Source organism: Aythya ferina (genome assembly GCF_964211825.1).
Source record: "Aythya ferina genome assembly, chromosome: 25".
NCBI classification, from domain to species: Eukaryota; Metazoa; Chordata; class Aves; order Anseriformes; family Anatidae; genus Aythya; species Aythya ferina.
In genome coordinates this window covers 5,713,583-5,830,399 of record NC_140323.1, presented here as the reverse complement: position 1 = coordinate 5,830,399, position 116,817 = coordinate 5,713,583, and the positions used below count along the sequence as shown (strand labels likewise).

Sequence of the window (116,817 nt, the reverse complement as noted above, 5' to 3'; positions counted from 1 at the left end):
TTTGGAACTTATTGGGCATATTTTCATCAGAGTAGAAAAACAACTTCATGGGTTAGGTGAACTTCCAAGATGGCACCTGCATTAATTTGGAAGAATTGTGCAGTGGTTCTTGTTTTGTTAAGCAGACCAAGTTCCTCCTCAAACGTTCACAAGTTAGCCCCTGGAAACCTCCTTGACAACTTCATTTCACCTTCCTTCTTCTTCTAGCTCCTAGCCTCCATTAAATAACATTGCTAATGACTTTGGAACTAGAAAGTTCATTCTCTACATGATCTCTTTGGGATCCTGAGCTGATTGTTATTTCACTATCTCTGAGCAGTGAAGGAATTGCATTGCTAGTCATCAATATTAAAAAACAAAACAAACAAACAAAACAAAGCAAACAAACAAAAAAACACAACACAAACAAACAAAAAATCCCCCAATATCAATAAAGTTATTTCTTGTTTTTGTTTCAAGTATACAATACATTATATGATTTTAACAATCATGGTTTATATTCTCAGGTCATCTTCAGAAAACAGGAAGACTCAAAACTGAAGGGAATTTATCACACGACTTCAGGCTGGTGTGCAACTGAAGTGTTTATTGAGTATACATTCTTGCATTTATACCCTTAGCACCTCTGCGTGTGCCAGTTGTGCTACTTGGCAAGCTTGCTCATTGGTGGCTATACCAGTATTCACGCGACTATCACACTCTTATTCTGCTCGTTGATTTGTTGTCATGCTCATGCTGTTGATTTTCTCAACTCCTCAATTGTTACTTCTTTGACTTTGTGCTACTTGTTTTGTACCTTATCTTGCATTTTTCTACTATCTACTTTATTTCTGTGTCTAGCAGGTTCCACTGGCTTCCAAACTGAGCTCCCATATAAAACTATATTTTGAAGTGGAAAATCAGCTAAAATTATATGGCTTATGGAGCTTTAAAGAAAAAATCAATAGAGATTACAGGCCTCGCAGAAGAATTGCAAGAGATTCAGAAGTGCTAGCCATGGTACAAGCAAGCTGTTCATGAGTTCTAAGCTGCTGGGCAAGAAGTATACATGGGAGATGACACAGGCTCCCTTCTGGGCTGAAATTATGAGGTCGTTTTCCAGACAATATCCTGAAGCAGTGCAGGGTTAGGTTGGCCCTGGTCCTTCTCAGAGAGGTGACACAGATGGCCTCTGACCAACCATGGTGCCTCTGTCTGGCTTCACCTGCACTGCTGTTCCAGAAAGTCTCTGTCTTCAAGAGTCTTCATGCCATGGAGATGTCGCTGGTTTCATGCTGTACAGTCATGGCAGGTTCCAAAGTCAGTCTTCTTACTGGTTTGGCATGTTGTAAAGAAATAGTAGTTCTTAAAGATTATGGTTTCTCAGGTCTAGCAGGAGCTGCACAGATCGGGAGATGGTCTAGATCTCTGGAGCAACATGCCTTGAGCTATCCTAGATAAGAGGTAGGGAGGAACAGACCGTCTGTTCATAATTTGACTTTAGATGTTACCGCAAAGGCTATTTCTGCCATTTTCCAACCCCTTGTCAGGTTCTTTTTACTGCTCTGAGTTAGTCGGAGAAGGGAATTTTCTGTTCTGACCTGAAGGTGATGCTGCTCATGGTCATTCTAACAAAATAATGGAATAGTTTAAGTTAAATGTCCAACCCTCCCCCAAAGCACAGCCAACACCAAAGGTAGGCCAGCTTGTCGGAGCTTTATTGAGTTAAATTTTAGTATTTACAAGGAAGGAGATCTCAAAAACTCCTCGGGCCCCTGTACCAGTGCTAAGCCACCTACATGGCAAAAATTCTATTCTTCTACCCAGCCAGAATGCACAGAATTCCCTTGGCTGTGCCTTGTGCCTCCTGCCCCTTCCCTGTGCACCTTCCAGGAGAGTCAGGGTGTGTCTGCTCTGCTGCCCCTCAGTTAGATGCCTGCAGGCAGCACTGCTCTCCTTGAGGCTGGTTTCTCAGTCTCCAAGCATAAACCACGTGCTCCAGCCCCAACAGCCTTAGTGGCTCTCCTTTGGACTCGTCCCACTTTGCTGATGCCTTTTTATACTGGGCGCCGAGAGGAGTGCAAAAGTGGATGAAGTGCTGCAGGTGAACTCTTGTAAATGCGGTTGTGGTGGGAAATCCTTGGCTGGCTGTCAGACACCCAACCAGCCACTCTCTCACTCCTCCTCCTCAATAAAGAAAACAAGAAAAAGCTCATTCATCATGCTAAAGACAGGAAGATCGCTTACCAGTTACCATCACAAGCAAACCAGACTTGACTTGAGGAAGATTAATTTAAATTATTGCCAAATAAAATAGATTTGGGTGATGAGAAAGAAAGACAAAATTTAAAATACTTCTGTTCCTCCCTTTTTTTTCTTCCTAGGCTCAACTTCAGTTCTTCATTCCCAACTTCTCTACCTATCCTCATCCCAAGGCAGTTTGTAGGGTGGAAATGGGGGCTGTGGTCAGTCCACAACAGCTCCTCTCTGTCACTCCTTCCTTCTTATACCTTTCTCCTGCTCCACTGTGGGTCCCCCATGGGCTGTGGTTCCTTCAGGAAATACCCACCTGCTCCAGCATGGGTTCCTCTGCCCCTGCAGTGCCCCTGCTTCCAAAATGGAACATGTACACCCAATACAGCAGTGGTAGTGGAATTTTGCTTTCAGATTCACAAATCCTGACACTTTTGACTCATTCTATTGCTTGGGAGGGGTGGAATTAATGAGAGATAATGGTCATGAAGCAAGAGAGAGAGAGGAAGGAATGTAAGAGGATCTGTCAACCTGTTCCCAAAGAAGAACTTCAAACTCAATAACAAGACTGTTTCAAATATAGATTTTAAATCTTCATTGATTGTATGATGTCGAGTACCATATATCACATTTGGCAACATTGGTAATTATCAACTTTTTGGTTGATGAAGTGAACAAAGCATTGTGAAGATGGGATTTGGGTTGATGCCAAGCAGGTTGTACTTCATGCCACTGAGAGATTTAGTCTGTACTCAAGAGGTGTCTTAAAATCTGACTAAATGCAGATTCCTAGCTCTGAGGTCCTAAATTAGAGGTCAGCCTCTGTCTCACCCAAGGCTTCTGCTGACCATAAAGGGAACTAAAGTCTTGGGAGTGACTGAGTTCATCTCAAAATGGGTGTCTAAAATAGATCAGAAGAACCATCCTTGAAAACAGTCAGTTTTTATATTCTGGCTGCAAAGGATAATTAGCACAGACAGGACCATCTACCCTGCAGGTATCTGGAGAGAGGTGGAATGTTGCTCACAGTTTTCTATGTACTAGTCATACAAGTTAAGGCCCCATCAAAGAGAGAGAACAGAATTCTACCAAGCTGTTCTCCCACACAGGACAAGGAATCCAACATGCGCTCCAGGTTTCATGTTGCTTTGACAACCTATGGTTGGTAAAAGCAAAATTGTACCAGATTATTTTGAAAGTTTTCCCTTTTTTGAAAGTTTTCATGAAATACAACGACTGTCTCTGCAAATCTTGGAAGTTGTATGAATTTATTTATTAGGACATGTCATAGAAAGGCATTTGTGTGGCAGGATACCTCTAAGGAATTGAAGGTGAGGTGATTGAACAAAAAAGATGAGAGAAGTGAGTGCTGTGGGTAAGGTGGAGTGAAAAGGAGTGAAGGGATTGGTGGGTGGGTGAAGGACTGAGAAGTAACCCAGTGTGTAAGTTTATTTGGGTGAGCTAATTGGATAAAGCAGTGCCTCCCGTTGGAGAAAATGTAGCACAAATGAAAAGGTAGACAGTACCTAGGGAGGCTGTGAGCGTAGGGAAGGGATGCTGGTGAACCTGTGAAGACTCATTAGCAGGAGGAAGCTGGAAAATCTGAGTAAGTATTGCTCAGTGATGTTGTGAGCTGAAGAAGTCGGTTGATGGGATGAAGGGAAAGTCCAGGAGGATAATGGTGACCCATGGCTGTAGACTTTGAGTGGGGATGAGTGTGGGGAAGAAGGGAAGACTGTGTATGATGGGATGACTACATGGGGAACAACAAAGGACTACTGAGATCCAAAGAAAACCAGGAAGTCACATTTGCCATGAGTATTACTCATCTGCTGTACTGCTCTCCCAGATTTTAATGATCTGTGGATCAGGAATTTCCTGAGAATGCTGTAGGTTGTTTGTTCACGGGTGCCAAGTGCTTACCTGGTCTCGCCTCAAACCCCTTCTGAAGGGGGGGAACTGGCAAAGTCTATTCAGTGGCAGAGGCAGAGCAGATGTAAGTGGGCAGTGGCTGAAGGATGCCTGGCAATGAGATGACTGAGGAGTTTCAGTATGAGCTAGAAGATGTAGTTTTGAGGCAGTTAAAGAAAATCAGAGCTAGGAACATGGGGTTGTAAGCACCGAGGCACAAGCAGAGCTTCAGGAGCAGTAACAGATTCATACACAGCAGAGGATTCCTGGTGAGGAAAAGGCACGGGCAGATAGATGGAGCTCGTGAGAGAGCCGAGGAAAGCGGAGCCAGGCTGTCCTCCGCACACTGCCACCCCTGGCAGGACGCAGAAGCGCCATGGAGCTGTGAGTGCTTCACAAGCTTTGTTCTGCCATCGTGCCTCCTGCAGCAAGGTGGGCTGCGCAAGGAAGCCAAATGGACGCTCGCTGATGGCAGCTGTTTAGATGGTGTCCCCTTGCCAGCAGAATCGGGGGGAAAATACATCGGAGCATGGGCAGCTCAGTTCTGCCTTCATAAAATGCATCAAGAGTCCAGCTCAGCACAGATGCTGTTTGTGCCTACAGCACAAGGACTCCACCGAAGGACACGGCAACATCTTAATCACCCTCCTGGGCCAGAACAGCCACGCCAGGGGGTCAGTGGCCTGGACATGGCATACACAGTGCTCAGAGCAGGGCAAGAACAGCATAACTCCAGCCCAGGAGAGCAGACGTTCGCCTTGTCAGGGAGATGTCCTGTGAGAGAGCTGGGGTCGTTCAGCCTGAAGGCTCTGGGGAGAGCGCACTGGGGTCCTGCAACGCTTAATGGGGGCTTATGAAGGGGTGGAGAGGGGCTCTTTACTTGGGTAGATAATGACAGGAGAAGCGGAAATGGTCTTAAACGCAAAGAGGGGAGACTCAAATTAGACATTAGGTGGAAATTCTTTAGTCAGAGCGTGGTGAGGCACAACACAGGTTGCCCAGCGAGGCTGCGGCTGCAGCTGCCCCATCCCTGGCGGTGCTCGAGGCCGGGCTGGCCGGGGCTGTGGGCAGCCTGGCCTAGGGCGAGGCCTCCCTGCCCCGCCAGGGCTCGGTGCCGGGAGCTCCGTGAGGCGCCCCCAGCCCCCCCCACCCCCGCGGCCCCGTCCCAGGGCTGCCGGGAGCCGCTTCCCGCCTAAATCCCAGCCGCCGGAAGCGCGCCTTCCTCGCTTCCATCTACTTCCGGCGACCGCCGGAAGCGCCGCCACCTCCCGCCGTACCCTTAGCGGCCGCCGGGCGGCGCCAGGCTCCACTTCCGCTCTCTGCCGGAAGCGGCGGCGGACGGAAATGGCCGCCGGGCGGCGGCCGTGCCGGTGGTGGTTGCGGTAGGCGGGGCGGCCGGAAGTGACGCACACGGCGCCTCGGCCCGCCCCTGCCTCCCTCCGCTCCGCCGCCGCCGCCGAGCGTTGTCCGCCGCCGCCGCCATGTCCCGCCGCCCGCTGGGGGCCCCGCGGAGCCGAGAGGAGCGGCCGGGCAGCGCCGCGCAGTTGTGAGTACCGGGCCCGGGCGGAGCGGCGCGGGCCGGCCCGGCGCTCGCCCCCTCCTGGCGGAGGGCGGAGGGGGGCGGGCAGCGCAGCGCTGCCGCAGCCGCCGCCGCCGTGTTCCCGGGCGGCTCGGCAGGGCCCGGCCGAGCAGGGAGCGACCCGGCAGGTACGGTCCCGCCGCCCTCCAGCCGCCCCCTGAGGGGCCCGGCCCGGTGGGGGGCGAGGCGGCGGTGCGGGGAGGGGGGGGGGGAGGCCGCCGGAAGGAGCGGCGGGGCCGGGAGCGGGCAGCGGGGCGTCGAGGCCGCGAGCACGATGCTGGGGCGGCGAGGCTGGGAGCGGGGAACCGGGGCGTTGGGGACGGGAGCGGCGCCGGTTGTGACTCCAGGAGCGGGGCAGCGGGGTGCTGAGGACGGGAGCGGGGCCGCCGCCGCCCTGCACAAGTCTTCACGCCTCCGCCCGCCCCGCTCGACGCCCTCCCGTGAGGCAGTGCTGCGGCGGACAGCGGGCCGACGCTGAGTGTTGGAGGCTGAAGGTCGTCCTCCTCCTGCCACGCTCCCAGCCCGTAACAGCACGCGGCTGTCCGGCCGTGCTGAGGGAACCGGGAGGTGCAGCCACGCTTCTACGCCACGGGCTCCAGCTGTGGTTGAGCTCCCCGCACATCGCGTGGCCTCTCTGGAGGTGTCGGTGCGGCGAGGTGTTCCCGCTGGGCTCCTCAGAGGCTGCGGCCATGGGGTGGGCGCGTTGGCTGCGTTCCCTGTGGCGCTGCCGGGCGTTTGTGGCTGGAGGGCAGTGGTCACTGATGGGCAGAGTGGCGCTTCACAGCCTGCGGTCTGCTCCCCGGCCATTAGCATGCCCTGCAGTAATTATTCCTACTATAGGGAATATTCTGCAGGGAGTGGAAGCGTTTTTGTGCCAAGCGTAAAATGTTCCTTCAGCCATTACTGAGAGCTGCTGGATTACAGGAAACCCCCATGCCTTTAGCAACGGCTTGTGCCTAAATTCTGGATGGGATTCCTGGCGTTGTGTGCAAACTCAGCATCGATTTCTAGATTTTGCTCAGATAATAACAAAATTACTTTATTAACGTATTCAAGTAGCACGTAGACAAAAGATACAGCTACGTAAAACGCAGTCTATGGTCACTTCATTTTATCTTGTCTCTAGGTGCATGCTTCCAATTCAATGTTATTTTGCCGCTTCCAGGATTTGGCTGTACCCATTAAAATAAATGAAGTTGGTTCTCTGGCATTTGTAGTGCTTGTGGTCCCTGGTTGATTTATTGATGTTCAGAGGAGGTGAAAGCTGTCTTTAAAGCATTATCTGGGAGTAAATGCAATCTGGAAAGTAGCTGACTGGAGTTGAAAGAGAATGTTTCTTCCAACAACTCTGAAGTGGAACTGAAGCTTGAGCAAATCTTTCTTTTTATCTCCACCAATATATTTTTTAGGTGGCAAGATCATGATTTTTGTTGCCCTAGTGGCTACAGTGGATTCAGCAAATGGTTTTATTCACTGAAAATGTGCTAAGGGTGTATTGGTATGGCAAAAATCAGGGACAAAAGACGAATCATCGTCGTCTTGTTCTTTGAGTCTGGTGCTTAGTAAGAGTAACAAACAATATGGGATGAGAACTTGAGGCAGTCTTGGACGTCAGATTGATGTGGCTGATTGTGTGAGTGAATACAACAAGAATTCTGTTTCAACAGAGGAAGGATGTGGGGAATTCTTTTTGTTTTTCTAGCTTAATGGAAAAATAGTAATTTAAAAACCAACAACTTCCTGCTTCCTTCTGCTGTCTCTGTTTTGTAGGTTGCTTAACGCCACGCTACTAGTTGAGTAGGAAGCTTTTGGTATCGCTATGCAGACTGTCTATGCAAGGAAATAATGACTGGTTTTGTTCAAGAAAAATGGCATGTAGACATCAGTTTTCTCTGAATATCACAGATTTTTTTTTTTTTTTAAAGGAAAGATGGCTACCTAAATTTCTGTTTTGAGTTTTCTGTTTTGATTTTTCTGAAACAAAGTTTCTGTGGAGAGAAGATTACCATCCACCACTATTATTTCTTCTAGTTCATTGTCCTGAAATACTGTTCAGGGGTCTGCCTTAACGTTCAGGCCTTGGGCCGAACTAAAATCTGATGATGTGCAAGAACAGAAGTATTTCTAAGCGTTAATGTGGGAGTTTTGGGAAGTTCTATATTTGTGAAGAGTAGGGAAGCGGAGGAGGACAAAATGGAGGAAGAAAGTTCTACTTCAGCTATTATGGAAAAGACTCCCCAACTACAATTCAGTACATTTCCTGTATTTATATAATTTAAGGAAAATTTACCCATTTCCTTAACTAAATTAATCTGACATCCTTAAAGGGGGAAACTAGTGGATTTTTCATTCTGCTTAAGGAAATCTCAAAACATATTCTTCTGAAAAAAAAGGGCTACAGAAAGCAGACAAGTAGGTTCTAGATCTCGTCTTCGTTACCCAACCATGTATACAAACAAGCTGGAAATGCTTTGTTCTGGTAATATACAAAGTGTCAGTCCTGGCTATTTCTTTGTTTCTCCTGGAAGAGTCTTTAGTGAAGTGAGATAAATACCATGAAGAATTTTCAACTTGCATCTGAAATGGGGAAAGTGTTGTAGTCCCCTCCAGACAACAGTGTCTGAAGTCATTGGCAGTGACGTCTTCCCTTCCTGTTCATAGATACTGGAGTAAATACGTGTGAAAGACTTCTTAGTATCTCATCTGAATGGTTCCCTTCCTTCTTTCTTATCTGTATTTTACCTTTTTCTATTTCTGCAGTCCTGTAAATACCTGCTGCTTGTTTCAGGCAAACAAATGCTGTTTTCTAGAAAACAGTTATTTGGGGGTTTCCTGCTCTTTTTGCATAGCGTGTGAAGATAAAAAAAAAAAAAGCTTCATTTCTCTTCAGTGCTAGTTTTTCTCAGCTGTCCTTTCAGATTCCAAAGCATCCAACTCCATTTTACCACTAAAACCTCAGACAGCAGCATCCATCCAGAACCACGTAGTGTGTTGCCCATGTTGTCCTTTCCAGCACGCGATTATTTTTAAAACGTATCGCAGAATTTCCTGCCCATTGCACTGACAAATCACATAAGCCTCTTATTTTTCACATCATATGCTTAGGAATGAGGCACTGTACCCAAGCATTGGACGTGGGAGTTAATTTTACGGTTACAGCAAGGAAAGTCATGCGTGTCTACAGCCTTTAGACAAGCAGTAGCATAGTTTTTATATCAGCTGTCAAGGAGAACGCAACCTCAGACTGTGCCAGGAACTGTCCTGCTCGGGGCGTGAAGAGCATCCTTGTGGCTTCTTACTTGTTGGAAAAAGACAATGTCTTGGCTGACTTCTTGAGCAGATGCAACGGTTGGATGCGTGAACGGTATCCGAATCGCTCTGTTCCGAGCTGAGCTGGAGGCCCAAACTATCGCTTTGCTGCCAGAAAAGCTGCCGGTGTTCCCCATGCTACTTGACAGTAAACAGAACCCAGCACTGGGAAGCACCCTCACGGCCATGTTCGCAATGGATTTATCCATGTAGAAAGTCAATAGGACAGAGCTAGAGTGCTTTTGGTGACCAAAAGTGATGCTGGCAGCTCTGCCTTTTAATCATTCTGGATCTGATGTCAAGACCATGAATCCTGCTTCATCTAGGGAGGGATCCTGGTTTGTTCGTGTGTCTCAGCCTGCCATGTCGCCTCTGCGGGGCTTCAGGTTCTGCTGAGTCCAGGAGGTCTTTGGGAAGATGCCTGCCTTCAGGCAAACTCGCTCCAAGTGGGGAAGAACCTCTCCGTCCTGGAACGGACCTAAATCTTTTGTCATTCCTATCTTGGCGTTTGAAGCAGTCAGAGCTGACTTTTGGATGGACAAGGTTCTCTCTGTCTGTCTGCTGTTCAGAATTTCTGTCTTTGCAACTGCATCTGCTCTTCAGATTTCCCTGGTTCGGACTCCGTGTATTCTTTCTAGTTCTTGAGGCCCTTTTCTTCCCAGATTGATGAGTTCTGTTTTCATCAATCGCACAGAGCTTCTGTACGTTCCTTGACCACATTTAATTTTGTTCTCTCCTTGGAGATGACCACCTTTGTAGTCTGTATCTGTCTAAAGAATGAGCGAGCAGGTGAGATGTAGGCAAATGGCTTGGTCACTGTTCGTCCTGTTCCACCAACGGAATGTATTCTGCATCTTATTTTTTTTCTTGTGTATGTGTCAAAGGTAATTTCTGTTTCCACCTTGCCATGCAATTAATCTGCCTATATTTTCCCAAAGCTTTCCTGAAATTCATACTTCTTAGTGCTAAGTAGGGGTATTAAAAGCAGCAGGTGGCAAAAAATACGGGTCCTCTGTGAAATTTGTCAATTATGTTTCTTCCATTTAGAAGGAAAAGGAAGGGCTCTCTAAGCAGAAGAGAATATTTCAGGTGTTTTCTTGGGTCTTCTAAGTATATATTTTTTCAGTCTGAAAAGGATGCTGTTTCTTGCCTTTCTGATGTGTAATAGTTGGGTGTTGTTTTTAGACAGTCTGTGGTACTCTGAAATGCTAACCCAAAATGTACAGTAAGTAGATCAGAGTTATTTTTGCCCTGAAGTTCCTGAAGATTAGGTCTGGAATTTTTCAGTAGTTAATCTGTTTCTAAGGCATAGCAGCGTTGGGTGTACAATTCACTGATGCACATTAATTAAAATATCTGTGCTGTGTTCACTTACACTTTCTTTCTTTTTTCTTTTTCTTGTCTCTTTTCTTTGTTTTGTTAAGCATTGCAGGCTGTATGTACCGAGTAGTTCAGACGACGGGACCAGATGGAAAAAACCTTCTGAAATTACTTCCAATTTCTAAATCTTCTGGAAACTTTGTGCCAATAGTTCAGTCTTCAGCCATGTCAAATAATCCTAAAGGGAATATTTCTAGTCCGGTTCATCTTACTTTTAAGACACAGCTTGCCAATACTACTGCACCTTCATCTGTTAAGATACCTGTTTTTCAGTCTCCTAATCCTGGAAAGATAATTCTTACAAGGACATTAGACAAACAGGAAAGCGTTAGAGCAGGTTCTGAAACAGAAAGCTTAACTGCAAAATCAGCTGCTAACATCCAGAGCAGTTGTGTTTCAGTTGATAGACTGTCTTTGCAGAACATTGCTGTAACAAGTTCATCTAACCAGAGTAACTCTGCGTACATGTTGGTAAACACAAAGAATCTTCCCGCTACTATGAAGTCTCCAGTACTACCCTCTGACCACCACCTCCAGATACCAGCTGATGCAGAAGTGAAATCTGTCCCAGCTTCTTTTTTACCACCTGCAATACAGCAAAAAATACTTGCAGCTGCAGCAACAAATGTGTCTGGAGGAGCTGACAGTACAAAAATGCCAACTGTTATTTACGTGTCACCTGTGAACGCGGTGAAAACAGTACTTCCCAAGCGGTTGCAAACCATTTGCCCCAAAGCCACCACAGACGTTTCAAAAACATTAATAATGACAGCTACACAAATGGCAAACTCTTCTTCTCCTGAGACAGTAACATCTGATGATCAGAAGTGCCAGCAAACACCAATGAAATGGATTGTGCAAGAAAGTCCGCAGTTATCATCGCCTTGCCTTATTCCCGTGAAGTCATCAAATAACGTGGCTTCTAAGATCTTGAAAACTTTGTCAGATATGAAGAATGTCGAAGTTAACTCTGCGAATATTTTACCACTCTGTTCTAGTGGTCCCGGTGGAAGCCAAACAAAAATCACACCTTTTAAAGATAATGCTCTGGTCATGTACAGTGGGAAAGTCTATTTGTTGACCAAAAGAGGTTCTGATGTTCTGTCAGCCCACGTTGACAAACAAGCATCTTCCTCTTCTGATGCTTCACATAAAAAGGAGACATCCAAGCTAATTGCTTCTACTGAAGTCACTAAAATAACCAATAAAGTGGTGAATCTGGTATTGTCAAAGAGCAAAGGAATGGTGCTGTCTCAGAAAGATCCAAAAATGTGTGCAAACGCAAAAGTTTCTCCATCAGCTGGTTTAAGAAGTGACTTAAAATCCGCACCTGCAGCTCTGGTGACACCAAGTGTTAAGGAGCACAGTTCTGCTGTAATCCAGGGGAAGAGTTTGCCCCTGACCATGAGCATTTCAAGTGGAGCGACCCCTATTACAGCAGTAGGGACACAGGAAAATATATGCGAAGGTGGCAAAGAAATGATTCATTCCCCCAGAGCAGCAAGTGCTGTTTTACCTCAGTCTAAACAAGAGTGTGCTTTCAGTGAAGACTGGCAAAAGGTAACTCTCTCCAATAAACATGCCAATCTCAGTGTCTGCTAAATTATTATATGCTCCTGGTTCTGTTGGAATAAAATAGCTGATAGTAAGTTCACAGATTGTTGTGACCGTTCTGGTCACCAGAAATGCTGGTCTGAAAGTGTAGTTCGTTGGTTCAAAAATGGAAAATACTTTTTTGTTTTGTTTTCCCTGCAAAATTGCACTGGAGTGAGTGCAAGTGAGAAAAGGCATAAAGAAAAGGGCAAGGAGAAGACAATTTATCTTGTGAAGAAATAAAAGTTATGTACAGCAAGTGGAAAGTACAGGAAAGCTGTTCATCTGGTAGCTCTCTGCTCTCAAACACTGATGCTGTGTTTTCCCAGCAGTTGACCGTGCTGTAGGAGTGATGTCAAGTAGAGAAGCTTAGAGCTACGTGAGAGGAGAACAAGGCGGACAAGCAGGGATTGTCATGTTAGGACGAAGGCATTACAGCTCCAGTTTCTGCTGTCTGAGAGAGCCTAAGGCGGGAGCTGCGTTCCCTTCTGTTCATGCTGTGGTGTAGAGGGGTTTTCTTCCTTTGTGTCATGGCTGATGTCAGGCAGATGGAACTCTCGGGAGCTTTAATGGCAACGGTGCTTTCCCCCTTCAGGCTGTCTACATGTTCTTCTAAAATTGTAATGTAGGAAATATCGAAGAGAGAACTTAGCTGAAAATTGCACAAACTCTATGCCCATGAAGGATTGCAAGTCAAGCTTTCGGTTGCCCAGGAGGACAGAATGAATTTGTCTGCAGGTGAAAAATTGGTCTGAAGCAAGTATGTATTTGCTTATGTTGACCAGGCCGAAGAGGAATGTCAGCTAAGCATATTTATGCACATTTGAGGCATTTAATCGTTGCAGTAGGGCCTCTTTTTTGATTGTTCCTAACCTGACAAAACTGTTCAGATAAACATTTTTTCTTGAGTGCTGTGTGATGCCAAGTGGTAGCATTCTCATTTGCCTTAGTTGTTTATAGTCCATAAATTTGCAAGGCTATGGGTGCCAGACATAGTGATGTCACCTTGGCCTTGCAGTTGAGGAACAGTTCAGGTTACAGTGAGATTAGGTAGGAAGGCTGGTTAATAGTGCTTTGTTGGTATTATCAAAGTGGAGTGTTTTCAACAGCCTGAAAGTGACCCTGTAAAGAACACCGTCTGATCTTTCATCATCTTCCTTTGTTACTTCTAAGCTTTAGTGTAGGTTACTTTATATGGCGTACTAGTTGGACTTTGCATTGTCTGGATGTTTTACAAGACGCTTGGTGTTTTAGGTAACTCAAATAATGTTAGACCTATGATAATATGTCATAATTCCTCAAAATTGGCTTACACATGTTAAATGCAACTCTTGTGAAAAATTGTTATTTTCCCAGTGTTTCTAGTAAACTAAGGCTTCTGTATACATGGAAGGAGAGGGAGAGAGATTCATGGTTCCCACCCTGTTTCTGTATTTCAGGTCCAGCATGAAAAGATGGATTCACAGGGAAAAGTTAATCAAATCAAACACCAAGAGAAGCCACATTGGAAACAATACTTGGAATTAAGGAGAAAATTTGGTCTCACCAAGGAGGAGAGAGTCTACCTTAAGAGAATACCATTGATAACCTCCAGTGAGAAATCAGATGAAAGGGTGTGTTCCAGTAACAACTTGAAAACGAGAAATGACTCTTGCGTTTCATCATCATTAGATGTGACAATAACAAATCAACATCAGGAATGCGTTACAGAGGAAAAGGTATCTTGAATGTTTTTGGCACTAAAGTATGTGTACTGCAAACACATTCAGAAAGCAGCATGTGTATGATCAGTACAGGGCTATGATTTTTGTTTGGACCCTCCCACCTTGGGATTCATCGGGGGAAGCCAGTAATTGTTACAGTCCCTGTGAGAATTGTTCCTAGAACTTAGTTTTGTGCTGCTATAGAGCTGTATGACTTCAGTATGACTCGAGTGCTCCTTTTTTTTTTTTTTTTTTTTTTTTTTAATCCTCATTTCTGTGTTCAGCTGGAGGAAATAAAAAGAACAAATGCTTTGAAGCACCCTCTAGTGGTGGATGAACTGTCAAAAGGATAGCCTTTATTGGAATAGGAACTCTGTGATTCTGTGATTCTGATTTATATTTAGCCTTCTGCAAACGGTTATGTATATCCAGTAGTGCAGTGAATACATGCAGAATAATAGAGGAATGATTTCTTGGGAAGCTTTACCTGCGAATTCAAAATCGGGCAAGTACTATTATTTCAAGGCACTTCAGACATTCACGTGACAAAATGTGTGACTTCCAAAGAAAAGCATCCACTTGGTCGCACGCAGTGTTATTGAAAAAAAAATTGACTCATGTACCTGTCTGGTCATTACAGCTGTGAATGTCTTTATAAACTTAGCCCTTTGTCGTTGGCTATGGATGTTCTTGAGTGCTTCTGGAAAGGTTGACCTTAATGTAAGAACTTCTATCTTAACGCATGAAATTGATTTTAGCCATCCAAAGTAGTCCTGTTCAGCTTTAGTGTTCTAAACTTTCTTTTGTATGATTCTACTCTACCCAGTCAAAAGCTTTCTCAGATTTTAATAATTCTATGTTGAGAGCCCAGCTTTAGGCAGATCTACTGCCTGCTCATAGTAAGGTACATCAAAATTTAAATAGCCAGGTAGTTGAGAGGAATGTGGTTTTGTAATGGACTTCATCTCTAACATTTAAGCTTTCTGGAAATGTCAGCCTGAAGAATGTTTTGCATTTTTCCACCAAGTTAGATTCAAAATATTTGGTTTAGTCTAGAGTTAAAGAGGTGATAGCATGAAATGATAGGCAAGCACAGGAAGGGCAGAAGTGGACTATTGGGTGAGGAAGAAAGTTAACGTTCTGGAGTTGTTAACCAGGAATCTTTGCTAGAAAACATTACTGAACATGGAAGTATGTTTGCTCAAATTGCTAAAAGAAACATCTTCCATACAGTAATTCTAAGAAGCATACAGCAATATGCGTAATATGTGCCTAATGAGCTGTGAATAAGGTAGAATGATGCTCAACTTAACAGAAGGATGTTTTGTGTGTTTCTTGACTATACAGATAATTGTGGATCTGGAAGATTCATCTAAGAAAAGAAAAATAAAATCCTCATCGGTGTCAGACAGTGGAAAGAGAAGGAAAACATCAGTCAAATCAACCACAAGTTCAAATTCAGAAGATACTGGCCCAAGTTCCATCCTGCTTAACAGAAGTGCTTCCCCTCCACCAGTCTTACTGCAGCAAAGTATTTCCACAGACGTTGTTACATCCTCTGTTGGGAGGGACTCCGAGCAAGAGACGTGCTCTCAAAATAGTGATGTTATAGACTCACATATTCCAGTTTTAGTGTCCTGTGAAGATCATACTTCAGTTTTCGAAGGTTCTTTCAGAGATGATGCTTTCCCTTTGACTCCGCCAGACTTGGATGAAACAATCCGGGATGAAAAGATAAAACGACTTAAACAGCTCTTAAGAGAACGAGAAGCGGCACTTGAAGAGATGCGTAGAAAAATGCAGCAAACCTGAAATACTGTAGGTGGTGATCTAGACCATATTCATCTTCATTTCAGTGATTTAAAGAAGAAAGTGTTTAAATGAACAGGAATATTTCTGGTAGACAGAGGATCCTTTAAGATTTCTTTAAAAAATTTACTATATATATTTAGTAAAGTACAGGGTTCCTGTTAAAGACCAGAAATAAAAGACATGGATATCATATTCTGCTTCTGGGACATGCACACATATCGAAGAATGCAGAAGAAAAGTGTTTTTATTATTTTTAGTATATGCTCTATATTTTGAATTGAAGGGGTTTCTGTATTAGCCCTAGAGAATAAACTTTCCCATATTGGAAATTTGTGGCTTCTCTCTTAGAATCTGAATGCAAATTGTAAACCCCAGTTGTAAATATTTTTTGTTTTCATAATATTTTATAATGCATGACAACTTTTGTGAATCGTTGAGAACTGTCAGTTGTCATAAAAGGTCAATGGTCAGTGGTTAATAAATGCTATTTAAGTGGTCTGGGGGTTAGACTTCAGGCAGTAATAATACTGATATTTATAAAAAAACAAATAAAAATACTTTACAGATGTGAAGATGGAACCAGTACTAACATCTGAAGTATGCCAGTAAAGTTATATAGATATGTGTCTCTTACTGTTATTGTTGTAAGCCTTTATAAGGCTTTTGCCAGCAGTGCAATGTTGAAGATTAGTTGTGATTATTTTTTTTCAAGGGGTGAGATTTTTTTTTTTAAAGACTTCTATTGAATCATTACTTATTGAAGCAAAAAAGGCACATTTCTTTATCTGTGAGTGGTATCTTTAATGTATCTTTAATAATTCTCGATGAATGTCTCTTCCATTAGCTTGATCAGTCTTTATTTGCATGTCTCCTGCTACTTACATTTGATGCTACCTAAATTTTGCATTGTAGGAGAGAATGAGCACTCAGGCTGTCTTTGCCACCATGATTTTTATAGATCTTTGTAGCATATTTCCCCAGCATGTTTTGTCAGGTGTTGGATGGAGGCCTTTTGCTACTTTCTCTTGGCTGTGTCATAGACTCCAATAAGTTGGAAAATCCCTTCAGTGTTTTCAAGTCCAACCATGAACCTGAACTACCAAGCCCCATTACTAGAAGATGTCCCTTTGTGCCACATTTAATTTTCTCATGTCACTTAATTTTGTTAGGTTCTCCTGCAGTTCTTCAAAGTTAGGTTTCATTGCTGCAGCTATGATTAACTTGATTCATTATGATTAATTATGATAAACTGTACTGCCCACAAAACCTGCCCTTTTTTTTCTTGTCCATGTATGGCTGTACTGAACATTACTGATCCCTGTATAACTTAGTCTATAAGACAGAGCAAGCAGGTCATATGTACTTTTTTTTGTAAATGTGCAAAGCAAAGAGGCTAAGTTATGGGAGATTTATTTATTTATTGTTTTTGAGCAGTTAATGACAACAGTGGGGAAGAGATCTGTTTGTTGTCTCATCCATGCTTCTTCCAGAAAGCTTGGAAGAAGTCCAAGTTGAAGTCTTAAGTTTGTCTAAGCCTGCCTGGGAGTTGTAAGCAGTAATGAGGAGACAGTTGGTTCTGTTTTCTTTTTTTTTTTTTCATTATTTTTTTCTTGGTGAAAAGTGGGAATATTCCCCACACATACATGGGTGTGGTGGGTTGGCCTTGACCAACAGCCAAGCATCCACACAGCTGCTTGCTCACTCACCTTTCCTGCAGCATGGGGAGAAAAGAAGGAAGGTGAAGGAAGGATTGAGATAAAGACAATTTAATAGGGGAAGCAAAAGCTGCATGTACAGGCAAAGTAAAATAATAATTTAACATCTGTCATCAGCAGGCAGATATTTAGCAACTTCCTGGCTAAACAGGGCCTCAGCATACATGGTTGCTCGGGAAGGCAAACATGATAATCACAAATGTACTCAAAATCCTCCTTTCATCCTCCATTTATTTGCTGAGCATGCTATCATATGGTATGGAACATCCCTTTGGGCATTTTGGGTCAGCTGTCCTGGCTCTGTCTGCTCCCACCTTGCCCACAGAGTGAAAAAAGAGAAAGCCTTGGTACTGTGCAAGCATGTTCTGTGACAGCCAAAACGCTGGTGCATTATCAACGCTGTGGGTCACAAATCCAGATTGCAGCACCATACAGGCTGCTATGAAGCATCCAGCCCAGCCAGACCACTGCGATGGGACAGCAATCAGACAAGAAAGGTAGGCAACCTTATGTCTCATCTGGTGCTGTGCTCACCAGTTGTGATACTCTTCCAACAAACATCTCTCATCTTTCCTGTCTTCTGACAAAAGTCTTTGTTTTCCAATGATCTACAAAGAAATGAATGAAGCTGAGTTTGTTTCCCCTCTGCTTTTGCTGGAAGGACTCTTGTGTTTGAAGTCCTACAGCACACCACCTTTCTTCCAGAACCTCCTTATCCCTGGCAAAGTGTTCAGTTATGCCTGGATTTTCTATATACACTGATAAAATACTGAAAATTTGAAGAGCCCTCACTGCAAGGTTTTGAAGAAACATGGCCAATAGGGTTTGGTAGAAAAAGAAGTGAATAGGCTGTTTCCCTGTGATCAAGTAATGGAAAATGTGACGCAATTCGGAAGAACACTGCCAAGCCATCTGTGGAAGAGAAGATGTCTTTTCCTGGAACAGCATCAATGCAAAGTTGAGAGGATCACAGAACTGAGAGACGGACCTCGCTGTGCTGGTGTGGGGAAGTTGCGCCACCAGCAGCAGCAAAGGGACTGTCAACTGCCAGGAACATTGCACGTTGTTGGAACTGCTCCTCATCTAGTCACAGCGTCTGTAGCACGGATTAGGTTTTTCTGCACTGTTCATCTGTTAACATCTGTGATCTGTTATGAGTCGCTTTGTGAAACAGAAGCTTGGAACACTGGCTGCAGCCCAGGAGTGAAAGTTCTTGGCAGCTTCGAATGGCAGAAGGCATTGCAAGTTACACACTGCTTGCTGTGTTAACGCATAGGAATACGAAAACCGTAGATTTAGGCTGTGAATTGAAATTATCACTTTCAAGGAAGAGACAGTGAAAGGTCTTTTAAGAGTTACTGGGTTGAAAGAGTGAAAGTGGCAGAGAGTACTGGACAAAGCAGGTTGGGAAGGAAAGATGGTACCGGACCAGCTGCTGACATCAACCTAATCTGGAGACTTGGGATGTTTGGACAGAAGAACTATCCACATGCAAAGGTGTCACTTTGCAACCAGAGGTCAAACCATCAGAGCACTGGCATTTCCAATTGAGGACACACATCTTGTGGAGGTTATTTAGCGTGAAAGGCTGCCTGGAAGCTGTGTGTCAGATCCAGCTTCTCACCAGCAAGCCAGCAGTCAGCTGCTGGGGATGGAAATGTGCAGAAATGGTGGAAAATGAGTTAACCTGTCGATAGCTATCACTAGGGATGTGCAGACTCACCTCTCAAACCGTGTTGGACAGCATGGAAGTGATCCTGAGTTTCCTACACATGGGATTAGAGTGGACAAGTTGACTGATTTCCAATGGCACGGTCGGCAGCGGGAGCAGATGCCAAGGCTGAATTTGGCAGAGCCCAACTCTGGTGGATGTGGCAGGCACAGAACAGTTACGGTGCAGTTCGGAGAGCGCTTCTGGCAGGTGGGGAGGGAGATGACTTTCCAAACCAAGATGTGAAAGTGTAAGTAGTCAGCACTGGAACACTTAAGATTCATCCAGCCCATTATCGCAGAGACCAACATGGAGAAGGAAATCAGAATGGGGAACTGGTAGCGGATGCCTAGAAAAGCATACAAAGATGTAATGATCACATGCAAGACTTCATTGGTGTTTTCAATATTTCCAGCAACGATAGTTCTTATACATGATATCTTCATGTTTAATACCCCTTGATTTATACTTTTTGTGCCTGTAATATTTTCCATTAACTTTTTAAGATGAATATAACCAGTCCTTATATCACCAACAAAAAGCCATTTTGCGGGCTTTTTTCAAATTCCTCTTCAGTCTTTCTTTTCCTGTGCTGGGAAATGCTGCATAAATATCCTTTGAAGAGAAATGAGCACAAATACAGGCTAGGCAGAGAGTGACAGACTGAGAGCAGCACTGATGAGAAGCTTTTTCAGATGGATGGACCAGGACTTCCGTACAGATAGATTGCATCATGGAGTTCCAATGGCATTTTGGATTTTTGTTTTGTTTTGCTTTCTACACCTCCCTAGTAACTTACATTCCAGAGTTCTTCAAAATTGACCTGATATATTTATGATCTAATGAATTTGCTGATCTCTTTGAACATAACAACTCGTTCAGTACACGTTACTCTATATGGAAACACAAGAGTTTTTATTCATCTATATAGAATTTTATCATTTGTTTTATTGCTCAGTTATTGGTACTATGAGGACCATCTCCAGCATTTTGTCATGACCTGAGACCTGTGCCACTTGCCAGCTTTGTCATCTTGCTTTTTACCCCTTTTCTAAATAATCTATGAATGTTGACATGCACAGGCTCCAACAAGAATATCTGGGACTTCTTCCTTTCATTGAGAAACAGATCGAATCAGCCTTTCTTTTTTTCTCTTTAAACCAGCTATTTATCAAGCTGAGGACTGCTTTTTTGTTTGGTTGGTTTTGGTTTTGTTTATTTTTTTTTAATTTTTTTTTTGCTACAGCAGCCTGGTTTCTGTAAATCTATGGTGGAAATTGTCCATGTAGATAATCAACCATAGATCTTTGTTTGGAGAAACACATTTACCATTTCCTTTGGTAAATGCTACTGGAATTGCAAGGCAGCTCTTGTCTTTGCTGAACCCACAGAGACCTTTCTTCAGTTGTAGGGAATCGTGGTTGGAAAGTGAAGACTTGTCTGGAGAGAGAGCAAACAGCCATCGGAACAGCAAAAGAAACGAGCAGCAGGAGGGCTGTGAGAGTGGCAGAGGTCAATGGCGTGGAGATTAGCAGGTTGTCACCATCACAGCACATCTATCTGCAGCTACTGAGGACCTCCAATCAGGAAATGGACAGTCAGAAAGAGGCAACAGCTTAAAATGAAAATTCAAACCTTTAAGAAGGGAAGATAGGGTAGGAATCACAAGACAGTGCGATAAGGAGAGATGTAATTCCTGATGGCTCACACAAGCGGGGTTGGATGGACAGACAAAAAGGTCAATATGTCAGCACCTAAAGAGTACAAAAAGGTACATTCAGAGACAAGTCATACCCACCCAGGAGCTGTGAGGAGGACTTGGAAGCCAGTGTTGTCCTCCATGTCACAGTGAGCAACCCCAGACAAGCAGGTGGGTACAGGTGTCCTGGTGCCCAGCCACTGACCAGACCAAAGACACCTCCTTGGTATCTGCCTGTGGATGTGGAAGAGAAGAGTTTTAACTCGGAACAAGATCACCTCCACCAAGATCTCATGCCGACATCTGCTATGCTGCTGCTACAATGCTATGTTTTCCTATACAGTTGAGCATTGCCACTCCCTTTTTATTGTAATTCTACCTACTCTACTGGTATGGACAGGAAAGCACTGATCCTATGGTTCCACAGATGTCGCTGGGAACCCTTTGAAAATTTGTTGGCATATTGGCCACTTTCCTGTCCTCCAGAACTGAAACAGTTCTGAGTAAGGACTTATTCCAGCTGTTTCATCTTTTACTCCTTCAGGGTTTTTGTTTGAACATGGGGACATAATCCGATTAATTCACACACTCGTTACTGTTTTGAAACTTCTACCTGCATCTCAGATTCAGTCAAATCTGAGTTCCCAGCGGCAAAAGCTCCCAGGGTAGGAAGCTCTTAGGCTCTTTTGTGATGCTTATAGATATCAGTATCTTACTTCTGATAGCCTTATCTTGGAAGACTCATTTTATGCTTTGATCTTAAAAGCCTTCTAGCACACTTCCCCACCCCCTGATGTTTGCAAACAAGTTTGTTGTCCCTTATATTGCCTGCCCATTTGGATGTAAATTCAGTTTATTCAAGGCTTTTTTCTAGCATCTAATGACTGCCTTAACCCAGTTCTCCTCCCTCTCCAAGTCTTTTTGGGCTTGGTGGCACACATTTACTCTTTAAACAGTCTCCAGTGACCTGCAAACATTTTGTCCTTTGGAATACTCTTTTTATTTATTTATTTATTTAATTGTAGCCTCAGTTTCTAGTCTTTTTTTTTTTCTTTCTTTTTCAAATGGAAGACTAAGAACATAGTAAACCTTGTTTCAATGCACAAAGGATGAACCAGCTATAACAGTTTATACTCCATCCCACTCCAAACTCCTAGCTAGCTCTTGCCCCATCTCCTTGTCATGCTTCTCTAAAATTAGTGCACAATACCTGCCATTTCCCCAACACATCCACCACTTTTTCATCTTTCCCATATTATTCTCTCACCAAAGCCAGTCAGCAGCCACCAATTTGGCTTTGAGCAGAAATACGTGCTTATTTTTGTACTCCAGCTATCACGCATGAGAAGTGGTGTTTAAGCTCAACAGTCTGACAAACCTGGGCTGTCCAAGTGGCAGGGCCAATAACTCAAGCCCAAGAATCCAAGCAGATTTGCTGAGAATTTGAGCAGTTGCTGGATGTTACCAACTTAGCAGGCTTTTCTATTTCTGATGGATGCCTTGTGTTGGCATCCCTGTGGATCTTAGCTGGGCTGTGACTCCTTGGCATGCTCCATCTCCCATGGTTAGCTGCTGGCAGATGCCACCATCATCCCTGTCCTTGCAGCAGGTTGTGGTTCTTGTATCAGGATTAAGTTTTAGAGCCACCTTGCACACCAGCAGACAGATGAGAACTGTTTTCAGCTATGGCCTCACAAGAAGACACTGGGGTCACCAAACTAGCAGTTTCTCCAGCCCAAGCCTGTAGTGTACCACTGCCAGCCAGGAGCTGAGAAAGAGCAAGTTCACAAGAACTGGCAAGGACAAGAAGCACCAACGCAGCTGCTCCTTAAGGAAATGCTGAGGAACTCCCCAGGCATGGTCAGAAACATCTCACCATGTAGGGAGCAGTGGGAGTGGGGCTGCTGCAGCCTGGGCAGTGCCCTCGCTGTCCAGGGAGCTGGGCCAGAGCAGGGTGCTGATGGCAGGACCCATAGGTAATCCTAAGCAAGATGAGATGATGAATCCAGTTCTGGGTCCATCCCAGAGTACTTGGGAGCAGCAGGAGATGTGAACAGAGACAGGATGAAACTTACACCAGAGGTGCACGGAGGATATAAGACTGGAGGAAAGTCACCTACAGTCTAGGTCTGAAGCCCAGCCAAGAAATAAAGCTGGAGGCAGAATCGAAGACAAACCCAGCTGCTCACACCATGACTGGGTGCTCAGGCCTGACTTTAAGCAGAGCTCAGGGGCCATGTTCAGAGGAGGTGGGAGGAGGTCCCAGGTGAGGTCGCTCAGGGCAATTAAAGCACACTAATGCCCTCAGGGCCCTATTAGTGCTGTAGCAAGGGAAGCAGGTTCTAAGGGGTCTTGTGTTGGCTGCTTAAGCGTTCAGACTTTCCTCATCTTCTATCCTCAGCCAGCACAGGCTGACTTCCCTGCAGGGACACCAGCTGCCACCATCCTCGCTGAAGGGGACAGGACCCGGCCCAGCCTCCGGGGACTGAGCAGCCACTTTGGCAGCGAACTGTGGGAGATGCAGAAAGGGGTGGGGGTGCAATGGAGAGGTGTAAGTAGAGCACTCGGTCAGGTGTGTCTGGGTGTTACCGATCCCCACGCCTTTAGTAAGCGGAGAGACAGGAAGAGGAGAAGTTTCTGCAAACAAGAAATCTAGGAAGTACTTAGGGAACATGAGGGTGGTTTGGGAGAGGAGATATTTTTGGGTTTTGTTTTTTTTTTTTTTTCCTTCCCCATTTTTTTTTTTCCCCCCACCCTGAAGATTGTGATGTTTTAGGTAGAACTCAAACATTTTTGAGTACTCAGACTCTGAAGCTGTGGGAATCTCATCCTGTTTGGTGGGTTAGAAATTGATGTGATGCACACTCAGGAGGGGACTTAGTAAGGTGTTAGTGGCTGAGACCAGAGGTGTGAGGTTTGCTGAGCTTTTAATTTGCCACTGCTAATTGCTCAAGTGCTGGTCTGTCCTTGGCAGTTCATCTGAGTGGTGCCACCACAGAGAAATGCGGGGCTTTGTAGGTATTGCTCCTGGCAGGCAGCCTGTCTGGGTCTTCATGTCAAATAATCTCTGTGCCTAATGGTGATCCATGGGAGAGCGGTGAAAGGAGAGTGATGCCAGACCTCAAGGGAAAGGGGAGAAAAGCCCCATGAGCAGGCAGGGTCCTACAGAAGCTGCCTTTAGAAGCTGCATGAATGACTTGTGGTTTTGCCTCTCTGCCTTGAGCACTAGGAAAGGGGCTCTCTTCTTCCTTCCTAGCAGGGCTCTGCACACCCAGGGTAGGGTAGGGCAGGACAGGAAAAGACGTCATGTTGTGATTATCTGGTTAAACCATTCACCTAATAAGACTTAAATAAGGTATAGAAAAGTGCTTTCTGCTAGCTCAAACTTCATGTTTTCTGGGTTAAGCAGTTAACCAGCCACTAGGGTTTATGTATTGCCTTATTAGGGAGCATGTAGCCAAGTGTGCCACTCTCCAGGGGGGCCTCGATCCCTAGGGATTTATCAGCAACTAAATTATAATACTTGGGGAAATCTCCCCTAAGCTGTAGAGCCCTTTGGGCCTCAGTGACTCACTGTTAATCATAGAATAGCTTGGGTTGGAAGGGAACTTAAAACTCATCCAGTTCCCCACCTCTGTCACAGGCAGAGATGCCACCCACCAGATCAGGTTGGACAAGGGCCTGTCCAGCCTGGCCTTGAGCACCTCCTGGGAGGGGGCATCCACAGCTTCTCTGGGCAGCCTGTTCAGTGCCTCGCTACCTTTACAGTGAAGAATTTTCTCCTACTGTCTAATCTAAATCAATCTTCTTTTAGTTTAAAACCATACCCCTTTGCCCTATCATTATCTACCTGAGTAAAGAGTCCTTCTCCATCATTTTTATAAGACCCCTTTAAGTATTGAAAGGCTACAATAAGGTATCCCTGGAGCTTTCTCTTCTCAAACCTGGATGCAGGTCTCCAGGTAGGGCCACATGAGGGTAGAGCAGAGGGAGACAATCACCTCCCTCGACCTCCTGGTCACACCTCTGTTGATGCAGCCCAGGATGCAGATGACCTTCTGGGCTGAATCATGTCTGCTTGTCCTCTTACTCCACTGGCTTCAGTAGTCTGGCAGGTTTTTGGCTGCAAAGCTTGTTTTCACACAATGAACTATCTGAACTCCAGGCTGAGCTGGGCTGCAAGTGCTAATGAAGCCCAACTGCAGTTTTAATCTGGGAGAAGGAGGCTGCCCTGGGCAGCTGCTGTGGTTTCCAGGTCTCCAGGTTAAATTCTGCTCCTGGTCCTTCACCTGCACCACCAGGGAACAGAGGATGTCAGAACAAGCTATTTTGGTGTGGGAGGAAACACGTTAGAGCTTATTGCCTAAGTCTACAGCTACGTGTTTTGGAAGGAAGCTGAGCCATTGCTGCTAAATAGGTCTCAAAGACAGCTGTTGATAATATGGTAGGTCTGTGCATAAACAAATACATGTAACCCTTTACTTTGCTATGCTTTGGAAGAACTTGATCAAGTGTGTGTTTCTGGGTGTGACATCAATATGTGGGAGATTGTGAGAAAACGCTCAGTATATGTGCTCTGGCACTTCTCAGGTGTCTTGTCACTGAAAGCTTGGTGGAGCTCAGCCTCTGGAGCACACTGACACGCTACAAGGTCAGGCTGAGGACTAGCAGTGTGCTGTATGGCAGCATTTGGAAGCAGCAAGGGAAACGAGCAGATGGTTCTGTGGTTGGGGACTGTCTCAGGGGAGCATTAGGAACGTCAGTGCTACCAGGATGTACGTCGTGTTATGCTCTGTGCGTGTTTAAGAGTTGGTGCATCCGCTGTGAGTGAGCAGGACACCGCCTGCATAGCCCAAATCTTCCTAGACTTGTGCAATGGGGATGGCTCTGCACGTGAACCCTTGAACAAACCTGTCCATCAGCCCAAACGGCTGCTAGGTAGCTTGTAGCAAGAGGGGAAGCTCTTGCTACTGGCTGTCTCTTGTCCAGCTGTGGTGCCAAGAGGACTTTCCTTAAGAGTGGCTTTGGTGCAGCATGCTGGTCATGGGTCAGTTCCAGCTGTCCCAGTGGGGGAGCTGTAGGTACAGAAAGTTGGGGCTGGAGCCCAGCTCTAGGCAGGGCTGGGGGCTCTGTGCTTCCCGAAGGATTTGGCCCGAGGAAAACTGGAAAGAAGAGGGCAAGGTGCTGCGGGAGGCGAATTCTGTGCTGCCTCTCTGTTGGGTGTAAGGGAAGTGATGAGGACACGTGAGTCTTTTAATAACCTTCATTTAATTCTTTCATGACATTGGCATGTGTAGAAATGTTACAGGCTCGTTTACAATACTGATAACATTTGCATTGCTGTGTGGGTTAATAGCAAAGCCCTTCATGTCAAGTAGAATACAATCACTTCATTTTTTTAAAAAATATAAAATAATTGCGAACTGTTATTGCTATTAAATTCCTGAGTTATGCTGAGAACATGTTCTCTTCACCTTCATTAGATGCTCCCTGCTGTCAGCAGTGTCTGTTCATCAGCCACAAAGCTCTGTGGTGTGTTATAGAGGGTTCGTCCATGCAAGCTAACAACTGCACGCAGGGAAATTTTCTGTGCAGGAAAAAAGAAAGAAACCACAACTTACCAGGCTTGTCATTTGCTCAGCATGGACAGTTTCAATAGTCAGATGAAACAACAAAATGCAGATCAGCTCAAGAACTACTAAACCGGCTCCCATACTGTCCTGGATTGCCTCCGCAGTTTGCCTTGCAAGCCTATAGCAAACCTCCCCCGTGACTGGGACAGATCCTGCAAGTGAAGCTGGGTACAGCTAGCCTGGGCTGGGATCTGTGTGTTAACACAGTAGGAATAGATGCTACTGAGGATGAAAGGACCATTTAATGCTGTTCATGCTGCGGCTCTTCCAGCCTCAACAACTGACCCATACTGGTTAGCTCAGAAGCAGGTGAACACAGCCCACCTTGCACCATGTCAGGATATTTAGAGCTCAGAGAAGCAGAGCGCTTAATGTTAACATTCATTTTACCTGAAAGTCACGAATATAGGTGAGGAAAAAGCTGAGGAAGGAGAATGCTAGTGACCACTCTGAGACGGTACTGATGATGTGAGCTGTGTAGCCCTGTATAACAGTGAGAGAGAGGGGGAAAAAGTCAGTATTAGAAAGTCCTCTTGACTCTGTAATGGCACAAAGACAGCTCGCACATATGACATCCTGAATCCACAACTATTCTATTCAGAAAACAAAATTCCTTAGAGTGTCTGGAATCCCTCAGAATGAACTGCTCACTCAGTAGAAGAGTGAGGATAACCAGGAAAACACCAGCTCCACACACCTGAGATCTCTCCCACTGGGAAATGCATATCCGCCTCGCAAAAAATGAAGACTCGATAAAAGCTTGATGTGGCCAGCAACAAAATCCCTTTACAGAAGTAATCCCATCTTCCAAAAAAGTTTGAGGGTCTCCCTGGGTGTGAACAAACCTCACAAACACTCTGTGCTTTACAGAGAGGGAGGGAGGAAAAGCCCTCCAAAAGCAGCCTGCATGATATTTTCTCCAGCAACCTCCCATGCCTCCTGCAGTGACTGGAGAAGGAAGGGCAGGGCCAGGGATGGATGCAGAGCCACTGAGACCTATGTGCCCTAGCCCCTGTTCTCCGTGCCACTTGGTGTCCCTTAATGCCCAGCACTTACATTTCAATGGCATCCCTAGCATCTGTATCTTTTGGCCTTTTTCTCCACCTTACCCCACCAGATACCCACCTAGCAGCAGTTAGGATCTCTGCTTCACAGCGACCAGCTAGCACGTTTCATTGCTTACAGTTACCTGTAACAGTAACTGGGAACTTCTGATCAGTGTGGACCAGATAGGTGGCTATCCTTACAACCAGTTGAAGCAGTTCAGTTACTGCCCATCAATGAGATTAATTTAAAGTGATGCTTGAAGCTGCAACTGCTTTGCTCAGGACAGCACTTCAGCAAGCAGCTGCATGCTGGCTCAACTGCTAAGGCTCCCTTGTCCTCCCCCATCCCAAGTACATGTCCTGAAAGCACCTAGCTATCTACAACTGCAATAAATTCCCAGATATGTTATTTACCCTGTGACAAACACGCATTTTTTTTGCTCTGTTTTGTTTTGTTTTCTTTTTCTACTCACTTTTTCCTCTGGGTCCCAGTGCAACTTTTGCACTAGATTTGTGCCGTACAGGCCACTATACAAGACAAGTGAGGAAACAAACACTAAAGAAATACGTTAAGGAAGATTCAAGACAAAGATTGAGCAACTTGGAAATGTCACACTTGGCTCTGGGTTGTTTCAAGCTGGGTTTGTAAGGAGATTTCTGTGTGTTTTCCACAAGGTCTCCTCAGCATAACAAATAGTAATGATGATGTTTACAGATTCATGTCATTCTCTTCAACTTGTAGGTTGTTCCAACAGTTGATTTGGATTAATGTCACAGGAAAAGATTAATTCTAAGCTACATCAATCACCCCTGTTCTCTGTACACTGCACCTTGTAATACCTCCTTGATCTAACATAAAATTTCTGTGTTATGTGAACCGTGCTTAGTGCTTTCAGGTTTGCAGTAGTAGTTTCCAGGCTAATAGTGTGTGCCTCCCTTTCTTTGATTGCTTTTCAGCTTCTCAACCACCTTGAACCCCTGGTGTGTGGGTTACAGGCCAAAACAGTGTACTGTTAGCAGCAGTGTCAAGAAGGAGGCTACGAGCATTCCTGCTTCTCTTTCAGTCCACCCAGGGTTCGATAACTGGTCTGGTGCAGCAGCCAAGGAGAAATGCTACATGATAATGATTCCTCATTTCATTGGAGACCTGGAGTATTTCTAGGGTAATAAGATAATGCTTTTTCAATACATTACAGAGGGAAAGTATGCTACACCAGTGCTACTGCCTTTGCAAGTGAAAATTAGAACATTAAGTTACAAAAGATCTGGTTTTCACATAACTATTAATTTCTTCAATCCTTAATGCGATTAAACACCAAAAGCCTCCTGATGTGCAAGATTATTTTTGGCAGTGAACGAGGCTGACCGTACTGGCACAAACATCTTTGAATGCTCAGACTTTCAAAGCCTATTTAAAACATTGATGTGAATAGTCAAGGGAGCTCTGTTACTGATCTGAATGCAGGACACCCAGCTCACTGCTAATTAAAATGTGCAGCTTTAGTAGCTGTTAGTTTTCTGCCTGAGTTACTACTGCAATGAAAAGAATTTAATGGTTGTGATACAAAATATCTGGCTCCTGTTCTCCACTGGTTACAGAGCAGGTAATTAACTGTTTTGCTTGTTCTGTGTTGACAGTTCTGTCTCACTCCAGCAGTGGATAAGTAGCATTTTTAGATTACCTTCTGTCATTCAGTAGCAGAAACAACCAAACAACCATTTTACCTATGGCCCTAGACTTCTTACTATCCTTCCCTTATTACATCATTACATTACTTAGGAACTACTCTAACCATTTCACTTTTATTCCCCTTCATATACAAATGTATGTACATATCATTGTTTTTACAGCTGTCTTTACTTCCCTCTAATTTTGGTTAGACCTTATTGATTTAAAAACCTCTAAAGATTTTGGGCTTGTGGATTTTTTGGCATCTGTAAAAGGCTCTTAACTTGAATCAGTTCATATTGTTCCATTTTAGTCTTCTCCAATTGTATTTGTCCCTCAACTGTTCAAAATCAAAAATACTGTTCTTCTCTGGCACCAACATTTTCTGTTATGGACTGCAATTCTCTGAAGTTTCACAGATGACTTCCTTACTCTGTATCCAGCCTCCTCTTTCTCACTTCTTTATGGAAAACCAGCCTGTGCCCAGATTATATCATCTTGCTGTAGGAATGGGAACTCAATGATCAGTGATGGTCTGTCGGTGGGAAATGGGCATATGGTTCAGTGTTAGTTTTGGCTGTCAGCCTAGAAATAAGTAAAATTGTGGGGATTAAATAGGTGGCCTTGATTCAACTGCAGAAGGGACAGCATTTAGGCAATGACTTTAGACTCATGTCTTTGGAATGTAAAACCTAATGCTTTAAGTGTTGTAGTCCTGTTTGACACAACTGAGTCACAATCTTCAAAACACAACGTTTAGGTCCATCAGGGTGAGCAGAAGAACTGCTGGGGTTGCTCACTGAGTGGTAAATGACTCTGGACAGGAAAAGGCCTCTCTTTCTGAATGGGTTTGCCTTGGTTTCTGCAAAATCCATTCCTGTTTCCAGCACCCAGAATTCAAAGGTAAGGGGAAGGATGGGTTTCAGAGCCAAGGGAAGCTTGTAAGGAACGTGTGTCAGAAACTTGTATCTAGAACTCCAGGATGGGCAGGGGAGGAGCTCAGAGGTCAAATGGCTCTTCTGACTCCACCTTGGCAGTGTGCTCCAGAGTTGTCACTCTGATAAATGCCAGCACTTTAAACATGCTCCGTGTGCCAGCTGGCATGGTGCACTACTGCTGCACACAGTTGGGTTACTAGCATTCTTTTACGCTGCATTCGGTACTTCTCCGTTCTAGGTATATCCAACTACAAAACTTGCTGCAGCACTCCTGTCACCAGGGAGCTGACACATTCATTTCTTACCTGGCTTTTTTTCCCCCCATTAAAACCATCAGTCTCTGAAGTACACTTCCCTTTCTCCCTAACAATCACAGTCTACAGTCAGGCCTCTTCGTGAATTCTTATTTTGCGATTTTCAATCTTAGGTGCAGGAGGAAGGGAGAGGAGAGGGGATGATAACTACTCTTGCCTTTTTTATTGGCTTGTGACTCACTAGCTGGCTTAACCCGCTGGCTCCCTTCTTCCTAGTTCCCAGGTTGCAAAACTGAACATGAATACTATGATACAAGCTGTGTGTCTAACGATGACAGACCTTCTGTGGCACACTCTGTCGTATTGGCAGGCTAAATAAATGTTGCTGCATTTTGCAGCAAAAGGATACTGCTTGCAATGCTTGAGCTGCACCAGAGTAACACGGTCAGACGGATCCAAAAGATGTCTTTGCTGTGAATTTCTGGCTGCATCAGGTAGGATAGGATGGTCTGAACCAGCATGTAAATGGCTCCAACTCCGAACGTCAGGCAGGCTCCAACCACGTGCACGTAGTACAGAACACATTTCTAGGGAAAGAAAGTGCTGCTTGTATAGAACCTGTTTTTGTTTTTTTTAAACTTGGGGAATATTTTCTTTTGTAAATATTTGACACTCCACCCGCTCAATCATCCTCTCATATGCTAAGCTAAAGTGTTCAGGACTGTGTCAGCATGTGGATTTTCTTGGAAATCTCAGAGTTAGCTGGAAGCCAGCACCTGCCAGCTCTCTGTATTGCTGTTTTTTGGCAAGTTCTTGCGGCTAAGTTAGAGACCACAACTATATCTTAACTACAGGAATTTATAAAAGCTGCCCTCACTACTACACTGGGTGATAATATAGAAACTGGATGGCGGAATTCCTGCAGCTGCGAAGGGTGCAAGAGTGACAACAGGCTACCTGCTGAACATTTCTATCCCAGGAATTTCTGCATCTATGAAGGATAATGCAATAGAGGACAAACATGATGCACAATCCTAGTCCCCCGCAAAGAAGTTAAAGATAATGAGGTTTAGTGCTGCTCTGAATGACTCCAGTTTGAACAAGCCTTGCTTGTCAAATTAGAATCTTAGAATACTCAGAGGGAACAAGGTGGAATCAAACAGTAATAAACACGTTAGGAGAATCAACTGTCAAATAATAATCATTAAACCTAGAAGCTATTCCAAGAAAAACAATCAAACTCAAAATTTATGTTGTTACAAGCTACGTCACACTCAGTCCTTTCCTCTTATCCCTGACTGAGCAAAGTAGCCAAACACAGCAAATAAAAAGCATCTTGTCAATTGTACACCACATTGGCAGCCCTTCTGCAATCCAATTCTGCAAGTAATCTTTTAAGCCCTAATGAATGAGACTATGTATGTTACTGAATAGCTATTAAGATCAGGAATTGAATCACCCTTTCCTCACAATCTCTGTGCACAGATTAATTAAATGAAATTTAACTGCTGCATCCACAGCAGTATAACAATTTGCATGTGAATAGCCAAGCTGTAAAGGTGTGTGTCCAGTGCTTCTCAGTAAGGTGTCAGCAGAAAGGAATCTTTCTCCGATGTGAGAAATCAATAGCCACAGCCAGAACTGAGCCATAGCACTGGCTGAACACCATAAATCAAAACCCCTCTGAGCCTTGTGCCATCACTTTTACTCCCAACCAGTGAAAGCTTATCTGGGGCTCTGCCTGATGGCTGTTCCCTTTAAGCATCTTTGTACATTTTCAAATTCATTTGTCTTCATTAACTACTGGACTTCATAGGCCTTAGCTCCTTTTGCTTCTGGGATGGCCTCTAGACATTCTCAGCATCACTTGGATATGTAGGTACATCATTTCCACTTTTTTCTTGCTCAAGATTAAATGTCACAGAAACTATATAATAAAGGAATACTCACTTTCTACATTTTGATTATCTAAAAGACGTAGATATAACCTCTCCTGACCAGTGGTGGAAGACAATCATGCAGCTAGACACAACCTGGAAGCTCTTGCTTGGTGGTTATGTTGGTAGGGGCTGTGGCCAGTGAGTCTGGCTAGAGTTCTGAAAAATATAGATTGAGGCCTCCAAAAAAAAAAAAAGTCAGCATACTGAAGTTTCTGAGACATGGGCTGCTGAAAAAATTGGGAGAGCAGTGCTGTGGGGAAAGGAGATGAGAGAAAAAAAAGGTGGAGATTTCCTGGAGCTTTTCTGTTTTTCTGTTTCGCTTTTTCTTGGCCCTAATCCAGCAGGAGCCACTGCAGCCTCTAGTGGCTAAAGGCACTACTACAGACCCCTGAAAAATCCAGCTCGTAATTAATATGATGAGGCTGGCAAGTACACAACCGTCTTGCGTGTAACAGCCAGCAATCCTGAATCTAGTCCTGCTGATGGTGTGATATGTGAGAATATCTGGTTTTGAAAAAGCAATGGAAAAAAAATATTGAGGAAAAAACATAGAGACACTGGGAGAAATTCAAAAGCTGGTTGACATTGCAGTGTTTTCAACAATTGCACAGGTTTTGCAGGAAAAGATACCTAGGAGGGAAGATTTTTCAGAGTAAGAGTTCTTGTGGGGTTGGGTGTTTTTGCTGGCTTTACTTCTAGTTCTAACAGTTTTTGACTATTTGACACTTGATTCTCCCGTATTAAAATATGATATAGTTGTGGTCTTCTCATCTGGAGTTAAGGCTTTCAAATCTCCTACAAGGAGATGCAAGATGAGTTTGCTTCTTGCAAAACTTCTGATTTTTGTTTTTAAATGGCTTTGAATTTTGTGAATGTCTGCTCACAAATTCCAGTGGATAAAGCAAATAAGAAATATGTAAAGAAATTCCAAACTATTAACAGTTCTCTATAGGGAATTTGATTAAAAAAAAAAAAGTTTTTCCTCAAAAGTTTTGCCTTTAATAACCCCCCAGTTACTGAGACAGGTATCTCAGTAAACAAACAAACAGAACTCTGGACAGGTTCAAAACATTGCAAGCAAAGCACAAACCTGGAAATTTGCAATAATACAAAGTCCAAAACAGCTTATCAGTCCTAGTGTCAGGCCGATCTTATTAAGCTTGATGATCTTGGATTTTTCTGGATTCAAAGCATAAACTTGCTTATAACGGACATACATGGTAGCCACACCTGCAAATGAAAATCACAAATGTGTTTAAGATTTTAAGCTGTCAAGTAAACTGTTTTGTTTGAACGGCGAAGATGCTGAGTGACAGTAGCATCTATTTAAAATACCAAAACTGTCTTAGGAATAGGACAGTTGAGAATTTGGAAGCCAAAACTGAAATAACTTATTGGATTTTTCTTAGAATCATAGAATCATTAAGGTTGGAAAATACCTTATCTCTTTCACTTGAAAAACATATTGTTTTTTCCCCTCTCCGTAACTGCAGCACAAGTAAGATGACTGCCTTAACTCTGCATTTCTATTTCTCGTAACAGTTTCTTTGTTTGTCTTTTTTAAATGTATTTTTGGCCTTCTGGAATCTGCAATTGTCATGCTGGCTTTGTGGGTAAATCCCTGCAATATACTTTTCTCTGAATTACTTAAGAGAACTAGGATTAATTGATTAAAATTTAGCTTTTGATGAGAATTATGGGATGTTTTAATGATCTGAATAAGGAAACCATTTCAAATGCTGTGCATCACAGAACTGCATGCAGTTTGCCATGGACAGCTTTCTATACTCACCCAAGAAAGCCGAAATATTTAACATGATCCCAAACAAGCATCTTTCTGGAGGTATTGTCCCTGTATCACTGGAAGAGATGAATGGAGTGATACATATCTATATTAAAAATACTTGCAATACAACTTTAGTTATTTCAGTCTACAAAGAAACCATAAGAAAGCTTGTAAAAACCCTCCCAGCTATTTTTCACTGTTTTCATTACTCAAACAATACTGTACTCGTTTCTAGAGCTCTAGAAATACATGTAAGCACAGTGAAAACTGCTATCCTTAGAACAAGAAATTAATGTGCTTGGTATAGCTATTCCTTTTATTCTGATCTTAATTCCACAATAAAAGGTGAATAAAGAGTATTAAAACTGGGAAATGAAGAACCTGGAAATCTGAAAGACCAAAATTAAGGCCATACATACAGCTTTGATGGTATGCAGTTGGCACTGTAGATTACAGTACAGCTTTACTGACAAAACCAAGCCTGGAGAGAGCAAGACGCTGTTCTCCAAACAGGGCTGGAGACTCAGCCCCAGATTTCTTGTTCATTATCACTTTAAGGATACGTTCATAGAACCACAGCATAAAGGACAGATTAGATAGACAAGAGAGCTTTGAATAGACTTACGAATTTGTTTAGCAATTTGTAGGCAACTTTAGAACTGGAGCTGTTGGGTAAAAGCTGGTATTTAAAGTTTGGAGTTGGGGAAGAATTCAGAAGCGTGAGAGGCCAATTCAATACTGTGATACAGTTATCAGGGCATTGTCTGCACATTACTAACCTGATGTAGGGCACCAGAGGGTCAACGTGGTGTAGGACGATAGCGGTGATGTATGAAAACACAAAAGTTGCAGCTGACCAAACAACCAAAGACGCAGGCAAGAAAGAGAGTCCTTGCTGGAACCACCACATTGCAGAGCTGACTTCTAACCTCTGAACACTGTGAGGAATTGAATAAAAAGGTTTACTGAGAATTTTTTTTGAGGCAAGCTGCCTATTCATACAGTCTACCATTGTTGTCAAGGATGACTCTTCTTTACAAAGGCTATGCCAAGGTGAAGTGGATTTGATGTTGCTCTCAGACCTGTCTTGCAAACCCAATGTGAGATTTGACTTCACAGTACGGAAGCAATCACAAAGAAGCAGAAATAATATCTGGAAGCGTTCACTCTGAAATTCTTAGGAGATCATGAGAAAAGAAACCAGTAGAGCCACTTTACTGTGCATCTCAGCATTTGCAGCTGCCAGGAAAAGGTCAAGAGAGTCACTATGAATAACTGACTATTTTCTTCTTACCCTTGTGTCATAAAATCACAGAATCATCTAGGTTGGAAAAGACCTTCAAGATTACCAAGTCATAACACCATGTTAGAATTAGTGATGCTGACAGAGAATGTGTCCCAATAGTGACACTTTAACTGATAATGGCTGTTGTAAAGCCTAAAATTTCCACTAGCAAACAACTGGGTAGAAAATGACCCAAAATTATTTTAATATCTGTACTCATTTAGTACCTGTCATGATGTGTGACTCAACATCTGTTACAAGCATCACTTAAATAAGCTCACAGATACCTACGAGCAAAAGCTGACTGCTACCATCTGTAACCTTCAGCCTCGAGGACTGCCTATTCCAGGTGGTAGTGTAGCAGCTGCTTTGTCTTTAAAGGTGTGAGAAAAAGGCCCATCTACAGTGGTGTTACACTGCTACCTCTGTCCAGTTCTGTAAGCCCCAGCCTGAGAGCAGCTCTGTGCCTCTGCCACCGGCGGTCAGAGCAGTAACGTGCAGCTGTGTCACCCCAGCGAGTTCACAAAACCGGGCTCCTCTTTGCGCTGCTGCTAGAGGGAAGGAGCTTCCTACTGGCTTCAGATACGAAGTTGAGCTGAATTGATTTCTGATTTTGGAATCACAAAATGCCTGAGGTTGGTGGGGATGTCTGGGTTCATCTCCAAGCCCCAGCTCCAGCAAGGCCACCCAGAGCAGGGTGCCCAGGACCATGTGCAGATGGCTTCAGGAGATCTCCAAGGAGGAGGCTCCACAACCTCTCTGGGCAAGCTGTGCCAGTGCTCAGTCACCTTCACAGTACAGAAATGCTTCGTGATGCCCAGACAGAGCCTCCCATGGTTCAGTTTGTGCTCACTGCCTCTTGTCCTGGCACTGGGCACCAGAGAGGAGCCGGGATCTGTCTTCTCTGTGCCCTCCCTTGAGGTATTTGTACGAATTGATGAGAACCCTCTAGAGGGTTTATTTTATGGGCTATGCTGGGGTCTGCATTTTATGCACAGAATGATACTCTGCTGACAGCATTCCCTTAAACTTACACCACTGAGAAGAGAGTACAGGAAGTGTTTAAGCATAGGTGAAACTGAAGCCTGTGAATGCAATATGAGACAGGGAAAATGAGAAGAACAAATAATAGAGTACAGATCCAAGGGCATCCAAAGATCAAACACTGTGTGAGAAAAGGAAAATAACATTACAAGACAAAACAGGAATAAGTGCAGGACTGAGAGGTCTTAGGAGGTGTGAATTGCTTGGAGTGTGAGAGACTCGAAAAAAAAAAGGAGAAAAGGATAAGAAGCATGAAGATTGGAAAGTCTCATGGGAGGAAAAAGGAAGTTGGAACAAAAATGGGTGAATTTTGCACCAGATCAGAGCCGATCACCTTCTTTACATCTCACTCTGTAGCCCTCATCTCTCTGCTGATGCAGCCGTACTGCACAGGTGCTATTTGATCACAAGCATGTCTTTCCAGGGCGTATCGTTTTGCTGACCTTCTCTAGTAAGCATGTCTAGGTGAGTTTGCAGGAGGCCAGTTCAATAGATTCATCAGACAATGCGTAACAATGAATAATGAACATTGCTCATTCACCAGAAACTGGTTGCTGTCCTGTGTTTGTGCTTCTTTTAAGCCTACAAAATTAGTGGTTCAAGCCCTTGAAAAGAATATGTAATTATATAAAATTAAAGCTTCAGCTGCTTGTCAGGAAGATGTTAGGTAACAGATAAACAAAGGATGTGGTTAATAAGAATGGAGTGATACAGTTGCTTACTTTCTGACCCTTAAACTTTCATTTTTAAACTAAATACAACATAACATTTGCCTTCTCATGTTGATTTTTATTTTACGACTGTAATGCAATAAAAATAGTAATCAATATAGCTTCACAATAACATCTCTCATATGAATAAATCAGGAATTTGCATGAAAGAGAAATGTGTGTTTTGCACAGCATTCTCTGTTACAGGTGTTATATGCCTGGGTATGTAACTCAAAACTTCAAGTGGTCAATCTGATGCTTGGATTTTAATTTTCCTTTAACATTTAAATGTTTATAGCCTTAGATTTATTTCTGAGCTAGTAGATTTGCATGAAACCAACCAACCAAACAGCCACACACCTGTGAATGAGGACGTCAAAAGAAATGTCACCTCAAGAGTAATCCAAAGTCATCTTCCTGAAGTTCTCTGTTTGCTTCATTTTTTTCCTTAATCTTTGAGATAGAAAGGAAAAGAATCAAGATGTGTTACTTCTAAACGTTTTACTCTATATTGTTTATTCTCTTTCTTAGCACCTTCTATTAGTCATTGCCATGGACAGAATACTGGATTAGATGGACTTTTGGCCTGACTCAAGAAGTTTTTTCTATGTTCCCAGTGGTTTAAAAAATGAAGCATGTGCATGGTGGGATGGTAGCAATGAGGGAAAACGGGTGTTGAGGACTTTTGGATTCACAGGACCTTTCTATAGAACGATTTAACTTGAAATGAGAAGCTTCCAGGAAAAAAACAGACTGCAGCTGTTCCAATGCAACTAAAACCAATGCCTACATCACTTTTTTCACATGAGGAAGGGGACAAAGCGTGGCGTCTTCCTGTTTCATTATGAATGGGCGTCCTGATGTGATGCTGGTGCTGTGCTAAGTATGTGGCAGGATGGGTGCTGAAGCACGGCAGCACACAACTTGCATTTAAACAGAGATCCCACAGCTCCTGTCTTCTCTTCACATGCTGCCATTTTCACACACCAGAGAAGCTGTTGGAGATGAGACACTGCGCTGCGTTCCTGATAGCTGGTGAAATCTGTGAGCTTGCACAGCTGTTTGCAATAGGTGGGTGCTGGGCAGCTTTGGGGTACCAGCACCATGTGGACTGGTAGGGGTAAGTGACACAAGGCAAATTCTCTGCCCGTTGGAGTATTTGCACACGTAGACAGGTAAATTAATCTGGGCTAAGGTGAGGTTAGTAAAGCAGAGCTGCTGCTCCTGACGTGCCCCCTGGGTGTTGCTCTCCCCACACAGAAGGGTGTCCATGCTCACCAGCAGTGTCTGCTCCCTGCTGCCGACCAGCCTCCGTCAGTCAGGACCGGGAATCACAACCCGTCCCGTCACAGCCTGCAGCTATGGCCTGGGCACAAATTACCACCGTTTTCATGTGGTCAGGTGTGCAGAGCAGTGCGGTTGCTGCAGGAACACTCAGAGCTGTGGCCAGGAAGACTTCTTACCGTGCATACAGCCGCGGGCTGGCACACCTGAAAGGCCTGGGGATCAGAGCTGGGTTGTGCCCTGCTCCTGCCCTTCCGTGGGTACAGCCCCTGCCAAACTCGCCTGATGATAAAACCGCTTTGTAAATTTTGTCCGCTAAATTCTCCTTCTCAGCTCTGTCAAGGTCTGTCCTGAATTCTTCTCATCTCCTTTCATCTTCTTTGATGTTTGAAGCTTTTTCAGGGTAATCAAGTCATTTTTCTCACCATTATGCGGGCAGACCGTATACACCGGGCATGGGCTTTGCTCTACGCAGATCGCTGCATGCGCTTACGGCGCTGCCTGCTCGACAAAGCTTCAGGCTGAAGCCTCATCGTGTCCCTCCCAGCTCATGGGGCTCTGAAGCAGGAGTGGCTGGGCGGGCACGGCTGCACAAAAAGGCATCTCAGAGCGCTGGCAGCAGGACGGGATTGCCTTGCAATTTGTCAGCTGGACAGCACTAAAATAAATTATTATTGGCGCCTCATCCTGCCCTATTGTTTTCAACAGTAGGAAATAAAGCACGCTCAACCTCCTTGTTTTTTCAGCTAGGTCCTTTGCCAGCTGATTATATAATGGCAATGACTGGCCTCTCTTTTCAAGTATGCTTTCTTAAACGTTTATCCCAATTTGCAGGCATTTCTGTGTCCTAAAGCAGGGGGTCAAGCCCCAGATCTACTGTCACAGGTCCTTCCTGTGGTGGATATTATTAAATTATTACCAAGAGCAAGTCAAGCGCTTTAAAAATAAGTATCTCTGAGGTTTTTCTTTAAATGCAGGAAGTGTGCACCAGCATCTGCACATGCTTGACTTCAGCATGTGGAATAGAAACTACAGATGTAATGAAAACGAAAGGTGACTGAGACTATTCATGGCAGAAAGTTAACATAATGCTGAAAAGATGGCTGAAAGTATGTGTGGAAATTCGGGAATTTCTACATTAACGCTGACAACCTGGCTGTCAGCCTGCCTCTGCCCTGCTCTCCCAGCACACAGGCAGAGGTGAGGCCACACTAAGGGACAGCAAAACCCTCCAAGGCTGCATTGAAGGAAGAAAGAGAAAGCAAATTGCTGCGTGCGCTCCTAGGTGAGCACAAAGGTTGGACGGGGACAAGCCACGGAGGGACCTGAATACGTTCATTTGTGCAACTTACTGCCGGGGTCAGCCCGACACCAGCGGGTAAAGGTCGCTAATCCCCCAGGGACTAGGAGCAAGGAGGTAGGAACCGTGTCGGCTTTGCAGGGTAACGACGGGTGACTCATTTTGAGCAGTTTTCTTAGTAGAGATGCCAAAAAAAATTTCGCTATTAATTCCGTACAAGGGGCTGAGCTTCCAGAGGGCCGAGGCCAGGCCCCCCACACGGTGCTGAGCCCATGGCACAGCCAGGGGAGAAGCAGGGGGGCACAGGCACCGTGCTGCTGGGACGTACCCGTGCCGATGCCGGTGTCGATGCCGGTTTTCGAGCCGTGATGTCCCGGTGGCAGCTCGTCCCTCCGGCTGACCTCGGGCACTCGGACCCGGGACGAAGTGGGCTGGGGCTGCCGGGGGGCAGCCGCTGAAGTCCGGGAGTGCTGCGGGCAGAGCGGGGACACGGCGGGGCTGGGGGCGCTGGGGGGACTGGGGGTGACTGGGAGGACTGGGGGGGGTTGGGGGGGTTTGGGGAGGGCTGGGGGTGAGGGGAGAGGGCTGGGGTGGGAGGGGGGCAGCTGGGGGGGCAACAGGGGAGGGCTGAGGAGGGAGGGGGCAACTTGGGGGGGGGCGGGGGGAGAAGGGGAGGGAGGGGGGCAGCAGGAGGGGGCTGAGGTGGGGGTCCCGGGGGTCCCGATGGGGGCACTGGGGGGCACTGGGGGGGTCTCGGGGGCAGCCCGGGGTGTGTGTGGGGGACCCGGGGGGGCCGGGCTGGGGGTCACCGGCGGGAGCGACCCCGGGGTAACGGGGGCTGGGCGGGACGGGGGGGCCCTGAGGGGTCCCCTGGGGGCTCTCCCTCCCCCCCAGCGCTTTTACCTCGGCCGCTCCCGCGCCGGCCCCGCGGCGGTGCCGCCCCGAGCCCCGCCCGCCCCGCAGGGCCCCGCCTCCAGCCCCGCCCCCTCCCGACAGCATCGCCCCGCCCCCAAGCCCCGCCCCCCTCCCAGCCCTCGCCCCACCCCCCTCCCCCTCTCGCTTTCCGGCCGTCGCAAAAGGTGTCGCAAAGGCGCCGCCCGGGCGAGGAGCTGAGGTAAGGCCCGGCCGCCTCCTCCCCGCTTCCCTCCCGGTTCCCCGCGGCTCCTCCGGGGCTCGGCCCGGTGTAGGGCGTGCGGGACCGGCCTCGGGGCCGTGCTGCGGGTGGGCATGGGGCTGGGCGCCCCCCCTCTGGCCGGGCTGCACCGCACCGGGGCCGCCTCCCCCGGGCCGGGGCTGAGCCCGAGGCTGGGCCCTGCCCCCGCCCCCAGCCCCTGCCCCCTCCGACACCTCCTTGCCCCCGGTGGGAGCCCCGCGGGGCGGCTCGGCCCGGTTCGGCCTGGGGCCGGGCCCCCTGGGGGGTCGGGTGAGGCGGATCCCCGGCTTAGCGGGCTCCGGCCGAAGCAGGGCTCAGTGTGCTGGCTTTCTCCTCTTCCCCTCGCGGTTTTCTCCGTGGGAAATTGCCCTAATTAAGCAGCGGAGGGTGGAAGCGAGAGCGCTTGGTGTTGTGCCACAGCTGACCTTTGGTTTACTTAGCTTGTTTTCCCTGCTCGGTGTGTGACTTGCCCGCGGTCCCAGGGATAACTTATCTTCCTCTCTTGGACTTCATTCTGCTTAGCAGTTAGGGTTATTTACTTATTTAGGTTGACTGTACTAGATAAATACCAGACCTTCCTTTGTAGCCTTCCTTCCTTGTATTTCTCTGCTTGTCTGTGTGGGGAGTTACATGGTGCTGGTCACCTGCTGCCAGGAGAGAGGCTGCACCACAAGGCTCCTTGTTGGCACTGGGAATGCTGTTTGTAGCCCCACATCTTCTCACAGCTGGTGTCTGTAGGCTGCCTCCGACCAGCTAAAGCTTCACAGCTCTGGCATGTTCTTGCCTGTCTTAAGTGTTGAATAGACAATGAGCTTTCACCTGATTTAGGTTGGACAAGAAAACAGCCACCATGGCAAAACTGATACAAGCATTTCTCAGATCACTGTTTCTTACAACTGCCTTTAAGTGGTTGCTGCTCCTCAGCAAAGAGGCAAAGCTGCTTCAAAGCTGTTTAACTTAAGATTTCTCTGTATTTGTTCTGTTCTTAGCGCTATCAATTGATAAGCTAAGCAGGGCGCATCAGTTACACATCGCTCACTCTCCCAGGAGAGCGATGTGCAGGGCTGAGTGTGCTGTGGTCTGTAACGCAAGTCAGTGGTGTGGTGTAAGCTTCTGCTGCTGCTGCTGAAATTTAGGCTGGTGATTGCAGGATATTTGCTTCAGTAGGCAGCAGGAAAGGAGAACAAGTGCAACTTACTATTTTATAACTGTGTTGAGAACAGTTGCTTCCTGTCTTTCCTCAGCAATTCTCCAAATATCTCTTCTAAGGGAGTGCTCTTATAAAATCTTCTTTGGTTTGCTGGCGGATAAAACACTCTGTGGAGCATTGCTTAGAAAGTTCTGGTACCTTTAAATCCCCCCATGTTCTTCACCTTCAGTATGTCTCACCCCTTTATGTTGCAGGGTCTTATGATTCTCCGTAACAGCTGTTACCTGCCAAATAAAAATTCTGACGCCACCCGATCCATGAGCGGGCATCGAAACCTCAAGAGGCGATGTGGGGAGTCACATCTGGAATCCCCCGCGGGCTGTGGACACGGTCCTGCCGCTGGCTGCGTGTTAAGCAAACTAGTTCAGCTGCCTACACCTCCCCTGTCAAAGCACCAGCTAAAACGGTTAGAAGAACACAAATACCAGAGCGCTGGACGATCGCTGCTTGAACCTCTAATGCAAGGTTACTGGGAATGGTTAGTCGGAAGAGTTCCAGCCTGGATTGCCCCGAATCTGATCACCATCATTGGACTGTTAATAAATATCTTTACAACTCTGCTATTAGTATATTACTGCCCAACAGCTACAGAGCAGGTAAGTGGTGGGCTTCTGTCGGCCTTTGGGGCAGCTGCTGCGATTGGGCAGCAGTTGGCTCTGCTCCCTGGTGGGCTCCTGTGTTTGTGGGAGCTGTTCCTCCCTACCTAGCCCCCGGCCTTGGTACGTTTAGGCTGTTCTCTGTGAATGGTTTTAATGCCTGGGCATCTAAATGAGTGCCTGCATGCAAAAGGAGCATGTGGAGATTTGGGGTTAGCATGCTGCTTGCTGAGTGACATAACTGGGTTCCCCGGAGGGCTGATGGAAGGGATGCCACGGGGCAATAGTCCCAACTTGAAATGGGGCCTGGTACCAAAGCAGCTCTTCTGATAGCAGCTCTGCTATGAGGATGTGCTTGAGTCCCTGTACAGACAATGAAGAAATGGGTTTACATCTCTTGCGTGCATGGCGTGCGGAGTTCTTGGCAGTTTGCTTTCTCTGCTTGTGACTGGGTTAGTCACCTTTAGCTCTAGGAGTTGCCACACGATGAGCAATGCAAGGTGACTCGGCTGGCAGTTAGCTCTGTTTGCCGACCCAGATGGAGTTGCAACACAGCGAGCAGCCCTAGATCAGACTGAGCACTGGAGAGGTGTAGCTCAGGAGATAGACAGAGAGCTTCCTTCTGTGGCTGGCGTGCCTAAACCCCGTGTCCTGAATGAAGCGAGTGCCCTTCTGCATCCTTCTCAGGCCCCGTGTTTCCGAGTAGCTCAGGTCAGGGCTGCAGACCCGACGCTCTGTGGGAACGCGCAGTAGTCTCCTGGAGCAGTGAGCCACTTGCGGTCTGCGATGTGAGAAGGCTGGCTGAAAGCCAGGGCTGTGTTTGTTCTGGATGCACTAAAAGCTCATGACCTGTCCTCGTCAGAACTGTCTCAACTTCGTGTAATTCCTGGTTTCAAGGGTACAAAGTCTTTCTAAGGGATTTCAAGTTACTAGCTTCAAAGACTTTTTTCTCCCTCACTAGGGAGAAAAGTCAGAGTTGCCTGATAAGGCATGGGAGAAGACTTTCATTTTTGAGCACTATAAAAGTTCTGTTACTTGAATGTTTATTGTCTTAAAAGATACTCATATGTGAATGCAATGAAAAGGATTTATCTGATACAGGAAATAAATTATACACCAAATAGCTGGAGGAGATCTTATGGGTTCTAGCTTTTGAAATGTCTAGGCTTCTTTGTAACCAGAGCTGATAACTCAGGTTGGGAGAATGCTTCTTAGTTGAGTGGCATGTGGCTTGTTCCTATGTAAGATCTCAAAAAAAAAAAAATAGTAAGCTGGTGCATTCAGCCCTGCACATCCCAGTTCATATATGACATAGTAAAAGGATGTTTGCCTTCTAGCAATCCATTGGAATGGATAGTTTTAGGAAAAAAAAAAATGTGGAATTTAGGAAGTGTAAGATGTAAAGTGAATACTAAGTTTGAGTGGTGAATGCTTAGAGCAGCTCCTTCCTTGTTCAGGCAGTGCCATTGCTACACACCTTTGTTTTAACTTGCCTCTTACTCTGATAAAGGCATCAGCCACAGAACCAGAGCATAAAGCTGAGTACTGTTGTGTTCTGGTTGGTGATAAAACTTTGGAAGTACATGTTAAGCTACACGGTTTGGAAGGTGATAGAGCTATAGCTGGCTGTATTACAGCTATTGCACGTTTAACAGCTTGAGAGTTGCTTTGTGCTTATTGAATGGGTTTGTCTTCTCACTTTAGCTGAAAAATAACTTTCTGCTGAGGTAGCTTCCAGCCTGATCTAGTTTGCCATATGGCACTGCAGCCCTCCGTGCTGGCATGACAGGGAGGATGCCAGCTCAGTGGCAGAGCTGCGAGCTGCTGCTTTTAAGTGTCAAGTAGTTGTCTGGGAAGAAAATGGGACTTCAGGCTTCCAGAAACAGTTTTCTTCTGAAAGCGCTATTGCTTTCAGATGTAAATTGGGTCTGCCTTGTAGCTCAGTCTTAGCTCTGCTTTTTTCAAAAGCAACTTGGCTACACCTTTCATCAACAGGAAGAGTCATGGGAATGTAGCTCTTGCAGCTCCACTGGTAGCCAGAGGAAATGAGACGAGTTGCTCTGCTGCATGCTGAGCTGGGGGACCTCACCTAGCAAAGCTCTGAGCAATGGGAAGACGCCTGCGCTTTTGTTTCTTAAGAAAACAAAACAGGAACCAACAAAACAGGACAAACAAAAACTCATGTAAAGGGGGAACCATGAAATCTTAAACAGATACAAATATTTAGGTAGAAATACCTACGCTGGTGATGAAAGCGCCAGCAGTCTGACTTCTAAAATCTGTAGATCAAATTGCACAACGCCAAAGAAAACTTGAATGTTGTGTAAAAAGTCTACATATGAGAAACAGAAATGTACCCACGCGTGGTCCTTTTCTTTTTGGGTCACGCATTATCCCCTTATCTCTCGTTCTTGTGCTAGTTTGTATAGGCGCCTTGCTAAAAGCAGAGCATGGTGCCAGCTTCTGAGGCAGGAGGAGCTGTTTTGCTGCTTACTGTAGCAGGAACAATGCAAGAGAATAATGTGATGGGCTACAAATGAGTCAAGGTTGCGTAGACCAAAAGAACTCAAGCCTCCGAGCTTTATGAGAGACCAGGCAGCTTGATTAAGCCTCATAGCTCTGTTTGGGCTTTGTTGAGGTGTAAAATACAGCTGCTCAGAAATGATCACTTTTATAAATGTCAAATGTGAAGATTGCAAAATAACCAATAATACCTGTTTATACACCCATAAAACTGAGGCTGAGTAACTAATGGCAGCCCTCTGGCTTCTGTGGTGGTGGTGAATGCTTGGAACAGCAAAAAGCTTGATTTGTAGGCTTTGGTCTAGCAGGGATTGGATACCTTGCTTTCTTCAGCAGATGTAACAATTGCTAGACATGATATGGGTATTAAGAGTTATTAACATGGATTTGGTAAAGCTGCTGATGTGTGGTAGTCAAAAATAAAATACTTGGTAGTAGAGGTGCTGCGCTAGGGAGCCCTGAAGCTTTAGAAGTCTCAGGAAACACAGTGGCTCAACTTGAAGTCTAACAATTTGAGCACTATACGGTCACGTAGCTCTCAAATACCTCTGCAGCCTGGTAATGCCCTGTATTTGGCAGTGTTTTGGGACGTGACACCTTGTTGAGGTCTTGTGAAGATGAGCTCAGTGTTTGTGAGGCAGCTGCATGTTTTGGGGGCTAAGAAAGCATGCAAATCTCTACCTCACTCAAACAACTTACAAATTCCTCTACAGGAAATAGAAACTAGACAAGAGCTTGATTGTGCCCCACTTTGCACATGTAGTTCTGTCTTTTTTCAGATGTACAGAGCGGTTTCCTGCTTTAGAATATGCACTATACCTGTTAATCTGAGCTGTAACTTCTGTTTTATTAACATTTCACATGCCATAACCCCCTCTGCCTGCCCCTGCACGGGCCAGCTACTGGAAGGCATGCGACTTGGTAGATTTCTAGGTAAGGAATTGTGTGCAAATGCAAAGCTGTAAAATGAGTTTAAGGTGTTTTAAACCAGAAGGATTAAGTTTAACTTTAAACTGTCTTTTACCCTCACTGATAATTTCTTTCTTAGGCACCTCCCTGGGCATACATTGCCTGTGCATGTGGCCTTTTCATTTACCAGTCTCTGGATGCTATAGATGGGAAACAAGCAAGAAGGACAAATAGCAGTACTCCGTTAGGAGAGCTTTTTGATCATGGCTGTGATTCGCTTTCCACAGGTATTGTCATTTTTACTTAAGTATGAGGATTAAGTGACTCTATTTCAGGGGGTCAAATCTGGAATAGAAGAAAATGTTCCTTTACTGAAGAAGTGGACCGCTGATGTTTCTGGTGGTTTAGCTTCTCAATCAACTTTCTTTCAATAGATCAACTGAATGCCTTCTCTTGTGTTATGCTGAAAATTAAGCATGTGACTTATTCAGTCCGAGCCAGCAATTTTTTGTGTATGCTTTATCAGTCTTGGTTCTGCAAATTTACTGAAAAAAAAAAAAAGCTAAAGTGCTCTTCTATATTAATTTAGATCTAATTTATACAGAACAATTGCAAGGCACTTATGGAGCCTGAACAATGGGACAGTGGAAGTCTGACTAGTGTCGGTCAGATCAGTTCCTTTCTAGGTAGGTAGAGTTCATTGGGCCAGCCTGAAGTTTAATCCCATTGCAAAAGAATGATCAGATGCTTTAGAATTTAAATAACTGAGAGCTCTTATGCATTATATTTCTATTAGTATTTTATCAAAGTTGTGTGTTAAAATAAGTACAAATGCATAGATACCTTATGAATCTTAAATGGTAAACCTTGGATTTTCTTAGTGGCATAATAAAACTTCAGAAAATGGGGAAAAACAAGTTCAGCAAGCTTTGGATACAAGAGAACCCCCAAACTGTCCACTGCATAGATTGCTCAAGTCTGCTGATGTCTAATCTCATTAACTTCAGTGAAAATGTAAGAGACTTAGAAACCCTGAAATTGAGGACTTCTGAAAACCGATAAGACTTCTAATATGCTCTTTACAGTCTGTATTTTCAATGGAAGTGATCAACTCTTATAAATGTCTATGAAGTAAAACTCATCAGGATACCTGCGCGCTGTTGCTCCTGTCTGGGTCCTTTGTTAGATTTGCTTTTGGTAAGGATCTTTACACACATACGCACTTTATATTTTTACCATGTGACTGATTTTCTTCTGCAGTCTTTGTGGTTTTGGGAACTTGTATTGCTGTGCAGCTGGGAACGAACCCTGACTGGATGTTCTTTTGTTGTTTTGCTGGAACGTTCATGTTTTACTGCGCGCACTGGCAGACGTACGTCTCTGGAACGCTGCGTTTTGGCATGTAAGTACCTTGGCTGAAAATAAAACTGAAAGTTAAATGGCTTTTCTGTCTAGTTCCTCTTTGTGACTGTAGTTCAGATTGTTTAGAGTAGTAGTAAACTGTTTATGTACTTAAAGCTTGTAATAGTTATTACCTATTATTGCATTATTATTAAATAGCTGTTGAATCCACAGTTAATACTGAATGTTCCTTAGCTTGTTCTAGGAGTGGTAAAGTATCTTTTTTCCACCTTAAGAGCTCATGATGTGATTTAAACCTAAATAGGGGAAAATACATGGGGCTTCAGCCCCGATATTTGGCTGCCTTTGTCAGATGGTGGCAAACTGACTTAACTATCTCTCTTGATACTCCTTGACTTTTGATGATGTATAGTTAATCTTTGCTGTTAAGCATAACTCTTAAATACGGTGTATTAATTGACATTGTGGCTGAAAGTTGAAAATCTGAGTCTGTTTTAGTAAAGACTGTGGTTCTGTTAATAATGGTGCAGAAATGCGATGCCTAGAAAGTCAACAGCCAAGGTCTCATTTGCTTGTGCATGAAGGTAGGTGTGTAAACAGCTCCCAAGGACTCAGTGAGCTGTGGGATTCACCAAGCTTCATGCAGAAGCATACGTTTGTTCTACCTCTGCACTTGTGTCATGTAATCTAATAAATATATTTCAAGTTAACAAGCTGCAGAATGAATTTGCATCTGAAAACTTCTGAAATTTGCTCCTAGTGTGGGATTTTGAAACAATGCTACAATGTGCACTGTTTACTTAGTCTGTTACTGAGTTATCCATATCTCAGATACTGCAAAAACATCTCAGTTACGGACATCTAGTCTGTAGCAGCTCTTATTGGCAGAATACTAATACAGATTCTCTTGAGAAGCTTATTTCTAAACTGCTGTTCTAATTCTGACTGTACCAAAGCAGAGTAGTTTCAGTCAATAGTTTCTGATACTTAGATCTTGATGACATCTGACTCATAACCTGTACGTTCTTAGGCTTTTTTTCTTTTATGCTGTAATAGAGCTCTCAATACTGAATGCTTTTTAGCTCCTTTTGATCATTATGGGGCCCTGATAATGAATGTTCTTGTATTTTGACTGAAAACAGGAAAAAAACAAACAAAAAACTTGGCATGTGCTTGACTGTACAGATGGAAGCAGCAAGTGTACCTGATTTGTCTTTGTGCTTTAGACAAATGGGTGCATTGCTCCTTGTGTTCACTGTAATGTTTGTTCTTAGATTTTGTGAGGAATCTTTATATTTGGAGACAGCGGATCCTGTGTTCTGCATGGCTGAATGTTATGAAAACCTGATGATCCATCAATATGTAGAGAAGGCAGTAAGCACACAAATATATATCATTATTTCAGATAACAGATAATGTTGTAAACACATCTGTTTCTTCATTTGCACAGTGTCATAAGGTTAATAGACTGCCACAAGCTGACGTTCATTTCTGTGGCAAGAAAATCTGAGACTAGATCTGAGATCCTGTTAACCACTTCTCACTTTGGTATGATTTTTTTCTGAAACTTCCACCTCCCCAGACATAAAGCTGGAAATGCATCAGTATTGTACCTACCCTGCCAGGGCCTGATGTGTGCATCCTATCCCTCCCTGGTGGTCTAGTGGTTAGGATTCGGCGCTTTCACCGCCGCGGCCCGGGTTCGATTCCCGGTCAGGGAAAAGAGTTTTTTTTGATGGGCAGAGGCCAATAGGATGAGGTTCAACATGGCTCAGTGCCGGGTCCTGTGCTTTGGTCACAACAACCCCACACAGCGCTGCAGGGTGGCTGGAAAGCTGTGCAGAGGAAAAGGACCTGGGGGGGGTGTTGGTCAATGCTCACCTGAACATGAGCCAGCAGTGTGCCCAGGTGGCCAAGAAAGCCAACAGCATCCTGGCTTGTGTCAGGAATAGTGCAGCCAGCAGGGCCAGGGAGGTGATGGTCCCCTTGTATTCTGCTCTGGTGAGGCTGCACCTCAAGTGTTGTGTTCAGTTCTGGGCCCCTCACTGCAAGAAGGACATCGAGGCCATGAAGTGTGTCCAGAGCAGGGCTACGAGGCTGGTGAAGGGCCTGGGACACAAGTCCTGTGAGGAGCGGCTGAGCGCACTGAGGGTGTTTGGGCTGGGGAAGAGGAGGCTCAGGGCAGAGCTCATTGCTTTCTGCAACTGCCTGGGGGTTGGTCTTTGCTCGCAGATAACCAGGGACAGGAGCAGAGGGAACGGCCTCGAGTTGTGCCAGGGGAGGTTGAGGTGGGCAATGAGGAGCCATTTCTGCTCAGACAGAGCGGGCAGGCGTTGGGACGGGTTGCCCAGGGAGGTGGGGGAGTCCCCGTCCCTGGGGGTGCTCAAGGAGAGGTTGGGGCTGGTGCTTGGGGACATGGTTTAGTGGGTGACATTGGTGGTAGGGGGATGGTTGGACCCAGGTGATCTTGGAGGTCTCTTCCAACCTTAATGATTCTGTGTTTCTATCCACAGGTAAACGCAGGCTTAGGCATTCTTGCTCCTGAGTAAGTGGAATCAGAGACAGCTGTTGAAAGGGGCTGCAAAGGTCTTAGTGCACAGTGACTTGCTCCCATCTGTGTATCCTAAGTAGTAACTGAGAAACTGTCTTTAATTAGAGATCAACTCAATAGGCAAGCCATAAATGGCTCAACACAGCAGCAGGCTGATGAAGACAGGTTAGTATTTCATTCCTTAAACGCTGTTCAACAGTTAAGTATATAATTGGCTTGGCTTACTGAAAAAGTCCATCTGTAAAGCAGGAGTGTTCACCCTGAAGGAGGAGAAAATGGGATTGCTTCAGCTAAATTCCTAGAGAGTATTGCAGGTGGAGCAGGAAAACCATGAGTTTAATTGTGCCCAATTACTGAATACACCAACTACTCTGTCTCTTTTTCTTCCTACTAAAAGCATCAGGGCTGCCCTGGACTGCTCTAGGCTTGTTCCCAGCGGTGTGTCTCCATCTTTAAATGATGATTATACTTTTATTAGATCTTGGCAGCTGATGCGTTTTTCAAAGAGCAATTTGAATTGGTTAAGTAACTCAAAAAATAGCTAGAGGTCAGTATTGTGTAAAAATCCACTGTAAGGAAGTTGTTTTTTTCTTAAAACAAGTTGGGTAGGTAACAGTAAAAGTCACCGTAGTAACATCAGCAGTGCAAAGGGATTAGGACGCAGCCCGGACAGAGCTGTGTGGAAGCCTTGCTGAAAAGCAGGCATCGCATCTCACCTGGGAATGGGCTCATGAAGGAGCAGGAGTGTGCTGTACTCTTGAAGAAATAAAACAGTGGTTTGGGAATGCAGGAGAATATTGAGTTCTGAAACAGTCCAAGCATTTGCTTTTCCTGTCCTGTTTTTCAGCACAGTAACTGGTTTATCTGGATTGTGGACTAGCTGTGCACAATACAGAATGAGTTTTGTTTCAGGCTTAGTCTTGGATGGTGCAGCATAACTGGGGCATCTCTGGTTTGGAAAAAGTGCATTTTTGCACAAAAATCAATCTGGTAAGTCCAATTGCACTGCCATGTGTCAAGGTAGAACCAGTTCTCGTATTGTAGAAACACCATGCAGAAATCAAGAGCATTCAGGGATATTGTTCACAAACCTTGAAAGGAATTTGCATGCCATTATCTGGAGCCCTGTTTCGGTTACTGGCTCCGGTTCTTCTCGGCCCAGAGTTAATGTTGCTTGGATTCTGTTCTGCAGCTGCTCATCGCTCTGGCTTTAAGGAATGTATTAGGAGATGTCAGTTACACAGGTTCAGTTCTGCATTTAACCTTGTCAGTGCACAGACAGTCTGACTGCAGCAGCTGCCTCAAGTCCATGGTAGTTGGAAATGAAGCAGGAGCTATCAGGCTCCGTCAGAGCTGAGCCAGGTTCTGCACTGCACGCACCTCAATTGCTGCCGTAAGGGGCATGAACCACAGCTCGTGGCACAGAAGGACAGGTGAGGGCCTTGTATGCTTGGCCATGCTGGGCTGGGGCAAGCTAAAAATCATATTGTAAAAACCCAGTGGGCACCCATCAGAGGGTGCTGCTGCACTGTCACTTCCAGCATTTCTCCTGTGGGTTATCTGACTTACCCCAACCTTTCTTAACTGAAATATGGAAAGTTGGCAATAGTAGATGTTGTATATACAAACAACGAGATGAAACATCCTTAGAAACTAATTCCCATAAAGACTTACCAGTAAACACTGAGAGGAAGGAACAGTTCTTACTAGCTTTCATAGAACTGACAAGTTAAAAATGTTACTTTGCTGCTTGAATAACAATCCCTAGAGAAAGAAGAATTCAAGCTGTCTAATGAAACAGCCATTACTGAGGAATGTTGGAGAACTTGGGGGAACATTCTTCTTCAGTGATGCTGGAGCACCAGTAAAAGCCCACTTGATAACAGGATGGTTTCAGAAGGGAGGAAGATTGAATTGGTTAATCTGAGCCCTCCTGTCAGTACTACCACTGAGATAGATGGGAGAGACTAGTAAATAAGGCCGTATTTCAGGAAATACTAAAATGAAACCTTCTTTATAGCAGTTAGAGAAGGAGCTAGTGTGTTGTCCCAGATAGACAATTCACACCAAATGTCAAAATACAGAGATGGAAGCCTTCCAAGCCAAGGAAGCTTACTTAGCACATGGAGTACTTGCTGTAGGGAACGGTTCCAGGATATTGGGATTCCAGGAGATAAGGCAGTAATTGCCATCATCGTAGGGCTCAGTGCGTGCAATTTTGAGTTTTGCCAACAGTTCTTCAAGAACAACAACACTTGTTATTTGCATAGAGGAGTTTGAAGCTTGGTCTTGATATCAGGGAGGACTTTGTTTCTCTACGCTTGCGGGAAGTATGTGTTGAAGCACAGTTGTGGTAGGTGGTGTTTGCTGCTTGCAGCCAGCCTTCTGTGTACTTCAGTTACTCATTGCTGTGTGTGGCAGCCTTTCACTAGTGCTCTGTGTGTCATAAATATGCATAAGTGCCTTGCTGCAGCATGATCATACAGTTTAAATTCCTGAGGGCTGCAGTTAATGGTGAGGGGGGTTTTCCACATCACTATCCTCTTCTTCCTCTTCCTTTCCCTGTCACAAATCCCTTCACAGTGTTATAAATCAGGAACCAAGCAGTTAAGAGCTGAGATGCTGATTTTCTGCCCTTACCATTGAAGCAGTCTTGTTGCTCTGTGAAACTGATTTCCAGCATTATAACCATTGTCTTCATTTTGTTATTTGAACAGCACAACTTTTATTCTACATTAACAAGTGGCAAAAGGAAAAACTGACATGTCAAAGTGTATTACAGAAGGGGAGGGTTGAAAAGCTTTGGGCTCACTTTTCATTTTATTTTACCTAAAGATGAACTTCCTGAGCTGGAATTAGTTTTAATACACTTAAGCTTTTATTCCTTCTCTACAGTTTGCTTGCTTGATTTTTTATTTCATTACATCCAAGTGAAAATGCTAGATTGAAATGGGTTAAGATTAAACTCCATACTACCCTTTAAAAACTAAGCATTTGGAATTCTAGCATGTAACTCTTAGCCTTTTTCTCTCGTGTTGTGATGATGAACATTCTTTTATTGGTGTAGTGCTTCCCTTAAGAAAACAATCTTTTGTCTTATGCTGAGATTTGTAGTTTGTTGGCCAGCCTGAGTAATCCCACTTGCACACTTAGAAATGGATAGGACAGCTGGGAGAATCATCACTTCTCAGACCAGAGTGCTGCTGTGCAGAGTATTTAATTATAACTGTAGCCCCTCAAGTTTCCTAGCCGCATAAATTCTATTTTCTGATGAGGCATGAGCGTTTTTCTTGTCTGCTTTGTTCCACTACACAGGGCTATCTCAAGGAATTTTGTATGTTGGGGAAGAGGAGGGTACATAAATGCTTCCCCCCATTAGTTTTACCCAGTATTAAAAAGGCTGTATTGGTACTGATTGACTTGATTTCAGAGCAATCTACAGCATTAAGTATCTATTCCCTGTTGTTCTTGGTTGGTTCACTTTCTTGGGAAATCTCTTAGCTTTGATTTAAATCTGTTCAGTTCACCGTTCTGTCTCTAGACTTTGAAACTTGATTCAGGGTAGGAATTGTGAAGTCTTGTTTAATCAAACAGGACCTCTTAAAAATTGCACATTGAATATGCTCAATAAATCAACACTGACAAGTGTATATTCCCTATGTATGACTAATCAGTTGTGTGTTAATTGGCTCTTACAAGCTCTTACCAGCTTGACAAGGGAACCTAGCAAAGCAGACAGCATACAAAAGACTTGTTGCTGCCAACATCTAAGTAGAGTTAAGCACATGCCAAGGTCGATGGTCCCTTTTTGAGCTTTCCCAGTTAATGTTTAGAGAAAAAGCCACATCTGATCTGGAAATATCTCTTAAGTAACGTAGGGAGAAAAGGAAAAGAAACTGCAGTTGTCTGAAAGTACCAGTTAGCTGTGTTGTATGTGTAACTCTCTTCCTGTATTTCCTAAAATAAGAAATATTTTTTCTAAGCATATCCTATATTATGTTCCATTTATAATTAAACAGAAAATGATTATCAGATGGAGATTCAGGCATGGGACTGCACAAGATACTGCTTTTGTTAAGCTCTGACAGTGCAATTAGTAAACCTTGTTTCTCTGATGTACCTTGCTAGTCAATTGGCATGTAACTTGATGGCAGGCTGCATGTTTTTGTTCTAATGAACTTTGATAAGCACTGCCCTGAAAAAGACCTGTTATGACTGAAGTTCTTATTGCTGAAATGTTTTCTGATGGGATGTTTAATGTAATTAATTTGATCGTCTCTCAAAATACTTGAGTTCTAAAATGCTATAAATCTGTAGTGTACCATAAGGATTATTTATGATGGCTGTAGCTCGGCTGGCTAGAGCTTATTTTTCATCTCTTTGTCAGGGGTGGAAAATAAATGTGTACAGAACAGTTCAGTTACCACTGAATGGGGATCTAGAGCTCATTTGGCATCTTTGGCATTATTTGCTGAGAAGCCAAGGAGTTGCACAAGCAGGGAGGGGAAGGGCTTGGCTCTCCCTCAGAGGTGGTAAACTGGAGATGCTGCAGTCCCTGCTTCTGCTTTGAAAAATATGAAAATATTTTCATATACGAAAAATACATGTATTCAGTGTCATTTGGGCATGAGCATGGGATAGGGAGTGAGGTCTTGAATTGTTTTATTTGTTGTGACGTGAAGCAGGGAATTTATTTTCTCATCTATACAGTAATGATTGAGTTTGCCCATGTGTTGGAGTAGAACTGTAAATTGTATAATCTCTGAATGGAGTTCTGAGTGTGCAAAACACTACTTGGGTTACAATATTTTAAATTAATACACTCACTCTGAGGTTGCTCATTCCCTTCCTCTCACCCTTTAAACTTTATCAACAGTGACTGTTGTAATGCTGCTTTGTATTTTTCTGATCTTATTTTACAACATGAATGAAAATCTACTCTGATGGGTTCACTTAGCTGAAGTGCTCAGGAAAATGTTTTGAAATGTTTCTTTCCCTTGCACATAGATTTGATGTTACAGAGTCTATGCTCTGTACGATAGCAATCCAGCTTCTCACAGGAACTCTGGGGCCCTGGTTCTGGAACTACACGGTAAAGCGAACGTTAATGCTACCCAGCACAAATGGCATGGACTAAGCAGCGACAGCACCTTTGTCATGCACATAGTAACTGGGATATGAGAGCATCTTTCTAAGGGTATTTCACAAGTGCTTTAATACGAAGGGAAAAATGTTTACAAAGTATGAATGAGCAGTAAAAATCCAATCTAACTGGAAATGATTTTTTTGGAAGCATCATGTTTTTACTTGAAAACAAAACAAAACTGCCTGCGAAGCAGAAGAGCTTGCTTTAAGCTTTCCTGTGTTGTCACAGTTCTGGCTTCACCTAAAAGATAACGAGGGCTGTGGAAGCAGCTCTATGTGCGTGGGTGTAAAATTGTGTTGGAACTACTTCTTAAAGCTATACAGACTTCTATTTAAATTCCTTTCCACAGGAAAAAAAAGACTTGTTTGGCTAGTTGAGGGAGCTGTGTGCTGTGCAGTAGCTGAAAGTTGCCAGTTGCTGGTTAAAAATGCCTGTTTTGAACGATACCACTTCATCCTCATAGTCCAGTCTCTCAACTGTGCTTGTAGCCTCCTTGCTAAGTAACTTCATTTCCTGGCTGTCTGGATTTTGCAAAATGCTTTTCCTTATGGCTGTGCTAACTGTGCCCTTCTCTGTTCTTGGTTGCTACTCTTCAAAAGAACTTTCTGTTCCTTATTTTGGCTTTGTTTAGTATGGTATACACAGGTGGTCCCCCTGCCTCCCCGCTGAAATGGTGCAGTTACCAGTGAGTTAGGTTCCTTGAAATTTCTTGTGCTTCCTGGATTACCAGCCAGGAGTTTTCTTTGAAATATTCAGGGATAAAAGGATGAGTTTTTAATAGCCGTCTCAGAATTGCCACAGGTTTTAAATAAAACTGTTTATTTTTTATGCTGTCTTCCCCATGCAGGGTTTCAGCACCATCTCTGCTTCCAAGATGCTATTAAAGAGTCTTTAATTACCAGTTCTACTTTAAATCCACCGAAAGCAGCAACCTGGTGGTTCAGTGTGTGTCATGTCTGACACCTCAGGCGCAGGGTCAGTTGGGTGTGCTCCGAAGGGTCAGATGGGTGACATCACTTTTGAATACTTTGACAGCCTATGAAAGGCTGGAAATGCTTAGTTTCAGTGAATGGCAATCTAGTGACTAATAACTTGAAGGAAGGGAGAGTTTAATCGGGATTTTTATCCTGTTGTGATAACAGCATTATGACCATGCCTGAGAAGTCATTTAGGAAAATATTTTTTTCTAAGTTTCAAAAGATCTGGAGATTTCTGAGGTCACCAATTGTATGATAGTTATGCAGGAGGAAGCAATTCAAATTCTGTAATGAAAGTGAATCAATTTAAATGGATGGCAATAAATCCCTGCCTAATGCAGGGAGGGGGGAAGAGTTCTAACTTTTCCCACAGGTGACCTGGAACTAATCGAGATCTCAAATGCTAGACTCCATCTGTGGTCTCCACTTTGGAAAGAATGACTTTGCCTTGAAAGAAGAAATGTTTCACAAATACAGTGGTTGGTGGAACTGGTGAGTGTAGCGGATGAGCCTGGCAGGGTGTTCTGTCGCCAGCAACTGTTGTCTCCAGCAACAGTGTGCTAAGGGTTTGCTTGTGACAATTTCCCTCAGGCACACTAATTTTAGATAGTTATTAAGCATACTGAATTGCAGAATAGATTTAATCATCTTCTTAAATTTTTGCATATGTCACTTCAAATGCCTTCTGGCATCTTTATTTTTAGTCTTAACTAATAAATAAAGATGATGCTGCTTCCAAGTAACTTGCCTGGAACACAGAAAGCATCATAATTATCTTACAGCTTGAGGTCAGTGGTACAGATTTTGTTTCAGTGTTGCTATGTTTCTGACATGGATAAGCTACAGGAAATACATATTAACAGAGTTTTTCATCTGAGCTGTTCCATGTGGCAGTTACTTTTAATGAAAAAGTCTAATAATACAGCCTACATGACCTGGCAAAATACGAAGTGAATAGGTTCTGATTCTAGCACCATAGATTAACCTTGTACTTTTCAAGCCTTGGTACCCAGCATGTTTTAATTAATCAAGGAGCAAAATCCTGAAAACTGCTCATGAGGTTTGCTTATGTTTTTTAGCCTTTGGAGAAACTTATTGAGATGATCACCTAGCTTTTTAATCAGTAAAAACCTCAAAGACTTTGGGAATTATGTTAGAACAGACTTGCTGTATTTGAGTGTGAGGGTGCTGCAGATCTCTGAAGAGCCTCAGCTCTGCATACCTACCTCTTCTTGCAGCTCTGCAGTGTCGCCCTTCAGTGCTTGTAATGTTTTACCTCACACTTAGGTGTTTTTTGTGAACCAGAAGTGGGCAGTTATAACTGTGATACCACAGTTCAGCATGACATACGTCACGTCTAGTGGATTCACAAATGAGGGAGCTGCAGATGAATGGACCTGCCAAATACTCAGCCTGTTACAAAAAAATGTTAAAATAATTGCATTCTTGATAATTTTCTGTTATGATAGAAAACATAAGTTACCCACATTTATGTTTGGCCTGACAGGGAAGGACAGATTAACAAGTAAAATGCATTGCAACGTCTGGTAAACTCATTGCAGTCTCACTGCAGGAGTTGGAGAATGCCTTCTGCAGCTACAGAGGCATGCTGCTACATCCTGCTATCTTAATGAATGTGGGCAGACAGGCAGCAAGGGATGAAATGTGCATTTAAAAATGCACAACTTCATGCTTTTGACTTTATCTGAATTAAAACACTTGGGTGTTCTCATTTACAATCTTTGTTTAGTTCTCACTGATACCTGCTGCCATTGTTGACATTGCTTGATCTAGTCCCTGCTGTCCTCTGCTCTGCAGAGGTGCTGTTTGTTGTTCCTTCTTAACATCAGTTTGCTGTGGAATCAGTGTTTTTCAGGTCACTTTCAATGTTTTTCCCAGGCTTGCAGTTAAATGTTCTGTCTAGGCATTTTGAGTTTGTGTTAAACTACTGAGTCTGGTTATAGCTTCAGTGTCTGATCTTTGTTCTTTGCCTGGATGTTCTTGCTGATTTTTAAAAGCCTGATTTAGGGTCTTCTGTTTATTTTCTAGAAGATGAAAAAGGCCTTTGGTTTATTTGAAAAGGTGGTCTTTGGAATTAGACTGCTTTGTGTGTGTTGAGGAACTGTTGCAGTAACTTTACATCCATTTGTTGTAGTGTGGGCATGTCTCAAGGAAACGTCTTCCATTTTCCTCATTTCATAGGTATTAGGGCACCACTGCTATGTACTGTCTGATATGTCTCTGCATTATCCTAGCAACCTGTTTGGGCAGTGCTGCCGTGAGTCAGTTCATCAAGGCACATCTGTCAGGTTAGGGGGAGTGTGGCCCAAGTGACTGATGAAAATATCCCAGTTCAGAGGCTTTAAGAACCCCCTTACTTGAGCTGCAGAGCTTACACTGCTTGCTTTTTCCATTTGTTTTTCTTAGGATATCCACTGTAGCATTTAAACAAGTAAAATACAAATGCAAGGAGAAAAATGAGTCAAACGTTGAACTGTCTGATTCCCTTCTTGCTTTGAAATATTTCTGCTTTCCTGCAGCCTGTGTATGGCACAGGGGTACTGGGGGTGTCTGTCTGCCCAGCTGACTGCTGCAGTGATAGCACTGCAGGTCTGCAGTGTGCAAGGATTTTTCCCCAGTTTAGATTGCCAAAAGCTTCTTTTTCTCCTTGTGGTATGTCACCTATTTCTTTTTTATTTTTATTTTTTTTAAGTTCAAGCTAAAATATTGTTCTGCTGTTGGTCAATAAATAATCCACGACTCAAGCTCACACTTTCTGCAGTCGTATCATAGGAAGAGGCGCTTCAACGTGCAACAGAACTTTGCCTGAAAATAAAAAGGCTCTATTTACGGAATATTTAGTCAGGAGTTGTTCATCCCCCTGCTTTGCAGATAATTTCCCTAACCCTCAAAGCAGACTACCCATGCTGACCTTTTGAGTAAAACATATGGGTAGTTCAGAAGGGCTTTAGTCTATGTTCAAGCAGCTTTTCCCTGCTGCACAGCTTTTGTCTTGTCACTTTTAGGTACCTTTCCAGTTCTACCAGAGCTTAAAAACAATATGATGACTGAGGCAGTTTATGGATGGTTTTTAGTGGCACATTTTATCTTGAAGCAATTCATAAATACAGGTTAATGATTAAGGTCTAGGAATGAATGTCCTCCAGATTGCCTGGCATTTGCTTATGTTTTCCAGGCAGTGCTGTGCGTTGCCTTTTCTCAGTAGCTTTCTTGACAAAACCAATGTTGCTTTAGTTTAAATTGCAGAGTATTTTCTTTCAATTTGTTTTATTACTGTGATACGTTTAAAGCTTTTATGAACAGTAGCAGGCCACTTGCATTACATTCAGAAGCCTGAACTCATTCCCACTTATTCTCCCTTGTAGTTGGAGCTGTGCGTGCGCTCTACCCCAGCGTGCAGTCCTGCTGCCAAGAGAGGCCATGCAGACCTTCCCCTGCCCTCTGCACTGCTTGCGTCATTCCTGGGGCCACCCACTATGCATAAGGAAAGCTGATATGCTAGAAACTGGGGTAGGGACTGTGTCCTTTTTCTTTTTTTGGCTGGGTCACTTTAGCTGAGCCAATTTCCTGACCCAGTCAATGGTGTGTGTGAGACCTTAGGGCTGGCACAAAGGGGAAAGCAGACCTGGGCAGTTGGATTTTGGGGGAGAAAGTGGCCAGCCTTTGGAGATGCCAGGAGGACTGCGCCTCTTAAAAGCAGCCTGGATTGCTTCCACTTCGTGCATCTACGGCATGAATCCTAGTTACATGAGTAGAGGAACAGCATGGCTCCTTTCCCTTTTTACCCAGCTCCAGTTTCCTAATATTGTTCCATTTTGTGGTCTAGTTTCCAGGAGTTGCCCGGCTGGATTCCTCTATTTGGAGGTTTCTAGGTATTGGCCATCTGGCAGTAGTATTCTGTAAAAATAAATAAATAATTATTAATAATTAACTGGGTAATTCCAGTATCAGGCTTGTACTCCATTGATACAGTGTATCCTCTAAAAAGTCATCCAATAGTGATTTTAATTAGCATAGGTGATAAGAGAATCCCCTTTAGGTAAGATGTTCACAGTCACTTGTCACCCTCAACATTAAGAACTTGCACTTTAAACACTCGTGACTGTTCTTAGAGGTAGCTTGGGTGATTCTTGTATCTTTGCCTTCTGTCGGAAGGAGGTGTCTAGTGCTAAAAATTATCTCTTTATGTAGAATTGAAGTTAAAACTCATTTGTTTTGCAATATGAGATTCTTATTGCAAGCCAGAGAGGACTTTTTAACCAAACAGGCTTGTAGTTCATTGCTGAACCCTTTCAAGCCATTTTTATTTGAGCTGGAGAGGGGCAGACCTAAGGGCAATGGAGTGAAGGTTGTGCCATGGCTGTGTCTAAGCAAGACAGGGCTGTCTCCCTAACCTGAATTCAGGAGCTGCTTCTGCAGATTTGGTCTGGCTCCCAGTTTTGGTTAAGAGTTTCTCCAAAAGAGACCTCATCTTCTGTAATTTGAGATGTTTTCCACTGCGTGACCTTACTTTATTTGCACTGACTGCAGTCAAAAGAAACCTGTTTTAATGTCCAAGGAAAGCTGCAAACTTGAATTACGTACACTAGTTACTAGCCACTGTTTGTGTGAGCTTTCTCAGTTGCTTTATTTTCGTCTAAGGTCATTGCCAGAGGTGATGAAACAGCTTTGTGTTTAACCTGTGCAGGTTGACTGAGCTTCTTCAGCCCTTCCTTGGTTGGACACGCAAACACATTAGATGCAAATTGCTTCCTCCTGGGTTTTAGAATTAGCATGGAAATCCGATGTTTTATTGGCATCGTCTCTACCTTTTGCTTTGACCAAACTCTTCCCTGCTATACGCTAAGTCTGGCTTGGTCCTTCCTGGGCATTTCCTGTGTGCATAGTGTGCTGCTGCTGCAACAAAGATGTGTTTTAGCCAGGCTGGGAGGTCTTCATGTGACAGGATCTGCTCTAAAGCTGGAACAAAGGCTGTAGAAGGAACTTGAGACAACCCACGCAGGCATTATATTAAACTTGCTTATGTGGTCTTGTCACTCTTTTAAAACAAACATTAAAAAAAAACTCTTCACTCTCAGCCTATGCAGCTGTTACCAATTTCAACAGTACCCTTAAAAGAGCTAAGCATGCATTCACAAGTGATTTTGAGTCTTTTAGGTAGAACAGTGTGATTAGAGCTAATATATGTGCATAAGTATTTCCCGTTGGCCCAAAGGTTTATTTTTGATGCAGTATTCCAGCATGAGACAATATTACATAGCTTGATAAACACCCACGTGTCCATCCTCATTGTATTTTATGTTTTTCCTTTGACTCCTGTTTCTGGAATTGACTCACGTGGTTTTGCTTTTCCTTCTTGCTATCTCAGACTTCGTATGATCTTTTAAACAATGCCTTAAAATCTGTCTTTTCTATAAGCCTTTCCTTCCTGCCCTTCTATAAGAGATACTGGCTATGCTAAAACCAGAAGTGGTTTCTCTTCTTGCTGCGTGCTGGATACTGAATTGTGTAATCTCTAGCAATGCAGCTGATTGTACAGTTTACGTTTGCATCAGGTATTCAGGAATTCATGTTTTGTTTTCAAGCTTGATGCTTTTCAGAGAGAACATTCATTTGAAAATAAATATAGGGAATTTAATAATGACTAAAAATATTAAATGAATTTTACAATCTGTAATCAATTTGTTTTGGTGGGCAAGTTTAAAACTGAACACTTATTCCTGCAACTGACAATGGTTAGGTAAAAAGTTCCAACAGTTCCTTTTGATAAAATGGATTTTTATTGCATTGTGAAATTAAACAAAAAAAAAATAATGAAAAAAAGTATAGCACAGCATGGCTCTTACTTTTTAACAAGAAAACTAAAATATATTTTTGCTTTCCAAAGTATTGATGTCTTCTATTTTCCTTGTGTTTTCAAGTTTTTATAGTGTGCATGATAGAGGAGAGCTGCCAAGCTTGCAAATAATTGACTTGAAATTGCTTTGAATAATTCTGCTTTTCTTGGCTTTTTGTACCTAATCAGAATTGATGTGACTGAAGTGCAAATCTTCATAATAATCATGCATTTACTGGCAGTGATTGGAGGACCGCCTTTTTGGCAATCTCTGGTAATTTTGTTCATGTTCTTATTTTATCCTTTTTAAATTATTATCCTTTTTTAATAATCTAGTATGTACCTGGAAGAACTACCTGCCTCCAGTAGCATGGTTTCACTTATGAGGGAAGGGTCTTACTTTTCCTCATAGTAAATACGTACTTTTGAGAATGGAACAAATGGCAATAACCATGCATTCTGGTTTTACCGGAGCTGTTCAAACAAACTATTATTCTAAATCTTGTGTTATTTTGCAGGTAGAAAGTTATCAAACATTTTACAAACTTAATATACCTTCACTGACATCCAGCCTCCTTTGAGTGAGCTGGCCAAAACTTGAATGAATTCATGCAGCAACCTAAATCAGGAACAGAAGAATGCTAAATTGGATTGCTGGTATGGGGGAGATTCTTGGAGAGCAAGCAGTTGGTGTAACCATCAGGAGATAATTCAGCTTGAGCGTGCTAGTCAGCTCTTATGGAGGAGGGGGGCAAAAAAACAAAAAACAACAAATTGCCATGTGGCTCTTTTAATGATCATTCAAATCAAGGAAGCTAGAGATCCTGTGGACTTTGTAGAGGCTCACCTGGCTAAATCAGCTGGCAGCTTATATGCTGTTGCAAGTTGATGTTGTCTTAAATGTTGTCATATTTTATATATTGTTATATTAGCGCTCATGAAGCCCCACTGGGCATTTGAATACAGCATTGCCGAGATAAAGTATGTATGTACATACATTTTGTACGTATATCACAAAAAAAACAGAACTTGAGAAATAGCTTCTAAATGATTCATTTCCTGGAAAGCTTCCTGAGTATTAATCTTGTTTGTGTACTTGATGAACCCAGTTCTTAAGGTGGATAAAGAAATCTTTGAAGTAAAAGAATAAAACCAAGAGATGGTCAAAAATTACTGAAACTTGTCACCCCCAAATCACTGAATTTCTAATCTGCTTCATAAAACTAGAGAAACGAACCCTCTAATGTTGTAGAAAATATCTAGAATAAGAAGCTAACCTTGGTTACCTCAATTTTGCTACATGTTGTACTTTCAGGTTAAACACAACAAAAAAAAAAACCAAACACTGAAAACCACCGACATTCTCCTACCCACACAAACTAAGCTGCAAAGTGCATCCTGCCTTAAGAGTGTGTCTGGATAGAATTATCTCTTAAAAAATAAGATTGCAAGTCGGCTTATTGGTGCCAAACTCTTCCAAGGAGATCAGTGTGGCCAACATCCACACAGCTATTGTTAGGCACCACAAAAAGGGATTTCCCAATTCATGCTGTTACTTTCCTTTTTTCCCTTTTTTTAAAAAGAGGAGGGAGGAAAAAAACAAAAACAAAAATAATTGCTGCAACAGCAACCTCTGGCACAATTCAGTTCAGGATGAAGTTTGTGCAAGAGCTTAATAATTGTCCCCTTGTGCTATTAAACATTTTTCAGTAAAATTTTAATATATTTGAAGTTCTGTGTTGTAGCAGCATTTGGCTAAGTAAATTCCCAAATGATTAAAATATTTTGAAGTCTAGTGTTGGTTTTATAGAGGCATTTCTCTAGAGAACAAACTTCATCAAGTTTCCTATGACAATTAAGATTTTTCCTTTTTCATTCAACTTGATTTTTGTTTTTGTTCACAGAAATAAAACACTTTATTACTTACAGAGCAAAATATATCAGAAAAAAGTACCTGTATTCCTTTAATGTTTCCTGTGACAGCAAAATTGGTGGTTTGGTATTATTGATCTGTTTCTATTTGGGGGAAATTAATGGAATAAAACTTGTATACTCAAACATTCCACTTTCTAATACTAACATGGAAAAAAAAAATTGAATTTGCTGAATGCAAAATTGTGTATTTTGTCAATTGCTTTCATTAGCTTTTTTTTTTTTCCTCTGTAAAATAGTGTATACCTGTACTGGCTTCCTTCTTTGTCAGTGTAGATTTTCTTTAAAGTGTGTTAAAATGCTGTTCTGCAAGGCTCCTGGAGCTTGGTAATTTCAGTGGATGGTGAGTAGTACTGCAGCTGAGATCCTCACTTGTAAAATGTGAGCAAGCTTTGGTGCAGCTTCTTTGATGCATTGATTAAATGAAGGGTTTCTTCCTCATTTGAAGTGAGAAAAGTGCTGCAATTGCTTTAGCTTTATTCCACGACTTAATACAAACTTCACAACTATAAAGCAAGCTTGATTTTTGCCCACCGAGTTATTCCTCTTGCAGATGTGACTGAAGTGCACATGCCTACAGCTCAATTGCAGCTGGAGCCCAGCTTTGTGTGAAGGACCAGCAGGAGGCAGTGATTGCACAGCTGGCTGTGGTGTCTGACTGAGCTAGCCAAGAAAGTGCCACTGTGTGAATGTGTGCTCTCCTATCTGCTTGTCACTGCTGCTTCCCTAAATCCAGATGTGCTCTTGCTCTGTTATCCTTTGTTTAATCCATTCATGTCTTACAGAAAACTTTGATGGCATCTAGAAGAATCAAGAATGAGTTTAGAGGCCTCAAATTCATTTTTCTGTTGGATGTTTTACTTTAATTCATTCTGTAGCAAGCATTCTTTAATCTATTTTTTGCCTGCTGCTGCTTGTTTTTATTAACACGCGTGTTTTTTTCAGTCAAAATTTGGTGTGCTTGCTAAATCAGGGCATATGCCCTGTTTCAAAGGCTTTCTGTGCAATGTAGCATTTCTCTTCAACTCCAGAGGATTTAACAGAGAACATAGCTTGTCTATAGAAGATCTGGTTTGTGATGCTTTCCTGCATTGTGGATGTCGTCTTGTGAAGTTCTTCCTGCTTCTGACTTCTGATGAAGCTCATAATTACCAGCGAAATCAGAATGATTGCATGGACAGTAGTGATGGTAATGATGGAATGCCAGACAAGGAGGTCCTGTTGTTTGTCCTATGGTGTCCTCTTATTAAAAAAGCCAAGGGCTTACATTGCCAGCTTGTAGGATAATTTCTGAGCATGACTCCATCCCTCCCTCTGCTCAGTTTTTTTCCATACTGTTTCCTTGCCGTTGCTGCTTCTGTTTTGTACACAAGGCAATTTAGTAGGCACTGCATTTTTATAATTCTCCCGTGACCTGCTGTTGCCAAATATTTGCATGTAGCTTTGTGTCCTTTTACTTAGATTGCACTTACCTGGCAGAAATAATACCTGTCAGTGATGCAACTGTCATGGAACAAAAATGTGTTAATGTGTAACTAGCAAAACTGGATGTTATAACAGTATAACATCCTTCTGCCTCTCCTGAGCATCATTCTCAGTTGTGTTAGTAGTAGTTTGGAGACACTTTTTCCCCCAAAGAATCCCTTTTTCTTTGAAAAACCTCAACTTTAATCTCCTGATTGCTGTATGAGGCTCATGACTGCCTTCCTTTTCCTGTAGATGAGCAAATTCACCCCATTCCTTAAGTGCCTTCCTTTATCAGACTGAGGTGAGACCTTCAGAAGTGCTGTGCCTTGTAACATTCATGGATTATTTCAGTTAGATTGCCACAGGTTGGACCTCTGTCTTTTGCTTAATAGTTATTCTTTCTTCGATGCCTTTCTTTTGATGCCATACTGAATATTTGGCCTAAGCAAGGGTGAAATATGCTGGAGTGTCATGAAACCACGCTGTCCAGCTGGAAGTTGGCGATGATTTGGAGGAGTGGGCTGGATGCCCGTCTGGAGGCTGCCCCAAAGCAAGGCACCAAGAGTTAACGCTGGCTCTGCCTCGTGTGCCAGGCATATTCCTGAGAAGATCAAGAGATAAAGATTTTAAGCACAGCAGAAGATGATTAAAAATAGAAAATTAGTAATCTTTATCTACAAAAAGCTACATTGAGTGTAACTGAAGTAAAATAAAACCAACCTAACCTCATCTGGGCTGTAGTTAGACGTGTTGCTGGGGAGCTGATTGTGCTCATTCAGTTGAGGGCTACAACTGCAGATCCTCAATTTAGAGCCTGAGAAGACTTTCAGTGGTTGCATAGACAAAAGTTGGAAAACCTTTATTAGGTAGCTCTTTCTCAGCACCTGCTTCCATAACGTGCTTGCTGTGGCTTATGTTGACCTTTTTCTTCATTTCTGGTTTCCCCTGTTCTGCTCACAAGACTGCTGTTACATGAAGAAAACGATTGCCTTTCAGATCTGACTGTGCTCTTTTTTTTTTCTTTTTTTTTTTATCTTTAGCAACCCAATTGCTTGCTTGACTCTGAGATGACTTGTCTGATCTGTTTGTTCCCCTTCTCTTGCCTGTAAGGTAGAATCCAGTTTCTTAACGGTCTTTGTTTAATCATCTCCAATGCCTTTTGCTTTGCCCAAGTGATCTTGGGTGGCAGCTGTGAGTTTTCCAGCCAGTTTCAGAAAAGATTACTGACGCATTTCTCTTGATAGATGAATTATTAGCTAAGGAGCTTTTAGTTTCTACCAGTTCTTTGCTTTTGGTAGTGGGACTCACCTTTAGTTACCTGAAAAGAACTATGTGGGAAGCTTTATGGAAGTATTATTGGAAAAATACATATTTTTCTGTGCTTTGTAAAAATTTAAATCTCTGTGTAGCAGAGAAAGAAAATCAAATGTGGTGTTGGAAAGTGGAGTGCTTGAGTGCGCTAGAAGTACTAAACCCTGCTTTAGTTTACTTGTGCATCTTTTAACTTGTTTCATCTCTTCCATTAAAGATTCCAATACTGAATATTCAGGTGAAAATATTCCCGGCTCTCTGTACTGTCGCAGGAACGTTCTTCTCCTGTACAAACTACTTTGGTGTAATCTTCACAGGTGGAGTTGGCAAAAATGGATCTACTATAGCAGTGAGTACTTAGTTCTGCTGCTTTTAGTTCTTCCGTAGCACTCTGTGGCTTTCCAACCATGACTTCAGTTGTTATTTGACATACCTCCAATGTGTGAAATATTTTCTGTTCAGTTCCGTGATGGCATGGGGGGAAAAGTTAATATTGTCTGCATAAGAATAGTTGTTTTAGAAGTCAAGAGTTTTAAAACTGAGTGATTAAAATGCTTTAGTGTTTTGATATTTACTTTTCAGTTACTCATATAAAACAAGTTATGTGAATACATACTCCCACAGAGTTCACAGAAGTCAAGTGCAGAAATTTGTGCAGAAGGAAGTTGTTCAAGAAGACTGGCTATGGCTTTGCTCATTCTAGAACATCTGTAATATATTACTTGTAAATATATATATATTATATATGATTGGAGGTATCTGCACCTTCTGCTACAATAGGAAATTGATTTTTAAGTCCAAGGAGTTTTCCAAAAAGCCATTCTATACTAGCTTCTTAGAAGGCTGTTTTTGTTGCTTTCTAGCTGGCACAGAAAAAGACAAGTATTGTCTTCTGTTGCTTGCTAACAGCATCCACTGTTGCCTGCGTGGCAAGTGTCAGACCTGTGCAGTTCTTGCTGTCTAAAAACCTTGTTTTGTTGCCCAGCACAAGAAAGGTTCAGCCACGTTGTCAGCTTGTGTCTGTTTTAAGTTTTACCACATTTTGTTCCTGTTATTACTAGTATGTGGAAAGACATGTTTTTAACGTGTCTTTTAGTTAAAAACAAAAACCAAAACCTGTCTGTATACCACATGAATGTTTGGCTTATTGGGGTTTCTTGGCAACATGCATGTTTTGTCAACCTAATTCTTTAACTTTATCTCACTGTAGGGAACGAGTGTCCTTTCACCTTTTCTTCATATTGGGTCAGTAATCGCACTAGCTGCAATGATCTACAAGAAGTCTGCTGTGCAGCTCTTTGAAAGGCACCCCTGCTTATATATACTTACTTTTGGTTTTGTATCTGCTAAGATAACAAACAAACTAGTGGTAAGTACCCCAGAACCCTGGAGTTCCTAGTTATTACAGTAAAACTTCTTGTAGCTTTTAAAGTTTCCTGGTTATTCCATCAACTAACTTGCACATATTTTGTGTGGTGAAGTGATACAATATTTGACACTTACTTCAGTAGCTTGGAGGTGCAGGGAATGGAGTGTGAGTCTGTCTTCCATTTGAAACTGAAGAGGTAAATGTCAAGCTGATGCAGTGGTTATACAGTTAGTGCCCATACAGCTTTCGGTTGCCTGAGATCTTTCTTCCCCTTTCCCAGTTGTACATTTGCAATTCTGCAGTGTGTTTGTACCCATTGGCAATGAGCAGGACTGGAACAGAGCTGGCTGAAACCCTCCCCAGATGCATGTGCAGAAGGGAGGGAAGTCTGTTGGGGAAAGGAGAGAAAGGGACAGAACTGAAGTTTGAAACAGTTGCTCAGGGTTTAACCTCTCCAATTGGAGAGAAATAACAGTTAAAAAACTTTTATAGGGATGTACTGGGGAACATAGGAGCCCGTGTTGAACAGAGTGAATGAGGGATTAAGCAACCACTGCCACACACCATCTCAGATGCATGGGCATACCCTGTGTTGCCACATGAACTGAGTCAGTGTTGGGTGTAACTCACAACGGAAGAAAAGGTTATTGCTAACCAAGACCAGCGTATTATGCATTTACACCAACAGCTGTGCTGGTAGAAGTGAGGATGTGGTGTAGGACAGCCTTTGCACAGGGTATAGGTGTGCATGTTGGGGAAAGTGTGAAGAATGCAGTTGATCATAAAAAGCCTTGCTCTTTTTGTGCTCGTCTCTCTGATTTGTGTCCTGCAAGGATAATCAGAAAGGTGGTTATCCTTGCAGGACAGAAATTAATAGGTGGAGTGAGATGGGCACCAATTATCTCTGGTTTTGAAGATCTTGTAGTTGTGAAATTTTATTTCTAGGCTGAACTAAACCTAAAATTTACCACCCTATTTCCATTTTACTGTTTTGTTTCTGGCAAAGGAAAAAGTTGTTTGCTGAAAAAGTTAGTTTTTTTTCTATAGTTATGTTTTGTTCTGAATGAAAGGAAACTTTTGCAAACCTTGCATCTTGCTTAGCTGTAGACTTCCATGGCTAAAACAGTATTGCTGCTGCCACTTTACCTAAATATTTGATAATATTACAGTAATGTGGTTTGAACTGTAACTCTTCTGGCTTTGTGCATTTTTGAAACCATTCTACCTTGGCTGGAGGATGTTTATTTTTTAACCTGCCTTTTTTTTTAAATGCAGGTTGCACATATGACCAAAAGTGAAATGTATCTGCAGGACACAGCTTTCATAGGCCCAGCACTATTGTTTCTGGACCAGTATTTTAACAGCTTTATTGATGAGTATATTGTACTCTGGATTGCCTTGGTAAGTGTGGACTCACTATGTTTGCCAGTAATCACTGCAAGCATTTGTGTGTTCTTTCCTAAATACTGTTTGTGTTGGTTGAGCCAAGCTGACTCATCTTGAGGATGATGGGACTGGGAACCTGCTTTACTGAGTTGATTTTTAAGTATCATTATGCAAACAGAGGTAAACAGGGTTTGCTTGTTGAATAGTTCAAATGATGTTAGAGCAATGTAGAAAATATTCAGAGCTTAGAATAGGATATTTTGAAAATCTGTGTTGATGCACTGTTAGCAAGGGAATATATTATGTGTGGTGCAAGGATGGCTGTGCTTTCACCTCTTCATGGAATCACAGAATGGCCTAGGTTGGAAGAGACCTCCGAGATCACCTAGTCCAACCTCTGACCTAACACTAACAAGTCCTACACTAAACCATATCACTAAGCTCTAAATGTCTTTTAAAGACCTCCAGGGATGGTGACTCCACCACTACCCTGGGCAGCCTATGCCACGCCTAACTACCCTTTCAGTAAAGAAGTTCTTAATAGCCAACCTAAACCTCCCTGGTGCAACTTTAGCCCACTCCTCCTCATCATGTCACCAGGCATGTACATCTGTCATGACCAGTAGCACACAGCAGGGAAAATATCGTAACATTAAACTTGTATGTGCTTATCAAGCACTCAACATATCTACCAAAATGCAGGGTTAATCTTTTAGTAAAATTGGCAGCTCATGTATAGTTATCCCCATTTGGAGTTAATGGGGCATTTCAGTGTCTGTTTAGCTACTGTAACTTTTCCACTCTCAGACTGTAGAGTTAGTCTGTATTTTATAAAGCTGGAAGATAGTCTAGCATCTTTAGAAACTGCCTACAATGATTGTCTATTCCTACAGAGTTTGAGATCCAGCTCTTGAAAAGACCCCAGTGCTTTTTTCTGAAGCAAACAAATAGTGTTACGCTGTCTTGAAAGCATAGATCTAAATGTGTACCTTTTCTTTTCCTTTGGCAGATCTTTTCTCTGTTTGATTTGCTTCGATACTGCGTCAGTGTTTGCAATCAGATTGCTGCCCATCTGCACATCCACGTATTCCGAATCAAGTCCTCCTCAATGCATTCTAATCACCATTAATAAATGGGGAGTCACCGTAAGGAAAAACAAGAAAAGAGTTGGTTTTCTACATGAACAGATGTCAAGATGTGTAGGAGACTAAGGCAAAAAGAGGATAAGAACAAAATAATTTATAATAATCAATGTTGTATAACTTTTATTCTTTGTTATCAGTAACACTCCTTAACTAGTCTCCTGCCTGAGAGAGTGAATTCCAAGTACACCCTAGTCAACTCTACATGTAGTCAACTCTGTTGGTTCCAAGTCCAGGAAAGCATGCAGGGAGTAATGCTCTCTTTGTAATTACCTTGATTACAAAATAATCTATATATGGTGAATGGATCCCCAACAACTGAAGTTTCTAATGTAGTATAATTACAGCTGCAATATGACTTGCTTTTAATTTTAATATTTCATCATCTCTTAGTGAAATACTTGTTTAGTGTCCACTTGAAATTCATTTACTAAAGACCTGAGCTGGTAACAACAGATATCGCACTAGCTTGTGTAGCTGAAGCAGCTGTCAAGGTTTGAGTCCAGGCTGATGTGGTTCATTTGCTTAAGAATTGCTGATGAAAGCAGTTTCTTGCTGAAGATTATGTTGAACAGGGTTCTGCAATTAGAAGGGATGACCGGCATGCAAAATAGTGTGGTATCTTTGTCAATTAATTTTATTTTTTTAAATAAACGTTATCTAAAAGACAACTTATTTCTCAATTTTCTTCAGTGGAAGGACTTTAAAAAGAAGATTTTACTGTTTACTTTTTTATGTATAAAACTTAAGCAAAATTTCCTTTCTGCTCTTAATAAATAAGAATTCTGAGAGCAACAGTTGTCTTCAGATGTGTGTGTTGCTCTGTCCTCTTGGGTGAAGTACTTAAACTAGTGAAGTACAATCCTGCTTGCTATTTAGAAAGCACTGTTCTAATGCTTTAGCTGTTAAGTGCTGTCATTCTGGGATCTCCCAAGAATATGCTCTGCTGTATAGTGCAGTAAGGTCTTTTTTGGTTGGTGTTTTTAATACCATTTACAGTATGGTGAACTAAGTTATATTTAATGGATGGTTTTAACTGTGCAGAAGTGAAGTGTTGCAATGTGTGCCAGAGGTGCTGACACTGAGGGGAATTTCAGACCCTGAACAAAGTGCCTACGCTTGCTGTATGGAGCAGGGATGCTTCCGGAGCAGGGTCTGCTCTGTCTATTGGGGACTGTCTATCTGCTTTGGGGACAGTTGGGAAGAAATGCTGGGAACCTGGTGGCTGAAATCCTAGTGTTCTGACCACAAAGTATCTTACTGAAGGTGGTAGGAAAATACCTCTGCTTACTGGGGTTGTAGAGCACCAGCAGTACCTGAAGACAGTTGAGTTTTTGTTCTCTGAAGGAATTGAACACAGCTCACTTAAAAAAAAAAAAAAAAAAAAAAAAAAAGGCAACAAAAATAAATCAAAACCTCCTTTGGCCATGGTAAGTGGTGATATGTATTTCCTATGACACCCTGGAGATTAGAAAACTCTTGCAGGAAGTAGAGAGAAAATTCAGTTCCTTCCTCAGCCTAGATAGTTTTTAAACCCCTTCATCCATCTCCCTAGGGGAGGACCCAGTGTCAGTGGGGTCAGGCTTCCCAAGTCATCTATGGAGAGGGATGCTGGGCTTCTTGGGCTGAAGAGAGAGAATGCAGAGCAATAAAAGCTCTAGTTTAGCTGGGGTGTTTTTTGTTGAGAGGGAAGAACTAGGGCTGGCCCTGATCTGAGATGCAGGAGGTGGAGCTGAGCTGCTGATTTCTCCAGCTGAGTGTGTCCAGCTGCTGGAAGTTCAGTCTTATATTTTTCTTGGTTGGAAGAGCCTTGCACCCTTTCTTGCAGGGTGATACCGTTTTAACAAGCGCGTTAGAGATTTGTTCACATGAGCCTACAGAGTGTGCCTTGGGAAGGGGTGCTGAAGAAGGGAGGAACTCTTTCAGGGTGAAGAGGAGATGAGCAGAGGCCTTCCTGCTGCCTGGAGGGGCCCATGAACTCCCAAGCCCCTGCCAGGCTGAAGGTTGGAGGAGAGTTTGGTTCCTGCACACCCGGGGCACAGTGCTGAAGTGTCCTGGAAATGTGGTGTAAGTGCTGTGGTACTGGGAGCACCTCCAATGTGTGAGGCAGCATCTGCGTGAAGGTTTGATCCGGATAGTCCAGCCTCTTGCTGCTGCACTTTAAGTAGTGAGAACGGCAGAGTCTGTGGGACTGGAAGGATTTTAAGTCTGTCTTCACAGGCTGTGATTCTTTTCATCAGCATGAAGTGCATGCAGAACTCAGCAGCTTGGAAAGTCCCTCCCTGGTGTGTAAGTGGTCCAGTGATGCAGATGAAGAGAATCATGTTGTCAGTCTTCAGGTGTTTAAGACTAAGCTCCTTCAAATAACTTACCACTGACTCTTGTGACTGATATGATAAAGAATCCAAATCCTTAAGGGGCTGTCTAGGACCAAACTAGAAAGTTTCCATTGATGTTTAGGAAGCATCCATTGATGTTCAGGAAATGTGATGTGGTACCTGTTCCTGAGCTACCTGAAAACTTGAGTGCCCACAGTCTTCAGCCAGACAGAAAAAAAATCCCAATTCTGTCCCAATAAAGTTTGTGTTACCAGGGGATAGTTTCCCCTTCTTAAAAAATGCTACTGCTTGTAATCCAAGCCATGTAAAGCATCGCTATGGATATAGGCATTGTATAAATGCCTGCAATAAATAATGGAATAAGTGAACTTTACCCTGGCACTTGTATATTACAGTCCTGTTGTTTGTGATCATAGGTTATCTTAGATATGCTTGTAGACCTAGGGCTGCTCAAGGAGTTGAGAAGGGGAATAGATTTTATGCTTGGCCTGATCTTGTGACGTGCTTTTTCACTTTCTGTTGCATTCAGAAGACACAGAGGAAGAAAAGCTTTTGCAACAGCAGCTTGTTGAGCTTCCTGGAACACCTCTGCCTGAGTATAAACCTTACATTCCTTCAAAACAAATAACAAGCTTTCCCCTAAAACCATAAAAATAAGCTGAAAAATTCAGGTTGGTGTTGGAATTCTCTCTTGTAGTGATCGGTAAAGGAGTTCCCTGGCTTTGGCAAGGTGCTTGGCACCTGAAGAAGACAGGCTGAGATACCTCAGGTCCTGCTGCTGGTTCATCTGAGTGCCAGTTGTTTCATACCAGTGTTTTCCTCTTCCTACCCCGCATGCACCAGGTACACCCAACACTGCTCTGCCCCATCTTTGATTTTGGAGTGGAGTTATGGAGACGTTTAATCACTTCCAAAGAGCAGGAGGTGAAGGCTGCTGCAGTTTTCAGAGGTCATAGCCAGGTGGGCAGTGTTCTAAGGCAGGAGCCATCTTTTATTGTACTGGAGTAATCTGACAGTACTCTGAAATAACAACTGCATTGCCTCTGGTAGGTTAAATATGCCCAGGACTATTTGCTGGCACTGAGGCCAGCTGGCAGAGAGTGACACACGCCATAACACGAAACGTACCTTCCAAGCAGGGCAGTGGCGTAGCAGGAATGAAACCGCAAATCAGGAGCAATTCCTGAGCTGACTCCCAAACCATGCCTAGGAGTTGTTTGTATGAGTGTGAGTTGGCTAATACTATGCTGGGAGCTATGTTAACAGGTTAGCAGAATAAATGAGTACTTTCCAGTTCAGGGAAACAATTCCTGGCACTGTTTTATTTACTGTTGCAGACTTAGATCAAACGTTAGGCAGATCCTGAGCAGGAAGAAGGTTTTAAAAATATGCTGTGAGTTTTGCTGATACGCTGCAATGTGACCTGGGCCCAGCTGGATGTGCTCCCATAGGGAGGGAAATCTGTTGCTTTCTCCAGATACGTGATGGGTGAGGTATTGTGAGCAATGTCAGACAGGCTAGCTGCTGTTTGCTTTCTTACTGCCAATAAAAGTCCACAGAGAGAAACAAACTGAATAACAGTGGCAAAAGGGTAGTGGCACCCTTTTTCAAGGCTAGGCATGGATGTTTGTTTATGCAAATCTGCAGCATTAAATAGCTCTTCTCATAGTCCCAGTGATATTCGTGGTATAACGTAAGAAAAAGTGACATACTAAGATGAGATTAGTTCTAGCATGAATTTTCCTTTTTTGAAAGGATCATGCATGCCAGGTGGCATGCCACACACAAGTGTTTCTGCAAGTAGAAGGAGACTCCTTCAGAGCGAACTATTCATAGGATGTACACAAGCATTTACATGAGGAGAAATTCTGGTGCAAGGCGCTATCAGAAAAATATTGTCCAGTCTTACCCTTGAGTTTCCCTTCAGAAGAAGGGATTAATCCTAACCGTGCATGGCATCGTCCTGGTCACAGAGAGTCCACTGGAGATTATCAAGGGCAATATGAAACCACAGTATGTGTCTGCATGTATCTGGAGGTGGAAATGGCCAAGAAATTACTTTTTTTCTGTATGAAATCTAAAAGCATCAAAGGGAAAGAAATAATTGTTTAAAAAAATTACTATCAAAAACCATGAATACAATTTTGTGGGATTATACTCATCAAAAACAAATGTGTTTAGGTTTGGGACAGAAACATTTCAGACAAGGTGGTGAAAACTAAAAACAAAACAAAACAAAAAAAAAACACTTCTTTTTTGTACAAAATCTTCTACTTTGTTAAAAGCATTTCCCAGTCAGAGACCTTTCACACAGAAAGGCTTTGATAACCCAAGTAGCTGATTTATTAAATCACAGAATCACAGAATTTCTAGGTTGGAAGAGACCTCAAGATCATCGAGTCCAACCTCTGGCCTAACGCTAACAGTCCCCACTAAACCATCTCCCTAAGCTCTACATCTAAACGTCTTTTGAAAACTTCCAGGGATGGTGACTCCACCACTTCCCTGGGCAGCCTGTTCCAATGCCTAACAACCCTTTCAGTGAAGAAGTTCTTCCTAACATCTAACCTAAAACTCCCCTGGCTCAACTTAAGCCCATTCCCCCTCGTCCTGTCACCAGGCACGTGGGCGAACAGGCCAACCCCCACCTCGCTACAGCCTCCCTTGAGGTACCTATAAAGAGCGATAAGGTCGCCCCTGAGCCTCCTCTTCTCCAGGCTGAACAAGCCCAGCTCCCTCAGCCGCTCCTCGTAGGACTTGTTCTCCAGGCCCCTCACCAGCTTCGTTGCCCTTCTCTGCACCCGCTCAAGCACCTCGATGTCCTTCTTGTAGCGAGGGGCCCAAAACTGAACACAGTACTCGAGGTGCTGCCTCACCAGAGCCGAGTACAGGGGGACTATCACCTCCCTAGCCCTGCTGGTCACACTGTTCCTGATACAAGCCAGGATGCCGTTGGCCTTCTTGGCCACCTGAGCACACTGCTGGCTCATATTCAGCCGACTATCCACCATCACTCCCAGGTCCTTCTCTGCCTGGCAGCTCTCCAACCATTCCTCTCCCAGCCTGTAGCTCTGCTTGGGGTTATTGCGCCCCAGGTGCAGGACCCGGCACTTGGCCTTGTTGAACTTCATGCAGTTGACCTCAGCCCATCGGTGCAGCCTATCTAGATCCTCCTGCAGAGCTTTCCTACCCTCAAGCAGATCAACACATGCACCTAACTTGGTGTCATCTGTGAACTTACTGAGGGTGCACTCGATGCCCTCGTCCAGATCATTGATGAAGATATTAAAGAGGACCAGCCCCAGCACCGAGCCCTGGGGGACGCCACTAGTGACTGGCCTCCAACTGGACTTGGCTCCATTCACCACGACTCTTTGGGCCCAGCTATCCAGCAGTTTCTAACCCAACGAAGCGTGCGCCAGTCCAAGCCAAGAGCAGCCAGTTTCTTGAGGAGAATGCTGTGGGAGATGGTGTCAAAAGCCTTGCTGAAGTCAAGGTAGACCACATCCACAGCCTTTCCCTCGTCCACCCAGCGCGTCACTTTGTCATAAAAGGAGATAAGGTGTTAAAGGTGTTAAAAGACTTGTGAGGTGGAGCAACACCCTCCTAAACTTGAACACACTGCAGAGGTAGCTCTATGTCACAGCACCTGGGGGATTTTACAGCAATGACAGCCCTGGAACTTGATACCAGGGTCAATAACTTCCATGTCTTCTGCCAGTTCTCTTTGTGCTAACGTTTGCTGTGCTCCTTTGTTGGGTGAGATGTGTTGTGGGGATTACATTTTCCTGTCTTATGCCCCTCTAATGAATCACCACTCTGTTGTCTTTAGAACCTGTAATGACATTCGCAAAGAAAGGGAAATCCCTGTTCCGTCATTGCTCCTATTCTGTGACAGTCAACATTGGGAAGCTTCAACATTTCAAGTAGTGCAAAGTGGTGTCCCAAGTTAGATGTCAACCTCTTATCAGAGCTAACACTGATCAAATTATCATTAAAGTAGGAAGGACTGAAATGATGAATGACTTCTCATGGAAAACGATTAGAGTGTGGCTGAAAAATCAACTTAATGACTCAGGTGAATACCATCTTGAGAGCCATTTCCAGGGGAGAAACAAACTACTGAAGAGGATCATGCTGAAAGTTTTGGGTGAGTTAATCAAATAATTAATGACGATCCTCTAAAAGTCAGCAGTTTCTTAGTACTTGACAAGAAAGACCCCAGGGCAACGTTAAAGAGCTCTCTTCTGAGCCTTGAAATGTCCTGAGATACAGATAATTCCCAATTTTCTTTTCTAGGATTTTTTGATACTTACTAATGGTAGAAATTGCAGCTAATTCTTGGGAGGGAGGCAGTCTGGTTTGGCTTCATTGACTAATGAAATTTAATATTCACATCAGCAGATGAAACAGACTCTGCAGCCTATGCTGAAATAATTGTTTCTTCTTTATCCACTTCAACAGCAGTAAACAGTAAGAGGAGTGTTTTGGTCTCTAATAGGCAGTAAAGGTATATCCATATGACTAATAGCTGGGCAGCTTCATTTGCTCACTGCAAAGGGCTCTTGCCCTAAGTGGACTATAAGAACAGAACAATCGTATAATAAATTATACTCTAGAGATTCTGCTACAGTCACTATAGTACAATGCCTTCCAGCAGCAGTTTTACAAATTGGGTAACATTTGCCATATGGATGAGAGGCCACAGAGATTTGAGCAAAAGACAGATGAAAAGCATAATGTTTTATTAGCTACTATAAAAACCATCCAGTTCTGCTCCATGTCCTGAGAGACCCACAAAAAAACAAACAAAGAAACAAACAAAAATGGGAAAGCAAACTGATTTTTGGATTATATTGCTTGGGAGCAAAACTACAGAGATCAAGGAGTATCCTGCTGACAAAATTAAATTGGCTCCTTCATACCTTTCCTTTTCCTCTGGAAATCATGGAAACACAAGAACACTTTTGGAACATGTTTGTCTCTAGCGCCTCAAAATACAAAGAATCAGCAACGTGTTCTTGCATGAGGAATGTAAAGAATAGAGAAACATCAACCATATCCACTTCACATTAGTTGTACAAAGTTTTGTTCATTCTATTCACTCTAGAATACCTGTTAGATTGTTTTCTGCTTCATGCCTTACTTCTCTCCCATCCCCAGCAACTGCAAAATATAGAATACCAGAAAGGAAAGCTAAGCAACATAAACAGGATCCTGGCAACCATGATTAGCCCAAGATCAGCAGATATAGGAACTTCTCTCCAATGTGAGAGACTGCTTTAAATTAGTCTGCTCCTGTTCTTTTAAAGGAACTGAAAAGAATTTCAAATTAAGAATAAAGCAAAAAGCTGTAAAAGTCAGTATATGAGTGGCTTTGTAATCAGATAACCTATTACATGCTATGGGCATTCCCTCCAGGCCCATGATGTCTGCTTAGTCCCTTGGGCTACTGTCCTTCCTGCTCTTTTGCATTCATGATTCTGCTCTATTTACCAACAATCACACTTCTAGTATTTCAGCATTTCATCATGATTGCAGAGCTGCCAACAATGCAGTATCAGAAATCTGGCCAGCTTTCTTCAGGACCCACACAGTGTGCCTGCCCATGGGGGCTTTGCAGCACGTAACACTGTCCAAGCTAAGAGGCCAGATCATGTTTGCTTAGGATAGAGAAAAAAGGAATTTTTCAGAAGAAAACTCCAAAACAGCAGGACTGCTGTTCAGGATGCTCTGAACTGCCTGTTGGAGGTAATTCTCTCTACCTCAGCTCTCTGGACACTATCCCCCCAATTTAGACACTTAATATAGGCAGTATGGCTACAATCCATTATAACCAGCATTTGAAGTACACCAATTTTCAGCTGGAGCTCTGGGACCATTTCAGCATACCTAAATACAAACTCATTCGCTATCCCTACATTGTTTCACAGCATAAAAATGTCACCCACAGTTGGTTCACGTGGAAAATATTGTTAAGGCATCCAACACAGTGCTTGGGGCAAAACTTGCCCGTTTTTGTTCTGCTCATTGCCAGCTGGCGATGCTCACATGTGCTCTAGCAGAGAGCTGCTTCTGCACCAGTGAGGGTAGAACCAGGCTCCGGGAACCACAGGAGTGCTTACAGTTCTTCCAAGAATGCAGCATATAGCTATAAATACCTACAAAGTTTGGTGTATCCCTTCTAAAACAGAGTACATCCCCAAAACACAGAAAATGGAATAGGCTGAACATAATATTATTTATTTATTATAAGGCTGTTATCCCATAGAGCTTTGTAGACTCTGTACACACACAAGAATTGTTTCAACGATACTGTGATAACGCACAACTACTTGATAATACCACACAAAAAGACAGCCTAACAGTGCAGGACCTTAGGCTTGATAAAAGTATTTATGTTTTCACTGCTTACATTTAAGTTCCAATGCTGTTGAGAGAGCCTGAGCAGCACACGTGGAAGGAACAGCAGGTATGTCTGATAGGTAGTAGTAGGCAGACATGGAAGCTGAGTATTTCTTAAAGCTTTGACAGCCTGCTCAATCCTCGTAAGAGGAAAATTTCCTTTTGCACCAAAACAACAGAGCTCTTTTTAATGGTCTCCATTCCGTCATATTTGGCCAAAAAAAAAAAAAAAAAGATAATATTTATACTAGGGAGTTTGGGGACAAGAATAAACCACCTTTCTGGAATATAACCACGAATATAAAGGAATGAATGTCTTGGAAAGAACAGCATTTCGGTAACAAAGTTAGACGGTCATCTCTCATACTTCTGCAACCCTGAACAAATTCCATCACTGCACCGGCAGGACAATCCCTTCTGTATTACCTCTGGATTCTTCTGTACTACCTTTCTGGGATAATTATTCAAGGTGTACAATGACTCCTCCGACAAACATGAAAGAGACTGGAATGCCACCCTGAGCATTATGCCAATGGGCACCCAGGAACTGGCTAGCTAAAGAAGCAGGATAGTATGACTCCTGGGCAGATTTCCCTTTATTTTGTTTCAATCAAAAATTACCATTCTAATGAGCGTGCAGCTTTGCTCACAGCCCGGAGATTCACCTAACACTCGACGCACACACAAAAGGCACGCTGGTGCCATGTCAAAGCCTTCCTTCCCTCCTCCAGACCAGCGAGGCCACTCCAGGAGGGTCTCAGCAGCTTCCCCAGCCCCATGGCTGAGGGCTGGGCCTGCCCTCCATGCCACCTGCAGCCCTCCCTCACACAACCCAGTGCCTGCACGCAGGCTGCCCCACAGGCGCCATCTTGAGGCTGCCTCAGCCTGTGAGGGAAAGAAGCAGGACAAGATGGAGGCTTTCTCCACCACCCAAGCAGAAGTGTCACAGAGCAACACCCACCCAAGGAGAACCCATGGTGGGAGGCCCGATTCCCTCAGTTAGTCGGCTTTTACCACCTGTAGGGCTCCAGGCCTCCACCTGCAGCCACTCAGGCAATGGTGGGATGGGGATGGAGCAAAACAAGGTGCCAAGCTGCCTGGGTCTGTCCCATCAGGGCAGGAGGGCAACAGACAGGCTCAGGGGCAAAGACCAAGCTGCCTCAGGATGCCTCGATGGTGCCAGAACCGCTGCCTGCCCTCACACCGCCGCTTCTGCCACTGGACTGCAAGGAGCAGAAGGATGCAGTAGCAGAGCCAAAGCTGGTTCTTGGTTTATAAATTTTTATTAGCTGGATAGTGTACACAGTACTTACAATTGCATCTATTAAAGACCAAAATACACTTGAAAAAATGCATTATATAAAAAAAATTATAAACTTTTAACTATATACAAACTTTGCCTTACATTACGCAAATCTCAGTACACCCCCCACCCATTCACATGAACATTTTTTCCACCCTCCCCTCTTTTTAACATGCAAAGCCTTGAAGCCGTTTAGCTTAGCATCACTTGAGGACCATTTTCTACATCTCATTCTTTGAACTTTTGTACAAGTGTTTTTTCTTTTTTGATAGGTTCACTGCTCCAGTGTTCCTTGATCAACCACATTTCACATTCTCCCCAAGCCTATTCTTTTATCCTCATCCACACTTCTATGCACTCCCAAAGTGGAGATTTTGCTCAAGTGTAGCCAATCCACAAAGAATTCTCATTTAATTACTAGAGAGGTTTGAACTTGGTGATGTCTCCAATTTAACAAGTTTACCCAGGAAAAGAAAGCAGACTCTTCTGGTAACACGGGTCAATCACATTGACTGATACCTCCAATCTGACCAAGCAAACACTACTTTTAGAAGTGAACACACATAACCTAAAGCAAATGAAAAACCTGACAGTAGCATTCAGGCTTTCACATCGCTATTTAAAGTATTAACAGTAAGACTTCCTAAATAACACAAATCTGTAGGCCTTAATACACTTCCTACAACAACAGATCAGAGAACCTATACATGAAGGGCTTACTGGGAAAAAAAGTTCTAGCTGTTCTGAAGAAGTTTACAACTTCTTTAAGAAAAGACATAATTACTCACAACAGAGAAAAAAAGAAAAAAAAGGGAGGGAGAGAAAGAATTAATGTCAAAGCAATAATCTCTGCTTCTCTAACTCCCAACTGTCTGAGGGGGCTCTCCAGGACAGAGATCAGCTCTCAGTTGAAGAGCAGAAATGTTATGGAGAGGCTGTCTTACTTCAGCACATGAATATTCTACTGACAAAATGTACAGATGCTCTAAAAAAGTATTTACAATAATGCTGCAAATTCAACTAAAGCAGAAGTTGTCATTCCTTCACTGAAAGACCTGAAATGGGTGACCTCACAAGAAATGCCAGGTGCAGATTTTGTAGTTGCCAACTGAAGAAAACAAGCACCAACTGGCCAAGTATTTTAAGGCGGAAGCAACCAAAGGCACCAAAGATGCCATCAATGCTTTCTGAAGTTAGAAAAAGCCCTCATGTAAAATTTGTGAGAAGAATGTTGGATTACTAATACAATTTAAGACAAAATTCAAAACTAAAGATTTGGAACTAGGCTTCCACCTCCTCCTGTAGCTGCAGATGTCCCTGCACAGAAGAGTTTCTCAGTTTCAGTTCACTGTGTCAGATGTAGTAAGGATAAGAACACCGAGCTACAAGTTCAGAAGAGAATGAACTTCATTTAAAAAATCCAGCTAACTGTAAATACCAAATCTGCTTTTCTTCTCCGTACTTTCACTAGATACTTTACAGGTGACTGATCAAAGCACTGTCTTCCTTAATAACTAAGCAGGCATACTCTGCCTCCCAGATTGCCTGCGGGCAGTGTAGCATCTAATGTTTCTCTACATTTCTGTTCCTTCCTCTTATATTTCTTCCCATCTTTTCTTACTTGTAGGTTTAGTGTATTTCTCTTTTCTTAATAGAATGGTCAAAGCTTTGTCTTTTTGTATCCTCCCAGCCTTTTAGCACTTGCTGATTTCTCCATTTTGCTTCTAGCCATAAGCTTTCAGTAAATGGGAAAAATGTAACAGCGAGATAATATAGTTAGAATTTTCTAAGTTGCATTTACTTCTTTTTTTTCAGATGGAAATAAAGTTCACCAAATTTAAACCAGTCTCTCATTTCCTTGGCTATTTTCCCCATAATAAAACCTCTCCCCTCTGACACCTTCCCTTTTCATGTTCTTAATTAACACCCTCCAGACCCCCAGTCACATCTGGCTGTATTTCCAAGCCCATGCTTAACTGCTGTGACTGAGTTTTAACTACAAAACACAAAAAATGGAAGAGAGGAGACTATGCAGGTGACACACAGTGAGTCTGCAGAACTCAGTCAAGATTGGAGAAGATGGGCATGGAAAGATGTGTCATCTGTTAAAAGGCTTACGAACTACAGCTTCCATCACCGCATTTCAAATCAGTAAGAATGGAGCAAGCTTAAAAATCTGTAATGGGCAACTGAATGAAAGATAAAACTATGCTTTGTCAAAATATGCAGTCAGAAACCAGCTACAGGTCATGAAAAATCCCTTTAAAAAAAAAAAAAAACGCAAGTACTCCTCCTTCCTTAAGTGCCACTTTTTTTTTTTTTAAGAGGATAGTCTGTAAAAAGCCCGAAAGGTTCATCAATATCTGCCTTCATTTAACAGTCCTTCAGTTACATCAGGATGAGCTGAGTTGTCCTGAGCTTCTGCTGTCATGAAACAAACCCTCACTCTGCATAGGAGAGAATTTTTAGAACTGATTTAGAACAGACATCAAGAAACACTGTCAGAAAGATGGTCAAGTGCTATCACTCTGAGACTGCAGATTTTATTTCTTTTGGAGAAACCATGCACTGGACTAGCAGGTTAGAAGAAAGATTAAAAAAATAATCCTTTGGAAGATTTTCACTTGGAAGTTTTAATCCTTTTATACTACCACCCACTCTTCTTTCAAAGCACCAACTGCTAGCAATAAACATACCAAAAAACACCAATAAATTGCTTTTACTAATTAAATCCTTATCCTCACAACAAACCTCTCCCCTTACTTCTTGGACCAGATACACAATAGATCAAGTCCTGTAATAATCTCAACCTACTTCTATTATTTTGACTTGATGGCTGAACTTTTCCCAGAGCAGAGCTTGCTGTTTACATATTTTACAGAGTAGAGCTTAAGAGAACCCCCTTCAGTTTCTGTCAGTCTCACAAGTGCAAATGCAACAGCAGTGAACAGTTCAGTTGACAGTTAGGTCCAAAGGTGTAAGAAGTGGATGTAAATAACAAGTCTCTACTGGGAAAGTACTGTGGTGTAGTCACATCAGTGCTGGTTGCTATAAATTGGATTATGTCTCTGTACAGAAGGGCCGTAACTCCAAGAGGTCTTTGCTGGCCCTGCTTCAGCATGCCAGTTATTGCTGGTCAGTCAGTGGCACACTCTCACCATGGCCAATCTTAATGCAAGAGATGTTATAAAGAAAAAAAGGCATGAGCAGTCAGACTTTGAAATCCCTGTGCTGCATCAGAAGAGTATACCAAGAAAGTCATTAAGTTTCTATTTGTTGAGTCAACTGCAGTTAAAATCTTGACCACACACTGAAAACGTGGTGTTTGCTCTGTAGAAAAGGATAGGCTGTGATATGGCGATTGTCCCATTGAAAGACTTGCTTGATACACTTGTAAGGTAGGACAGACTTGCAGAAGGGACAGGAATTCAGTTACATTTTTCTTTAAGCAGAGATTAGGAGACTCTGATCATCTGTGTCATTGCTTCTTCGTTGGCCTGAGATGGATCCTACAGATACAAAATACAAGTCATGTATTTTATACATGTCATACACTTTTCTGTAACAGCGGATAATCACAAACCTATTTCAATAAAACATAGTCCTATAAACCTCCTCTTCTGTTCTCTAAACAGGTCACGTTTTTACTGGGTTTTATAAGCCATTGTAACAGAACTGGGATATATAAACCATTATAATTCCTAATAATGTGTTGTTTCTGGTATTTGGGAAAACCTACTGCTGATAGGTCTAGGTCTGATTCTGGTATTTGGGAAGGATTTCATTTTAGAGTGAGAAACACTCTTCCACTGAAGCCACAGGACTGCTTTAAAGCACTAGTTAGCAACAATTGTTATTTCTACCCTATTATATTCCTTCCTTTGAAAAACCTTTCTTGTGCTTTTTACATTAATCAGTACTCTACTAAGAATCAGACATTAACATTTTTGAATTTTCCATCATGAGCAAGATAAAGCACCTCTACCCTTAACAGATGTCCTAAAAAGGAGACTGCTGGTATGCTGTCAGAACAGCCGCACAGACTATATTTCTTAGGACAACAAATACAAGCATTCTCCCTATCTGTGTAACAAAGTGAATACATTTCTATCAACATTACTATGAATGAATTACTCAAGGCAAATAGGTGCTTGTTCTCTGCAAGAAGAGAATGTTTCTTTACAATGCTTGAAACATAAAACCAAGGGCAGAGAGGGACAAAAGTCAGCAGCCTAGCTCCAAAAAAAGAACAAAGAAAACAGTGAAAATACATCCCTAATGTGCATTCCGAATAAACAGAAGTGTCATCTGTCCAAAAGACAGACAAAACTCTGCTTACCTGCATATGAGGGCTGTCTTTTTCCTTTGGTGAGAAGAACCGTCCACCTTCTCCTCGTTTCCTGGCCATGGCGTGACGATGCCGAGATTCATGCAAGTATTTCTGTCACAGTACAGAAGAGGAGAGTAATGAGAGCAGTCTGCACTTTCTAGTTCAGTAATTCCAAGTAAATGAGAACACTGGGGAAATTCCCAACTCACTAAAACAGCCTACCCAGATCCCATCCTTACCCACCCACCCCTGAGATAAAACACTTACAGTAAATGCCTCTTTGCAACACAGTTACATACCTATTCAACAATTAAACATATGGAAAAGTATTACTGCCACCAAGGGACACTAAGAAATTACTCTGATGTAGCTTATGAACAAGAAAAATTGAAAAATACTATGATTCCAATCCTTATTTTTCTGGTAGAGATGCTTTTCTGTGCCTTTCTCATAGAGCAGCCTTGTATCAGATTCGAGTTACGTTCTCACCCTTCTTTCTTTGGGAATTTTTCCCTCTGCTTCAAGCTTCGCACGTGCCTGCCTCCTCTTAAGGATCCGGTGATACTGTTTGGCATTTACATACAGGGGCTCTTCTTCAAGCATCTCTGCTCCAGGCAAAGGTATTCGCTGGATAGCTGGTACTGATCCAGCTCCAGGTACCATCTATACAGAGAAGAATGATTTTAGTACTTGTAGGTGGAAAAAGTGAATGCAAAAATAATTAAAATAAAATATAATGTTTAGAATGGAAAGGGTTTGTTTTTTCTTCAGGTAATGTATCTATTTAAGTTGAAAGAAGTAATATAGTTGTTCTCAAACTGCAGGACAAATTTAAACAAATAAATCACACATCATCATCCGTGCTTGCTTTTTTCCTGATAATACTAAAAGTTCAATACAATGTACAATTCTATGACCACGTTACTACTTCTTGTACAACTTGCATCCATGACATGCCATCACTTCCCTTTCTTTCTGGTTATCACTTATTTAATTTATATGATAATTTTGTTAACATTTCTTAATCATTTATTACTTGTAGAGATGCTGACATCTAGTGGAGATGAACAATAAAATTCAAGTTAAAAGGTATCACACTACAAAGAAGTAAGAACTGGCAGAAAATGTGTTCGTATGAATCAGAAAAAAACATTAATAAGGCATCCTCAAGAAACGGAATATTCAATTAAATCTTTCTAAAATGTCTGCTTATTAGTTAACAGATTATTTTGAATTTCAGCTTCTAGATTTTTGAACTCAATTGCTGTAGTAGAACAAAAGTGCAGGAATACGTAATTCACAATAGGACATAGGCCACTAAAACTGAAAACTTGTATAATTTAAACTCCTGGTAGCTACTGAGAAGACTGACCATATTAAGTTGACAAGAATCTCTGATAGTGTCTTGTGTGCAGATACCTCAAAGCTCAACCTTTAAAAAGATCAATGGAAAGTTAAATACATACCATAACCATTCCCCCTGAGTTGACAACATTTCCAGCAACTGGCAGCGTCACTGTAACAGTCCCTTGTCCACTACTGGTGGTATTGGTGTTGGCTCCCGCTTGGACAATTTGTGCTCCAGCCAAACTGGCTGCTGGAATGGTGATCATGCCTGTAACAGGGACTGTAACTTTAAGAAAATAAAACACAAAAGAAGAAAAGAAAAACAAAAACACGCACACAGAAAGAAGGGAACACCATTAGTCCCACTTCTGTTTTTCACTCATTCACCCTTCCGTAAGATGCAAAAGAATTTAGAAATGCATTGCGAGTTCTTAACTAAATTCCATCACCTGGTCCTCATGCTTGGTATGTTTTGTATCTGCACAGTAATCTCAGCCTCAGGCCTGAAGTGTAAAACGCAAACTCAAGTGTTTCTATCCTAATAGACCTTGCCGAAGAAAAAAGCAATTTTTGATTTTTCTGGGGAAAACAATACCTGCTAAATTCCTGTATAAAACAAACATTTCTTCTTCCATTCGCTATGACAACAATTCATACCAAAACAATCACAGCATTACCAACCAACATTGTAACTCGCTGTTTTCTTTGACAATAATTACAAGGCAGTAAAATCTGTAAGACAGATTTGGAGAAGTCCTGAATTTTTGCACCAAAGCTCCTACCTTGTTGGAGAATGGTTCCATCAGCATTAACTGGCTGATAGACTATGGTCTGGCCTTCAGCCGTTTGTGCTACCTGTTGTCCTTGAACTGCTATTTGTTGCTGAGTCTAAACAAAACAAAGAACACAGTAACATTTATAAACTGCTTCTTTCCCAAATTTCACAATTCCTGAATTAACACAAAGTGCTTATGATGTTTCAGGCATGTATTTCTTTTGCTTTATTACCAGCATAAAGAAATAGGATGGAGCACAAACCAACTGAATTGAAGAGAAAGTACCTGAAGCACGTTTAATAAACTTTTTCTAACACTGCAGTACTTAACATTCAAAGAAACAAGTTCTAGATTTCCTGTCTCACTAGCAATATATTAAAGGAAGAACTAGTCTGCTCAGAAATTTAATTTTGGTCCTAAACAACAAAAAACAGCAGAAAACCCAGGTAAGACTAGACTATTTCACAAAATGGCGAAAGTATGAAATTAGCAATATTTTGTCAAATTTCAACAAAGAGATGAAAACAGCCATGAACAAATATACAGAAACACGATGGATAAAAACATGCAGTCTATTCATTCTGTCCCAGAGTTATGCATGAAAACACTACAAAAATATTAACTTTATTCTCAAGTTCTCCTCAACATTAATAAATATTTTTTCCTTTTTACTTAACCACATCTTAAGTCATTTGTCAAGTTTCTCTTCCTACGCCTCTCAAGAAAACCCTTTCATGCTGGTGCAGTTACCTGTGTCTGGCCAGCAGTAACTGCAGTCTGTGGCTGCTGTATAATGATCTGCTGGGTCTGGCCCTGCTGCCCCTGTACCTGCACAGCCTGCCCACCTTGAATCTGAATCTGACCTGGCTGGACCAACTGAATCTGTGGAAGAAAGAGTCAGAAAGGAACATTAACTATACCTCTTATTTCTCCCTCCTTGGCCTCAGCATTACCACATCATCTCTGAGGATGATTTACTGTTACAAAGAAAGCACTGATTCTTCTCATTTTTCCATTTTAAAACAAAGAGTTTTAATTTATTCCTCTCTACGACATAGCAGTCACTGATGCAACAGCTGTCAGGACCGTACAGAACAGAGGAAATGTAACATGCCAGTGTCATCATGCCCTAGCAACTCTCCGCTGCTTACAGAGTAAAACGGCTGAAGAAATAAATTACTCACGTGAAACTAGCAACAACAACACTCAGGTCAAAGAAAAAAAAGTAGAGTAAGATTTACAGTATCTGTAAAGCGTTAATTATCCAGCATACAGAAATACTCCTGGACATATATAAAAATATTTTCAGCTTTGCGGAGAAGTCTATCCATCAATGTAAATATTTGTGTGATAAAAAGAGAAACTGGAATATAGTTTGTCACTTCTGCTTTAAAAACAAGTTACAGACTTTCCCCAACAACCAGACTGTAAAGAACCTAACCTGAAAACTATTGTCTTTCAATCAAGGAAACTGAATTCAGTAACTAAATAAACCTCTCAAGACACCAACACAACGTGTGCAACCTGAACTGTGTAGAACTTTATTCCTAAACCTCATTCTCTAATCACTAGAACACTTTCATTAAGCTGCCATTACAGTTCTTCCCTTACTTTAGAGGAACACACGTTGAGCACCTGCTGAAATTTAAAAACTTTAAGTATTTAAAAATAATTGTTTCTAATAAAATCATCAGATTTCCTTCTACACTATTACTTTCTTTGCAATGGAAACATTTAAATGCACCTTCAGCCATCACATAATAGATGAGCTCAAGCACAAGGATTTACTTCAAGAAGCTTTAATTTTCTTAAAAATAATTTTTAAAATCCTCTTTCTAGCCATAACTTGAGTAGGCACCAGACCACCAACTATACTGTAATGGTCAGTTAAAAAAAGAAAACACCAAGGTCTAGCTAAATTTTGATGGACTGCACTTAAAAGGTTTGCACCATCCCTTACAATATGAAAACCAAGCACAAAGCACATTTTAGTTGCATTTTTAAATAGGCAGCTCATTGTGGCAGATCCACAGCTGGAAAACAACCAGAGCTGCCCAGTTTATTTTAACACTGCTGAGGCAAACACACTATCTGACAGGGTAAGAACATCACAGTTCATTCTCTGCAATTAATCTTCGATAAAATTAGAGTTATCTCACCTGCTGCAGTCCCTGTGTTCCGGAAACTGGGACTTGCATTATTGTCTGGCCCTGACCCCCAGGCACTGCCTGCACCATGATGGGCTGGCCAGTTGATGTGATCAGCTGGCCTCCGCTTACTTGCACCATTAACGGTTGACCCTGGACCTAGGAAACAGGAAAGAAAGAAAAAACAAACACAAACAGAACAATGAAAATGTCTGGTGGTATGAAACCAGAACCTAAAGCAACTACCACGTGAGAATGAGTGCTTACCTATTGGAATGCAGTGACAATCACTAAACTGGGCTGATAATCAGCATTAATACCTTTAGTTTCTACAGTTTTTTTCCGTGCTATGCTGCTGGAGTTTTCAAATTAACTTTTTCTGCTGCAGTCTAACCAGTATCTCCCATCTAATTGCAATAAAGCATGAAAGGCATGATGTATGTTTTCAGATACAGTAACTACATTCATGCACAGCCCAAGAGCGAAGTGTTGTAAAAGAAACTTCATTAACCACATCACTACTACTAATCTTTGACTGGGGCTCCTAATGAGAAGAGCTCTAAATAAGCCACTCTGGCAGAGAGACTCTGCAGTAGCTTCCACTCTCTCCAATTAAGTGCTTGAACAATTTCTGTTTCCTAACCAGTATCTATAGCAGGTGATAATCTTAGAGAATCTCTTCATGGTTACTAAATGAAATTATTCATGTAGCAACACAAAATGTAGTTCAGTAAGGAAGAGCAACACAACACATGCAGCAGCCACTTCTTGGACCAACAAGGCTTGCAGCCTCTCTAAATTCTGCATTAAAAGTCACTGCAGCTGGCCACTAGGAAAAAGACTAATGAAAAGAAAGGCAAGGGGAAACTTCTCTCTTTAAACATCTTTACCTGCTAATTCCCCAAACTCCCCAAAATAAATCTTCGAAAAGACTACAGGAAGCTGAAATGTGAGATGAGGCTTGTGAAATAGGTAACAGCTAATCACCCTTAGCCATGCCCCAAGTTGTGTTGTTTTTGTTTCTGAACAACAAAGTCACTGAGTTCTTGGGTTTTTGAGCTGTAGGTTTCAAGAACATGCAATACTGAATGTTTGCTCTTCAACCACTCTCACTGTAGAGCACCAGACTGAATATCAGCACAGATTTTCATCACATTCTGAATGCCTAAAAAAAAATAATCTTCACTTCACATAGTTGAAATACCTTAACGAATTACATGTGAACATACATCCAGCCACCACCACTGTGGGACCTCAAGAACCAGCAGGCTAAATAGAATATTGGGGCTTCACAGGTCACCCCACACCCCTGCTACATTGTTCCGTTCCTCAACCTTGTTACTATCACATAGGAGTCACTAGCAAAACTGGTAGTACTTTATTGAATTACAAGAGATAAAAGCATGCTCGTGTCAGCCAGAGAAGCAGTCAGCAGGACTACACCCAATAAGCAGAAAGATAAACGTACATTCCAAAAGTCTTGTTAATGCATTAGAGCAAGCAAAAACAACAACAAAAACAGGTGGGTGGAACTGGAAGGGCACAGTGACCCAAGCAATTCAAGTCAGCCAGCTTTCCGTGTTTCAATTCCAAACATAAAAAATGCTGTGTTCAACTTTACACCTGGCAAGTCCATTCAAGCCTCAAACAAAACCAAAACACTGAGTGAACAACGCGCTAATAAATTGCTATAACTGTCCAGGGTTTATCAACTCCTTTAAAAATCTCCTCTGTGAGCTAATAAAGTAACATTTGTGAATGCTTGCAAGACACAGAACACTTCACGCTGAAATAAATCAGTGTGAATAAAATCAAGTGTGAAATAAATCAAGAAATGACCTTGCTTTTCTCTCCAATTTCTGATGCATTTGTTGTTAGAACACATACTCCTGGGTTTCTGGGTTGTTCACGTGTAAATAAAAAATCAGCCATCTCAGTCCTGCAGGAGCTAATACTATCCCCAGGTACCTTTTCCAATCACAGATGAAGAAGTTTCACTCTTCAAGCTGGTGGGTCATCTGCCACCTCTGTCCCTTTCATGTAGGGAAGACACAGAACTACTCACAGTGGGTACCAGAAATCCAATCCTTGAAAGCACGGAAAATCTTTGGGTTGCGTCACTTCAGTTCTGACTTTTGAGTTCATTATCTTATACATATATATTTTTTAAATTTCCTTTTGAGTCCCATTTCAACCACTATTTACTTTTGGAATTACAATGGCTGGAATTCATGAATGCATCTGAGATCCAATGAAAAGCTGTAACCCCTGCTCTTTACGGAAAGCTCACATCAAACATGTAGTAATGGCCACCAATTTTCCTGCCCCTATTTCAAACCCTGTAAGAAACACAGCATTAGATATGTGGTGATGGGGAGAGTCATGCAGTGCTCACATAAACACAATTAGAGAGATCACCACTACCTGGAGGGTCTGGACTTGCTGGCCTGAGGCGGATGCCACCTGAGCCTCAGTCTGCAGCTGGACAGCAGTGACACCACCCTGCTGCTGGGAATAGGAACAGGAATAGCTTGAAACATGGAAATGCACAGCTCAGACAAGAGACAACCACACTTTGCTGGAAGAGGATGAATCTTAGAATTCATATATGCTGCTCTCAGAACATACGGAACGTGATTATACTTAGCAGATCTAAGAACAGAATGCTGGCAAACCTGTGTATGATACTGACAGCCTTCAACATCCCAAACAAAAATCAGTTACAAAGAACACGGGAGGTCATTTTCCAGAACTCAAAAGTCTCTGCTTCGTTGTTTTAGGCTCCTACCTTTCTGCATAATGTCTCCTTTCACTGCTTGACTTTTTATTGCAAAATGGTCCAGATTTTTGTCCAGACTTGTTAGTTACAATAAAGGCCATACATTTCTTCCTGCACAGAAGAGCAGCAAAGACTACAGGCTTCATCTGTGTCACCTCTGCATCATCGCCTCTTCCCACCACTGACCTTCAAGGATGATCTTGAGAGGTTGCAAAAGCAGTTAAGTCTAAAAGCCTCATCTATCTTTAGCCTCTTTAGTAAGAGTCCCAAAATAATCAATGTTAACTGCCTTAGCTTTTGGGGAGATGTACGACATCTCTCTACTAAAAGCTGTACTACAGCTGGCCTATTAAAAAATCTTAGAAAAATGTTTCATGTACAGTACAACACTGGCTTTGAGAGTATGAGCTAAAATGAGAGAAGTTCATGTATGTTTAATGCCCTTTACCTACCTTTGGTTTCATTGATGCCTTTGTATCTTTGGTTACCTGCTGGAAGCAGGTATTTTTGATAATTCTTAATTTGTCATTTTCCATCCTTAACTATAATCTTGTTCTCCTACTAAATTCAGTGGAAGAAGCTGGTCCCAGCTATCAAACCCTCAAACAGGCTGATACCAAAGCAAAGTACGTCTCGTTGGGAACATAACCCAGTGGTTCATCCATATGCGAGACAAACTAAGAAGCGCCTCTTGCCTTGAATGAACCTAAGATGCAACAAAAATTCAGCAACAGCACAGCTCATCTGAGAATGTATTATCCTATGTGAATAGCTTAATAACTATAAAAACATACAAGCCTTAAAAACAAAACAAAACAGAACCAAAACCAACCAAACAGCCTTCACAGTAACATGTAAACTAGGAAGTTCATTCTGGAACAGATGAATTCATCCAAAGATACAAGGTGGTTTTCTTTTAGTTATTTTGTTTTTCCCCCCAATTCTTGTATTGTGTGTTTATTTTGAGCTATCTATAGTACTAAACTGAAGGATTTCAATTTGAGAAAGCTAGAGAAACGCTCTATTGGCTTGAACAAAAATTTACTTCAATTTGGGGGGAAATCTGCATTGCTCCTTGCGGACAACTGACTCTTTGGATTAGTATTTTGTTTCCTCTATTTTCAGAGGATTTGCTATTTTCTTCACATCACTTCCAGTCTGCAAACTCCCCACTCCACTGAAATTCAATAATATCTACCATAAAATTACATTAATAAAATTACAAGTAGTTTTTTTTTTTTTTTTTTTTAAGAAAAAAAAAAGCCTATTTACTCTGACTTCAATGAAAAAACAACTCAATGTTAAACTGCTCAACTGTCCCAAGTCAGGTAAACACACATCCAGACAGTATCATGAAACATCTCGCTGATTCTGCAGAACTCTGAAAAGAAGCAGGTTTGCAATTCAGCACTGGCAGTGCCAAATCACCCACTTTAACTTCCCGTACCTGCTGCTGAATCTGCCCAGCTTGCACAACAATCTGCTCCGTGGAACTGTTACTGTTGGCTGTGTACTGCTCCATAGCGCTTCAGTTCCAACGCTGAACAAGGCACACCTCAGTCCGTGTAGCTGGCAAGGCAAGACAAAAAGCATGTGATAACTGTCCCAAGGCTGAAAAATTAGCATCATCCTATGGTAGCTGGAAAGCAAACCACCTGCTACCAGTGAAGTGACGCCTTGGTCACAGTCACACAGTCAGAGCTGCTGCTTCACCAAGGACTTATCTCCTTCATGGCACTGTACTTTAATTTATTAACAAAGCTGGCATTTTTATTTAAAAAACACATTATCATCTCAAACTCAATTCTGTAATTATCTTCAAGTAATAGCTATAAACCTGCTTGTTTCAATCTGCATATTCTGACCTGTGGACAGCTGCCTACAGTGCTTACTGGTGGGGGAGAGCGGCGTGTGCTCTTAAAATCACAAAATGCAACGGTTAGGTGCAAAACTGAATGAGATTTTGAGACTTCAACAAAGATAAGTGAAACAGGCTCTCCTTCCCCAACTACACAGCACTGCCTCCTTTTATCTCTTCCTCCTTCTCCTCCTTTCTTGTATTTTCAAAACAGACAGCAGACCTCTCATTTCTTGGACTCTTGCCTAGCCACACAACAAACACAGAGCTGAAATAAAATACTTGGTTCCAAAACCTGCTTCTCTCTGACATTTCTTCTCAGCTGATCAACAAAGAAAGGATTCTTACTGCTACTTTTAATGATGTACTTGATTTAACCTATGGCTGAGCATGTACCTACTGCTCCAGTGAAAAAGCAGAGTATGACTTTCATTTTTTTCAACCACAACAAAAAAAAGCAACAGGCCCCTTCAGTTTTCAAAGAAATATATGAAATGCAGTCCCAACTTCCTCTAGCTGTAATAGACACTGCAGTAACTACTGTAACGACACCGCTTATGTTCCCTGCTCCTTGGCTTTACAACATCCTTTGTACTTCAGTGCCTTGAGCTATCTTAGCAACGCTACCTTACTCCTGTAACCTTATAAAAACCACAATGATTTTATTCACCACGGATTTCTTCAGTGTTAACACCAAACACTGCATAACTATGAAGAAACAGACAAAAAGCAGTATGTAACAAAACAGATCAGAAGCAGGTATACTACAGGGGCCACAATACTCAGCTGTAGTAGAGTAAGGATCAGATCTGTTGTTCACAATTTGGATGCAGCAACACTAACCCTGGAAATCACATGGATACTCTGAGTCCCAGTGCAGAAAGGCTCATTTGGATGCAATATTGACTCCATCCTTGGTCCATTTAGTAACAGTTTTTCCAGAGATTGCCAAAATATACTTAATTTCTGCCCTAAATGCTTGTGGGGCTATCAGGAAACAGCTCCCACATCTCATTCTGCAGGGAAGTTTTTCAGTGACAAGCATGGGATGCCACTCAACTGTATTTGCCAAAAGTTCTCTGGCTTTCTTTACACCAAACACTAAATTAAGCACAGGGATATGTATATTTGGGAACGCTTCTTCTCAGACCCCCGTGTCATGCCCCTATCTTGTTAGCATAAAAAACCAGCAGCATCGTAGTCCTAATTCTTTGCACAAGCTGTGGCTAGCCAGTGTTATAGAAGGTTTTACACGTGCCAGATCGTCATCCTCCGAGTGATTACTTCATTTCCTTCACGAAAGCAGAAGAGCAGCAGCGTTACTCTATCAGAGTTAAATCGCAACGATCGGGTTCTGCTTCAATGGGCAAACTCCTCCCACTGATCTCACTTGTCAGCTCCTCCTCACTGGGCCCTTGTCTGCACTGAAGATGACTTCAGAGCTTGTTTTATTCACATGTTCACGTGTTTGCGTGCGACTGAACCTACAGGAGCAGTTCCCTATGCTAGGGATTAGTCAGCACGAAAGTACCGTTGAGAAACACACCCCACATTTGGAGGAAAACCAAGGAATTGGCACAGCTCTCCAGGGCTGATCACAGTCCTCAAAGGACACCAGCAGAGGACAGCCGCCCCCACAAAGCCGGGGACAGCCTTTCACTGAACACCAGCACAGAGATGCCCCTGCCTCATCTCCCGCTGCTGAACGGGATCCAACATGTGGCACCCATGTGTTGTTTGTGGTCTCCATACCCAACTTGCAAGGCAGGGAGGTTCACACAGAGGCATTTTTACTGTGTGGCAGAACAGCCTGAGCCCTGGGGCTCTACTCAGTGGGGCCACAGCTCCCTGGGGGCAGCTCCCTTCAGATGGGGGCTCACAGCTGCCATTTGGTGCCTGGCACTGGGACTCCTGGAGTGGGTGGTGGGGCTGCCCACCTTGGTAATAGGATGGGGAGGGAGAGAAGGGCATGAGGAGAAGAATGAAGAGAAGGTGCCCATCTGGCAGCAGGAATCCTAGAATCACTAAGGTTGGAAAAGACCTCCACGATCATCTGGTCCAACCTACTGAATGGCATCCCCAAGCACCAGCCCCAACCTCTCCTGGAGCCCCCCCAGGGACGGGGACTCCCCCACCTCCCTGGGCAACCCGTCCCAACGCCTGCCCGCTCTGTCTGAGCAGAAATGGCTCCTCATTGCCCACCTCAACCTCCCCTGGCACAGCTCCAGGCCGTTCCCTCGGCTCCTACCGGGGGACATCTGCCAAACTACAAGGCTCCCCCTCCCGAGGGCGGGGCCCTACCGCCCCCCAGCCGCCCCGTGCAGGCAGGACCGGGCCCTACGGGGGAAGGGACGGGCAGCAGGGAGGCACTGACGGGACCGGGCCGTGCCCCGGGCCTGCCCCGCTCCTTCCCCTCCACCCTCCCAGCACCTCCCGGTGCCCTCCGCAGCCTCCTCCCCGCTGCCCTCTCGCCCCCCCCGGTACCTCGCGGTACTCCTCCGTCCCCCCGGGGCCTCCCCGTCCCCTCGGGCCCCCTCCTGCCCCGGGGCCGTCCCCCGCCGCCGCCCCCGGCCCCCTGCCCCCGCCCGGCCCCGCCCGGGGCGCTGGGGGCGCCATCTTGGCTGCTCGCGCTCACCCGGACCGCGCTCCCCCGGTTGGGCCCCGCCACTGATTGGCTCCGCCGCCGCCCGCCGCAGCCCAATCAGCGCCTCCGCGCAAGATGGCGGCCAACCCCGGACAAAGGCCGCCTCCCGCCGGCCCCGCCCCCCGCACGTGGCCCCCTCGGAGGAAGGCCCCGCCCACCCGCCGTCCCCGCGCATGCGCCGTGGGGAGGGAGGGCGGCTCGCGGGGCGGTGGCGGCCCGCAGTGCGCACGCGCCGAACCGGCTCCGCCCCCTCCCTCCCGCCTCCACCTCGGCACCGCCTCTCGGCGCCTCGCGCGTGCGCTGTGGGGCGGCCGGCGGAATGTTCTGGGCGGGTACCATAGAGAGGGAGGTCCTCCGGGCTGCCTAGAGAGGCGGCCGAGGGGGCGGGGGGCGGCCATTTTGTGCGGGAGGCCGAGCGCGGCCTAGCGGCGAAGCGGGGCCGGGCCGGGCGATGTGGGCAGCGCTGGGCAGGCTCGGGGCGGCGCCAGCCCCGCTCCTCCGGCTCCTTCCTCGCGCCCTGCCCGCCGGGGTTTCCCCCTGTCGCGTCTCCTTCCGGCCCGGAGCAGGATCCGAGGCCCGTGGGTGCCGCTTCTGCATTAGCCTCGGGCTGGGGCCTGCTGACGCCTCACGGGCCGAGCTGTGGGGTGCTGCGGGTGCTTCATTCCCCCCTCCCCCACCCCGCAGCTGCTGCTTTTCTCCTCTTTTTTCTCCTCCTTTACCAAGGGGGTGTTTTGTCTGCCTACAGTGGCCTATAAAGGCAGTCTCAGCCCTGCGCCTTCTGTCACACGAGTTTATTGCCTAGTTTGGGGTTCTAACAACTTTTTCTCTCTGTCATCTTTCTAGCCACGGGAGTCTTCACCATAGCCCACGTTACCATGGCCACCCAGGTCTTCAAGGAGCAAGGGGAGAGAGTGCGTAGAAAATGGGTTGTGTGGGCTATCGCTGTGATGCGTCTCTGTGAAGAGACGTTTTGTTCCCTACTAACGTGAGAGGTGGTTGTACCACGTAGCTTTGGGGAGGAGAGTGACTGCTATTCAAGTTATTACTAATTTTCTTTTGCTTTTGTACTTCAATCGGTGAAGTACATATTTCACATCAGCACAGAGCTTAAGTGTTTGAATATCTGGGTGCATGGAGCACTGCCATACTGACAACGTGTTGAGAATGTGCGCTAAGGCACTTGTACTCTGTATTACATAATTTTCCTTTATCAGTTGTGTAAAACGAACTGCTGAGCTGGCACTCGATTCTCATAGCTGATCCTGTAGAAAAGATAAGTTATCTTCTTGTCATGTTCACAACTCATAAAAAATCAGTTTACTTGTAAATGGCATCTAAAGCTCAGTGCCTCGCAGGTGTTATCATATGGGCTTGCCTAGCTGCAGGTGTGTTGTTATCATAGTCTGCCCTCTAAGCTTTCCCCCTTGTGTTTGTGTTGTTCTTCAGATCAAGTGTGTTAAGGGAGACCTTTTCTCGTGCCCCCAGACGGACGCCTTGGCCCATTGCATCAGTGAGGACTGTCGCATGGGCGCAGGCATAGCTGTTCTTTTTAAGAAAAAGTTTGGAGGCGTCCAGGAGCTGTTGGATCAACGTGAGTGATACATGTGGGGTAGGCATGTGGGGGCTTAAGGGTTAAATGGTTCCCAGCAGTAAGGGTGTTCCAAGCTAGGGGGGTTGCTGGGGTCATTATGTAGTGGACTTTAAAAGTTTTAAAAATAACGTTTTCCTTTTCTCTTTAGAAAAGAAAACTGGAGAGGTGGCAGTTCTCCAAAGAGATGACCGGTATATTTACTACCTGGTAAGAGGAGGACAGGACTCCAGCGCTTCACTGTAACTAAGCTGTATTAGATATCGTTACTAGGGCTTTAAGAGTTGTGAGGGATTTCTTGAGTATGTTCTTACAAAAAAAAAAAGTGAGATGCATTACTCAAGCCTTCCTCCTTGAGGAGAAGCCAAGCTTCCTTGTGTGTGCATGTTCATACTTTGAAGTTCAGAGAATCAGCTGCTAATTTATACTGCTTCAAGCTATGAAGTGTAGTTCTTTTTTCTTTCATAGTAGCAAATCTGAAAGTAGAGACTCTTGAGTGTGGTGGAGCATGCTTTGAAAAAAAAAAAAAAAAAGGTTGCAATGATTGCACCAAAGGCACAACTGACCTTTTATATTTATACTTAGATTACAAAGAAGAAAGTTTCTCATAAACCCACTTACGAGGATATGCGGAAGAGTTTAGAAGCCATGAAAACTCACTGTCTAAACAACGGAGTTACGGACATTTCCATGCCCAAGTAAGAATGCCAGTTAGTGTGCTATAAGTAATATAAATATAAATCCGCTATAAGTAATTCAGCGTTGCTCAGGTAGAAGCATTTTTGAGAGATAATTCCCTACTATGAGATAAGAGTTCAAGTATCCCCTTCAATATAACCCTTTTATTCAATTGTGTAAATGAAGCGTGCGTTTCCCAGTGGGTTTAAATGATAGCAAAGCATTCGGGCTTGGTTATTTCTGTATTTTATCTGCATTATGTTGATTTGTGGTGAGTTAGTGCCACATAAAATTGTAGCTGCCTGAAGGGCTAGTTGTTCATAGCATGCTCCAAAAGAGCTCATTACAGTTGTTTTGGTGTCTTATTTTCCAGGATCGGGTGTGGACTTGACCGCTTGGATTGGGATAAAGTTTCAGCAATACTTGGGGAAGTGTTTGAAGACACAGATATAAAGATTACCGTTTACACTCTGTGAGCAGAAGAGTTCAAAGATGGCCTCGTTTCCCTTGCTTTCAAGAATGGCAACTTCTTAACTTGATGAGAGGGGGAAACTGCATGCTGAGCACATTCTTCTGAGTATAGCTCACTCCTGTGTTGGCAGTGGCTTAATAGGAAAACAAAAAGAGCAGAAGTCCCAGAGCAGCTAACTTAGGATGCTGTGTTTAGGGAGGCTGTGTTGAACCCTCAGGGAGTTTCTGGCATGTCCCACGAAGCCAGCAGATGTCACTGGTCCTCCACAGAGCACCTGGCTGTGCACTGGAGCTTCTGTTGAAAGCAGACAGTTCCTGTGCAGAGTGAAATTGGAGCTGCCTGCTGCTGCTTATTAGTTGATTTGTTCTGGTTCATCAGGATGAGCTGTGGAGCCCTGCCATTTCTATTTTTTAAAGTTTTGCTGTGTTCACATATAGTATAATTACTCTATACAAGATTGAAAATTTTAATCTTTTGGAAGCAAGTATTTTTGTTATGAGACTGTGCCAAGGAGAATTGTGCTGTCAACGCGAAGCAAATGTTTCCTCAGTGCTCTGCTGTCAGATCAGAGCACAGTCCTTGCAAAGAACATCCCTATGTATATGTTTTGGCTGTACACAACAGGAGGAAAAAGATTTTGAAAGGGGATCCTGGAGACTTGTAAAGACACCTAGTTGGTGTATTTTGTGTGATATGTCTCATATGGCATGAAGAACTCAGTTTTTTGAGTCTTCGCATATGAATGACTGATGGGCTGTAAAAAAAAAATGGTATGGAAGGCAAGGTTTGCTTTTTGCCTTTTTTTTGTTTTAACTGCTTTTGTGGTTGAGCTGTTGTATACGTTTTGGTGTTTGTTGTCACCAGATAATCACAAATCAGTGTATTAGACTGCTGCTGTACACTGGAGTTTGGAAAATTTGCTTCCAGAGCTGAAGAACTAACCCACTCTCAGCATTTCCTTTGTTTCTTTTTTTCCCCACCGTCCTGTAATACCAAATCTTTTGACTTCTGTCATACTGAATGCTTGTGAAAATGCAAGATATGTTGAATAAAACTAATAGATGAGAGTCAAGATTTTGTTGTTGTAAAATAGGGTTCCTAGTTACTTTTTATGACCTATTAAACGTATGGAACCTTTTCTGTTTTGTGTGTTATGGATGAATCTGTATTGTATGTTTTCGTTATTTATGCAGATCTGCAAATTCTGTTTGTCTTTAAGAGCTTCATATTCTTCCTCTCTGACTATCCTTTTTTTTTTTTTTTTTTTTTGTGAACTTATTTTTTTGCTATAGCTAAATCCACAACTCAGAGAAATAAACTGAGTAAAGCAAATAGGAACTGGGAGTATTGAGCTGATCATGAGTGAACATCAGGACTGTTCATTGATTTAGTTCCTGTGCTTATTTATGTTTGTTTCTTAGAGCCAGTGGCAAAGACATGAAATCCACAGTGGCTGCACAACGGTGTTCTCACTGCTGCTTGTTTTTGTTGCCTGGAAAGTTTGTGCCAGAATTGAGTGCAGGTTAGTGAAGAGGCTTCTGCAGTCAGGGTGTGTGTGGGTGTAGCACCATTCCAGCCTGTGACTGCAGCAACCAACATCAAAAAGTAATTGGAAGAGCAACCCCTGTCTGACTCGGTTTTCTAGCTGATGAGCTTCCCCGTGACCTTTGGTCTGAGCTTTGTTTTACATAGGAGGACTGTGCTTTCCATTTCCCTCTGCGTCTCCATGCTTGCACGTACTCATGAAACTTTTTGGCACCTAGTAACGCTCCCTTCTCATTGTGCTGCACTTTGGAAGGAAATATTTCACATGGGGCTGTCCCAGGATGTCTCACTTGCCAGATTAATTTTAGGGCCTCTTTGAAATGGAGAAGGAATAACAATGCTTTACTTCTTTTCAGTGGCTTCCAATTTTATTTCACTTTCCTTTTCCCAGTTTTATATCACAGACATCATGGAACAAGGGGAAAAAGGTATTTGATGCATTTGAAATCAAGTACTGTTGGCTTCATCATAATGGTACAATTGATGAGTTAACCCTAATTTAAATCACAGTTACTATTATTGAGAAGGACAAAGAATATTTTTTTTTATTCATCCTAACTCCCTTTCTTTCTTAACATTTATGAAGTATATTCTTTCAAGATACATTTATCTAATCAGCAGCTTTGTTCTATGATCTCTTCTCCTAAAGTAGTCCTGGTATGTGAGGCCTACACCCTTGTCCTGTTGATCCACTGCGATCCATTTTGTTCAAGGCTTTAACCATGCAGTTCGTTGCCTTTTCTTACAGCAGAGGCAGCACAGGTTTGTTTCAGGATGGGGGGAGAGGGAAGGTTGAGTGCAGAAGAACAAAAAATAAACCAGAAAATCCCAGACACCAGAGGTGTTGTACATGTATTGGTAGTCCATCAGAGCCTAATCTTGCAGGAGTTAGTACTGCATCTGCTGGAGTCAAAGCTTCGGAAAGCAGGAGTGTGTTAGATGTCAAGTCTGCCACATCTCTCTTTGCAGATCTTTTCTGAATTGGTCCTGTGAAGAAGAGAGAGGCGTGTTAGAAGCTTCACATGCTTTTGTGTTTCACTACTTAAATAGGTGACTCCAAGATGATACTATCCCTTAAAAACGGAATTGTAATGATAACTGACTTCCTTGTGTATAATTTTTGTTTCAGTTTTGTTCCAGAGCGCTAGAGTTTGGGGGCGGAGGAAATTCTATTTTTTTGTATGTTTCTGTTGTGCTTTCACATGCATTTGAGTATCATGCCTGCAGGAAATGGGTATTTTTATTGTGTCTAGTGACCCTACCTTTTAAATCTTTTTTTTTTTTTTTTTTTTTTTTTTTTCTGGAGGTGTTTACTCTGAGGGGAGAAACGAGCTTTCAATCCCTGCTGTGAAGAAGCCAATTGTATTGTTAATACCTTTGAAAGGGGAAGGTACTGCCTAGGAGAATTCTCAGTATTCTGGTACTGACAAGCATAGCTGGGTACATATGGGAGTAATAGTAATTGGAAATGACTCTGTTATGCCTTGAACAACCTGAAGAAAAAGAGGAATTTAATATTAATGTAAGGAGCTAGGTGAGCAAATGGAAATCCTCACTCACGTGAGCTTCAGTGCAGAATTTCAGCCAGCTTTTCCTCATAATACTGGAAGTTCTCTTGAATGTCCTCCCATGGCACGAAAGCCTTTGCTTCCTCTCCTTCCTCCTGTTCCACAAAGTTCTGCCAGACATACTCAAAGTCTTGAGGCTTCATAATCCTCAGCTTGCAGCCAGCTGACTTCATTTTTTTCAGAGCAGCCTGCATTTCTGGCTCTTCCCACATGAAGAGACGCCCTACCATGATTGTCAGGCGCAGGTTCTTGTTCTTCCTTAGGGTCTCGGTTATCCGATCAGCACAGGTCACGCAGGGACTGGAGGAGACGTACCAGGTGACGTTGTAGCGGAGACTTGATTCACACTTGGGCAAAATTGTGTTAAAGAAAGCCATTTCTGCGTGGGCAGCTGCGTGCTCATCTTCCAGGTAGCCCCGAGAAGTCACTGACTCTTTGCCTTGGGTCTCGATAACATAACACAGGAAGGTTTTGTTCCTGCCTGAGCTGTATTCCACGTTCCTGAACTGGAATTTGAAAAATATGGCTGGGAGGCGCTCCCTGTAGAAAGTGGAGAGGAGAGAAGCATCTCAGAGGCAGATAATAAAGGGTTATAGCATTGGCTTAGTTCCTGTGTGGTCTTGGTCCAGTTCAATCTATCATGGCTGTCTTTTGCCATGTGTTGAAAGGAGATGTTTCCTTGGAAAGGACAAAAACACATTAAAACCAACTGGTTGGTCAGCTCCTTTTACTGGTAAGGCTTTCAGACCCATTCTGAACACCCAGTCTTTTTCTCTGAATTTTGACAAAGTTGGGCTGTGCTTTGCTGCTGTCTGCATAGAGGTACTTGAAGAACTAGTTGCTGCTTAAATACATTTCTTGAGATTTCTTGAGACTACAAAATTTACTGTACTCTGGGCCATTTATACTCTTCTGTCAGTATGTTTCTGCAATGTTAATCTGTGAGATCTGTTGCCCTAATTGTTCAGGTAGCTCTGGCATTACTAATTAATGTTTTACCCTCAGCGCTTCTGCAGTCTGAATTTCCTTTGAGTAGAGGCATGTGTGACTGACTAGCTGCAGTTCGTACGTGTTCTGGTTTTATTCTTCCAGAACCAGTTGAGTGCTAATATTCAGTAGGATTATTTTGTGGCTTTAGCTAAATGTGAGTATCTAAGATCAAGAGTGATTTTGCTCTGAAGGAGTGTTTTTCCCACTGAAGTTTGATAGTATCCATGAGGCAGCTACTGATAAACTTCAGTCACTTCTTTTTAATTTCTTGTGTGACTTTTTCCTTTTGGGTTTCTAAACTATCATAATTCAAAGTGAACTATCACAGTGAGATGTGTTTCCAGTTCTTTCACCCAAGCAGGGTAGTCTGCTGTTATGTAGAGAAGTTGAAAGTAGCTCCTTAAAATACTGTGTATGCTTTTATGTACTACTAATTGAAGAGGTGAAAAAAGAAAGCTGCATCATCTCCAAGTACCTGTTTCTTTCTAATGGAGTACCAGCTTTTCGTGATTGTCCCCTGTAGCATCAAACTGGAGTACATCAGTACAAGAACCAGTGCTCGAAGGATGTGAGATAAAAAAAAGATGCTGACAACGTGCCTTGCGACCTGCTAAATGCTATGAAGGATGGGAGTGAAGACTGCAAAGTAACCAAAGCGAAATAATGAGAAGTAGTAACACAACATTTCATTTATTGCATGCTAATAATCTTCCAGGATGTTGTAATCTTCTCATCTGAGCTTTAGGTGGACCTATAACCTTGATATTCCCACTGAAGCTCTAATGAATCTTTGTAAAACAGTGATAGTCTTAATCTTCCCCATCTCATCTCCAGTCAGATTATAATGTCAGACCTCTCCAGGATGTACAGCGGATGAAGGTCAGGAGACGTTCTGAGACTCCTGGAAATTTTAACTGGGGAGAGCAACGAAGCTGCAGGAGTAGGTGGCAGTGTCGTTCTGCTGAGGGGAAAGAATTTGTGATGCAGCATCATACAAGGTTTCTCCAGAGATCATGGAAACGAATGGTATGGGAAAGAGTGAATAGACTCAAGATCAGTATGCTGTGCTCCCCTAGTCCTGTGGGATTAGAGGGACTGCACTGTCAGCTTGCTTGTGTAAACCCTGCTTTGCACCACAGTGAAAATGGGGGGTGGTTGCAGGTCAGGAATCAGGACTGCCTGTGAAGGGCTGAATCTGATGCCCTATAAAATCAGTGGATGTCTTCCTGTAGAGTGTAATGGATAAGGCTACGCTCCTACAGGGTGTAAGGATAGGACTGTATGAAACACCTGAAACAGCATGGTGTTCCCCAAATCAGGGTGATTGGAATGGGAATGGCTCAACAGAAAGACCATTGTGGGGACCAGGCATTGAGGAGTTCATGTAATACCTGGCTGCAAATGCTGCAGTATGTACTGAAATCAAATGGATTTTTGCACAGAAAAGGGTTAGAAATAATGTGGTATCTAAAAACATAACTTTGAGTAAATTATAGCTATCATCAAGCTGCTTTAGCTGTGCTGCTCTAAACACCTAAATGCATTCTTCCATAAATGTTTAATTCCACTTAACAGAGTTTCAAAACTTCACTGGTATGTATATATTCATACTTGTCGCAGCCAGAGATTCTTGCTGCCAAAGTCCTCTGGCTTTTTTGGCTTTTGAGAAAGTTAAACCATAAAAGAACAGCCTCCCTATTTAATATTTTATGATACTACAGTAGTATCTAGGGTGCATTTGGGCCTGCTACGCACATTCGCAGTAAAAGGCCTGGAGTTACAGTTCACACTTCTGGTTTGGATTTCCCAACAGCACGATTTTACAGATGAACAACTTCACTTGGAATATCAGTGTGCTATACCAGCCAGATAGCGCGAGAGTTGCTGTGGTTAGGTTGGCAGTTGTGCTCTGTACAGAGAGAAGAAGATTATTAGTCTTCAAAATGTAACAAGATGTATGAGTCGAAATGATTTAGTTCAGAGCGTTGCAGCTATGCTGGGAATATCTACTGTTGCTGTCAGTCAAGGAACACCACAATTCTTTTTGCATTTCATTGATTCATAACATTGCAAGTTCAGAGTACAAGTCTGACTTGAAAAAATATTACTAGAAGCAGGTTTTCAGCTGCTTTTTTAACTGTATTAAGTGCTTACACTGTTCAGTTCTGCTACGATCAGTTCTATACAAGATGGGACTTAAACAATAGAATAGCCTGTTTGGGACCCTTCCATGCTGTTACTGTTTTAGCTGGCAGTGTATTAATGAGGGATGAGAAGCAGTAGTGTGGATACAGGCTTTTATTTTTATTAATAAGCAAATAATCATTCTGTTCTGGTGTGATTTGGTTTGTGGTTCTCTGGCTTGCATTGAGAGTTTCCACAGGCCTACGTAAGGGAAGTTGGCACTGGTATGCAGAGCTTCTAAATTACCCAGAAAGACTGCTTTAACTTCAATTTCTTAGTGTTTTCCATCTGTTCCCTTACTTCATATGACTTACCTAGTCTCATTTTCTTTAGGATGAATTGCAAGGCTTCCATTGATTTCATTAAGAGTATTATCAGACTCTAATTCAGCATAGCACCTCTTACTCCCTGAACTCCTTTTGTCTTGTTCTTTGAGGCTATTAAAAAAAGTACATCCTTTGGAGAGTAGCACGATTCCTGCTTTATATCGTAGATAATTAATGATTCTTCAGTTAATGATTTAATTATTTTTTAAAGATATTTTTGAAAGTCCATTTGAGTGTGACCAACAAGCTACCCATTGCCTTGTTTCAAAGATAAGTTTGTGAGGCTGCAGTAACTTGTTTTAAAATAACATCATACATCTAAATGTATCGCATCAGAGTCACACGGGAGTTCATTCCTGATTTAAGTCTCTTGACCGCAAAGCGGTGACATCAGTGATGAAATTAAGTCTGTATGTTTTGATGAACAGCTTAAATAACAGTGGACTGCTCCAGGATGTATTCACTCACTGCTGGCTTTAGCTGGGCTTTCTAGACAAACTTTTTGCGTATCGGCTAGGTGTCTAAGATTATCTGCAATGTTTACTTCAATCTGTTCTCCTAGCAGCATGGAATATGCATCAATTTAATTAGTAAATTTCTGATAAAGAACTCAAACAAAGCCAAGGACATTTTTCAAGTCTAAGTAATTGGCTGACAGCTTGGAAAACTTGCTGATCATGGATACAGAATCAACCAATAAACTGTTTGCTAGTTAGCAAGAATCTCCTTAATCCCATCTAAACCAGACAAGGGAGGACATTTTGGCACAAGTGTGAATGGTAAACATGAACCCTGGCTGGGCTTAGCTGCGTCCTTGCTACGTGACTCTTCCTAGCAGTGGGGACTCGAGGCTGGCGTCTCTGCGTAACAGGAAAGCCCCACAGCAAGTGATGCAGCAGTGAAAGAATGGGAAAGAAGGAACCATGTGTGCTGTTAGATTGGAGATGTGTTTGGATGCTGTGTGCTGCATAATCTCTCCTTGGAGTTACAGAGTGCCTGGCAGATGACCCTAATAACTGACTGCAAAATGAAGTATCGTGGTGTTTACTTGGGTAGCTTAAGACACTTTACAAGCAATTGCAAATCAAAATACATCCCTGAAATAGCTGTGTCATCTGCTATGAAAAACAAAGCCTGCTTCTTTGGAAACTGAGATCTAGTTTTGAATTGCTTTCTTTCTATTCCTGAGTAAATCACTAGTTCTTGGCAAGCCTGTTTTCCCATGATTGAATGGCAGGTGGCTTATGAATGTTAATATTATCCTTATTTTACCCTTTTTTACTCTTTTTTTTTTTCTTTCTTTCTTTTTTTTTTTTTTTCCCCCCTAACCTTAGAGAAAGGGAATGCCAACAAAATATAACAAGGAGATGCAAGTCAGTTCTTGTATTTCTTATGCTGGAAGCTGCACTGCTATAGACGCCAAACATAAAAATTGTGTTGTCTTGCATGTAACTGTATAATCTTATTAAAATGCACGAGTACCACTGATTTCAGTAACTAGGCTAATTGCTTTTCTGCCTTTTTTTTTTTTTTTTTTTTCAGTTAGAGAAGATGTTTTGTTGCCATTTCGCTCTCCTTACTGGCATCATATTTGTTTTAGGACTTGCACATGAGGTTTATGTATATGGAAGGTTCCTTTAAATTATTTACAGGCACCAAACCGTCGGAGTGCTCCTAAAAATCATCTGTTCTAATGATAAGATGCAGGTGGTCACAGCTCACTTGTGGTATATGGGAAGATAAAAGCTGAAATATTATTTTTCCTGCTTCTGTGGAGGTCATTAAATGGTGCTCTTTAGGGGTTTTCTAACCATCTCAAGCCTAATTTATCCAAGTGCTTGTCCTGGGTAGTAGCAAGGCTGTTTTGTGATCTGTTAGATCACATTAATATGAAAATATTGAAACTTTGAGGCAAGAACCTCAATCTGTAATGTGTATTTAAGTACCTTGAAATAAAGTAGACTGGAGGAATGCAGCAGCTGCCCAGCATGGTCACAATGCCCTGTGCCATTGCATGGCAGGTAGGAGAAGAGAATAAGAGAATAACAATGTGGGATTGTCTAAAAACTGCAGTAAACTAATAGGACATATTCTTTACATTTACATGTTTTTTTGGTGAGTATTTATACTTGGTCTTAAGATACTGGAGCCTATAAAACAGTGTCCTTTTGCTTGCTCTTCAACAACTGTTCACAAATAAACATACTCATGCTGGGCTCATTGATTATAGAAAGTCTAATGATCAGCTCTAGGAGAAACCAAGGGTTTATCACTGCTAGGAGGAACCTCATTTACACCCTGGGCAAAGTGTAAATAAATGTGTCTCCTTAAATGTCATGAAACGTACACAGCAGGGGCTTATATTTATCCAGGGCTGTGTTGACAAAAAGCACGGGGGAGCTTAATATTCTTAAACAGAGTGATTAGGTTCCCAGCTTTTTTCATGTAAGCCAGCCTCGGCTGTAAGCCTCAGCTTGAAAACTTGGCTGTGTGTCACAAGATGCCCCTAATCCAAGGGCTAAAACTGAAATGCTTGAGTAGTAGACAGTGTAATTGAATTTAAGTGCTTGCACAGTTGCAGTTATGTGTTTTCTCATAATTCACATAACTGTCTTTATTGGCTGAAAATTCCTAAATAATTAGAAAATCCAAACAGTGATCAAACCAGGTTGAGGCACAGCCTGTACTGACGGGGTCCTTAAAATGAAAGTAGAAATTGCTGGCTTTTTCTGTATCTCTTTCAGGGCCTTTTGGGATTTCTGCTTTACTTCCTCATTCTCACCTTTAATAGCCAGCATACCGATAATAAACTAATTATCAGGGGATACTTGGTCATGAGTCCTGCAGGAATTCAACAGATTTTTCTAAACACTTTCCAAATAGTGTTACAATGATCACAGAACAAATAATCACATACTGACAGCTCTAGGGTCCCTCACCAAACGTGCCAGTACTTTCATTTTGGAAACTTAAATTCTTGTCTTGCTTGGTATCAGCATATGAAATGGTACTAGCTGATTTTCACAGCTTAACATACGTAGATGCCACAGCACAGACTTTAACTTATTCCTAGAAAAGCCTTACCTGAGACTGCCTTGTGTCACCTGGGGATCTTGCCATAGTCCTTGTGCCCTGGTAAGGTTCCAGCAGTGTGGCTGCCTCCTAAACCTCAGGAATTTGCTTTCCTATTGTTAACCCTTTCTTTCTGCAGACACATCACCCCTCACATTCCTGCTGCTGCCTTTTAAGTGTAGAAAGTCCTGCCAAAATGTGTAACAGCATTGTAATTCCAACAAATCTTTTCATTGCAACATAGCACTATGAAAGTTTTTTTTTTTATTATTATTATTATTATTATTTTTCCAGCCACAATTAGCACACCGGTTCCTACCCAGGTTGTTGGGGTTAGCAAGGAAGTTTGAAGATACTGCCCAATTCCTTGGCAGTCCTAATTGCAAGTTGAGTGCTCTATGGCTGAAAAAACGTAATTTCCTGATGAGATTCATTTAGTACGTGTTCTATGCATTTAGGAGTTGTCACCACGTTTGTCATTAGTCCAGGCTCAGTTCATAGCAGAGGAATGTGCTTTTCTGTCCATGTTCTAGCAGATGTATTATTTGCATGATTGTGCATGACAGAGACTAAAGGCTGTGAACAGCCCCACCATAAGAAGTGGTTTTCAGAACATACGCTTTTTTAAGAAGAAAATTGTTTTTTCACCCCCATACAGGAACATAACCCAATTGTGTGAGATGAAACCTCATGCATGCTTTTCAGAAATGCCAACCAAATTTTATTTGTGGAGCTTTTCTTACCAGTAGCCCTGTCACAAACAGAAAGATTCCAAGTGGGATTTTAGAGTCTGGCCTGAGGTTTGCATGCTAGCAGCTGGAAGAAATCATGGTTTTGGGTTATATGCCAGGAGCACTGCCTTGGTGACTTCTGAGGGAGTCTAGAGGGAAGAGCTACACAGGGCATCTTGATACTACCACAACGAGCATTTTGAAATGCTTAGAGATAGCAGATTACACAGTTTTTTCTACTTGCAGCTGTCAATTACATCTGACAGAGTTCAGCTTCCTAGCAGATCTCCATTATATCTGCCTCTTTCAAAGGCCAGGCTCCCTGGAACAAAAGGAGCTGCTTGCTGCTTTGCAGTCTTGAAAACTGCCTATTGTTTTGGTGCCCTTCTGTGAGTTAGGCTTTTTGAAAGTCAGGTTCCAGCTGTAGGTGTGGAGCCCTTGAAAATGTGGACTTTTGACTCTCTTGAAAAAACTGTCCCTTAGGTCCATAAAGTAAATCAGCCATAGCAGGAGTATTTTTCCTAATCCACAGACAGAGAAACTTTCAGACAAGAGCCACTGATCACACCAAGAAATCAATATTCAGCATTCATCAAGGACCCATACCTTCCATCCCTTCATTGTCAGGCAAGTCACCCCATTGCAGTGCACTGCGAGGGAATTGGTGAGTACTGTGGAAACAGACCTGCTTGCATGAAAACAAATGGATTTGGCTGCCCGCCTGCCTGGGGTGAATTCATCCCCTGTAAAATGCACTGAAACTTTTAACAAAATCCCACAACGAAAGCTGTACTTAAACCATTTAAGACTACTCAGAAGTGCACTGGCTTAAGGTACCACCTTTAATTACCCAGCACCACAGCTGAGGCAGGGACCTTTGAAGATCCCTGCCAAAAAGTTTCAGTCTTTTGCACCCTCTTTATAGCTAAACCTCTTACCCTGTCACAATTTCAAAGGGTGGCAGGTCTTCCCGCTTCACCTTCTTCTTCTTTTTTCCCTCGCCCTCTTCTGCGTTGTCAGGTTCACCGTTCTGAGCGTTGCTGGGCTCCTCCTGCTTTTCTGCCATCTTCTTTGGTATAGGGACAGTAAGTTAAGGCCACGGGGAAAAATAAAGCAATTTCTGAAAGCTCTCAGGGAGCAGAGACAGCAGAGGGGGGAGGGAAAAAAAACAGAGCTGGGAGTTCCTGCACTACACACAGTTGTCAGGGGCTAAATATGGAACAAAGCAGCAACGACAGAGGCTGGATGGGGTAGGGTGACCCAGGGCTCTCAGATGTCGTCTCCTTCCCTAGCTTTCACTAGGCCTTTTTATCAATCCCTCGTGCTCCCTTTTTAATTTAAAATTAAGTGACGACTTCGTTGTGGGCGGGCTAAGCAATGGATGGAAAATCATGGAAGCATCAGTGTCTGTTTATCCATTAGCATGACAGATAGCTGGCAAGGTGCAGAGCTGGCAGGGTTTCCGTCTGCCTTCATTTGCCAGCTTATTATTTTACTAACCTTGAAGAACCACTGTTTTGGCTCAGGCAAGAGGGGAAAGGGGTGGCCCACATTTGATTTGCTGAAAAATCCCCATTGCTGTGGATTCAGCCTCATGAGCCACCTGGAGAGTCACAGCATGGGTGCCTAGAGGAGCAGGAGTTATATCCTTCCACCCTTCTGTTCCACGGAGGGACATAGAAAACAGGAGCTGAACAGGATGAAATCCTTGGGCTTGTGGAAGTTGGTGTCACAGATCGTATCAGCATAAATGCTAACCAGACTTTATCCTAAATATACTGAAATCAGGCTTATAATTCACAGCGGGACAGTATTTCTTTTGCAGGAGCTGAACATCTGCACATTGTTCTGTTATTTTTTCTCATCCCTGCCTGAATGCTTGAAAAATGCCCACTGCACTGGGTGTGATAACATAGCTAAGAGTAAGGACTTGAAAAATTGATGGGCTTAGTGATTCCTGCAGTATTCTTTTGTTTCTTTCCTCTTTGCTGCTGCAGTGGTTGCAGGTGTTCGATGAGCGATTGCACAGGAGCCAAAGAATCAGAAGGACAGGAGGCTGTGGAGGTGTGATGAGAAGTGAATTGTGTCTGCGTGAGGACCTGGAGGTCGTGCAGTAATATTTGGGCCTGGTGTGAACAGTGTGTTAAGAACAGAATACTGGAGACATTCGGGTAAGGTGATTTGTCTGACCTAGTGTGGGAGTGGAATCTGTCTTTTGTACAAAGAAATGAGAAGGACTATAGGGACTATATATTATCAAAAGTTGGGGATGTTTGGTCTGCTTGGCACTATATCAAGCAGATTTTTTTGAAGAGGCTGCAGTAGCTCAGAAGGATACTCAGGGTTAATCTAAGATTCACATGAGCTCTGAAAAGGGTTTTATATGTTTGGTTTGGGAGGATTGTCTCTTTTAAATTCAGAATTATATGAAATTCTTCCAATTTCTCACAATTTAATTCACTTAAGGGTTGTATAAATCCCATATGAGCCAAGCCTGATGAAAACTTCAGTATGATTTTTCTCAGAGACTAATCCTGCCATGACACGAGACTGGAAGTAAATAGAAAGTATGTAGTTGTGCAGAACTCAAGTTTTAGCCAAAGCTTATTTGAAATCAAACCTCCAGGATCCTGGGTTCTGGATTTAGCTCAGAACCCGCCATCAAGACTTGGATAAATATGCAATATTAAGCTATATTTGAGTGTTCAGTCTGTACTTAGTGGGAAACCTGCTGTTTGATTTAAAGATGGATTGCTCTTTGCAGAAATCAAGCGTGAGCACCTGCTTTCAGCCCAAATGCAGTCTTTACAATACCATTGGAGGCAACTCCTAAGGGTTCTGCACTCTCACTAAAGTGAAATGAATTTATGCCATTAGGCAGATAATTTGCCTTCTGACTACTTTTTCAAGCCCCTTGCTAACAGCAGCCTGCCTTTCCGCACTTCTGTGAGAATCACAATACCCTTTGTAGTTCATCATTAGTAGCATCGTTGAAATGCACTCTGGGGACAGGGCACACCACCCACCCTTTTACTCCCACTCTGTTTGCTAGTGATGAGAAAGTTGTTTATTTGATGACTGGCATAGCTGGCACAGAGAGTATTGTGACAACAGTGCAATGAAGGATTTGACAAGTTCCAAGACATCCTATCTGCAGAACATACATCTTTCATTTTCATGGTGCAAGGTTTTATTTATTTTTAAGCTTAAAATACTTTCCTGGAGAGCAGGTGTAGTGTTTTTCCTCTTGCCTGGTAACTATGTTCAAATTCCAACTCCCTTGTCCAATTTCTCTCACCTTTGACATTTCAGGCAGTATTTTTGGGGAAGGGGATCCTCTCTTAATGAGTGACAGCTTGTCTCCTTCTCCCCCCTGTATTTTGAAAATGCACTCCAGCCCCTCTCCAGTCCCTCTGACCCACTTTTCTTTATTTTTGGAAGCTCGCGACTGTTAGGGTCCCATTTTTTCCTACAGCCTTTAGCTTTAACTGGCCTGGCCCTTCTGTGGAGTTCAGGCCTGAGCTCCTATCTAATCTCCGGAATGTGGCACGGAGACTCTACCTCTGTCCAGCCCTTCCCCAGCTGCTTCGCAGCTCCATCTAGGGCAGTGCATGATCCCCCCCCCCTACAGCGTCTGCCTGTGCCAAAAATATAAAGCGACACCACCAAGTTGCTGTCAATCTGACATTTTGCATTAGAGCCTTAGGAATGAAAGCTTTGATCAGTTCTGTTCAGTTGTTTTTAAATGACCCTAGTTCCCCCGAAGTGTGCGTGTGTACAAGAGCGTGCGTGCATCGGCCTAATGACACAAGTCAGTGATGGAAATGTTTTTCCCAGTAGCTATTTCAGAGAAGGAGCTGGGGCAGGGACGCAGCTACCCTCACGCAAGGATCTCCCCATGGCACTTAGGGTAACTAAAATCAGTGTGCTTCCAACCAGAATTTTTACCCAGGCTTCCTTCCCCACTGCCCCTCTCCTCATTGATATAATGGTTTATTTAGTTGCCTATGAATTCTGTGTTGCTCTGAGAGTCCTGCACAGTGGAATTGCTGTTCGATCACGGAAGAGGTACACGAGATCTGCACGTGTCAGGTCTCACACAAGAATCAGCCCACTGCCTCTCCTCATTCACTCCTCTGCAGCAAGGGCTAAATCCTGCTCGTCTCCAGCACTGCCCTGCAGCCTAGCAGCTGGATGCAGCCGGTAGGTGAGGACTCTTCCCACTTAAACAAATCCCCTTCAGCAGCTGCACTTCATGTCTGGGGAAACCTCCAACAGCCCTGCACTGCAGACACAAGATCGGCCATTCAGCTGCTTCCCTCTCAGGGGCACAAACCCAAGCTGTGTGTTCCTGCCCAAGCCCATTCTCCATCCTGTGGCAGATCTGTCCTGCAGCATCTGGCAGGCTGCCTCCCCTGTATTTTAAAGGTTCTGCGTTTACCCTTTTGGGGCATTGAGGCCAGAATGCCTGAGCAGAGCTAGATGGAGTATGGAAAGGAGTAGACCTCAAAGTCACCAAATCCGCAGTAAGACTTGAAGAGCTGTCTGCAGTGGGAAAGCTGCCAGCAGAGGGGACTGCTAGCAAGGGAAGGCTGAGGTGTCAGCCTCTTCTGGGAGATTTGATTCTGGCTTTGCTGCTGTCTTGCATGTTAAGATCTGATTGTGCATCTGTCCAAGTCCAGACGAGTTTTTCCACTGACTTTACAGTATCTTGAAATAATCTGATGACTTTTTCTTGTCTTAAAGGAGTATTCCCTTGACCTCTCAGGCAGGTTATCTGCTGGTCCTCTAATTACAGCAGAAGTTCCTTTCCTGAAGTTAAAATGCTTCTTCTCCTTTGCTGATCACCTGACTGTGAAAGTCCTTGCCAGGAAAAGGAAGCTTTTATTGCATTCTTGGGCTGAAGGAACATTTTTGGCTAAATGGGAGAGTGAAATAAGACACTGGCTGTATGAGTCATGGCTCAGAAGTGCTCTCTATTCCAAAGGGACAGCTGGTGGCAGTAACAAAACATCTCCCTAGCTACATTGTCTGGCAGCAATCCCCCTCCTGCTTTTTCCGGCTGTAACTACCGTTACGTGATAAATAAATAAACACTCTGACAGTGATGTGCAGAGGCAGCTTTCCTTCCCTCAGCCCCTGGAGGCCCTCACCTGTCCCTTTCACTGCACTGCAGGACAATACTGCCAAGGTTTAGGGGAAGGGGTAGGGAAACACTTGTGTCAGCTGCTGCAGAATCCCACAGGGTTCAGCTCAGCCCAGCCAGGGCCCATGTCCCCCTGTACAGGACGTGAGTTCCCTGTGAAAAGAACTACACCAGGGCTGAAACGAGCCATGATGCATGCAGAGATAAGTGATGCTCTTGCCTCCTTGCCTTCCTTATCTTCACACTTGAAACCTGGGTGTCCTTGGCCTATGATCCCAACACTTGCACACCCGTTACTACACAACCGTGGAGCTGGGAAGGAGTCTGCTTTGTTGGCAGGCATTGCTGGCTGTCCGATTAATTCAAAGTCCAACTGGAAGGTAATGGCAGCTCCAAGCAGCACATCCTCCTTCCTGCTGGGAGTCTGCTGCAGTTTTCCAGGGAGCAACTCAAGAGGAAGGTCAACCCCAGCCATGCTGCAGGTGCTCAAAGCCCCAGGAGTTGATGCTCAGCACCACTCAGTGCTAACGAGTCAGCTCTTTAAAGTTTACACACACACAGCAGCACATCCTCTCCAGCACTTGACTATATTTTAACATAGCTGCAGACACCAGCACGTCAATTAAAGTTCCTTACTACCGAAGCCGGAGTATTTTCTGGAACAGCTGGTAAATTATTGAATGAGACAAGGGTTAGGGAAAGAGGCTGGGCTGAAAGGCAGAAAGATTTTGTTTTATGCACAAATACCATGTATCCAGCAAGCAGGGATGTGCCTTTTGGGCTAAGATCAAGTGTACAGTCAGTTTAATATCAAATACAGCTTTCTGGAAAGACTGTCTGAGGCCTGAAGAGAGGGATCATCATTAGACATGGTGATCTGAGAGGTGGCTCTTCTATAAATGCCACGACCCTGTGAAAACTGTCATGAATGCACGGCCTTTGTCTGAGTCACTGCTTGAATCATGTAGACCACGACACGTCCTGCCGTGGGTTATGAATGTTCCCTGACACTGGGGCAGGATATGGTATCCATTCCCAAAGCTAATTTAGGGGGGCTGGACAAACACCTTGTGTGCCTGCTAAGGTGATACAGATCCAGCCTACCAGCCGCCTACTTTATGGTGGCATAAGCAAAACTTCTCCATGCTCTCTCTGGGCTTTCCTGGGGAAAAATTAGGATGAGCCCCATTAGGTTGCACTGACACGAAACCAGGGCCCCTGAAGCCCACAAGGGCAGGGTCTGGGTCTGCTCTGCACTGCACAATATAAATAAGAAATCTTCTAGATGGCTGACTTTGGAACATCATTAACTATTTTTATGCAAAGGGTTTCAGTATAGCTGCTTAAATTGCAGATACGTTAAATGGTGCTTTAAATATTAATACAAGAGGCTGCTTTGCTGAATTTAACTTTGCAATTGATGGCTAGCTGTTATGTATATTACACATAGGAACACTTGCTATTTTTGCTGCCTGCAAGAAAATGCAAGCAGGAAAGAGAAACTATTAGTGTGCTTTCAGGTGGATTGGAAAGAAGAAGAACTGAAATAAAGACAAGAAGTCAGCTAGTCACACCAACTGGGAAAAAGGGGAAGACAAACATGAAAAGTTAATAAATATCTATTATTTTTAATTCAAGATTTTACTTTACTTTCAGGAAATAAAATAGGAAGAGGGGAAAAGTGGAGTAATTCTGAAAGCTGTTCAAATATCCATCCATAAATTTAATTTGGGACTGTTATAAAAACATTGCAAGTTTGAACCAGGTCAAAAGTCACTTAACAACTTAGGTATGATTTAAATAATACTCTTCCGCTTTTGAAACACGGAGAACACTGCAAAGACCTGCCTTATTCCTCCTGGATTCACTAGATGGCTCTGCTCATCTCTGTTCTCCATGGCTTTCCTGTGCTAACTAGGAAAGGATAGGCATGATGGTGTTCAGCTACCCTAAATCATTCTTAACTCCACTGAATTGAATCTCCAGGCCAGATATTAGTTTCTTTTTAGAAAGCAATAATTTATGTCTTCATGTCCTTTGGCATGTGGCTTTCTGGAAGACACAGACATGGCATCACTGTAAATAAGATGAGTGGTAACACACGGTTATATAAAGTCCCGAAATATGTAAGATTTATTATTTTTTTTAAAGTTTAAAAAAGTGGC

The 116,817-nt window shown here is 43.2% G+C and overlaps 6 protein-coding genes and 1 long non-coding RNA gene across 34 annotated transcripts; 4 read left to right on the top strand and 3 right to left on the bottom strand.

Annotated features, from left to right (window-relative positions):
• The first annotated feature begins 5,506 nt into the window (after positions 1-5,506).
• Positions 5,507-16,091, top strand: LRIF1 (ligand dependent nuclear receptor interacting factor 1). 2 transcript variants are annotated; one of them, XM_084498040.1, is made up of 4 exons: positions 5,507-5,689; positions 10,456-11,971; positions 13,444-13,722; positions 15,055-16,091. In XM_084498040.1, exons 1-4 carry the CDS (start codon positions 5,625-5,627, stop codon positions 15,517-15,519), a joined length of 2,325 nt encoding a protein of 774 aa, XP_084354166.1. In that variant the 5' UTR covers positions 5,507-5,624; the 3' UTR covers positions 15,520-16,091. The 2 variants fall into 2 exon arrangements, with proteins under 2 accessions (XP_084354166.1, XP_084354167.1); XM_084498041.1 differs by having other exon boundaries at positions 5,549-5,850.
• A 9,802-nt stretch (positions 16,092-25,893) lies between these two features.
• Positions 25,894-40,487, bottom strand: DRAM2 (DNA damage regulated autophagy modulator 2). Of its 2 annotated transcripts, XM_084498049.1 has the most exons (10): positions 40,437-40,487; positions 39,862-40,003; positions 37,310-37,402; positions 34,690-34,848; positions 33,917-33,984; positions 33,215-33,354; positions 30,594-30,771; positions 27,797-27,879; positions 26,668-26,760; positions 25,894-26,231 (listed from the first exon to the last, which is right to left on the bottom strand). In XM_084498049.1, exons 4-10 carry the CDS (start codon positions 34,818-34,820, stop codon positions 26,124-26,126), a joined length of 801 nt encoding a protein of 266 aa, XP_084354175.1. In that variant the 5' UTR covers positions 34,821-34,848; positions 37,310-37,402; positions 39,862-40,003; positions 40,437-40,487; the 3' UTR covers positions 25,894-26,123. The 2 variants fall into 2 exon arrangements, with proteins under 2 accessions (XP_084354175.1, XP_084354176.1); XM_084498050.1 differs by lacking the exon at positions 37,310-37,402 and having other exon boundaries at positions 40,437-40,481.
• On the top strand, positions 39,280-71,095 carry CEPT1 (choline/ethanolamine phosphotransferase 1). 7 transcript variants are annotated; one of them, XM_084498048.1, is made up of 9 exons: positions 39,280-39,650; positions 42,091-42,492; positions 46,064-46,211; positions 47,185-47,326; positions 54,845-54,929; positions 66,745-66,876; positions 67,738-67,896; positions 69,172-69,297; positions 70,292-71,095. In XM_084498048.1, exons 2-9 carry the CDS (start codon positions 42,097-42,099, stop codon positions 70,409-70,411), a joined length of 1,308 nt encoding a protein of 435 aa, XP_084354174.1. In that variant the 5' UTR covers positions 39,280-39,650; positions 42,091-42,096; the 3' UTR covers positions 70,412-71,095. The 7 variants fall into 7 exon arrangements, with proteins under 7 accessions (XP_084354174.1, XP_084354171.1, XP_084354168.1 ...); XM_084498045.1 differs by lacking the exon at positions 54,845-54,929 and adding an exon at positions 62,007-62,091 and having other exon boundaries at positions 39,533-39,650; XM_084498042.1 differs by lacking the exons at positions 39,280-39,650; positions 54,845-54,929 and adding exons at positions 40,566-40,647; positions 62,007-62,091.
• LOC311423701 lies at positions 47,334-50,113 on the top strand. Its single transcript, XR_014685792.1, has 2 exons — positions 47,334-48,834; positions 49,800-50,113. It is a non-coding gene; the product is annotated as an uncharacterized lncRNA (long non-coding RNA).
• Positions 71,096-82,992: 11,897 nt separating the features above from the next.
• On the bottom strand, positions 82,993-96,462 carry NFYA (nuclear transcription factor Y subunit alpha). Of its 17 annotated transcripts, none has more exons than XM_084498177.1 (10): positions 96,344-96,462; positions 93,298-93,419; positions 91,493-91,579; positions 89,084-89,230; positions 87,675-87,806; positions 86,931-87,036; positions 86,268-86,434; positions 85,291-85,464; positions 84,811-84,912; positions 82,993-83,980 (listed from the first exon to the last, which is right to left on the bottom strand). In XM_084498177.1, exons 2-10 carry the CDS (start codon positions 93,370-93,372, stop codon positions 83,927-83,929), a joined length of 1,044 nt encoding a protein of 347 aa, XP_084354303.1. In that variant the 5' UTR covers positions 93,373-93,419; positions 96,344-96,462; the 3' UTR covers positions 82,993-83,926. The 17 variants fall into 17 exon arrangements, with proteins under 17 accessions (XP_084354303.1, XP_084354317.1, XP_084354314.1 ...); XM_084498191.1 differs by having other exon boundaries at positions 86,268-86,416; XM_084498188.1 differs by having other exon boundaries at positions 91,496-91,579.
• Positions 96,463-96,597: 135 nt separating this feature from the next.
• Positions 96,598-100,230, top strand: OARD1 (O-acyl-ADP-ribose deacylase 1). 4 transcript variants are annotated; one of them, XM_084498038.1, is made up of 6 exons: positions 96,598-96,684; positions 97,196-97,263; positions 97,799-97,943; positions 98,092-98,150; positions 98,526-98,638; positions 98,992-100,230. In XM_084498038.1, the coding sequence occupies exons 1-6, from the start codon at positions 96,672-96,674 to the stop codon at positions 99,092-99,094; spliced, it is 501 nt and encodes a 166-aa protein (XP_084354164.1). In that variant the 5' UTR covers positions 96,598-96,671; the 3' UTR covers positions 99,095-100,230. The 4 variants fall into 4 exon arrangements, 3 of the variants coding, with proteins under 3 accessions (XP_084354164.1, XP_084354163.1, XP_084354162.1); XM_084498037.1 differs by lacking the exon at positions 96,598-96,684 and adding an exon at positions 96,722-96,930; XM_084498036.1 differs by lacking the exon at positions 96,598-96,684 and adding an exon at positions 96,753-97,005.
• A 746-nt stretch (positions 100,231-100,976) lies between these two features.
• On the bottom strand, positions 100,977-110,814 carry APOBEC2 (apolipoprotein B mRNA editing enzyme catalytic subunit 2). Its single transcript, XM_084498039.1, has 3 exons — positions 110,445-110,814; positions 102,196-102,743; positions 100,977-101,622 (listed from the first exon to the last, which is right to left on the bottom strand). Exons 1-2 carry the CDS (start codon positions 110,570-110,572, stop codon positions 102,203-102,205), a joined length of 669 nt encoding a protein of 222 aa, XP_084354165.1. The 5' UTR covers positions 110,573-110,814; the 3' UTR covers positions 100,977-101,622; positions 102,196-102,202.
• Between the last annotated feature and the right edge of the window lie 6,003 nt (positions 110,815-116,817).

Coding starts and splice junctions, on each gene's coding strand:
- LRIF1 (XM_084498040.1), top strand. CDS start 5,625: ATGTCCCGCCGCCCGCTGGGGGCCCCGCGGAGCCGAGAGGAGCGGCCG. Junction 11,972..13,443: donor TCAGTGAAGACTGGCAAAAG/GTAACTCTCTCC, acceptor TCTGTATTTCAG/GTCCAGCATGAAAAGATGGA. Junction 13,723..15,054: donor AATGCGTTACAGAGGAAAAG/GTATCTTGAATG, acceptor TTGACTATACAG/ATAATTGTGGATCTGGAAGA.
- DRAM2 (XM_084498049.1), bottom strand. CDS start 34,820: ATGTGGTGGTTCCAGCAAGGACTCTCTTTCTTGCCTGCGTCTTTGGTT. Junction 30,772..33,214: donor GTATTATTGCAAATTTCCAG/GTTTGTGCTTTG, acceptor TTCTTTCCCTAG/AAATGTGTTCTGTACTACGT. Junction 26,761..27,796: donor ACTGGGACCCAGAGGAAAAA/GTGAGTAGAAAA, acceptor ACTGTTATACAG/GGCTACACAGCTCACATCAT.
- CEPT1 (XM_084498048.1), top strand. CDS start 42,097: ATGATTCTCCGTAACAGCTGTTACCTGCCAAATAAAAATTCTGACGCC. Junction 54,930..66,744: donor CCTGGTTCTGGAACTACACG/GTAAAGCGAACG, acceptor CTTCCATTAAAG/ATTCCAATACTGAATATTCA. Junction 66,877..67,737: donor AAAATGGATCTACTATAGCA/GTGAGTACTTAG, acceptor ATCTCACTGTAG/GGAACGAGTGTCCTTTCACC.
- NFYA (XM_084498177.1), bottom strand. CDS start 93,372: ATGGAGCAGTACACAGCCAACAGTAACAGTTCCACGGAGCAGATTGTT. Junction 89,231..91,492: donor AAGTCCAGACCCTCCAGGTA/GTGGTGATCTCT, acceptor CCTGTTTCCTAG/GTCCAGGGTCAACCGTTAAT. Junction 87,807..89,083: donor GAACACAGGGACTGCAGCAG/GTGAGATAACTC, acceptor TTTCTTCCACAG/ATTCAGTTGGTCCAGCCAGG.
- OARD1 (XM_084498036.1), top strand. CDS start 96,804: ATGTGGGCAGCGCTGGGCAGGCTCGGGGCGGCGCCAGCCCCGCTCCTC. Junction 97,006..97,195: donor CGAGCTGTGGGGTGCTGCGG/GTGCTTCATTCC, acceptor TCATCTTTCTAG/CCACGGGAGTCTTCACCATA. Junction 98,151..98,525: donor ACCGGTATATTTACTACCTG/GTAAGAGGAGGA, acceptor ATTTATACTTAG/ATTACAAAGAAGAAAGTTTC.
- APOBEC2 (XM_084498039.1), bottom strand. CDS start 110,572: ATGGCAGAAAAGCAGGAGGAGCCCAGCAACGCTCAGAACGGTGAACCT. Junction 102,744..110,444: donor CCCTTTGAAATTGTGACAGG/GTAAGAGGTTTA, acceptor CACTTTCTACAG/GGAGCGCCTCCCAGCCATAT.